This window comes from Anolis sagrei, chromosome 1 (assembly GCF_037176765.1).
Source record: "Anolis sagrei isolate rAnoSag1 chromosome 1, rAnoSag1.mat, whole genome shotgun sequence".
Classification (NCBI taxonomy): domain Eukaryota; kingdom Metazoa; phylum Chordata; class Lepidosauria; order Squamata; family Dactyloidae; genus Anolis; species Anolis sagrei.
Genome location: NC_090021.1, coordinates 61,195,239 through 61,301,967, shown reverse-complemented (window position 1 = coordinate 61,301,967; position 106,729 = coordinate 61,195,239). Strand labels below are relative to the sequence as shown.

The 106,729-nt window shown below is 40.1% G+C and overlaps 3 protein-coding genes across 3 annotated transcripts; all 3 read left to right on the top strand.

Moving 5' to 3' along the window:
• Positions 1-9,733: 9,733 nt before the first annotated feature.
• On the top strand, positions 9,734-34,416 carry ABCB10 (ATP binding cassette subfamily B member 10). Its single transcript, XM_060753807.2, has 13 exons — positions 9,734-10,121; positions 13,819-14,019; positions 14,359-14,561; positions 16,141-16,275; positions 18,609-18,755; positions 20,652-20,787; positions 24,619-24,714; positions 26,624-26,833; positions 28,588-28,667; positions 29,220-29,400; positions 29,915-29,958; positions 32,052-32,086; positions 33,816-34,416. Exons 1-13 carry the CDS (start codon positions 9,833-9,835, stop codon positions 34,075-34,077), a joined length of 2,019 nt encoding a protein of 672 aa, XP_060609790.2. The 5' UTR covers positions 9,734-9,832; the 3' UTR covers positions 34,078-34,416.
• A 2,918-nt stretch (positions 34,417-37,334) lies between these two features.
• Positions 37,335-78,319, top strand: NUP133 (nucleoporin 133). Its single transcript, XM_060753808.2, has 26 exons — positions 37,335-37,594; positions 39,889-40,007; positions 40,470-40,573; positions 41,198-41,305; positions 43,358-43,489; positions 43,979-44,149; positions 45,133-45,288; positions 45,371-45,441; positions 47,508-47,655; positions 48,186-48,330; positions 49,050-49,207; positions 49,438-49,529; positions 50,639-50,802; positions 51,911-52,005; positions 52,091-52,315; positions 52,569-52,691; positions 54,171-54,270; positions 56,097-56,339; positions 57,343-57,476; positions 59,082-59,240; positions 60,233-60,368; positions 61,279-61,397; positions 72,120-72,200; positions 73,400-73,464; positions 77,531-77,619; positions 78,112-78,319. The coding sequence occupies exons 1-26, from the start codon at positions 37,434-37,436 to the stop codon at positions 78,246-78,248; spliced, it is 3,435 nt and encodes a 1,144-aa protein (XP_060609791.2). The 5' UTR covers positions 37,335-37,433; the 3' UTR covers positions 78,249-78,319.
• A 10,558-nt stretch (positions 78,320-88,877) lies between these two features.
• Positions 88,878-96,562, top strand: ACTA1 (actin alpha 1, skeletal muscle). The gene is made up of 7 exons (XM_060753809.2): positions 88,878-88,976; positions 91,886-92,026; positions 92,737-93,061; positions 93,838-93,999; positions 94,521-94,712; positions 94,820-95,001; positions 96,116-96,562. Exons 2-7 carry the CDS (start codon positions 91,898-91,900, stop codon positions 96,257-96,259), a joined length of 1,134 nt encoding a protein of 377 aa, XP_060609792.1. The 5' UTR covers positions 88,878-88,976; positions 91,886-91,897; the 3' UTR covers positions 96,260-96,562.
• The last annotated feature ends 10,167 nt before the right edge of the window (positions 96,563-106,729 follow it).

Here is a 106,729-nt window from a genome sequence, read left to right as displayed (position 1 = left end):
CAGAAAGCCTTTGTCCCTACTTGGGCCACAGAAGATAATTCAACCTCTCTAGATGAATTTTTTACTTTGCTATTTCCCTTTGCAGCTACAACTCCGAAATGTCAGGGTCTATTTTTCCCAAACTCTACCAGTGTTCAAATTTGGGCATATTGAGGATTCGTGCCACATTTGGTCCAGATCCACAGTTGTTTGAGTTCACAATGCTCTCCAGATGTAGGTGAACTACATCTCCCTTAAATCACTGTCAATTCTTCCCAAGCCCCTCCAGTATTTTTTTTCCATGAGAGTTCTGTGTGGAGGTCTCAGTGGTCTGTGGAAGTCAGAGCTGAATTGGTTGAAGGTACTGCAAATCCCATCATCTGTTTTCCATACTCCTCTAAACATATTTTTTCTGATTAATCATGACGCTTTAATTATGTTGAATTTGTAACAATGAAAACACATCCTGCATATCAGATATTTACATTACGATTCGTAACAGTAGCAAAATTAGAGTTATAAAGGAGCAACGAAAATAATTTTATGGTTGGGGGTCACCACAACATGAGGAACCATATTCAGGGGTTGAGAAAGGTTGAAAATCACTCCTATAAGGATTTAAAAATCACAACTATATTTGGTACTTATCAGCTGTCTTTCAAAGTTCTTCAGATTCATATCTAGTAATCAGAATTCACCAAACTTTTGCAAAATGCCATATTTAATCGAATCTATCGCTTGCCTTTTTTGGCTAAATTACCTCGCCAAAATTACTGTGTGCAATATAATATGGTCACCTTAGTGCTGAGCCAAAGGAAAAGCTGCTTGAAGTGCAGCTGGAGCTCCTATTTGAGCGACATAACATCAAATGTAATTGCCACAGCTCAATGCTATGCAATCCTGGAATTTATAGTTAGGTGAGGCATCAGCATTCTTTGGCAGAGGAGGCTCAAGACATTGTCAAACTCCCTGATTTCATACCATTCAGCCACAAAGTGGATTCATTCTACAGCATAGATGCACACCAAGATTTTCTTTTCTGCTGCTGGAAGCTTTGGAGTTCTAACTCATTTGTTTTTAAAGAAGGAATTCTAAGCAGGCAGCAACTGTACTGCACACTTTTTTTGGCCAAATACAAAGAGTACACCTTTTGCCACTGCTCATGACATTCACCAACAAATACTTTTCTTTGGTTTCAAGGTTCTGAAAATTGGGGTGCGCATTAGATTAAACGGTGCATTAGAATCAAGTAAATGCAGTAATATCACCACACAAAATTTCAAAATGACTCAAGGTTGAACCATATTTTTCATGTGTTGACAAGGTTGTTTATTCAACGCTTTTAGGGCACAATTCTGCCCCGTTAACAGCTGTTGGGTTTCTTTGAGTTATGTGAAATGGCTGCATTTATTTTAGATGTAACATTATTCATTCTGAGCCAAGATCTAAAACTGCTATACAAGATTCTCCTGTATCAGTGTCATTACATGCATAAATAAGCTCTGTCAATGGCTACCTAGACATTTTGGATAGAACTCAAGCACAAGATATTTTGGATAGAACCCAAACACAATAGCGGTCTACTTACTTGCCAATTAATAGCATTCTAGGTGTAAAACATTTTAAATAGTTTTCTTTAACTATATTTTGCTAAGGAACCTTTTTAAAAGTGCAAGTTGGTCATTCAGCGGTATGATTCTTCACTGCTATTGCCTATCTGGAACATACTGCCTTGGAGTGTGTTGGAGTCTCCTTCTCTGGAGGTTTTTAAACAGGCTGGATAGTCATTGGCCGGGGATGCTTTCACTGCTTTTCCAGCATGGCATGGGGTTGGGTTGGATGGCCCTTGCAATCTCTTCCAACTTTATGATTCTATTGGTTTTCAGAATTAGAACACTGTGTTGCCACCCCAACCAAGCTATTTGTGTCCATGGGCATCCATTTGTGCACATGGATGTTCACTCATATGTACAAAGGTAATAATTACATTTGTTATGTATGCAGTATTCCAAATTAAACCCATCCCTTAATAAAGTATGCAGCAGTACTTACAAAATGATCAAAGTAGTGTACTGCTGCCACTAATGTAATCCTGTTTTTCCTTATCTGGTTGATTGTTTCCTGACTATACTTTTATTTCTATTTTTTAGCAATCAGTTAAAGGTTAATCTTAATCTGAGTTAACAGTGTAATATTTCTTTCTTTGCATCCTGAAAGACCACAATATGGCCTACATATCCCTCAAATGACCCTAAATAAAGCCCTATAATATTCTCCAAACACTTTGAGACAGCATAAAGCAACTTGTAAATAAAAGCCTGAGTAATTACTAAAAATGAACTAATTGTTGTCATGAGCAGTCTTGAATGGTTTCATAAAAGGGCAGGCGAACTTATTTTCATAACAAAGAAACTTGTCTGATGTTCTCTTTGGAATTTAAAAACTGTTCTTTCTTTTTCATGCTGTAGAAGGGACGTTATAGTTTTTTTAAAAAAAAATCTGGGGAGAAAGTACCTTTTTTCAAGATAATTTAGTGTCATGTGTTCTTCCATAGTGCCTTACCATTTATTCCATTGGAAATATATGACAATATAGAGGAAGGAAAAGGGGGAGTTATAATATATAGCAACATATCATATTGGAAAAAGAGGAGTTAATTCAGTTCCAGGTGTGAGAAAAAAGGCTTTCCAGGGTCATGGTTTCCTTGGTCAAGTCTATCCATCTCTAATGTGATCTTCCTCTTTTCCTGCTGCCTTCCACTTTAGCCAGTATTATATTTTCCTATGAGTCATGTCATCTCATAATGTGTGTGAAGTACAATAGCTTCATTTTAGTCATTTTGACTTCTAATAAGAGTTCAGGTTTGATTTCCTCTTGAAACTACTTGTCCTTTGGTCTATTGATGGTATCTGTAAGAACTCTTCGAGCACATTCCCAATGAGCTAATTTTCTTCCTGTTCACTTTCTTCCCTGTGTAGCATAGAAATTGCTCTTTGTGGTTGGCCAATTACAATTCCTATTTCCTGTCTTTTTCAAGGAACAATATAAATTGAACACTGGGCTTGAACATCCTATTACTTCAGATCTTATTACTTGTCTGAGCAGTCCTAGAACTAAGGAGGAGTGTCATTCAAAAGGGGAATTCTTCGTAACACTTTTATATTTATAAAATGAGTCAAAACTTTAGGACTATACGCTGAATAAGCAGCTCTTGATATCTGCACACAGCCTGCTTCTCCAATAAACTGGCTACTTTCCCTCTCCCCCATTTCTGTGCTGACAGCAAATAAAGGGGTCACATTCACTCCATGCCCAAAGGAATTTCAGGGGTGAAAGGGGCAGGCATATGTCAAAGCACTGCAACAAAAGAGCATCTAACGCTGCTCTCCTTTAGTTGAGGTTTTAAAGTGATATTTGCATTCTTCTTTCCAAGATGAGCAATAATCCCTTCAAGAGCCAGGGTTTGTTTGGCAACTTTTGCGTTACAGGTGGAGAATTCTTGAGGGTTATTAACTAATTTGTAACTTTTTAACAATAATAATAATTTTATTATTATTTTAAAAATTCTGTTTCTACCCTACGACCATCTCCCCGGAGGGACTTGGGGTGGCTCACAGAAGCACTTCAAGGTGCTGTATGTAACACAAAATACATAAACATATACAACAACACATAAGTCTATAGACAACTAACACATATAAAGTAAAGGTAAAGGTTGTCCCCTGACATTAAGTCCAGTCTTGTCCGCCGCTGAAACACCATCTAATAAAATAATAAAATAAATAAAATACAGTAAAACCTACAAATAAGACTGGCTGTCTACCATTAACAAACTAAAGTCCCAGAGTGTGGCCATCGCTAAGTCCTCAAATCTGACCATAAATTACACAGGGTCAAAAATCTGTTGAAAAAGCCATGTTTTTAAAAGCCAAAAGGCATGTAAAGTAGAGGCTAACCTAATCTCTCAAGGGAGGTTTTCCAGAGCGAGGGGGTCACCACTGAGAAGGCCCTCCCTCTCGTCCCCACCAACCACACTTGAGACGCAGCTGGTGACAAGAGACCAAGAGAAGGGACTCCCCAGCAGATCTAGGAGCCCACACCGGTTCATAGAAGGAGATGCGGTCTCGAAGATAGGTTGGACCCAAAAATAACCTGCACTTTGAATTGAGCCCGGAAACTTATCGAAATCCAGTGAAGCTGCTTTAATAGGGGTGTAGTAAGCTCCGTATAACTAGCCCCAGTTAGCAATCTAGCTGCCAATCTATGGACTTACTGCAGCTTCTGAGCTGTCTTCAATGGCAGCCCCATGTAGAGTGCATTACAGTATTCCATTCTGGATGTAACTAAAGCATGGGCCACCATGGCCAAGTCAGGCTTTTTGAGGTTCGGTTGCACCTGACGCACAAATTTTAACTGTGTAAAGACCCTCCCAGCCAGAGTCCAGGAGGACCCCCAGACTGCGGACCTGTGTCCTCAGGGGGAGTGTAACTCCATTGAGCACAGGTTGCCACCCTATACCTCGATTGACCTTGAGACTGACCAGGAGGACCTCTGTCTTGTCTGGATTAAACTTCAGCTTGTTGGTCCTCATCCAGAGCATCACAGCTACCAGGCACTGGTCCAGGATCTGGGGAGTCTTCTTGAATTGGAAAAGAGTAGTAGAGGTGTGTGTCATCTGCATAGAGGTGACACACATTTTTTGTCATAAATAAAGGAATTAACCTGTCCATGTTTTCATCATAATCACCATTACCACCTTCTCACTTCTAAAAGTTATACTTATAACTGTATTCTCAATTTGCTTCTGACATGATAAATAAACTTATAAGACACCAGCATGGCTGCCAATATTAGAGCAGTTATGATTAAAGTATACTTTTAAACACCTTTTCCATACAAAATCTTGATATCCCTCTAAAATCAATTTCTCTTGCAAATCCAAATGTAGTAGACAAGATAGCTAGATGGCTCGGCTGAAAATTAGCTACAGGTGTTTTTCAATTTAAGAATATAAATACTTAGACATAGTTCATATTCTTTTTTCAAAACTAGGCTTTGATAGATTTTGTTTTCTAAGTGCAACATTTCACAGAGAAAAAATTAGGAAGATCTGTGAGATATGTATGTATTTAGAAACATCTTCCAGTTCCCAGAGTGCGTAGGGTATTGTAAGACTGAATGGCATGTAAAACTAATGTCACTCTTCCTTTTGAAATGGTGGTCTTTCGTGCAGCACTTGTCTTACAATGCTTTTCTTCACTTTTCCCGCCAGGGGTCTCTCTGGTTGGTGTACAAGGAAGCCTGAGATGTGTTGTTTTTATATTTATTTATATTTATATTTTATTTATTTATATGACAGAGGAAAGAAAACATTTGGATTAAGCGACTGCTGGTATTACTCAGTGGTATTTTTTCTTCATTTAAATTCTTGGAGTGCATAATTACTTCTATTTCTCAATATTTAAATGTTTCCACACACAAACACCATTTGCAGGAGGCATACAGATAAGAGAAGGCATCAAGTACTTCTCTGTCTTGCTGAGGGATTATATTCACTTCAACCTGAAGGCTGGGATGGGTTAGAGATAAGCTATCAGCATGTCACTGGTGTATAACTGTACTAGGTTTCTGGAATTGCAGGGAAGGATTTGAACTCTTCAGTACTAAGAGGCGTAGCTTGATCTGAATTTTTTCCCCTATAACACAGAAGGGTGGTAGTTTGCAAGACAAACTGAAATATAAAAATCTCTTTCACATACTTGTTTAAGGCTATGTCAGTCAGAAACGTATTTTAATACATCAGTATAGTGGGTGAATAAATGTTGCCTGAAACACTTGAAGCTAGAAGTGTTTAGGGTTTCATATTTTGGAATACCTATATTTGCAATACATGTACATAATGAGACATCTTGGAGATGGGACCCCAGTATATAATTATGGAATTCTTTTATGTTTCATATGTATCTTATACATGCAACTTTAAGCTAATTTTATATAAATGTTTGGGTCCACAGATACTATTGAATGACAACTCTTCACTGCTTTTGATGATCAGTCATCTAGACTGGGGATAATGGGAATTGCAAATGAACTGTATTTGTTGGGGAGAGGTTAAGGGCATTTTAAAGTCAGACAACATACTCAAAAGCCTTGTACATAAACACAAACTCTCATCACTTTTGATGGTCTGCCATGTGGACTGGGATAAAAGGAATGGCAAGCACTTGTGACTCTGCGGTTGGGGAATGGTTAAAAAAGACATTTTAAAGTCAGATATAATATCCAAAAGCCTTGTATCAGAATCCAAACTGCTCTCCAAATTGAACAGAACAAAGGGCAATCTTCCAAATGTTGCTATATCACAACTCCCATCAGCTCTAGTCCTGATGTCTAAGGATCAGGCCACAGGAGTGGAAGCCCAGCATCGGGAGGGCCACATAAGATACAGGCAGTCCCCAAGTTATGAAAAAATAGCTTTTATAGGTTTATTCTTAAGTTGAATGTGTATGTAAGTCAGAACAGGTACTTATTAAAGTATAACTCCAACCGCATATATATAATCTTGGGTGGCATAGAGATGGGTTATTTCTTCAGAGCGTCTCTGTAAGCATGTTATCTCTGGGAAATATAGGAGTATTTAATAATCCATGACAAAACAAGGAGAGGTGCATTCTTCCTTTAGTCCAGTCAACTGGTCTTGGATGCCCAGAGGTTGCTGGCCTTGGAACGATGTTTTTTGCATAGTGCTCGCCTGTTCTTTTTCTCTAGCCTACTATGGTGCTGTCCAAATTGAGATAATAATGTCAGTAAAGGTTTCCCCCTAACATTAAGTCTAGTCATGCCCGACACTGATGCGTGGCACTCATCTCAATTTCTAAGCCGAAGAGCTGGCGTTGTCCATAGATGTCTCCAAGGTCATGTGGCCAGCATGACTTCATGGAGCGCTGTTACCTTCCTGTAGAAGTGGTACCTATTGATCTACTCATATTTGCATGTTTTCAAACTGCTAGGTTGGGGCTAACAGCAGGAGCTCACTCCGCTCCCTGGATTCGAACCGTCAACCTTTCGCTCTAAAAGTTCAGCAGCTCAGTGGTTTAACCTGCTGCACCACCAGGGAATAATGTATGGGGAGCTAAAACTGTATTCCTTGGTCACTTAAAACTCAAACAGCTCGCCAGAAAAAAAATGTAGTGCTCTTTGCATCTTATGAGAAATGTTCTACAGCAGCATTCTTGTTATATAGTCTTAAGATCTGAATTTTAGGATGGGGAGTACAGGCAGCCCTAAATTATGAACAAGATAACTAGCTTTACCAGGGCATGGGCAAACTTCAGCCCTCCAGGTGTTTTGGACTTCAACTCTCATACCAGCTGTTATGAATTGTGGAAGTTGAAGTCCAAAACACCTAGAGGGCCGAAGTTTGCCCATGCCTGAGCTACACACACACAGAGCTATGAATAGCATAGGGAAATGTTTACACACCTGTGACATTTGTTTTGCTCTCTGCCTCTGTTCAGATTCCCCCTCACTTTTCTGTCCCTGTGAGAATTGGCTTGTGGAGGAAACAAGGACTGGGGTTTGTTTGTTTTTTGTCTCAGGAGCGCCTTGAGAAACTGCAAGTCGCTTCCAGTGTGAGAGAATTGGTTGTCTGCAAGGACGTTGCCGAGGGGATGATGTGGGAGTCTTCTCTCATGTCCCCGCATGGGAAGCTGGAGCTGACAGACAGGAGCTCACCCCGCTCTCCCCGGATTCAAACCCTCGGCCTTTTGGTCAGCAGTCCTACCAGCATAAGGGTTTAATTCAGTGATTGTCAACCTGTGGATCCCTAGATGGTTTGGCCTTCAAACCCCACAAAAATCCAGCAGCTGGCAAACTGGCTGGGATTTCGCGGAGTTGTAGGACAAAAATTAGGTGATTCCTCATTGTTCGAGTAGGATAATCCTCCAGGGTGGGTCCGTAGGTGACTATGGAGCCCTAGTCTTGATCTGCATCATCTCCCGCAGTGAGGACATTGGTTTCCAGGTGGATGGCGGTCCCAGTTGGGGTTGGCTTGATGTGCCTTCCTCTTGGCACGTTTCTCTTTCACGCTCCATTCGTGCCTCTACAAATTCTGCAGCACTGCTGGTCACAGCTGACCTCCAGCTGGAGCGCTCACAGGCCAGGGCTCCCCAGTTCTCAGTGTCTATGCCAGAGTTTTTAAGGTTAGCTTTGAGCCCATCTTTCAATCTCTTTTCCTGCCTGCCAACATTCTGTTTTCCATTATTGCGTTCAGAGTAGAGCAACTGCTTTGGGAGATGGTGATCGGGCATCCAGACAACGTGGCCATTCCAGCGGAGTTGATGGCGGAAGACCATCACTTCAATGCTGGTGGTCTTTGCTTCTTCCAGCACGTTGACATTTGTCCACTTGTCTTCCCAAGAGATTTGCAGGATTTTCCGGAGGCAGCGCTGATGGAATCGTTTCAGGAGTTGCATGTGACGTCTGTAGACAGTCCACGCTTCACAGGCATATAGCAGGGTTGGGAGGACAATAGCTTTATAGACAAGCATCTTGGTATCCCTATGGATGTCCCAGTCCTCAAACACTCTCTGCTTCATTTGGAAAAAAGCTGCACTCGCAGAGCTCAGGCAGTGTTGTATTTCGGTGTTGATGCCAAAACACCCGGGGACCCATAGGTTGAGAACCACTGGTTGCACCTTTTCCCCATTATAATAACTCTTCCCAGAGTGAATTTCCCTCCCGAGGGGTAGATTCCTCTCACTTCCTGTTGTCTCGTCCCTATTCTTAGCTGCGAGTCGTTTGTAAGCCGGATGTTTGTAACTCGGGAACTGTATCTGAAGTATTGTTGAAGGCTTTCACGGCTGGAATCACTGGGTTGTTGTTGGTTTCTTCCGGCTATATGACCATGTTCTAGAGGCATTCTCTCCTGACGATTCGCCTTCATCTATGGCAAGCATCCTCAGAGGTGCCATAGATGCAGGTGAAACGTCAGGAGATAATGCCTCTAGAACAGGGGTCCTCAAACTAAGGCCCGGGGGCCGGATGCGGCCCTCCAAGGTCATTTACCCGGCCCTCGCTCAGGGTCAACCTATGTATGAAACTACTTCAAAGCACACAATAATAACAACAATCCTATCTCATCAACCAAAAGCAGGCCCACACTTTCCATTGAAATACTAATAAATTTATATTTGTTAAAATTGTTCGTAATTTTAATTATTGTATTGTTTTTAAATGTATTTGCACTACAAATAAGCTATGTGCAGTGTGCATAGGAATTCATTCATGTTTTTTTTAAACTATAATTTGGCCCGCCAACAGTTTGAGGGACTGTGGCCTGGCCCTCTGTTTAAAAAGTTTGAGGACCCCTGCTCTAGAACATGGCCATATAGCCCGAAAAAACCTACAACAACCCTGTATTTGATGAATTTTTGAAGGCTTTCATGGCCGGATTCACTGCTTTGCTGTAGGTTTTCCGGGGTGTATGGCCATGTTCCAGAAGCATTCTCTCCTGACGTTTCGCCTGCATCTATGGCAGGCATATTTGGTTTGACACAGGCGGCGTGGGTGCAGCCTTTCCCAAGGAGACCTGGCTGCCTTTTCTTCCTTCCTTCCTCATCAGCAGTGACGCCGGGAGCCGGCAGGGGGCGCTGCGGGGCTCTCTCCCGAGAGTGGTGGGCAGGAAGAAGGCGGGAGCGAGCGGGCCTTATCAGCGGGCGGCAGGCGGGGCCTACCGAGGCCTCTCCTCCCCCTCTTCTTCTTCTTCATGGGGCGGCCGCCTTGGAGCCCGTGAGGCGCCGCCACCGTCTCCTCTTTCTCCTCCTCGTCCGCCTCCTCGTCCTCCCCGCTCTCTATGGCGGGCCTGGCCCCGCGCCTGCCTTCGCTGCTGCTGCTCCTGAGGCGGCGCCGGCCTCGGGCGCCCTTCTGCGGAGGATGGGCCGCGCTCGCCTCGCCTGCCGCCTCTGGCTGCTTCTCGCCGCCTCTCGCCTCGTCCTCCTCCTGGGCAGCCCCGCCGAAGAAGGCGGAGGATCCCCCCGAGGCCCGGCCTCCTCCTCCTCCTCATCCTCATCCTCCTTCTCCTCCTCCCTCGGATGCCCAGAGGTTGCTGGCCTTGGCGCGGCCAGAGAGGGGGCGCCTGGCAGGTAAAGCATCTTCCCTGAACGCACGCGGCTTGACCCCTTTGCGATGCCGTAGCTCACTCCCTCTCTCCTAGGAGCTGTCCTTTGCTGGAGGGACGAGGAGGAGAAGCTCACTTCCGCCCTGTTTCCAGGTGTTTGGGACTTCAGCTCTCACCATGACATTGTTGACTCATGTTTAATTTGTTGTCCAAGATCTTTTTTCCAGTCCAACCCCTTGCCAAGAAGCAGGAATATTTCATTCAAAGCACCCCTGACAGATGGCCATCCAGCCTCTGTTTAAAAGCTTCCAAAGAAGGAGCCTCCACCACACTCCGGGGCAGAGAGTTCCACTGCTGAACGGCTCTCACAGTCAGGAAGTTCTTCCTCGTGTTCAGGTGGAATCTCCCCTGTCTTGTAGTTTGAAACCATTGTTCCACGTCCTAGTCTCCAGGGAAACAGAAAAAAGCTTGCCCCCTCCTCCCTGTGACTTCCTTTCTCATATTTATCCCTGGCCCTCATAATCTCTCCTCTCATCCTTCTCTTCTTCAGGCCAAACATGCCCAGCTCTTTAAGGCACTCGTCATAGGGCTTGTTCTCCAGATCCTTAGTCATTTTAGTCACCCTCCTCTGGACACATTCCAGCTTGTCAATATCTCTCTTCAGTTGTGGTGCCCAGAATTGGATACAATATTCCAGGTGTAGTCTAACCAAGGCGGAATAGAGGGGTAGCATTACTTCCCTAGATCTAGACCAGGGGTCCCCAAACTGCGGCCCGAGGGCCACTTCTGGCCCGCCAAGGGCACTTATCCGGCCCGTGGAGGAGGAGCGCCCCCCCCCACACACAGTGCCCCTCCCTTGGCTGGCTCACGCTATCCGTCAGGCCCGATGGGCAGCGTGAGCCAGCCAAGGGAGGCTGCCCCGGCGCTCCATGCAGTCATGCCGGCCACATGACCTTGGAGGTGTCTACAGACAACGCCGGCTCTTCGACTTAGAAATGCAGATTAGCACCACACCCCAGAGTCAGACACGACTGGACTTCATGTCAGAGGAAAACCTTTAACTAGGAAAATTGTGGAAGATCCAGGGTGGGAGAAAGAACTCTTGTCTGTTGGAGGTAGGTATGAATGTTTCAATTGGCCACCTTGATCGCCATTTCATAGCCTGACAGTTTTTAGGGAGAATCCTTTGTTGAGAGGTGATTAGCTGGCCCTGATAGTTTCTTGTCTGGAGTTCCCTTGTGTTTGAGTGTTGTTCTTTATTTACAGTTATAATTTTAGAGATTTTTTTAATACTGGTAGCCAGATTTTGTTCTGGTTTGCCAGATTTCCCATTCTCTGCTCCTGGAATTACTGCCTAAAGAGAGCTAGAAAGAACCCCCTCTAAGGGCCCTTCTACACAGCAAAATAAGATACGTGCAATGTGCATAGGAATTTTTTTATTGATTTTTTTTTTTAAAAAACTATAGCCCGGCCCTCCAACAGTCTGAGGAACAGTGAACTGGCCCCCGGTTTAAAAAGTTTGAGGACCCCTGATCTAGACACTATGCTCCTATTGATGCAGGCCAAAATCCCATTGGCTTTTTTTGCCACCACATGACATTGTTGACTCATGTTTAACTTGTTGTCCACAAGGACTCCAAGATCTTTTTCACACATACTGCTCTTGAGCCAGGCGTCCCCCATTCTGTATCTTTGCATTTCGTTTTTTCTGTCTAAGTGGAGTATCTTGCATTTGTCACTGTTGAACTTCATTTTGTTAGTTTTGGCCCATCTCTCTAATCTGTCAAGATCGTTTTGAATTCTGCTCTTGTCCTCTGGAGTATTGGCTATCCCTCCCAATTTGATGTCATCTGCAAACTTGATGGTCATGTATCTTGCATTTGTCACTGTTGAACTTCATTTTGTTAGTTTTGGCCCATCTCTCTAATCTGTTAAGATCGTTTTGAATTCTGCTCCTGTCCTCTGTGTCATCTGCAAACTTGATGATCTTTCTAGCTCATGCCTGGCATATCTACACTAAGTCTGCTCTGTAGGTGGAATGCAGTTTGACACCACTTTACTTGCCATGGCTCAGTGCTGTGGATTCCTGGGAGCTGTAGTTTGGTGAGGCACCAGCACTCTTTGGCTGAGAAGTCTAAAGACCTTGTGAAAATAACAACTCCCATGACTCCATAGCATTGGGCCATGGCCATTAAAGCCGTGCTAAACTGCACTCATCATACAACATACCCGCTCTGCCTTGACTTCCCCTCACATATTTATATATGGCCATCATGTCTTCTTTCAGTCTTCTCTTCTTCAGGCTAAACATGCCCAACTTTTTAAGCCACTCCTCATAGGGCTTGTTCTCCAAACCCTTGATCATTTTAGTTGCCTTCCTCTGAACACATTCCAGGTTGTCAATATCTCTCTTCAACTGTGGTGCCTGTCTAACCAAGGCAGAATAGAGGGGTAGCATGACTTCCCTGGATCTAGACAGTATACTCCTATTTATGCACGCCAAAATCCCATTGGCTTTTTCAGCTGCAGCATCACATTGTTAGCTCATGTTTAACATGTTATCCACAAGGACTCCAATATCTTTTTCACATGTACTGCTGTCGAGTCAGGAGTCCCCCATTCTGTATCTTTGCATTTCAATCTAAGTGGAGTATCTTGCATTTGTCCCCATTGAACTTCATATTGTTAATTTTGGCCCATCTCTAATCTGTTAAGATCATTTTGAATTCTGTTCCTGTCTTCTGGGGGTATTGGATCGTGTATTTGGCCTATTATTGCAAATGTGTATGGCATTCTGTATGCAAAAGCCACTAAATAGATACTCCAACATATGGAGGTTGTGTTATGAATAAGATGGAAGTCTTCTCCACTGTCTTTCTCCTTGGTACATAACTTTGCACAGGCCTGAAGTTGTCTACTACCTGATTCAGTGGTGTCAGTATTTTTGTAAAAAGAAACTGATCAAGCAACCTTATTAACTAAGAGGCTGTTTTTATCCATAACAGATTTGTTTTGTCCATCTTGTCCAGTATTTCTTGCTCTGCCAGCAGGGCTGGTCCTTCCATTAGTCAGAAAGAGGCAACTGAAAAGTTTCCAAAGGAAGAGCTACATGTGTCCCACAGCTGCCCTGTGCTCCAACACTTGCCTTCTGCTCTGGGGAGCTCTAGATAAAGTTATCTAGTTGCCAGTGGGATGGGGTGGGGTTTCCCAGAGTCTTTTCTTCAGTAAAGAGCCAGATGTGCAACTTCAACCGTTTATCACTACACCCATTTCTGTGGTTATCTGGCCACTCCAAAAGATATTTCATGCATCTGATAATCTGTCATCCACGTAAAGACATACCACAATAAGAGTTTCATTTACTCTTTTAAGTGTATATTCTTACTCACACGTTTCTGGAAATAAATATGGGAATTACATTTGAATTAACTGAGTGTCTTCAAGTCACTTCTGACTTAGAGCAATTCTAAGACGATGCCCCAAAGGGATTTGCTTGGCAAGATTTGTCAGAGGAGGTTTGCCTTTGCCTTCCTCTGAGGCTGAGAATATGTCAGGAACCACATGTTGCAGCAGATTGAAAAGGCTATCCCTCTTGAAAGCATGAATAGAAGATTATGGACATTCAGTGTAAAGAGCTGAATGTTTGTTTTGTTTTCAGTGTAAATATAAAGTGTATATCTAATAATAAGTTATTTAAAAGAGTTGTTTTTTGTTTTCCCTAGCTGCTGTTGGCTTTCTGACCGTTTCCAGTGTGATTACTATGTCTGCTCCTTTTTTCTTGGGAAAAGTTATTGATGTCATTTACACAAATTCCAGTGGTGACTTTGGGGAAAACCTATCCAACCTCTGTGCCTTGTTAAGTGGAATATTTTTGTGTGGTGCTGCTGCCAATGCGACCCGTGTCTACCTCATGCAGACAGCAGGTAATTGGGATAAAAATGCCAAAACATCTAATTTTTTGTGTAGTAAACAGAATGACTGTCTGAGATAAATTCCAGACCAAAACTTCCATATTTTAAGTTTTGCTATTTGCTTTAGAAATAATTAATTTAGATTAATTAGGGACAGTTGCTGTTGCATTTCAGAATTGTTATTCATAATCTTGTAACATTATAAACTTCTATTTCTTCATAACCACATGTTGCCCAACACATTTTCCCAGGATCTGTTGCAGCCATTTAAATCAAGTTATACTGCTAGCTCATTTTTAATATATATAAATCCTTTTTGAAACAAATTGTCATACCTCTTGACCCTTGCAGGACAACGAATTGTGAAACGTCTAAGAGCAACAATGTTCTCTTCTCTCTTGAAACAAGAGATAGCGTTCTTTGATAAAACCAGCACTGGAGAGTTGATTAATCGCTTGTCTTCAGACACGACACTCTTGGGCCGTTCAGTCACTGAAAACCTTTCTGATGGACTTAGAGCTGGTGCTCAGGCCTCAGTTGCAGTTGGGATGATGGTACGTGTCTGTTTGTTTCTATCTCTCCCCTTTCCTGTGATTGAAAGAGCCAAAATACTTAGGTTAATAAGACAAAGGGTTCAGTATTCCACTTGCAAAGCCATTGTGCAAAGATACTATAATAAGAAAGTCTTTAATTATGCCTGGGGAGAGCAATGTAATTCGGTAGACAGAGAACACAGCTTGAACCAGGAGCCAGTCTATTTGAGGAAGAAAATTCAAACTTCTCCTGAATTGAATTTTGGCTGTCCACATGATGTTTGACTATGGGGAGTAGCGTGGGTTTTCCAGGGTTAAACTGCTTATCAAAATTCTTTGTTCTGTGTCAGGCTGGAGGATACTCCAGAGTTTGCTTTCCCTGTGTTTATCAGTGCAGAAAAAGCGGATGGATCATACCCATATCAACCACTGCCAGAGACACAAAACTCTGTGTGAGATTCTGATTATTGCAGATACCTCATTTTGGCATCAACAGAGATGACCAGGTAGAAGGTGGAGGGATTGCCCACTCCCCTTAATGGTTGTGATGATTGGGATGCCCATTATGACCAGGAGTTCACAGGAATCTCTGCATATGGCTTGGAACAGCAGTGGCAACACAGAGGCTATGACTTAGTAGCCTCCAAGGCAGATCCAAATAATTTGTGCTCTAAAGATAGGATTGTAATATGTGCTAATATCCAAAGACCTTTGCTCTAAAATGCATGCATTTGTTGGCGTGAAAGTATATTTCCTCTTATGACAGGTGATGTGGAGATCAAAGCATGTGTGGGAGATAATCCATCAAACATGTAGTCACAATTGCATACGTTTTTGGCAGTAGTCCGTGACTCCTGATGCAATTGTATCATGCAACTTGGAATGGATTCAGTTCATGACTCTAAGCAGCATCTGTGTTTAGAGCTGTAACCTTTCCACTTTTAGTACAAATACGATCAATGGTAATAAAAGTTGCAGTCTGGCTCCAAAGGACTCATTCAGCAACAAGGAGTGAAACATTTATCTGCACCACTGCCTTTTTATTGCGGAGGACTTTCAGTACTTACAGTAAAATAATAATAAAACTTTATTTATATCCCGCCTTACCTCCCCAAGGGGACTCAGGGCGGTTTACAACAAATGTCGGCAAACAATCAATGTCATAGAGACTGGACAAAGACTGGACAAAGACCAACCCACCCAGATCCGAAAAACAAATCTACGTCTACATCAAAAATAATAACACATTATTAAAATTAAACAATAACATAGTAGATATACTGCATCACTACAGACATTGGGAAACAGACAAGAATCTAAACAAAATCAGATAAAGATTTTAAAAAATTAAAAAATTGTAGCTGGCAGCTGGGATGACCAGCCATTTCCGCTCCATGGAAACCATGCATGATATTCTCTGCCTCCTCCTCCTTTACTAGTGGTGGTAAAGAACTGAGAAAGAAAAATGCATTGCAAAACCCCTGTGAAATATTGGAAGCATATTATGCTGCATTACATTTTTGTCACCCCAGTAAATAGAAATAGCAGGATCTCTTTAATTGTACTAAAATGTTAAAATTAAATTGTTTTTTATTTCCAGTTTTTTGTATCTCCCAAACTAGCCACATTTGTTCTGAGTGTGGTGCCACCTCTGGCTTTTATCGCTGTGCTGTATGGAAGATATTTACGAAAACTTACTAGAATGACACAGGATTCTCTTGCAGATGCTACGCAGGTGGGTTCTGAAATCATTTATTTTAAAGTAGAACATAACACAGCAGGGTAGTAACAGCCATTAAAGAATCATCTGCTTCATTCTTATCTCACCCTGAATTTTTAGTATTTTATCCTGTACATGTGGCCTGCTCACTGTCACTGTGATTGTGAATGACTTTTATTGTATTTTATATTGTTTACTGTATTCTTATGTTTTATGTATTTTATTGTGGTATTGTTTTATGCCTTGGTTTTATTTTATTTTATTGTAATGTGTTGTTGGGCTTGGCCTCAGGTAAGCTGCCCCGAGTCCCCGTCAGGGAGATGGTGGTGGGGTATAAATAAAGATTATTATTATTATGTAATTACATAAGAGAACCTGAGCAAGTGTGGTATAGTAGTCTGAGTGTTGGACTAGGACATTGGCAAATTAGGGTTCGAATCCTGGCTCTGCCATAGGAACTCAACTGATTGGCCTTTGGCAGACTACACTCTCTCAGCCCCAGAAGCCAAAGACAAACTCCCTCTGAACAAATCTTGCCTAGAAAATCCTGTGATCAATCTACTTAGGGCTGCCATAAGTCAAAAGTGGACTTAAACACACACAACAATAAATTACATACTATATGACACAGCATATCAGAAGGAGTGCTCAAATGTCAAAACAAAATTGTTGAGCGTTAAGCTAAACATGTTAATTTCTTTAAAAATAACAGTAAGACCCTCCTGTATTTAGATATTCTCCCAAGTATCTAGCTATTTCCTGGTTGAAGTTCAGTTAAAGAATCAGAAAACATTGGGGCACAGAAATGTGGAACACTTCAGTTTTGTTTTTTAATTCTTGTTACTGTGAGATAAAGAAGGTTTTTTCTCCCTGTTGTTTGCACTATCCTGGCCTTGTGTCATTGCACAACTATTTATTTATTTATTTATTTAGAGCTTTTATAACCCGGTCTTCTCGACCTCCGAAGAGGGACTCAGGCCGGTTCACAACAGAAGATTCATAGACAATAGTATAAAAACATCACAACCTCATAATACACTAATCCATAAAAAACATTAAAATACAATCATATAATTACATAAGGCCAGGTCGTCAGAGTGAAATCACAATTCATCACCATCCGTCAGTGTGGTCAAGAGTTATTGACTTAATCATCAAATGTCATATTCCAAAGCCAAGATTTCACCAGCTTTCTAAAAGTCAGGAGGGAAGGGGCAGAAGTGACCATGTGCTACGGTCTTATACTTGTTTGCTTGAAAGTAAGCCTCGTTGAATTCAATTAAACTTATTTTTGAGCAAGCACATAGGATTTGATCTCTCCACATTTCAGGGTAAACTGATCCAGATCACTTAAATTAATGCATAGACTGAAATTTAACTATGTGTTCTGATTTTACATTTCTCCAGATTTTGCACATTTTGTGAGACCCCACCCCCCAACTAAAATATATCTTTAGATACACATTTTAAAAACCCACATCTATGCAACAAGAAGCAGTTTGTATTAAAAATAACATTCAGGAACATGCAGTTTGTATTAAAAGTAACATTCCTTTTTCTTTGGACCATGAAGAACCTCAGACATGCCATTGTTGTTGTTGCTGTGTGCCTTCAGGGTATTATCAATTTACAGTGCTCCTAAGGTTTTTCTGGAGCTGAGAGTGTCTGAAGACCCTTCCACACAGCTAAATAAAATCCCACATTATCTGCTTTGAACTGGAATATATGGCAGTGTGGACTCAAATATCCCAGGTCAAACCAGATATTGTGGGGTTTTCTGCCTTGATATTCTGGGTTATGTGGCTGTGTGGAAAGGCCCAAAGTTGCCTAGTGTCACTCAGTGGGTTTTCATGACCGAGAGCAGATTCGAACCCTGGTCTTCAAAATCACATTCCAGTGCTCAAGCCATTATACCACTGTCTCTTTTTCATACATATGGAAAATCCTTTTATCTTATATAAATCCCTTAGCAGAAATCCATTTCGCCAGATTTCAGGGTAAACTGATCCAGATCACTTAAATTAATGCATAGACTGAAATTTAACTATGTGTTCTGATTTTACATTTCTCCAGATTTTGCACATTTTGTGAGACCCCACTCCCCAACTAAAATATATCTTTAGATACACATTTTAAAAACCCACATCTATGCAACAAGAAGCAGTTTGTATTAAAAATAACATTCAGGAACATGCAGTTTGTATTAAAAGTAACATTCCTTTTTCTTTGGACCATGAAGAACCTCAGACATGCCATTGTTGTGCAATGAGAGAACTTAAATGCAATGAGAGAACTCTTAACATTCCTGCTGTATTAGAAAGTTTTCCTTAATTTTTTTCTCTTTATAGTTAGCAGAAGAACGGATTGGAAATTTAAGGACTGTTCGAGCTTTTGGACATGAGTTAAATGAAATGGAGAAATATAGGAACAAAGTTGATTATGTGCTACAGTTGGCCAATAAGGAAGCCATTGCTCGAGCAGGATTCTTTGGAGCAGTAAGTATAAGGAGAAGGTGAGGAATCCACAAAGTGTTTTTGAAACACACCTGGAGATTTTTTTTCCTTTGAGAGTTCTTAAAATGTTCTTAGGTTGTCTATACAGCCATGTTAATTTTCCCCTGTAAGATAATGTATTAGTTCCTTTACAAAACATTATTTGCAAATGTATAAGTTACACTTCAGAACATGGAATGTGTGTGTGTTATTGAGGATTTGCTTGTCCGTATTTACTATGGTCATCACATCCAGACCTATCAGAGAGTTTCTTCACCAGTAGCTACCGTAGAAACTCTCAAAACTGCTTTGGAAACTTATCTTATTAATAAGTAAATTTTTAGATTGGTTATTGGAGCCTTTTAAATAGAAATTGGACCAATGTGGTATTAATATTTCCATTAAGCAGTTCTTATGGCAGTTGCAAAAATTTTTGCTCTTCAAATCTAGTTGGAGGTTAATGATATACTTCTTTAAAAAACATTTAATCAAAAAATGCTTGCAAGAGCTATGCTCTAATAACTGATGGGAATGCAAATAAATTAGTCACCAGGTCAATAAATCAGGCAGTTGCTTGCATGATAATTACTCCTGTAGAAATTTCCACCTTGGCTTTCTTCTTCACACCTCTTGTCTGGCATATCAGAGTAGCAGTTCCTGAGCATTGAGAACCTTCAACTAGATGTGTACCAGGGCAAAGCTGTAGGGAAAATACATGAAAATTACAAGTAGATTGTGAGCAGAAATATGTTTTGCTTAAGCAGTGTTATTCCACATGGTGTGCCCTGGTTTGGTGCTGGTCCCATAGCAGTTCTGCCATTCCTCAGCAAAAATTCCAGGGCTATAGTTGCTGGCCCACCATACCAGTTAACTTGAGAAGCACAGAACTAGAGCGCTTTGGGGGCTTATGTTTATTTAGCTATCCTTTGAAGCTTAAGATAAGACCAAAAATAAAATCCAGATCTCTCAGAAGTAAATGTGTTTCTTCCTGATGTAGACTGTTGTGCTCAAAAGAACAGTGATGAAAGTGTTGCTGCCTTCAGACATTCCCTTAGGTTGCTTTTCCAAGTTACCATACATACTTGAGTATAAGCCAACCCAAATATTTATTTATTTATTTGTGGTATTTATATGCCACCCTTCTCACCCCGAAGGGGACTCAGAGTGTCTTACAAGATATGCATACAATATATTATATTATAAATATAAGCCAAGGCACCTACATTTACCACAAAAAATGGAAAATGTATTGACTCAAGTATAAGTCAAGGATGGGAAATGCAGTAGCTACTGGTAAATTTCAAAATAAAAATAGATACCAATCAAATTACATTAATTGAGGCATATTTTCATATTTCCATATTTGAATATTTACATAAAACTGTAATTTAAGATTAATGATTTAATCCAACTCTGATTAAATCATTATTCTAATCTTCAGTGTAAATGTGCTTACGTATCCTTCCAATAATAATAGAGTAAAATAACAAATGTAATAAAATAATAATAATAGAGTAAAATAATGGAAATGTAATAATAACAGTAATAATAGAGTGAAATAATAAATGTAATAATCACAACAATAATAATAGAGTAAAATAATAAATGTGATAATAATAATAAAGTAATGTAAATGTAATAATAATAGTAATAATAGCAACCCAGTAAAATAATAAATAACTGACTTGAGTATAAGCCAAGGGTATATAAAATAAAAAGGGGATTGAGAAACTTGGCTTATACGCGAGTATATACGGTATAATAGATGGGGGATAGACTTTGGAGCATAATTATTTTTATTTTTTTAAAAAATGACAGCATTTTAGAAGATGCAGCTTGAAGGATTGTATTGAAATACATGTTACTCTTTCAGCATTTTTTTCTTTTCTTCCTCCTCAGACTGGGCTCTCTGGGAATTTGATTGTGCTCTCTGTTTTATACAAAGGAGGATTACTGATGGGCAGTGCCCACATGACTATTGGTGAACTGTCTTCTTTCTTAATGTATGCCTTCTGGGTTGGCATAAGTATTGGAGGTATGCATCATAAAATGTATACTTGATAACAAAAATATTTTAAAGCCCTTGAAAGTAACTGGTATGAGTGGCTCTTGAAGCACTAAAGGTATTTTTAAGTGTATCAATTACCTGGTAAAGATCATGAGTGTGTGAACACTATGATTTCAGTACAGAAAGTCAGCAAAGTTAAATAAGTTATTGTTCCTCTGGTTGTAAATATTAAAGATGTACAAACATAAAGCCTCAAAAGATCAGCCAAACAGTGTTTCTATGCATAGTTCTCTGTCCCTCTTTATCACTAGGAAAATAAATTGGGCAATTGATAAATACTACACAGGGAAGTACAGATTATTTAAAAAAGGGTGTACAAATCTTAAAAGGTTGCAAAAGGCAGAATTCACCTTCCTTTAATTTTTTGGTGAGGACTTTTAATACTTTTTGGCTTATGATATGCTTAGCCCAGCTATATAGTTGCAGAATAATTATATTTCTAACTAACAGAATTACATAATTAAAAGGCTTTTGTTAAACTTTACTAACAGAATTATGCCTAATAAAAGATATAACTTTATATATTTTATCATTACTGTCCAGTACAGCAACACTGGCCTGCACACTTTGGTCTATATAATAATAATGATCTGTAACAATTTTATGGTGGTGCAGCAGGTTAAACCGCTGAGCTGCTGAACTTGCTGACTGAAAGTTTGGTGGTTCAAATCCAGGGAGCAGGGTGAGCTCCTGCTGTTAGGCCCAGATTCTGCCAACCTAGCAGTTTGAAAACATGCAAATGTGAGTAGATCAGTAGGCATGGCTTCTTTGGGAAGGTAATGGTGCCCCATTCAGTCATGCTGGCCACATGACCATGGAGGTGTCTACAGACAACAATGGCTCTTTGGCTTAGAAATGGAGATGAGCACCAACCCCCAGAGTCAGACACGACTAGACTTAATGTCAGGGAAAATCTTTACTTCTTTAAACAGTTTTATGGAACAGCAAGATTAGCATGGTAGTGCTTTTATCAGTTGCAAATATATTCATAACTGATATGAAAGCAAGGGATATGCCTGGAACCAGCCCTTGTGGAAGGTAGACTCTATGCAGCCACTTAATTAGGATAATGCATGTTTGAAAACTTGACTGGGAAAATAAATAGGGCTTTCAGATGCATTTTTGTTATCTTTACTGCTGTACTACAGATAAGGTGAGTTCAAATAACAGATGTAACATGTATCAGAAAGTAATCCACTCAAAATATGCTTGGCAACTCAGTGTTTCCACAAACAATGCACAAGCCAGATTAAATCAGACCACTCCGCAAGTGTGCACTGTGAGTGAATTGATCCAAACTCATTTCCTTGGTTATTTATCTAGCAAATGATGTGGAGAAAACTTGAAAGTGATGAGAAATAGCATTTGTTGAATGTGCTATGTACATTCATTGATTAGAAAAAAGGGACATTATGAACATAAGATGAGATCCAGGAAACTCTCCAAAGCTGGCGTATTTCAAAAATATTTCTTTCTCTTATGTATAGCCTGATCTCTAAACACTAATGGGTGTATACATTTGTATTACTATTTTAAAAGCCTTTAAAATGCCCAGTGCACAAAAAGTTATCATCTTTTCTTATAAGGTAATGCTTTAACATGGATATATATTGCATTCGGAATTAGGGATCAGAATAAGTTTTTGCTTACCATTATCTTTATGAAATATTTATTATTATTTATTTATTTACAGTATTTATATACCACTTTTCTCACCCCTAGGGAGACTCAAAGCGCTTTACACATAGATAATGGCAAAAATTCAATGCCTTACAACTACAATAGTAAAACCACACTTTAAACATAAATCATATTAAAAACAGTACATCATTAAATATCAAAACAGTTATTAAAACCATAAAACAATCTTAATATGCATGCTCAGAACAACTCATTCATTTTAACTTAAAAAAATTATAATGGTCTTCTTGTGTCACACTCATTCTTTTCATAGCTGGAAAATCAGTTTTGCAGTGTATGAAAAACTTGCCTATTGTGTTTGACTTACAGGCTTTCAGTGGGACAAAAATAGGTGCTTCAAAGAGATGATGCCCCAGTTAATGCCTCGTTATTGCCTAGGGTGGGAAATGTAGCAGCTACTGATAAATTTCAAAATAAAAATAGATAACAATAAAATTCCATTAATTGAGGCATCAGTAGGTGAAATGTTTTTTAAATATTTATTTCAAAGAAAAACAGTAAACTTGCTCTGTAGGTGGAAAGAAGAAGAAGGCATGCAGCTTCTCCTCTCCTCTCAGCCCAGCAACCCAGCTGAAAAAGGCCCCCTCATCATATACTCGAGTGAGGGTCCTGGCGGAAAGGCGTGAAGCTGAAAGAAGTCCTTTGTAGGGCTTCTACCAGCTGCGCGCGCTTCCTCCCCTTTCGGCACATCAACCCAGCTGGGTCTCTGTGCTGAGAGAGGAGGAGAGGAAGGATCAAAAGTCACACACCTTCCCGCCGGGCCGGGCCTCTCCTTTCGGCAAAGCAACCCAGCTATGAGAAGAGTGCATCTGCTAAGGTGCCCCTGTGTCAAGTGGAGAGTCTCTACAAATTACACTGAGATGCTATTTTAAAGAGTTCATTACAGCTTTTATCAACATGCCCATGATTTTGTCACCCTTCTCTGCGCTTTCCATTGTGAAGCTCCATTCTGTTTTATTCCTTTATCGACTCCTTGTAGCTGTTTCTCCACCTTTAAGATTGATTATGTATCCTTTTTTATATATTTACTATATATTTTTACTATATATTTATTCGCATATACACCCATATCTACACTGGTATCTGTTGGAGTTTAGTTCCAAGACCTCCAGTGGATATGAAAATCTATCCTTATTATGTACAGTGGCTCAGCAAGATGGAGTTCTTTATATAAAATGGCATACGACGAGTACCAAAGAGAACCTGAGGATCTGTGAAACAGCAGGGTGTGCTTACGTATCAGTGTTCAGTGTGTGGCAAAATCAACATTTGCTTTTTGGATTTTTTTTCTAATATTTTTGAACTGCAGATGTTTGAATCCATGGAATACAGAACCTGTGGATACAGAGGGTCGGCTGCATTTATCTTTGTATTAGAACTGTGCTTGACTTCAGGACTGTGGAAATGCACACTGTTCTACTCCTGTTGTCTCTTGTGTAGTTCATCTATTTATAGTAAGTTGTAGTTGCCTCCTTTATGGTTGCTCTAGGACAGTGGTTTTCGACAGGTGGGTCTCCAGGTGTTTTGGCCTACAACTCCCAGAAATCGCAACCAGTTTACCAGCTGTTAGGATTTCTGGGAGTTGAAGGTCAAAACGTCTGAAGACCCATAGGTTGAGAATCATTGCTCTAAGAGAAAATCAATCACCTTTAACACTACAAGTGTAGAGTGAAAATAATACATCTAGCCTTTCAAACTACATGGATCAAAAGTTCAGGTGATCACAAGGAAGATTTCCTCCATCATGTCTGAAGTATTGCCAGCCATGTCAAAAGTGCCTTTTACTTAAAGGAGAGGGGGTGAAGCAACTCTGTACTACATGCAATCATCTGCAGTCTTGGGGTGCACTTACTCTCTTGAACTGGGAGAGGGAGGCCATTGCCCCATTACATGAATTGTTCCTGTCAAGAATGTTCTTTTTTTATAATCTACTGTTTTAAAATGCATTAAAAGAGTTTATTCTGTAAAATGTACAGAACTTGTTTTTCAAGCTGTGTGTTGACAGGGAACATTGGAATGGGTAATTAATAGTGCATCTTTCAAGTCCAAGTATATATTCTACATTATTCATGCATAACAATAAGTTTTCTTTTTTAGGTTTAAGCTCTTTCTATTCTGAACTAATGAAAGGATTGGGTGCAGGAGGGCGTCTCTGGGAACTCATTGATCGAAAGCCAGGACTTCCATTTAATGGTATGCTCTCTGTTTTCATTAAAGTTTTGCACTTGCTTAAGCTGACATGGTATAGCCATAGACACTTTAAATCAGAAAGCAATAAATATTTTGCTTAAATTTGAATATCTTATGAATCATTGCAGATGTATAGATAGCCATATTAGTCTGATGCAGCAGAACCGAGCAAAATTATTTATGGTACTTAATAGATAATCACATAAATGAAGAGGTAGCCTCAGTAGATTGGTATGCATACGAACAAAAGGATGGAGAAAAAATGTTTTTGCAACACAAGTCCAAAACACTAAGAAATTCCAGAGAAATTTTTTTATTATGTAGATCAGGGCACTTTTTACCCTCCTGGTGTTTTGGACTTCACCTCCCATTAGTACCAGCCAACTAAGTTAACATGTAATGATTGTGGGAATCGTAATCTCAAATATCTGGAGACTAAAGTTTTCCCAAAGTGATCTAGAATAAAATTGGAATGAGGTGTTCAAAGGTAAAAGCTGCAATTTCATTTTTGCTGCTGAATACACCTGCTTAGCACAGTAGAACTTAGACGCTTTCCACTGCTATACCACAATTGGATTGTGTTAGTGTCATCTTTAACTATATCTTATTGCATGACATTGTAGTTTTCTTGATGCTATTCTGTATTGGACCACTGTTGGGACATTTAACAATCAGTTCTTTTCCCAATAGAAATAATCAAAACAAACCCCAATCGCACTATGATTTAGTGCTGATAGTCTCATTTTGCTTGGCTACCATATTGGGAACATAGTGGGCATGCCATGGATATGATTTCAGTGCTCCTTACTTAGGTATTCCCCAGGGATCTCTAGGGAAACTCCAGACTACTTCCATTGGGATCCCATGGTAATTCTCAAGACAACCACAGTACATTCACCCCCAGAATTTTGTTACATTAATTTTTAAGAAGAGGAATAGTGAAATAGCATAGTATAGATGTAGTCTTTTTAAAGTTAGGTTTCCCAAAGAAATGATAGGTTTTTTAGAGTAATTTTTCTAAAATACACAAAAAATTTAATAGTGATATACAAAAGCAGAAACAGGGAAGTATTGTTTTGTGGGAAAACACAAAACAGAAAAAAACAGAAAAGGGGTTTGCATAGCCCTTGTATTTTCATCTTTCTGAACTGAGTAGGGAATTCCTGGAGAGCGCAGTTGCATTAAAGCAGAAGTACAGAATTGCTTAATTGCATTATTGGGCATTATATATTGTGCAATTATATCTTCCTGATTTTTTTTGAAAAACATGCAGTAATTATAGAGCAGGAGGCACAGCAAACAGGGCAATGTAAATTGTTTTATTTCAAGTGTATGTCAGCAAACAAGGGTATGTATGCAATTGAAATGCAAGTGTGGCAATGATACAGAAGAATGAACGACTATTCCCCTGTCTTCCCTAGCATTTAAGCAGTGGGTCCCACAATCTCTTTAGGTCTGCCAACCCCATTTGAAGGGATGGAACATGAAGTAGCGCCCATAATTCTCCCCTACATTTTATCATAACAACTCTACGAAAATAGGTTGAGAACCAGCATGGTATAATAATTTGAACATTGGAATATGACTCTGGGTTTGAATCCCCACTTGGCGATGTAAACCCACTAAGTGATTCTGGGCAAGCCACATACCCTCAGCCTCAGAAAAGCCTGTGATATGTCAAAAACAGCTTGAAGATACAACCAGACCCAGATCTATAAGACACTATCTAGTCAGAAAGCAAACCTTTTGGCTTGTTAATGATGTCACTGAACATAGCACAGTCAAGGTACTACTATGAAGGCTACTTGGACAAATGGGTCTTTCTTCATTCAAAATGTATTTATATGTGGATATCTTTGAAAGTTCCTTTTCTTGTCTCTCTTCCCACCCCCACCTCCCCCACCCCATTTAGAGGGCATTGTATTAAACCAGGATGCTTTCAAAGGTGCTCTGGAGTTCAAAAATATCCAGTTTGCCTATCCAACTCGACCAGAAACTTTAATTTTTCAAGACTTTACCCTTTCCATCCCAGCGGGCTCTGTCATGGCCTTGGTTGGCCCGAGCGGCTCTGGCAAATCTACTGTTGTGTCTCTTCTGCTTAGGCTTTATGATCCTGTCTCAGGTAAGAATTTGTATGTAATATTGGGGCCATCCACACTGAACATACAATGCTGTTTCAAAACTGTATTAAAAATAGTTGCTTTGCAGTACAGATTATTACATAGGACATTCTGGAACCAGTTTGAGGTCTGGATGGATGGTGACTACATAAACCACAAAGCACTGGTGCACATAAAGGACTTTCTTTTGAGTGCTTTTGTGAAAGATATCATATTTATCTTTATTTCTATCCCATCTTTCTCCTAATAGATATTCAAGGCAGCTTTGTTGTCTGGCCACTGCAATTTGATGCTATTTCTACTCAAGCAGCATGCATTGAACGGCATGAAATGGTCAGTGTAGGTGGAGCCTGACCATTTAAATTCATGCTGCTTGAGTAGAACTTTCCTCCTGAGAGAGAGCAAACCATTTCCTCATCTATCTCTGTTCCACAGTGAATTCCAAATGTCAAGTTGTAGGAGTTTTGTGTATTTGCTCAAGGCTACTGACAAGCGACTACTGAGGGAAAATGCAGTGCTAGGGTGATGGGGAAGGAGCAGCACCTCATAAAGAGGGTCAATAACCAGTATTTTATTTTTTAAGAGATAGAGAAAACTCAGCCCCCCTGGTGTCACAGCAGGTTAAACCACTGAGCTGCTGAACTTGCAGAGCGAAAGGTTGGCAGTTTGAATCCAGGGAGAGGGGTGAGCTCTTGCTGTTAGCCCCAGCTTCTGCCAGCCTAGCAGTTTGTAAACATGCAAATGTGAGTAGATCAATAGGTACTGCTTCGGCAGGAAGGTAACAGCGCTCCATGTAGTCATGCTGGCCACATGATGTGGGAGGCATCTACGGACAATGCTGGCTCTTCGGCTTAGAAATGGAGATGAGCACCACCTCCCAGAGTCGGACACTAGTCTTAATGTCAGTAGAAACCTTAACCTTTACCTTAGATTAAGCTCTATTCTGTTTAGAATAAGGAAGGATTGTATGAAGAAGGTTCATAGATACATATTAGGCTCAAGTTGTATTTTTACACATTCTCAGGGGGTACATTTCAAGTGATAATATGAGTTCTGTGTATTCTTGTGAGATGTACTATCCCTGCAGCCCTATACATTACTACATTATCTCAGATGTATTGCACATGTTTTTGGCTTAATTGCTGTGCCAAAATGGAGGTGTGCATTACATTCGATGGCACATAGAATTGCATTCCTAAAGGTGCCTGTACCCCTCCATCAGGCTAAACCTAGGAAACTCACCAGCCTCAGCCTGATGGGAGAGCAGTGGCTACCCTCCCCAAGCCCCGTTCTCCGTCTCTCAGTTGAGGCAAAGAAATGGGTGCCCCTTCCCTCTCCAAGCCCTGTTCTCCTCCTCAAACTTAACAGCCTCTGCTTGGCAGAAGGGTGCTGCTTCTCCTTCCTTCCTTCCTTCCTTCCTTCCTTCCTTCCTTCCTTCCTTCTTCTTCTTTTTTTTGAATGAGCACCTCAAGATTGAGGTGTTTATTACATTTGATGGCACACTAGACTCACGTAAATATGGCTGTTGGATATGACACATATTTCTCTGAATCATATTAAATAGAGACCTCTGTAGAAGTTGTTCACATTGCTGCAAAGTAATATATTCTCTTTTCTGGAAATACAAAAATGTATGAAGGACTTCAACACTTGTATCTGTAGATTTGTTTTACGTTCTGTATTTCCTGTTCTTTCTTTCCTCTGAAAATTTGGAATCTGAAATTTTACCTAACAAGATCCTTTTAACTTTTTAAAGGAGTGGTCACTGTTGATGGTGTTGATATTCGTCAACTAAATCCACTCTGGTTCAGGACTAAAATTGGAACAGTAAGTCAGGTAAGAAGATAAGTTGTGTTTCTTCATTGTAGTATTTATTCTCATTCATTTTTCTCTTTATACGAGTTTGTCCATTCTAAGCACTGGACAAACTTTTGGGAACACTGGAGGGCCTTTTTTGTATTATCAATTTGAATTCCAGGAGCCCCCGGTGGCGCAGTGGGTTAAACCCCTGTGCCAGCAGGACTGAAGACCAACAGGTCACAGGTTCGAATCCGGGGAGAGGCAGATGAGCTCCAGCTCCAGCTCCTCATACGGGGACATGAGAGAAGCCTCCCACAAGGATGATAAAACATCAAATCATCCGGGCGTCCCCTGGGCAACGTCCTTGCAGACGGCCAATTCTCTCACACCAGAAGCGACTTGCAGTTTCTCAGGTCGCTCCTGACAAGACCAAAAAAAAAAATTGAATTCCATCTCTTGAAAGTCATACTTGAACAGATAAGCCTGTACTTAAGAATATTGTGTTTACTTTTTCATCCTGTTTGTTGCATGTATTTGAACTCCCTAACTATATATTGTGATGATTCACTGTGCTTTCACACATACTAGGAACCTATTCTGTTCTCATGCTCTATCGCTGAAAACATTGCCTATGGTGCGGAGGACCCCTCTGCAGTTACTATGGAAGAAATTGAAAAAGTTGCTGAGATTGCAAATGCTTTTAGCTTTATCCAAAATTTTCCAAAAGGATTCGATACTTTAGTTGGCGAAAAAGGAATTCTTCTTTCAGGTAAGAGGTTGCCATTTTGAAAATATGTTTATGTGATTAATGCTTTCACATGATGATATGTTAAACTATATGGAAGAATGTTACATTAAGAAGAAGGCAAGCTTGTTTTCCGATGCTCTAGAAAGAAAACAGAACAATGGATTCATATTACAGGAAAAGAAATTTCACCTAAACATTAGATAAAATTTCCTCACCATTAGAGTTTCTTGGCAATGAAATATGCTGCTTAGGAGTGTGGTGGAAGCTCCTTTTCTGGAGGTTTTTCAATAGAGGCTGAATGGCCATTCATTGAGAATTGTTTGTTTATTTCTGCTTGGCATAATGGGGTTTGACTGGGTGCTCCTGGGATCTCTTTCAGCTCCATCATTCTGTGGTTCTATCTATAAATATTTATCTTTTTCTGTAAATTAGCAGAGAGCATAACATCTCTATAATATTTAAGCTAGAAGCTTAAGACAAAAGGGGAAAGTGTTTTTTTATATTTAAAAAAGAATTTTAATCTATTTATTGACAGGTGGACAAAAGCAACGAATTGCAATTGCCCGAGCTCTTCTCAAGGTAAGCCTTTGTGCTCATTTCTCTCTTTAAAAGCTAATGAGAATAATATTGAAAAATAGGTGTCAAAAATCTTTTCATAGTTGATTTTTTTCAATTGGAAATCTTGTAGTTATACCAATATCACGTTTGAGATAGATTGAGAGAATGTGTTTCTTTGCAATCTGCTGCCTTTTCTGAGGAGTTAAAAATCAGGAACCTGCTCTACAGCCTTTTCTAGAACAGCCAGTTCTGTGGAGAGCAGCCTCTAATGGGCCTGTTAAGTAACTACCAGTAATTTTAATCAGGATGTCAAAAGTATTATACTTGTTGCTCTAAGAACAATAGTTAACTCCTTGGTAACACTAATTACAGTTTGCTGATTATTTTTCATGCATATTAATAGTAAAATCTCTGGACTTTACATAGTAGAAGACACAACTATGTATTATCTAGTTGTGATCATATCCTGGTAATATTCAAATACCAAACAGTAAAGCATTGTCATTTTTCAGATATTAGGATTTTTCTCAGAGAGATCCTAATACCCAATTTCTTTATTTATTTGATACATTTATATACCGCTTTTCTCCCTCTATGGGAACTCAAAGCAGTTTCCAATATTATAAAGGCAAAATTCAATGCTGTACATAAGATAATAACAAGATAATAATATATAACTAACTATAAATTAACCTAACTAAATTAAAATATAAACATAAAATAAAATTTAGACGTAAAGCATAAAAAATTAAAAATCGGTAATACAATAACATTTATATTAAAACCACCAATAAACAACACGATTTCAAAATAGTTACTAATGCCATCTAAGTAGGATATTTCCCTCAAGTATCTATATAGAAGCAGTCTCCGAGTTACAAACATCCGACTGCTAGTTACAAATGGGGGTGAGATAACAGGGAGTGAGAGAAATCTACCCCAAGGAAAGGAAATTCACTCCTGGAAGAGTTATCATGGGGAAAAAGTGTCTCCACTGAAGCTTTATCACCAATCCTTGCTTCCACAACAAACCAAAAATTTCAAAATCCAATTGTCACAGGGTAAAAGTGAGACGAAATCTCCTGAACAGAGGCACAGATAGCAAAACAAACGTTACAAGTGTATTAACCCTTTCCTATGCTATCCAAAACTTGCACATATAAACACATAATCCAGCCATATATATGGCTGAAGTTACACTTTAAAAATGTACCTGCTCCAACTTACATACACATTTAACAAGAATAAACCTACAGAGCCTATCTTGTTTGTAACCCAGGGATTGTCCTTTTATGAGAGGAAAAAGATCATGTTGAATTTTAGATTTTTTGTCTCTTTCTTTTTAAAAAGAAGATGCAGCATATGCTTCTGTTTTGCACATTCTTCATTTTACTAAAGTTGTTGTGCAGCAGCCTCTTTTACACCTATTTTATTTAAACATAGACTAAATGTAACTGTCCCTAGTCACTACTTGTGCATTATTTCTAGCTGAGAAACCTTAGAGAAATTCATTATTTAAAAAAAGGTGGTTTCATCATTTTCACCTAATTGTGCACATTTGGGTGTACACGCAAAAAAACTTAAGAGAGAATATATGACATGACCATTTGAAAATAATAAACACATACATTGTTAACATGCAAAACCTGAGGAAACGTTTATTTGGGAGGGGGGCGGAATCCTCTAAAAGAAGTGAATTCAGCATAGCTATTCATGAAAATCTGTTTCAAAACACATTTTTCTCCTCTAAAGAGTGAATTAAATACATTGCAAACTGTGATCAGTACCAGTTATGAATGACATTGGCTATAGCATTATCATCCTCAAAGTGAAAAATGAATATCCTCAAAGAAACTCACGTGGTGGTTGAGAAAATATCATTCTTCCACAATCCCTTTCAATATTGTGTTGGTTTTCTCGGTATTGGCACACCTGTCACTGTTGTTTCAGTCGAATTAACATGGTTCGACACAGTGCAGTTTTTGCATGAATAGTCAATACGCTGAGATTTATCTTCCTGATGATAGAAATTAATTTGCATTCCAATTTGCAATCTTAAAATTTTCCTCCCAAAAATATTGTTCATATAAAACCACATTAATTTTGTTTTCTAGAATCCAAAAATTCTTCTTCTTGATGAAGCAACAAGGTAAGTAATAAAAGTGACACAATAGAATAACAAAGTAGAAAAATATTTTACTTAAAAGGAAAGCAACCATGTTCAAGACAGTAGGGGTGGATTGGCATCTCTGTAGTAAACCATATAATGTCTTTTCTTGTCATTGAAATATGCTGCCCTATTAACTTTTGTGTGTGTTTGTGTTAGGAGTGACTTGAGAAACTGAAAGTTGCTTCTGATGTAAGAGAATTGGCCGTCTGCAAGGAAGTTGCCCAGGGGACACCCGGATGTTTTACCATCCTGTGGGAGGCTTCTCTCATGTCCCTGCATGGGAAGCTGGAGCTGACAGATGGAAGCTCACCCCGCTCCCTGGATTTGAACTGCCGACCTTTTGGTCAGCAGCCCTGCTAGCACAAAGATTTAACTCATTGCGCCACCGGTGGCTCCTGCCCGGTTAACTATTGAATACTGTCACTTTTTTACTATGTGAATTTGCATCAAAGGAGGTTACATATTCTTCATTAATACATTGCAGCAAGAGTTCAAGGTTCCCATTGAGCATAATATTTTCTGGGAAGCATGAGATACCCAGGAAAATATTGCCTCCGTTGAAATCCTTGAATATAATTTAATAAGTTGGAAAACAAACAATGCCGAAGTACTAAACTCACCATGAACAACTGTAAGTGGGTATTATTTTTGTGTGAGAGGTAAGAAACATTGTTAAAATATTAAGAACAAGGTTTCTGTCTGTGATTCTATAATATAGAAAACCACTTACAAGGAGAAAACAGATTTAGTTTAATCTAGCCACTGTATCTACAGTACTTGGGAGGGTCTGTCATGGTTCTCTTATCTGTCAAGGAGTTAAGTGATTGCTATGACAAAATGATTGCTCCTGATAGATGACTTGTAGGTGGTCAGGCAGTTTTAGAAAGGGATCATTGTTTGAGTGAGTTAATGAACTTCTTCGACTGGTGATGCATTTTTCAAACTATCTGTGTACAAAACTGACAGAATTGAAAAGTGGGCCAGTCAGAATCAAGGTGGACTTGAGGGCTGCATCTACACTGTAAAATTAATCTAATTCACCACCGCTCTACTTGCCTGGCTGAATGCCATATAATCATGGGAGGTGTAGCTTTACAAGGGCTTTAGCCATCTCTGTCCAATAGTACTGATGCCTCAGCCAGCTGCAGCTCCCATGATTCCATGGCATCAAGCCCTAACCATTATAGTAGTGTCAAACTGCATTAATTCTACAGTGTAGATGCCCTCTGGGACTGGTAAAAGTCTGATGTGAGAACAGTGCGTTTCCAAGCCTTTGGTAGTGTTAAGCTGTGCCTTTGCAACTAGGTTTAGTCTGTGTATTTCTTTGATTAAAAAAAAGTTACACATTCCATAACTTTCCAGTGACCTCCCTTTTGGAAGACTTTCTGATAAACTGAGACTTCCATCTAGAAATATTCATTCACTTAGTGTCAACAGATTTGAAACAATAATCTAAAGAAGTATGTTACATTGCAGGTTAAAAATATGTGCACTTACCTGAATTTCATCAGGGACTTGATTTATCAGAAGGGTATATTTTTTACACAGAAATAAAGTTGTTGCTTTTAAAAAGAAATGTATGTAATACTCTTAAAATACTGTCACATTATAAAAAGCCTGAAATGAAAGCAAACTAGTAAGCTAACTATTCTAAAGTGGGATATAGGACAATAATATATGTTTTCTCATCATTTTGTTCATGAATTAGTGCATTGGATGCTGAAAACGAATTCCTTGTCCAAGAAGCATTAGATCGACTCATGGAAGGAAGGACTGTTCTCATAATTGCCCATCGTCTGTCCACTATTCAGAATGCGAATTCTGTTGCAGTTCTTGATCAAGGAAGAATTGTTGAGTGTGGGAAACATGAAAAATTGCTTGCAAACCCAAATGGACTCTTCAGCAAATTAATGAAGAAACAGTCTTTTCTCCAGCACAGTGAAAATGTTGCATTAAATGTAAAATCTTGAAGAAGAAAAAAGACTTTAAAATGAAATAATATAAAGAATGGAAATGTAACACATTTCCAAGTAATTTTAAATTATGTTTCAATTCATGTATAATAAATGTGTTTATATTTTTCCTGTGTATTTTAAAACATGGCTGTACTAAACTTTTTATTCAGAGAATCTAATTATAATTATATTCTTGTGAAGATATGAAACAGTAAATTGTTTTTACAATGTAAATATTTTTATGCTGCTTTGATTGATGGATATGGATGTTTACTATTTTTTTAAACCTGACGGCGTGGAAGCACATTCTTTTTCCATTTAAGATGGTGATAAATTAAATGTGTAATTCTGGTATTTTGTTTAAAGTCATTGTATTGAAAAGATAGAGATCAGTTCAGAGAGCGTTTTGCTTACAGAAAAGGGGGGCTCTTTTAACTCTTACATTCTGAAACTGCTTTTGTTTTAAAAAGCAAACATTTAAAAAATTCCTCTACTGGATTTGCAAGTCTTCTGCAATAGAACCCAAGTCATTAGAATTAAATCCCTACTGTGGTTTTGAAATTTTCCTCATCACACACAGTATTGGGATGTCTGTTCTGAGCTTAAGAAAGAAAGCAATCTGTATGCTGAAGGGCCCAGGTTCAATTCCTACTATAGTAGATTACAAAAAATTTTGGCCATCAAATCTGGGCTAAATCTTTATCAGATACTATAAAGACTATTACCATTCTCAGTGAGTTAAGTGGACCTATGATTTGACTTGATAAAGGTCATGCCAGCCAGCCGCTTTCCCTGCTCCTGGTTCCTGCCACTTTCCCTTCTGCCCACCACTTTACTTCACCACTCCTGGCACTCCTTGCACCCCTGGGAAGGTAGAAAGGAGGGATGGAGAAAAAGAAAAGGAGAAAAAGAGAGGTAGGAAAAAGAGGAGGAGGGAGAGAGAAAGGGAAGAAAGAAATGTAAGTAGGAATCAGGGAAGGAGGAAGAGTAAGAAAGGGAGAAAGAAGAGGTAGAAAAAAAGAGAGGGAAGGAATTCAGAATTCAAAAAGCCTGGTGTAGTGGTTTGAACCTTGGACAATGGCTCTAGGTGACTTTAGGCAAATCACACTCTCTCAGAGGACGGCAAAGGCAAATCTCCTTTGAATAAATCTTGACAAGGAATCTCTGTGGTCGCCCTAAGTCTGAAATGACTTGAAGACACACAACAACAATCTTAATCATTATTATACCTTACTTGAAAATTGAGGTGCTAAATACCTTTCTGCAGCCCCAAGAGGCTTAGCCTGTCTAGTTTGGCCCCTTAGTACTGAGGTCATCATTATAATTTAGTTGAAAGTAATCTCATTTTTAAATAATTTATTGACAAGATTTGCACTCAAAAAGCGGTTTTTCCAGGATAAGAGCCAGTGTAGTTTAGTGGTTTGAGTGCTCTGCCTATTGTTCTGCCCCGCTCAACCAAGGCAATTCACTGTGTGACCTTACACCAATAATACTCCTCAGTATTGAACCTCATTAAGTTATCATGTAAGTATTATGAAATTATTATCAAACTTTAGGAAATGTTTGCCAACATTTCCTACGAAAACCTTGCATGTGTGTGTGTGTGTATAGGATTTATTGCTTATTTCACATAAACTCAAGGTTTTTTTTCCTACATCCGTGACACACCTACACAACAGGTCAGTGGACACAGCAATAGTTTCGATGCACAGTTGGGAAAGCTCTGCATAACCACCATCAAATCCCATTCTCAGGCCCCCTCTACACTGCCACATAATCCAGATTATCAAAGAAGATCATCCACATCTGCTTTGAACTGGATTATGAGTCTACACTGGATCTTATATGGCAGTGTAAAAGGGGCCTCAGTCTCAGAGGAAGCCAGTGTTAAATTTCTTCTGAACAAATTTTGCCATGATAAAACCTCATGATACATTTACTTTGGGATCGCCATAACTCAGGATGGACTTGAAGGCACACAACAGACATGGATAGGAAGCCAGTGAGGAGTCCTGGTTTGGTGCTGGAGACCAGAGTACAAATCCCAATTCAGCCATGGAAACCCCCTGGATGGCTTTGGATCAGTTACTGGCCCCTTCTACACAGCTGAATAAAATCCCATATAATCTCCTTTGAACTGGAATATATAGCAGTGTGGACTCAGATACCCCAGTTCAAAGCAGATATTGTGGGATTTTCTGCCTTGATATTTTGGGTTATATGGCTGTGTGGAAGGAACCACTCTCAGGAGAAGGCCAAAGCAAGTCTTCTAAGGACAGACACATCCAGAATGGGTTGTTGTAGATATTTCGAGCTATATAGCCATGTTCTAGAAGCATTCTCTCTTGACGTTTCACCTGTATCTATGGCAGGCATCTTCAGAGGTTGTGAGGTCTGTTAGAAACTAGGAAAAAATGGGTTTATATATCTGTTTATATATCTGAAAAGTCCAGGGTAGGAGAAAGAACTCTTTTGTCTGTTGTAGCTAGGTGTGAATGTTTCAATTGGCCACCTTGATTAGCATTTGATGGCCTGACAGTTTTTAGGTGTAGCTTCTCACTGTTGTTGTAGGTATTTCAAGCTATATAGCCATGTTCTAGAAGCATGACGTTTCACCTGCATCTATGGCAGGCATCCTCAGGTTGCGAGGTCTGTTGGAAATTTGATTTATATATCTTGTCAGTTGGAGCTAGGTTTGAATATTTCAATTTGCCACCTTGGTTAGAATTTGATGGTCTGAGTTTTTAGGTGTAGCTTGTTACTGCCTGGGGGAATCCTTTGTTGAGAGGTGATTAGCTGTCCCTGATTTTTTGTCTTGAGTTCCCCTGCATTTGAGCATTGTTCTTTATTTACTGTTATGATTTTAGAGGGGTTTTTAAAATACTGGTGGCCAGTTATCGTTCATTTTCATGGTTTTTTCCTTTCTGTTGAAATTGTCCAGATGCTTGTGGATTTCAGTGGCTTCTCTGTGTAGCCTGACCTCCAGAATGCCCAGTGATGGCGAGGCTATAGCTCAAAAACGACTTGAAAGGCATCCAGCAACACAAGGGAAAGGATAATGGAGCTTGCAAGGGCCCTCAAAAACCGTTCTGAATTTCCCTTAAGCTGAATGAGGAAGAGCAGCGGGCGTTAACCTTCCCGCCAAAAGCTAAACTCAAAAACTTCCGAGGCGGACCTTCAACTCTGCCCAGCTGGATCACGGAAGCCCCGCCTTTCTCAAGCGTTCCAGTCAATCCCATCCTGGGAATCCGGATGACGCTATTAGAACGCGCGAGAAACACAACGTCTACGTCATCGGGAGCCGCCCGGGAACTCGTGCACTTCTGAAAGCTCCGTGTATTCTGTGAGCTTTGGCGTCCTGAGGTGGAACCATGTATCTTTCGACCCCCGTGGGCTCCCCTCACACCCCGGTCGGTGGTGGGTCAGGCCGAAGGGGCCTCCGTCTCGGCGGCAGGAAGGGCCAGGCGTCTGTCAGTTCCCCGGCGCTGTTCTCGCCCGTGGCCCGGAGGAACGTCAGCTCCCTGTCGGCGCGGTGAGTACGCGAGGGGCGGCCTACTCGGGGTGAGAAGGCTAAAGGCCTGGTGAAACTACAACATCAAACTACCGAGCAGATGGGGATAAAGGGGATAGGTGGAGAACCTTGTACGTCATTAATTTTGGATTAGGAACTTTTAATTAATGGAAGGGAACTAATAATAAATCAGGCATGGGCCAACTTGTGCCCTCCAGGTGTTTTGGACTCCAACTCCCACCATTCCTAACAGCCTCAGGCCCTTTCCTTTTCCCCCTCAGCCGCTTAAGCTGAGGGGGAAGGGGCCTGAGGCTGTTAGGAATGGTGGGAGTTGGAGTCCAAAACACCTGGAGGGAGGGCCCAAGTTTGCCCATGCCTGGAGAGTGAATATTTTGTATCCAAAATGCACAGGGAGATTTTTTGTTTGCAATTATTATTTTGGAATGTATTTGCATATACATTATGCAAATCTTGGATATGCGATCGACAGCTAAACACAAAGTGTATTGATGTTGCATATACTTCTCTCTCACACACACAGCCGGAAGATAATTTTATTCACGAAGCAATGTGTTTAGGCGCTATTTGTTTTATTTGTCATATCAGAAGTGAACCGAGGGTAGAATTGTACTGTATTTACAGTTGTAGATCAGAGGATAACGGGGCAGTATAGAAGGGCCCTTGGCTGCCCAGATTTGGGTTGTGGAGCAGTCCAGCTTTCCAGATAAGGGATTCTCTGTCATAACAACAACAGGAAATAAGGACCCAATGGCCACCACATTAACTGTATGTACAGTACAACTTTTAGACACTGAACCCTCAGAAAGCAAAAGTGTCACACTCTCAGGGTCCTTCCACACTGCCCCTTTATCCCATGATCTGATCCCAGATTAACAACAACAACAATAATAAACTTTATTTGTATTCCACCCTATTTCCCCAAGGGGACTCCGGGCAGATTCCATACAACAGCCAACTAGAATTCCCAAAACTTGTTTATCATAGGTTATCGACAGTGAGGAGTTATACATATTTATATAAGCAGATAGTCTGGAATCAGATCCTGGGATAAAGGGGCAGTGTAGAAGGGCCCTCAGCTGCCCAGATTTGGATTGTGAAGCATTTCAGCTTTCCAGATAAGGGATGATGTTCAACCTGTCATAACAGCAACAGGAAATAAGAGCCCAGTGGCTATCGCATTAACTGTACATGTCTCTATATCATCATGTGCATTCAAATTGATCCTGACTTAGTAGGCACCTATCTTTAGCTTTTTTTTATTCAGAGGATGGTTTGCCAATGCCTCTCTGTAAGTCTAAGGAAATGTAACTTCACCAGGGATAACTAGCAAGTTTCTGCGGCTGAGTTGGGTTTGGGACCCTTATGTCCCAAAGTCGCACTCTGCGAATATGGATACACCTTATTCAATTGTAGCTCTTTAGAACATTGGCTCCATCCTGTGGAATCCATACTTTGTGGAGATAGTCAGCAATCACACCTAGAAAGTTTTAGTGCTGTTGCTCATGGGCGTGTTGTTTGTGTGTGTGTGTGTGTGCACATGCTTGTCTTCAAATTAATTTATAGTAACCTCATGAATTTCATAACATTTTCTTAGGAATAACTGGAAGAAATTCTAAGCATCTTGTCAAAGGGCAAAGTGGTGTCATATTGCTATATCTCTGTGTTGTATATATTCATGTAATTTGATACATCTGTAATGTATGTATTGAATGTGTCCATTTTCAAGAAATGGAAATGACAGCTGTGGAGGCTGGGCTGTTCACTATAAGTTTTGGAGAAGGCAGAAGAGAACTCATCCTTTTTCTCTGACATTTTGTTCCCAAGGAAAATCAGTGTTCTGAAGTTGGTAACTGCTGTGGCTTATATTAACTTCAGAACATTGGATTTCACCATAGATAGAACTTAATAGCAGCCCTGTTGGTTTTTAAATGTGAGGATTTTCCTTCCATGGCAAGAAGAAAATGCATTTGTGGGTCGTCATCCCCAATAAATGAAGTGGCAACTGAAATCTTTGTTTTGTTATGTGTTCCACACATTTGTTCAAACAGTGATGAATGAAATTAGCATAAGTCAGTGAAGCAATGTTCTTGACAAGGTTATTTTTTTTTTATTTGAAACATTTATATTTTGTCCTTCTCACCCCGAAGGGAGCACAACATATATATGGCAAACATTCCATGCTGGGACATAAAATAACTATAAATATACACAAACTCTAAAATCAGTTGTAGCTACTTTACCACTTAATTGAAACAGAAATATGGAAAATGTTGGTTACTTCTCTTTTTGCTTAGGTGTACTCCCACAAAGGTTGTGCATCATCCAACAGGAAGTGAAACCATTAACTATGACGTGAAAGGGTTTGGCTCGCCCCTACCAGTAAAAGTTATGGAGGCCTTGAGAATGGCTGGTGGTAAGTGTTTTATTTTTCTATGCAAATAACCAAACATGGAAAAATAGCTAAAATCTTCCTGCTAGGTTTGTAACATTCCTGGGAACATTGCCAATATCTTTTAAAGTTTATGTCTACAGCTATTTTAGAAAGCATGGGTTTGAAGATTGAGATAGAAAGATGTAACCTTAGTGTTATTTATTTGTACATGAGATGCTTCTTATTTCGATTTAGGTAGAAATAGCTTTGTTTATCAAACCAAGCAAATGGTATTCATTTTAACGTGTGGTTTTGCTGCTTTCCTTAAGGAGATAGTTCTAAGTATGAGAATATTCTTAGGCCCCTTCTATACTGCCCTATATCCCAGGATCTGATCCCAGATTATCTGCTTTAAACTGGATTATAGGAGTCTCCACTGCCAGATAATCTGGTATAAACAGATAAAAACACAGGATTTGTTCAGGAATTTGTACTTTCTTGCAGCTGAGGACTACTTGAGCGTGCAGATAGATGGAAGTGGATGGGCTTGGCTGGTATACAGAGACAGACTGATTATTTGGAAAATTGGTCGATCGCCAACTGCAAAGGTAAATTAAGAGTAGGTTATAGATACACAAATGTAGACTTTTAAAAATAATCATGGACATTTTCATAAGAAAAATATAGATGGCTAATGGGCAACTTCAGATCTATTGTGTTAGTGAGGTTAAGCTGGCTTGGCATCTGTTTTGCATCATTTAAAACTTTCTGTGAAAAATTTAGGCCAGTGCTTTTCAAATTAACTGATGTGGCAGCCTGGACATTTTTCTCCAGTGTGCCTGAGACCAGTCTTATATTTGTACCTTTTATTATCATTTGGATGTACGTTCCTGGAAATTTACTGTGGACTGGTTTTTAGTGGCTTCTGAATTGGTACCAGTCTATGGACCACTGCTTTGAATAAACCTGGTTTAGACTATGAATGATTTTATATTGGGCATGGGCTTTAAAGTGAAAACATACTTTCAGTCTATTAGCTTACTATTATGAACAATCTGAGTCTATTCTGTGTGTTGTATTAAAGGAGAAAACTGATAGTGTGTGCCCAAGCTATTTTGATCTTTGATAAATATTCTCCAAAATAACTTTCATAGAATTGGAGTGACACAAATGCATACTTTTAAATTTATCAATTGACAAACAAAACGAAGAACCAAATTTGTGTGTTTCAGCTGTCCGTATGCAAGGAATTGCAGTTGCCACCCAGTGACTTTCAGGGCAATGCAGACTTAGTAGCAGTATCCTGTCATAAAGTTCCTGGTGAGGCTCCTTCTTTACAGGTGAGGAACATAACAATTTTTTTCATTATATAATATGCAAAAGTTATTTAGAATGTCTTTGGTTATGAAATCATTCCGAACTTTATGGTTTATTGAGTAGTCTGTATGCTATCCATGCAAACATTGTTTTCATAAATATTTGTATTTAATTTGGTGATACATAATTTAAATAGTTAAAATGTTTTTGGGGGGGGGGTAGACATGGGGAAAACATTCAAACAGCAAAGAAATTTACATGTGATGATTTGGTAACTGTTAAACAGTATATATCTGAATTCTGCCTTTACTAGTTGGGAATGTTCAGTATGATGAGAATACAGGTCCATTCTAAAATTTGATGTGACTTTACTGTATGTTAAGAGCAGAAAATGTGTGTTCAAGCTACTTCTCTCTCATTGAATCGATGGCATATGCAGAAATAAAAACACCCCTTAATAGTCCTTAGGTCAGGTGTGCTTTGTATTTCCTCACAGTTATTTTAATTTGCTGTAAATTGCAGTACAAAGGAGCTTGAAATGGGATGCTGAATTACACATTCAAATATGTTTGATAGTGAACTCAGTGTTTCTCCTTATTATGGCTTCCTTTTATGATCTCAAGCTGTGTCTGAACAAGCTCATAGTGATTTGAATTTGAAAATAAGTGATTAGTTTGAATGAAAAAGTAGCTCAGGTCAGTAGCAACTTTGGCTCCATTCCCAGAAATCCCTCCTTGAAGACCATTCCTCCTGATCATTATCGGGCAACTGTAAATTTCAGCATTCCCATTCCTGGCCTTCTGTATTACTAAATATACTCATATAAGTACAGATTTTTTGTCAAAAATTGACCCCCAGTGTAAGCATTGTACCTTAACTTTTGTTTTAAAAAATACCCTCTTATCTGAATAGAGTGATGAAAGACTAGTCCATCTCAAGAAAACCAAAAAGAAGCACTGACCCCCTTTTTACTCTATGTCAGTGTTTCTCAAACTGTTCCTCCAGGTGTTTTGGACTTCAGCATCCAGAAATGTCAGCCTGCTTACCAGCTGTTAGGAATTGTGAGAGCTTAAGTCCACAACATTTCAAGGAGCAAAGTTTGAGAAACAGTGTTCTATACCATGGTACTACTTCTGGCCTTCTTGAATGCCTAGACAGGAAAATAGCACCAGTATCTAGCCCCCTGAAAAGGCACTCACATTTTCCCTACTCCATTAAATAATCTTTGAGATATTCATGAATCATATAAAAATCCGTAAGTTTGGCCCCCAAACCTGCCCTTGACATAGACAAGCAGTCCTCAAGCTATGAACAAGTTAGATTCTGTAGGTTTGTTCTTAAGCTGGATTTGTTTGTAACAAGTACATTTTTAAGTGTAACTACAGCCAAAAATATATATGTTTTAGCTTTGGATAGCACAGGGAAAGGTTTACACCCCTGTGGTGTTTGTTTTGCTGTCTGTTCCCCTGTCCAGGAGATTTCTGTCCCTGTGACAATTGGATTTTGACATTTTTGGATTGTGGAAACAAGTATTGTAGATAAAGCTTCAGTTGGAGACATTTTTTCCCCATGATAACTGTTTCAGGAGTGAATTTCCTTTCTAGGTGTACATTTCTCTCACTTTCTGTTGTCTCGCCCTGGTCTTAACTATGAGTCATTTGTCAGTCAGATGTTTGTAACTCAGGGACTGCCTATATATGAGGTTGACATGTGCACAATTATACATAGTATGTTTATTAAACTGTAACCACTATTTTTAAGTCTGTTCAGTGCTTAGAAATTCTAAGTTGTTACTGTTTTTGTTTATAGAGCATCTGGAGTCTTAATGTATTTATGAAAAATATGGTGGTCAGCATTGTACAAATCTTTCTTAGTCTTAGGCTACACTGAAGTACACATTTAAAATAACCTTGAAACAATTTCACAATGTTTAACAGCCTTAAACAACCAATTCCTTTTTTTCACATAATCACATAGTGTAGGTACTATGATAACTAAAATCTTGAAATTGTTTACATTTGTCATGTCAACACAGATTGCATAGCTAACATAATCCAATTTGCTGTCTTTACAAGTCTCTATCAGTAATGGCTACCACAAGTGAAGGATCGATAAGATATTGGCCCAGTCTTGTGCATGAAAGTTCCTACACTGAGACATGCACAGATTTTGGAGGCTCTCTCTGCAGTTTTCTCACAGCTGTAAAGGTAAAATAGGAACTTAAATGTGAAAATCAATTTCATGGAATTTTAATGTTGCAGCTCAATAGCTCTGGAAAATCTTTTATTTTATTTTGTCTCTGATCATTGCTTCAAGGGCACCATAATATATATATTTAAAATAGAAGAATATAATTTTGCTTTCAGGAAGACTATTGTATTTTAATGTATCATGAGCTTACATGATTCATTGGGGTGGGGTGTAACACTGAGAAAAGTGGAAGGCAGTAGAGAAAAGCAAAGACCAAATTGCAGGAAGATTAGTTTAATTGAAGAAGCCATAACGTTTGTGAGCTCTGAGCAAGGCTGTTAATTACATGATCTCCTGGAGTTCTCTCATACATAAAGTTGCCCTATGTTGGAGCTAATCTGAGAGCAAATAGCAACAGGAGCACTAACAATAGGATGTTCGTTTTCAACAAAAAGTTTTCACCTAATAATGTCATAGACCAAACTGAACATTTTTTCATCTTCTAGGGAGGAAGTTTTATTCTATCATCGTCACGGGGCCAGTTTATCCGACTGACACCAGATAACTCTGGAAAGATTCATCAGCATGGCCTGCCACAAGGACAAGGCATGTTTTCAGGAATTGGTCGAAGAGTTTCTTCTCTGCTGGGCATCTTGTCTCCCAGTAATGATGCAGCAGTAAGTCTAAATGTTTTATAGCCGAACTGGGAATCCTGTAGGTTGCTGGTGGCCCTCAACCCTTTTTGGTAGTTTTTTTTTTCAGGACACTCCACCACATTTTAAGGGGAAAATTGACTCCAATTTTTTAAAAAAGTTTTAAGTTCACATCAGAATATGGTTTAACCCTCTACAAGCCCAAACTCCTAAAAGATCAAAGATGGGACTAAAGCGACACCAGAAATGACACGTGGCTAGCTGAGAGATGCAGAAGAAAAACTGATTCTCAACATGAACCAGTTAGAGCATGGATAGGAAATAATTTTTCTGCTGAGAGCTACTCTCCTTAGGGCAGTGGTTCTCAACCTGTGGGTTCCCAGGTGTTTTGGCCTACAACTCCCAGAAATTCCAGCCAGTTTACCAGCTGTTAGGATTTCTAGGAGTTGAAGGCCAATACATCTAGGGACCCACAGGTTGAGAACCACTGCCTTAGGGGAAGAGTGAACAGACTGACAGTGGACAAGAGGACCCTTTTTCTCTTTTCTTATCCACTTATTTTTTGTGTTTGGGGTGTAGTATTTTCCCTTAATTTACTTTCCATTGTTTGAGCAAAAACTAACATCTGTTTTCTGTAGAGTAAAATCTTTATAGGATTGCTGTTGATCACATTCTAAATTTATGTGTTATCATTGTCATAGATACTTTGCAACAAATGGCTGTGGTACCAACAGTGAGCAGCACACTTACTTCCATGCTCAATTATGACTCAGTCACACAACAAACACATTTCCTTATGCTTGCAATATTTTTCAGAAAAAAAGAAGGCTTATATGGGAAGGGAACGGTAACTGATGGGCCTTAGTAAAATGCAAATAAGCTGATCACTTTTAGCATTAGAATAGTATAAATGGGTAATAGAATAGTAAACTCTTGTTTTATTCTAATGGAACCTTCAAATATAGAAGTACATCAGAGATATTATCCATAATTTATCTTTAATGCAGCTATCTAGTGTTCTTTGGAACAACAGCAGTTCAAGGTTTTATGCATTAACCAGCTGTAATCTTCACAAGTGGGAAGTCGATGAAACTGCAGAACGGCAGGTTCTCAGCTGGGATGTAAATAGACTACTTAAAGAAAGTATCATGGAATCAATATGGGTAAGTGGTAGTACATATGGAATACACGTAACACTAAATGTTTGTCTTATTTGTGGTACTTTAATATCTCTTATTTCAACAGGGATCTGAAAGCAACTATGGAGAAATTAAGGGAGAGGTCAATGTTCAGTATCTGGATTTACAGCAAAATCGGTAAGCTCTGTACTTTTCCCATTCCCTGGCCCTGTTGTTTACAGCTTGGCCATGTTTGTATTAACTATCACCATTGACGGATGTGTGCAGTTTTTATTCTGAGTTTTATGTTGTGATTACATGCTTATATGTTTTATTCAATTGTGTTGTATATGTCTCGTTTTAGGCATCTTGTGCCTTGTGTAAACTGCCCCGAGTTCCTTCAGGGAGATGGCGACAGGATACAAGAATAAAGTTGTTATTGTTATTGTTGTTGTTGTTGTTGTTGTTGTTGTTGTTTAAAATACTAGGCAAGAGTAGGCATTCTGACACCATTCCAATATCTTGGATTTGTAATTCCGAGAACCTCCGAGCATTGTTTACTGGAATTTACAAAAACTGTAATCCAGAATATTGAATGCACTAAAGTGTGCACTTGTGTATTTTCACAGTGGGTGGATTACTGGTGTAGGTGGTAGTAAAAAGCCTGGATTTTTCCATCTGTAGCTAGATCATTTCTGCTTGAATTGGAAGGCATGAACAATGCTGTATCTCTGAATTTAGTATATTTCTTTTAAACCTGCCAGATTTAGCTAACCTTTTGGATATATGAGGCTATCACTTCTGTCATTCTCAGCCAGTATAGTGAACATGACTTGCAGTTTAATCACATTTTGAGGGTATGAGTTCGGGGAAAGCTGTACTAAAGATTTAGTGTTATGGGTATGATAGTGTTGTAGGCAGATTACTGAGCATTTAGGAGAAACAGTGGAAAAGTAGCTAAAAGTATAAATACAACGAGATTCATAAAGTAAAGCAATGGTCAGCAATTTCATAGTATGCTCATCTCCCTCTTTAAATCCATGGCAACACAAATAGAATTGATAATATCAATTTTTAAAGTTCTTACTAATTTGTGGATTTAACAGCTTAGAAAGTTGTCAATTTCTGTAATTTAATCAGGGATCTTTTGTTAAATTCCTCTCTCCCAGCCAAAAAGCAATAACAACATTGGAAATTTATACATACATTTATATTAATTAGCCGATGAAATATTCTTTTAAAAAGTGCTACATAGTTGCAATATTGCTTCATGCCACAGCTAAACACATTGCTTGTTGTAAAGAAGGATTAAATCCTTAGTCTGCATTTCCTGAGTGGAGTCAGCCAATCTCTGGCCTTGGAATGCTGAGAAGGGGGGCCTGAGGGGGGAAAAAGAATATAAAAGGGGGAAGCTTGACTGTTAAACTGTCACGTGATGGGGACAGTTAGCAGTATAAGGACCAGGAACAAAAAGGAATGGTTATGGTCATAAACAAAAGATTCCACCTCAACATTACACTTTTTTAAAAAAGTATGTAATAGATTTCCTTGGAGGTGCTGGACATCTATCTTTGGAAGCATTTAAATAGTTTGGCGGGACTTATTTCAGAAGCGCTTCAGCTGTATATTTCTGCATGGCAGGGGGTTGGACTAGATGGTCGCTGTGGGCCCTTTCCACTCTTAATATGCTTTGATTCAATAAATAGAGGACTTAAAGTAAAGTGTGGTTATGTCAGTGATGTTTCTTATGCAGAATAAATTAAGTGCTCCTTTGAGAATAGAGGTGATGATTGATCTTTCTGAACATTTGAAAGAATATTAAAAAGGCTAAAGCATGTGATAGTTGTGGGATGAAGATAGAGATTAGTTTGGTTTAGGACAATTAGGATAAACTAGGATTATGAGAGAATAGGGAAGAATGAACTAGTGGGATGCATTAGGGGTTTATGAGCAGTTAGGGTGCATCTACACCAGTGAATCCCAAACACTGGTCTTCCAGGGTCTTTTGGACTTCATCTCCCAGCATCCCTATTCACTGATCAAGGCAGTTCAGGCTTCAAGGAACTGAGGTCCAAAACACTTGGAGTACTACAGTTTGGGAACCCCCAATCTACACTGTAGAATTAATGCAGTTTCACACCATGTTAACTTCCATGGCCCAATGCTGTGGAGTCATGGGAGCTGAACCCTTGTTTTGCTACTTGTGTTTTTAATAGACTTGTAAGTTCATTGTCTGTTTAACTCTTATATCCCTAAATGAATAGTGATGGCTTGGTGATTTTGGCTGCTGCCTGGCATCTTGGTGATAATCCATGCCTCATCTATTATGCTTTGGTAACACTGGAAGATAATGGTTCTCCCACATCTGATAATGTTGTTGTAGAGGTCACCCAATACAACCCACCTTTTCAGGTAACTGGCATTTCTTCTGTTTACTTTTAGTTCTTGAACTTACGAATATTATTTAGGACAACATGGTGTTGATAGTACATTGGTCATCAGTGATAGTAAGAGTTTGTTTGAAATATTTGAATATACATAGTGAAACAAGCATTATAGGATTCCTTTTTGGTGGAGGAAATAATTTCCTCCACCAAAAACATTATTTTCCTCTCTTGTTTTTTTCCTTTCTAATATTGCTTTAAAATCTGTGCAATTAATTTATGATCAAAGTTGCCTTTACAAGCCTCAGTCTTTTGGGGCAGAAGGTGTAGTATGCAAAAGTACATGAAATTAGTAGTAGTTGTTGACTTTTTGTGTGTCAAAGGTGTCTTTCCTGCTTTTTAATTCTTTTTTTTATTTAAAAAGTAGGAATCTTGAATTGAAACAGCTGGAAAAAACCCAAGAAATCAAAGTGTGTTTGGGGAGAGGCACAGTGTGTTTGGGAGAGAGGCATCTTTGTGTGTCTTACTATCAGATGTTGTCCATTTTTAATATTTCAGGCTGAAGAACCGGAGGGTCATTTAGTGGTCCCAGATTTCTCCAGTCAAGCTGCTTGTCTTTACACAGAAGAAGCTGTATTTGCTTGTTCAACTGGGACAGGAAGACCTTCCTTACCCCAGGAAAAAATTACTTTTAGTTCGCAAGGTACAAACTCCAGTGAATCCAAATTGCTTATTTTACAGATGCTCAGTAAGCCAAGGAAGGTGCTTTCGGACCTTCCCAGAAAAAAAAAAAGGCTCTAGCTATTCCAATTCCTTTTTCCATTGGCTAAATAAATGACTTAGCAATGAGGTGGCTGATAATAAAATGTAAGAACAATGCCAGTTATGTTTTGGAATACAGTCATCATGTATAGGGACTTGTTTTTTAAGCTTCAGATGGCATCACTTTCACTTCATATGTGTGTATTGCACCAAATTACTGCCTGTTGTAAGGCCGCCTTGAGTCCCCTCCAGGGTGAGAAGGGTGGGGTATAAATATGGTAAATAAATAAATATGTCTGAAAACCAGTTTTTAACAGTGTGGGTGTTAATATTAAACTATTTCATCCTCATAAATGACAATGTGTAACTTCCAACATTTTGTCCAGTAATTAGGCATCCCAGAATGTTTGAGTAAATTGTTATCTATGAAAATGCATGTGGTATTTATTTATTTTTAAAAAGAGAGGAATTTTGGGTTCTGTGCAAAGAAAAACACTTTTCCAGATAATTGGGATTATTGTGAATGTTTGCTGTTTTCGATGCCAAAAAATTACAATTTTGGAGTCATAAAATCTTGTATATGAAATAGTTATTTTGTAAACAAAACCATGTGGCATTGGTGAATGGTGGTAATGTTGGATTTCATTTATGTTTTTTCAGGTGATAGAATCTTAGGAGCAGGTTCTTGTGCTGGACTTCCCATTTTCTTTGCTAGAAAAAGTGGTCTTTTAGCTGTATATTCCAAGGAAACAATTTCTGTGCTTCCAGAAGACATTGAGGATTCTCTAGCCTCCTCTATAGCTGAGCCAAATGATGAGGTAATCATAACAGATTAAAACACTTATGCCTTGTAGTGACTTAGAAATGAGCATAGGTTTTCATGGATTGCACACACTTAATCAGATACACTAATTGTGTTCATTTTAGTTAAGGATATAAAATTTCTGCAGCTAACCTTTCCTCCAGAGTTAGTCTCTTTTGACACAGCAAAGTTGTTTTTTGTGGAAGGGCTATTCCTCCCTTATTTTTTCTTTCTATTGTGTTTTAGAGTATTGCATTTGAACCTTCTTCGAGAATGGATATTGTAGCACCAGAGGATAAGATAAAACTGTTAAAATCTGCTTTCTTGCAGCATTGCAGGTACGAAATAAAATGTAAATGCAGTGTTGAATTGGTTTCATTCCAGGAGACACATTGTCTTAGTATAGCATCACCGATTAACATATTTAGTGAGCTTTCTGTTTGTTGGATAATATGTTAAAGAAATTGTTGTACAGTAAGCATTGATATTTCTATGGTTATAATATGTATGTATGTATACATGTGCTTTTAAGCAGCCTCTCAATTTATAGTAGTCCCATGTACTTCATCAGATTTTCTGAAGCAAGGCGTACTCAGAGGTTTGTCATCGCTTTCCTCTGAAATACATTCTGCAGCATCCTACATTTCTTGGTGGTTCCCCATCTAAGTACTAACCAGGCCTGACCCTGCCTGACTTCCAAGATCAATTGGGATGTTACTGGAGTATACAGATCACATGAAACTTACTATTACTCACATATAAGTATATTTAGTATATATCTGCTTTACATTGTGCAAACTACACATAACCTTCTTAAGTGAGTGATGTACAGCGCAGAATACATGTATGACGAGGGAGATTCTTGTCTACCAAATGCATTTTGGGTTCTTTAATGGTGGGACTACTAGCAGAACATTTACATAGCAATGCTGTGAGAAGTTTTCAGAAACACCTAAAATTTCAGTGATCAGGTTTAACAATGTCATATAGCATTGCCACCAACCCAGTCTCTAAAATGCAACACAAATAAGAGCACTTGTGCTTTTGAGTTCATAGTGCCAAGAAATATTCAGAACCTCATTGTATAATTATACCCCACACCCAAGCGCAAGCAACATGCCTCCACAGCTGCTTAATAATGAGGGGAGAAGTCACCCAGGGCGTGCTTAGTTGTTTGTTCTGTAGAAGAATATAGATAATATATCATTACCCTTGATCTCGCCAATATATGTTAGTTCACTGTCGATCTGGGAGAGTAGTGTCTTTCTTTCCCAGGCATCCCTTCCTGCTCACTCCATAATCCAGGGTGGGAGCACTCTCTGACATTTGGAATGGAGTGGAACGGAACAGGGGTAAATGTATGCTAATGGACTGTTACACATGTCGGATTTTGGCCATGGTTCCCTTTGAAGAGTTGACTCATTTGTATTTTTTCTTTTTATTTGAGGGATGATGTGAAGAATGCACAAGCCATAGTTGCTGAGCTGTTTCCCCAACATATAGATTTAGGCCCATCTTCTGATCTGGATAGTGCTGTGGCTCAACTCAGTGAGGAATTAGTGGATGATTATCCTACATCTGACCCTCGTTGGGCTGAATCAGTACCTGAAGGCAAGGACTGTTGTGTGTAAAATAGCTGTGCTCTGTGTTGTGGGTGGGAATGATTATATGGTGAGGGATCTCTCTCAGAAAAAAAAACCTGTCTTCTCTATACCTTAAGAATGAAAGATGTTTAGAAACTCAGTCACAGGGAGGAGGGAGCAAGCTTGTTTTCTGTTGCCCTGGAGACTAGGATCCGGAATAATGGCTTCAAACTACAGGAAAGGAGATTCTATCTGAACATTAGGAAGAACTTCCGGTCTCTGACAGCTGTTCAGCAGTGGAACTCTCTGCTCCGGAGTGTGGTGGAGGCTCCTTCTTTGGAGGCTTTTAAAGAGAGGCTGGATGGCCATCTGTCGGGGGTGTTTTGAACGAGATTTTCCTGCTTCTTGGCAGAGGGTTGGACTGGATGGTCCACGATGTCTCTTCCAACTCTATGATTCTATGAAAAGCATATATTAAAACATACATATATTAAAATACATAAAATAAACATTCAAACACAATAAACACAGGACAGGATTTTAAAATTCATAGAAATGGAGTGGGTAGGCCTGTTGGAAGAGATAGGTCTTCAGTGGTGTTTCACATTCTGACATGCCATTCAACTGTTGGATCCCTTCTGGCAGGTCATTCCACAGTCCTAGGGCAGCCGATGAAAGGTTCTCTGTGCTACAGTTGGGTTCTGGCTGGTTGGAGTAGTTGCCCTCTAAAGGACCTCAGTTTGTGGGGTGAATTGTATAGGAGAAGGTGATCCTCAAACCATGTAGAACAGACATGAGCAAACTTTGGCCCTCCAGGTGTTTTGGACTTCAATTTCCACAATTCCTAACAGCCTGGAGGGGCAGAAGTCTGCTCGTGCCTGATGTAGAACTTTAAAGGTCAAAACCAACACTTTGTACTTTGCCGGAAACTAATTGACCATCAGTGGAGTGGCTTTAATATGGGAGGGGGGTCGGATTCAGAGGCAGAGTGTAGCCATAGCATTGTGGTTGTTAGTCTGAGTGCAGGATCTAAACTCCTATATTTTAGAAGGGGCATATATGTGTGGTGACAGTTTTTTTTAAAAAAAAAAAACTACAATTGACCTAATTAATACTCTTGTGACATTTTTGTGCAGAAGCAGCAGGTTTCACCGGCTCCTCCATCATCCTTCTTCGCCAGTTGGACAACAAGTCACAAGCACATTGTCTCTTCATTGACTTCCTTCGCAAGGTAGGCTCCCAGAGTTCTCAATTAGAGGCATGGGTAATACGCAGTGTAGCACAAGGCCTTTAATTTACTGTTATCTCTCTCCAAGATGGGTCTGTTGGGACGTCTGAATGTTATTCAAATCAGAAATGCACCGATGGCAACTCGGCTATTACTCAGTGAACATTCGGAAAAGTTAGCTGCAGCCATTGCTCTCAAAAACTATCACTACAGATTGCCAGAGGTAGTGAATGCAGCCATACAGCTTGCTTTGGAGAAAAGAGAAAGTGACATTCCGCCAAGTCTAACTCCTGCTGATGTTTTCTTCAGAGAGGTAAAACGAAGTCTTTACAAGCTAAAACACTTCTATATTTTCTATGTGTATACAATTTTGCCCCAGGGTACAAATGCTTAGGATCTATTTTGTCTTTTTCCCTGTTGACATCTGTGCTGCGTTTCTCAAGAGAATATTTAATTTCTTAAGCAGAACATTTAAATTTCCTGATTTCATAAAATCTGAGCCAAATTATTGCTGTATGTCTCAAGAAGAATTTTAAGTGTTGACTTTGCTCTTGTCAATTTTTCAGGTGTCACAAATAGATGCTATTTTTGAATGTTTGCTGGAAAAGGAAAAGCAGATCTTGGAGGATACATCTGTTCAATCTGATGAATGGGCTGAAATAGTGATCTATGTAAATAACATCATGAAGGTATTAAATTTTATTTTAATAATAATGTGAGAGGAAAAGGGCAGTGTTATGAAAGGTGATTTCAGCTCACAAAAAGTACATCATTTACTCTGGTGAGTCCTCCAGTCCGTTGCAGAAAGTTTGAGGATAGTATTGGTGGTTGCAGCAGGGAGGAAGATCCATTTTTGTCAATAAATGTCAGTTCCATTATCTGACAATTCAATTTCACACAGTGACCTAAAAAAAACTATGGCTGTATTTCACCCAGTTAAGTACTTTTGAATCTCATTCGATTTCAGTAGGAAAATTAAGTAGTTCCATACATTCATACTCCAACATACCCCCCCCCCCTCAAATCAGTGGGATATTTTTAAAAAGGGGATATTTCCTGGTCTTTTATTTCATTCACTTCCAAAAAAAACTGCTCTCCCATTTGCCTATTTCCTTCAAAAGTTAGATATTTGAGAACAACTTTTAAATAACTAGTTAAGATTTTTGGTAACTTTGATAAACAAAATTCTATCAACTGTACTTGTGTCTTGGTCTGCATGTTCTTTTTAATGTATACATATTTTTCTTTTTCTATGTTGATTGATATTGTTCTTAATTAATGTTTAATCCAGTGTTTCTGTGTTTTGACAGCAGATATTATTTCATATTAAAATACTTTTAAAATGGAATTGAATTATTTCCTGATTCAAAATTCAATAAGAAATGGAAAATTGGTATATTATGCATTTAACAAAGAGAATCTTGTTATAGCTAGTTATGGTAGTGATAGCAAACAAATAAAACTATTACTACGTTCAGCAAAAGAAACAAAGGAGCAGGATGTACAAAGCAGCTTCAAATTACCATACAGGATAGAATATGTAAATGAAAACTATAATTTTAACCATCTCTTAGTCCATACGTTCAAATGGTGGCAACATTACTTGCAAGGAAAGAGCTGTGGAGAGCTGAGTATGACTTGTGAAAAAACCCCATCATGTTTCTGATAATTTTACAAAAAAATCAGTAATGCCAACAATATCTCAAGTTGTATCTATTCATGGTTATTATCTAGATAGCCAATCCAGCAATTCATGTTCACATGAGTTAACTCCTTCATGGCAGGGGAAAATCAGATTACTTTTTGGGTTGAAATTGTTGACTCCTTTTTTTTCTGTATCATTTTTTCCCCTTCATTGGCAGATAATTTTGTTTCTTTATTTCCTTACCCCTTTTTTACATAATAGGCACCTATTATTCTAGTTCTCTTAATCTTTATCTCAGTCTAGCTATCCCAGGGTTTTAGATTTGACAATTTTTTAAAAAAATGTTATCCTTCAATCATATAGATGCTTTCCTCTAGTTTTGCGATTGCCCTCTTTGATTACAGCCATAGAAGCACTTGTCATTTGAGTTGTACTATTAGATAGCGATGCTGATAAGTAGGCTCCTTCACAAACAACCCACCTTTTGATAAGATTCTGCATTTTCTTTTTCAATGTTCTTTAGGATATGCTACAAGCTGCTCTCCAAGACCGCCAATCCAAAGCATCTTCATATAAAGTAAGAGAACTTCCTGAAACAGAACCAGAATATGTTCCATGGACAGGTGAGAACAGGAAAAAAATACATTTACACCAGAATTTTTTGGTGTTATTTATATCCTACCTAAAGAACAATACTGAATTAGCTTTTGAATTTGTTGCTTGTGCTTTATGTCTCAAACCTCAGTGTTGTGTTTCATAAATATCTGAGAGGCTTTACAGAAGATAGATTTAAGAGTTCATCTTCTATTTTTACATTCTTGTCCTGATTGTCTAGGGTAGAATACCTTCTTCTTGGCAGGCCAGTGATAGGAGAGTGCTGACTTCAGGCTTAAAGGATCTACCCCCTTAAAAAAAACCTAAAACCCCAAAAGAAGCCCATCAAAATTGGTGCAGTATTGTGAATTCAATAATGCTGAATTCTAGAGGTCATTTTGCCCAGACTGAAGATGTATCATAATTCTTCAACTTAAAAACTGATTAATAGTTAATCTAGGTTTTTTCTTGTTTTAGTAATATTGTGTATGAAGACCATTTGTGATCTTACATTTTTTTTAGGTTTTAAATTATATATTGTATTGCTTTTCTTGTTTTCTCCTTTGGGTCTCTTTTTAGAGCGCAAAAGTGGGATAAAAACAACTATTATTTTGGTATTTTGTTGCTGCACTAGTTTAATAATTACCAAATATTTGTTAGTCTATTGTAAATCACACAGAGATCGACCTATTGGTACCTCTGGTTTATGGCATGATGTCATTGGAGCTATTCCAGCACTGATTTTGATAGACGTTTATTAGGATGTTACCATTTTAAATAGGTTGTCGTGTGTTATTTGCTCTAGAACTTATCATACACTACTCATGTATTCAGTGTGATTTAAAAACAAATATAGTTGCTGACAAGTTTCTTCTACATCACAGAAGGATGCAGTTAACAATTTTATTATGATTAACAAAGAAGTTCATAAACATTTTGGCTTCTTCCTTTTTCTGTTACCTAAAATAAACTAAATATACATTGATTTTTAGGGACTGAAGAAACTAGAAGCTTAGTTAATAAAATTCTCTTTGTTAATCACATTGTATTATGCCTACATATACGTACGCATATACATGAATGAATGTGTTTTCTCAGTCACCATGTGAACTCATATGTTTCTTGCTGGAGAGGAAATAGGGAAGAACAGAGGAGGATTTAATATATTTCAGACACAGTACTTTCTCTACCAGTTACAATATTTGTTTCTGTGAACCAGTTTCTTGATTATTATTGCATATCTAGAGTATCTTGGAATCAGTACTTGCATGAAAACGAAATGCAACCAAAATATGTATTGTAGAGGTGATTTTGCAGTAAACAGCACAATTTCTCTCATCATCGTCTGAGTAAATGAATATGTCTTGTTACAACTTCCTAGTGCATGTATACATATGTTGTTACACATAATTTACCTGTATGCAGGCTACATATATCTTGAAAACACCTTTAGCTTAGAATTTTCTGAAATATGAAGTGATTTTCTTGAGCATAAGTTTTGTATAGCATTGGGAAGTATTAACAACCTTGGGGTGTTTCTTTTGCTATCTGTGCCCCTGTTCAGAAGATTTCACCTCACTTTCTGTCTATGTGACGAATGAAATTTAGAAATTGTGGTGATAACGCTTCAATGGAGACACCTTTCCCCCTGATAACTCTTACAGGAGTGAACTTCCCTTCTTTTGGGTAGATTTCCTCTCACCTCCTGTTGTCTCACTCCAGTTTGTAACTAGGAATCGTATGTAAGTCGTATGTTCCTAACTTTTTGTCCTGTGGAACTGTGGCTTGCCAATATAAACTTTTTGCATTTGTATGTCAAATGGCTTTAAATATTTATTTTTCTGGTCTCTTCAAGCATCTGTTGCTGTGCGGACTGCAATAATGCAACAACATGAAATTGTTCTGAAGAAGGTCTATCCTCAGGTTAACAGTAAGCTTCGTAGCACAGTGACAGAACAGCTGGTGGCACTATTAGACTGCTTTCTGGAGGGTTATGTTTCTCAGCTGAAGTCTGTTGACCGGCCTGAGTATCGAGAGCGACACAAGAGTCTTGAAATGGAATACACGCAGAAGAGATCAGAATTATTGTTACCGCTACGTAAGTGATGTTATTATTACATGAAGGTTTGTGTAAGTCTTTAATAATGGATATCTGCCAATGGTCAGCCGGAACAGGTTATATATATGACAGGAAATGGGAAGACAAAGGAATAGGAAAGATACTTTCAAGTTTTACCCCTACATTTTTTGAACGATTTCTTAGTTCTATTTTAGACATTACATTTTTCATTTCAGTTTGAAATTTTAAGCCTAAGATAATGTTTGAATTAGTTTATCTTTGCGGGTGCTTTTGTGATAGCAAGACCGTTTCACTGTGAGATTTTAATTAGTAATATTTATGGATTAGTTGAGATCTTTTCAGAAGAAAATCATTTTAATAGAATATGTGACTAATTTATTGCAGCTCACATGGGATACAAATATCTTTCTCTTGTGTTGTGTTGAATTCCTGTATTTCTTCCTGGTAAAACTATAGATACTGAAAGCCAGAAGTACTAATTCATAAGAAGTGTACTAATTCATTTCGAATGTAGTAGAAGTGTTGTACTTCTACTAACACATGACTTGTGTTTCCATATATTAACTTACTACTTTAGAGGGAAGAACGTGCTAATTTTCTACATTTCTTGGCTCATCTCTCTATTATATCTGTATGGGATATCATGCTGGTGTTGGTGGATACTGGGTAGGATCATTGTTGTAGACCTGGCTTTAATAATCAACAAAATACAAAAAAAGTTTTATAAGGTGAAAGGGGAATGTGAGTCTTTTGGAATGAGTTGAAAGATTCTGTAAGGACAAAAATCTTTTGGGGTTTTATGGAATCAATTCAGATATTTCAGAGAAAGTTTATTAGCAATGCTGTGTGCAGATTATTTTGAAGAAATACCACCACATCTTTGTTTTTCTTCCATGATGTGAGGTTTTTCTACCATACTTACTTTTAATCTGAAATTGAATGAATGATTAAATGTTTCTTATGTATTCTGCAAGAGTCACAAGATAAAAATATTTGACTGTAGGCCTTTTCTTTGTTCCAGTTTCTCTCGGACAGTACCAGTTAGCTGCTACTCTGGCAGAAAAATACCGTGACTTTGATATTTTGATACAGATTTGTGAACAGAGTGATAACCAAGCCAAATTGCAACGTTATATGACCCAGTTTGCTGATCAGGTAATTCTGCTGTTCTCTTAATCAATAGTAGTTTATGGGGAAAACCTTTGGAACTTACTTTTTTAAAAAAGAAATTGCTAACCATTGATGCATAATAGATTTGCAAATGTTAGGCAGGACATCTATCATGTCTAATCTTAATTTCAAATTTCAGTATGCAGTTTAGGTAGACTATCATTCACATAACGTATTTGAAAAGTAGTCCTGCTGCCATCCCAATGTGTTTCTGTTGGTCACACACTGGAAACATGTGTGATGCCATTGCAGGAACCTGGAGAAACAGTGGATGTTGGCATGAGAACAAATACATTGATTTATTTCTCCAGAAAATGTGAGAGAACAACAACAACAATAATAGTAACAATAATAACACTTTATTTGTACCCTGCTACCATCTCCCCAAAGGACTCGGTGCGGCTTACATGAGGCTGAGCCCAAACACACAATACAAGCAATTAAAATAAAACATAAACATATAACATTATCAATAAGACAACATACAATTAAAACTATGGGAAGGCCAAATGTAAAATTAAAATGGACAAACAAGTGATAGTGGCGTTTGTGGAGAGACATATGGGTAGACCTAAAAAATGTAAAGTGCTTTAGAGGGACAAAGTGTTATGGGATCATTAATCCGGGAAGGCACACTGGAACAACCACATCTTCAAGCTCCTCCTGAAAACTGACAGAGTTGGGGCCTGTCTGATGTCCTTAGGGAGTGAGTTCCAGAGTTGAGGGGCCACAATATCAGGAAGGATGATTTGGTGCGGTCTGTTCTTTTTCGTTATCCATTAGTAGTGCATTAGTATATGATTATTTTTTTTGGCTGGTTTCCATTACTGTAGCCACAGAGCATCTCAAAACTGATGTACTTTTTTTAAAAGTGTGTTTTATATTCATAATAACATTCTGAGCAAAGTGTATTTATTACTTTTGCAGTGGAAATGTATAAATGTTTCATTCATATCCGTAACCTAACCCCTCATTTTGCATTATAACCAATATTATGCCAGAAAGTTTCCTAAGCCTCTAGGAACAGGGGCTGCCATGTTTAGGGGAACGTATCAAAGTCTGGAGGTCCTGCTTTACAGAAACTGAAATGCATAAAGCACTATTGCATACTAATACATACTATTTGAAATCTGTATTCAAAATAAAATAAAATATAGTTGCTTAAATTGTGTGCTTATTCTAGATAAATACATCAGAGCCTAAAACTTATTTTCTGGCAATACTAGTGACTCCAATATGCTTCTGCCTGATTGAATTCTGGTATTGCGTCACAAACTGAATGGCGCCCCATCCACCCTGAGGAATTGGAACATTGTGCTGTTTGAAAGGGAAAAGGCCACTAGATTAAATGAAGCAAAATCATAAGAACATTGTTCAGAATTATCATCAGATTCAGTTCTTCATAAATGCTTATTCATCCTCTAGTGAAGCATACCAGAATTGTAAACATATGTATGTGAAATAACTGATAGCATATATACTAAGATTTTCTCTACTAAAATGCTGATGAGAGAAAATATATTTAACATTTTTAGATGATCGTTATTTTTAATTCTGAGAAACCGGTACTTATAAAGATGTGAATTTTAGAATTTTTCAGATTTCCTTTTCCGCTGGTATTTGGAGAAAGGGAAACGAGGAAAGCTGTTATCTCAGCCCCTTGCTCAACATGGTCAGTTGGCCAGTTTCTTACAAGCCCATGAGCATCTCAGTTGGCTGCATGACATCAACAGTAGCGATTTTGAAAAGGTAGGCTTTATAATTTTAACCTAGTTTAACAATGTCATTAATGAAAGTCCCCTAGTGCTCTGCTTTTCCTTGCTCTCTATCTCATACTCAGCTTCAGTTTTGTCAACATGAGTCTCTATACACAAGTACACACCTCCTTTATTGTACAAAACAATCGAGAATATCTGTGTATCTTGTACCTAATTTTGTTATCTGTAAAGTATTGAGTCTTCTGAATGAAGGATACTTGAAGAAATCTGTGAATATATTTGGCATTAACTTGTAAGCTGAGTCCAGAGGCATCCTTCAGGAACAGAAGGGCTATTGCATGAGAAAACATAACTGAAAATCCACTGGCGTGTTTCTTTCAGTCATCGTTTTGTACCATTTCTTGTCCAATATTAAACACAGATTGAGACTCTGCCCTTCTGCATTTGTTTGTCCTCCCCAATGTTGCAAGATATGTATCAACATGCAAACATATGCTTGCATTTCACAAGATGTTCTGTGTAGCCTTCCAAATGCCTTTTCCATGACAGTGTGCAGAATACTTCCACAACCAGAATTTCTTCCATTAGTGTCTCTCTGGAACATAACTTAACTGTACCTAAAGTAAGAAAGAACATGTGTATGAGGCAACCCTTTTATTTGAAACATTGCTATGTATAAGAGATTTATCACCTCTTCCTCTTCCTTCTTTTTCCTCTACTTCCACCTACTCTACTTCTTTTTCTTCTTCCTCCTCCTCCTCCTCCCTCCCCTCATCCTTTCACTGGACTTATTCTATTGAATGTCTACATTGCTAACTCTTTCTTTCAGCCTAGTGAGGATGCACACATTTGATACGTAGTCCGCAGAATGTAAATCTACTTTCTCAGTAGTCTCAGAATTTTAAAAAGATACTTGTGAAACTTTAATTTGATATCCAACTATATGCCATATAATTAGTATTTAAGAATACATTTTCAGAACATTTCAGAAATTTGTAAAAATCTGAAATTTAATTTTTTTAGGCTCACCGAACACTGCAGAATTTAGCTAATACAGAAACTCGCTACTTTGCAAAGAAGAAAACTCTCCTTGGTTTGAGCAAATTATGTGTCCTGGCTTCTGATAGATCAGAAGTGATACTAAATGAAGAAACTGAAGGTAGGCCTTGTTTTCATAATTGGGGAGAAGGAGGAAAGGAGAAAAATTAGCTGTACAAACTGTCATATTCTCCTACAATTACTGAATGTAAATCAATTTTAATATTAGACAAAAACATTACAATAACCCAACATTAAATAATTAGTAATATAATGTAAGCTGTTAATTATAAAAGCCACTTTCAGCATAAGTACACTTGTGTTAAAAAGAAGTTTTACAGAAAATAATACAAGCTATTTTTTTAAATTCCAGGTGCAAAATTGAATTAGCAGAGTTCTTTTGCTATGTATGTAGTTAGTTAATGTCTCAGAATACCTTGTGACAGTTATGTAGATAATTATTTCCATGAATTGTTTTATTTAAAACATACTTATTTGAATAGGACTCCCTGGTGGTGCAGCAGGTTAAACCGCTGAGCTGCTGAACGGGTCAGTGGTTTGAATCTAGGGAGCAGGGTGAGCTCTGCTGTTAGCCTCAGTTTCTGCCATCCTAGCAGGTCAAAAATATACAAATATGAGTAGATCAATAGGTACTGCTTCTGGGGGAAGATAACGGTGCTCCATGCAGTCATGCTGGTTACATGACCTTAGAGGTGTCTGTGGACAACACCGGCTCTTTGGCTTAGAAATGAAGATGAGCACCACCCCCCAGAGTCTGACACGACTAGGCTTAATGTCAGGGGAAACTTTTACCTTTACCTATTTGTATAAGCCAGGTGACCTTGGATAATCAGCTAACAATTGTTTTCTCCAAATAAAACATTGCAATGACCTTTCGGATTTATGCCGAAATTGACTTATTCATGGCAAGTTCAATAATTAGGAAAACAAGTTTTTTTCATAGTCCATGGACCCATTAACTGTAATATAGTATTAAGAGATAATAATGTATGCATTTTTACTGTTTACAGAAATTGCTGAGCAAGAACGCTTTTTGTTGCATCAGGAAACTCTCCCTGAACAGTTGTTGGCTGAGAGAAATTTTAACCTCAATGAAATGCCTGTATTAAGTGCCCCTGAACTGATTGAGGTATGCATTTCTATTTGTTTAAAGAGTATTGTTTTCTCTTAATGTAAATTTCTCAGCTATTTATAATGTTGGGCTGCTGTGAGTTTTCTGGGCTGTATGGCCATGTTCCAGAAGCATTCTCTCCTGACTTCTTGCCCACATCTATGGCAGGCATCCTCAGAGGTTGAGAGGTCTGTTGGAAACAAGGCAAGTGAGATTTATATATCTGTGGAATGTCCAGGGTGGGAGAAAGAATTCTTGTCTGTTTGAGGCAAGTGTAAATGCTGCAGTTTATCACCTTGATTAGCATTGAATAGTCTTGCAGCTTCAAGGCTTGGCTGCTTCCTGCCTGGAGGAATCATTTGTTGGGAGATGATTAGCTGGTCCTGGTTGTTTTTTATCTGGAATTCCCATTTTTGAGTGTTGTTCTTTTTTTACTGTCCTGATTTTAGAGTTTTTTTAAATACTGGTAGCCAGATTTTGTTCATTTTCAATGTTTTTCCTTTTCTGTTGAAATTGTCCACATGCTTGTAGATTTGAATGGTTTCTCTGTGTAGCCTGACACAGTAGTTGTTGGAGTGGTCCAGCATTTCTGTGTTCTCAAATAATATCTTGTGCCCAGTTTGGTTCATCAAGTGCTCAAGCTTGTGGTGTCATCACTTGTTGCTCAATCTTTGGCCCTCCTGATGTTTTGGATTTTAGCTCCAAGAAGCCAATGGCCAGGGATTCTGGAAGTTGAAGTCTGTCACATCTAAAAGGCAAAAGATGAGGAACCAGTAGTATATATTGCTCACATCTCCTCACTATCCTCACTAGAACCCTATGAGATGGAATCATAGAAACTTTGATTAATTTTAAAATAAACTCCGTGATCATTCTATAGATCTAAATGTCTTTGGTTATACTATTTACATCTGTTATAGTGCCAGAGATATGTATTAGAAATAAGATTGTTTCTATATTCATATAAGTATTATATGAATATGGAAACAATATGCCAGAGATATGTATTAGAAATAAGATTGTTTCCATATTCATATAAGTATTAGTAATGTCTCTATTGCATCTGTCATGATTGCAGTGGTCACTGGCTTAAGGAAAATACATTGTGGTTTGAATTGAGAGTGATTGGCCCAAAGACTTTGAGTTCCTTCTCCCAGTGGGACCACAGTTCGAATCCCTTCTAAGTCCCAGCCCTGCGCCCTTATCATGGCCTTAGTCATAGAAAATCAATCCAGAGTAATTCAGTTGCAGGAACAGTGTAATTGAATTCTCCAGAGAATTACACACTCATCAGAAGTGAACAGGTCTAAAATCTCAACTGTTTTGGAAAATAAATAAATAAAACAGTTGTGGCTGATAAGAGCTGGTTATGGTTCTAATGCTGTTTTTGTGTGCCTGCCCTTCCGTGTTATGTTATGTTCTTGGATGAAAATACCTTGAAGACTGTATGTCCATTTGGAAACTGGCCATATTGGCATTCTCTCCATCGCAGTTCATGTTGTTTTCCTTTTTGCTTCTCTTTTACCCCTTACGCCTGCCTCATATCAGTTAATTTAGATCTCTAATAATAAAAGTGTTGTTGTTGTTCATTCGTTCATTCGTCTCCGACTTACCTTCCCCCAAAACAGAAAACCTTAAACTTTCATCAAACCAAGATAGGCAGGAATCCAACCTACTCGAACCCTCAGCAATGCATGTATTCTGTGCTCTTGAGCAACACATCTATGACAGATCTAAATACAAATCAAACCTTGAATCAGACCATCCTCCCCCCACTTCCATATGTGACCCTTGTCAAGCAAAACAGAAGGAGTCAACTTGTAGTCCAAGAGATCCTTAGTTTGCTGCCTTGAAGGTTAGCATATAACAACTTATTCACTTCTGAATGACAGAATCACAGAGAATATCAAGTTTTCCTAAGCTGGAGAGGATGTCTTAACAAATTCATAAAATGATATGTTTAGTCAATCCACCAGTTCATGAGAGTTCTGGGGAATCCTTGTAGACGCAGCAGCAGAACTGGCGAATTTGGACATCCTGCCTTTTGTTATGAATGTTATTTTTGCTAGTGCAAGGCCACTGTGGGATGAAACTTGATACTTAAAAGAAAAGGAATTGTGGTTGTGATTTATTACAGTCTAATAGTGTTACTATCGAATATTTGTGTTTGCTTTGTATCAGTTAAAGTAGGACAAAGTATTGATTAATATAGAGTGTAATTTTAAATGTTTAATATGCATTAATTTTAATTAAATTGATTTTAAGTTTACTGTTTGTATGTGTTAAGGCATTGAATAATTGCTATATGCAAGCCGCCGTGAGTTCCCCTTGGGGTAGAGAAAGGCAGGGTATAAACAGGGTAAATAAATAATAAATTGATAACAAGATTTTTTGCTAGTATATTAAAATCAGATTTCTTAATGTAGTATTAATCCGTTGTATCATGGTTACAGAGGAAGTTTCCTCCTCTGTTTCCCCATTCCCTGGAGACCATCCTAAGAGACAACTAGGAGCCAGAATGTATCCATGTTTAGTTTTGGCAAGGGAAGAAGAATTCAAGGAAGAGAGGGGCAACAAATGTCCTTAACAGCTGTCTCAAAGCAAAAAGACCTCTGATGTTTCCTAGCAATCTCCCATCTTGAGTCATTACCAGGTCCCAATTTTAAACTGCTTGCTAAGTAAAGACGGCGTGATTGGAAATAAATACTGTAAAACAATTGAACTTTTTAAAAAAACTTGTTGCCATCTTTATTTTCTACATAGACTGCAGACATTGGGAAAATCAAGTGTCATGGCAAAGTTAATCCAGGAGGTTTAACCAGCTAGTTGTCATTGGCATAGCAGTATTTCTATTCCTTTTCATCCTTTGTCCTTCGGTGCTCAGGGAAACAAGAGGAAAAAGCCACAGTTACTGCTTTAAAAGAATAAAGGGATACCCTTCCATTACTTTTCCCCCATTAGCATTTACTGTTGGCTGGAGATCACAATCTGTTCTGTTGTTGGCTGGATTTGAGAACTGAAGAGCAGAGACATTTCCCACAGGATGGAGGCTTCGTCTAGCTCAGGGATGGACAAAGGGTGGTATGGGTGGATGTGAATGTTTCTCTCTCTCACACACACACGCACACACACACACACACAACTTTTCTGCAGTCTTTGACTCTTCCAGGCTAGTCAAAGGGAAGCCTCTGGAAATAGCAAATTCCTTTTGAAATAGGTCACAAGGCCCTTTTGTAAGATTTAACATTTAAAATACACCCCCCCCCCCTTTAAGGAGCAGAAGTGGGCTTCTAGCTATTTTTTGGTTGGAATATATTGTTTTAGCAAGCTGTATGATCTCTAAAGATTCCCAAGGACATGGGGAGAAATTTGCACCATGACTGCTTATACTTTCTGTAACCCACAATATAGAGTTCTTCTATTTAACTCAATCCTTGACTCCGGAACTCCTTGCCTAGGGAAGCCAGAGTGGTTCCTTCCAGTGGCTGGCTAAAAGCTTTCTTTTTGGACAGACTTTTCAAGAAGAATGTTTTTAAAATCAAGCCAGAGGGTGCTGTGTTTTCTGTAGTTTAATAGGTCCTTAAAAATAAAATAAAATATGTATGTTTAATAAGTCTTGTGTTTCATTTTATTTTAATGCTTATATCCTTTGGGTTTTAATTTACATTTAGTATGATCCCTGAGCCCTCTTGCGGCAACCCCAGAGGCATTCCAAGTGGCCAGATATTGGTCAAAGGACATTTAACCAAATACCAAATTTGCAAAATCTGTGTGGTTTTTTTTTCTTTCTTTTTTTTTCTTTTTCTTTTTAATCTCTGTGTTTGTTTTGCTCTGTTAGAATTGTAATACAATGGTTGCTGATGACACGATAAATAAATAATTTAGTATGATTTTTACTGTTAGCTGCTTTGACTCTCCTTTGAAAGAGAGGAAGCAGGATATAAATACTAATTGAAAGATTACTTATCAAACCTTTTTTCCAGGATCATTTAAGTAATTCGGGTGATTGCAATAATGGAAAATCTACCCTTAGGAAAATTTTGATTGTATGTTTATTCTTCGTGTCCTCTGCGAAATCCACACCTATGGGTTTCCCTTTGCGCATGCGCAGAAATCCGGAACATTCTAAGTTTGATGAATAAAAAAATGATTATTTTAAGGCTCCGCCCACCTCCCCGCCCCCTCGGTATATATATCCCGCCGCATGCGGGTGAGCTCTAGTTCCTTTTCCGCGCTAATCCGGCAGCATCTTGGAACATTCGCCCACTCTCTACCGGCTTTTTTGACTAAGGACTTCCCTTCTGACTCCGTCTCTCTCCACTCCTGACCCGGACAGATTGACTACTCTCTACTTCAGGCTGGCATGTCTTCTCAGTATTTTAAAAACTGCTCGGCCTGCGGGGCTACTTTGCCCGAGGCTGATAAGCATTCCAAATGTTTGTTATGCTTGGGGGAGGCTCACAATCTCCAATCCTGTGAGATATGTTTAAGTTTCACCAGTAGAGCCCGCAAAGGCAGAGATAATCGTTTAAAAGCGCTCCTTTATGAACGCGCCTTGGCTCCCCAGACGCTACCTCCCCCCTCCCATTCTTCCCCAACCCAAGAGCTCACTCAGCCTCCCTCTCCACGCGCTGGAGATAGGCGAGATTCGAGCCAGGCAAACGCTTCCTCAGTGGAGCCGCCTAAAAAGAAAGCAAAGCCCTCAAAACAAGCCACGAGGTCGGCTAAATCAAAAGAAAAATCTTCAAAACAAAAAAAGGGACGGCAACTCACTGGCGAGCAGCCCTTGAGCCCTCCTATGCTGGAACCGGCCTCCCACCTTCCCGGTTCCGCCTTCCAGCCTCAAGATCCCCTCCCTCCCATGCTCCAGCTGGAAGAGCCTACTTACCTTCCCCCTCTGGAGCTCCTGGATCCGCTCCAAAATCAGCCGAACGCGGAGCTTTCTCCTCCGCCCCTCCCACCCTCCCAATCCTCACCTCCCCCCTCCCCCAGCCCACCAGATTCGCCGGTACCGAGGGAGTCTCCTCCCTCGGAGCAGCACACTTCCGCGGCGCGGGCTCCGCGCCGCCGCCAGCGCTCTCTCTCTCCTTCCCCTCATCCCCCTCCTAACCCCCACCCTTCCAAGAGAGCTAGATTTCACGATCAATACCAGCTCTATAGCCCACAAGATTACCCTTATCACCTCTACCCTCCCCCCCCCGCCTTTTCCTATCTACCCTTTCTATTATCCACCCCCCCCCACCCACGCTAAGGACTACAATACCCAGTATCCACCCCAGTTTGGATACCCATATCCACCTCATGCAGCTCCTACTGCTACACTCTCTCGCCCTCCACAAGGACACATTGAACCAGATCCCCCCCAACCATGCCAAGACCCCCTCGCACAAGCTCACCAAGAGGTTGAGACAGTAGACCTGGAGTCCACTGATGATACTCCAGTCATACAGGAACCCATTCCAGATTCTGATCCTTCCCCCAAAAATTTGGAAGAATTTAAAAAGTTCTCTGCCCTGTTAATAAGACTTTCCAGGTCCCTGAATCTCTCTACACCTGAACCCACAGATACTGTGGTAGACCCATGCTTTACTTCTACTGAACAACAACAACCTACTTCCACTGTGTTGCCCACTTTACCATTTCTACTAAAAATCTTAAAAAATACTGGTGTTGCTCCGGCTATGATCCCGGCAACCCCCAAAAGGGCAGAAAATTTATACCGTATTGATCTTTCTTCAGCCTCATGGCTATCTAAAATGCCTAAGGCAAATTCCATTGTAACTGATGCTCAACCAAAACCTGTCCAACCAAACCAAACTTCCCCCTCTGATAAAGAGGGAAGGAAACTTGACTCTATGGCCAAAAAATTTTACTCCTCAGCATGCCTATTTGCACGCATGGCCCACTACGGAGTTTATATGAGTGTTTATCAAACCCTCCTATGGAACAAAATATCACCATACCTGGAGTTACTACCTCCAGCTGAACAACCACTTGCCATGGCTTTTAAAGAAGAAGCTCTTCTCTTGTCATCTCTGCAAAAAGATCTTGCGAGAAACACAGCTGACACCTCTGGCAAACTCATTGCAGGCTCCGTGGCCCTTCGGCGCCATGCCTGGCTGAGGGCTGCTATCCTCTCTCAATCTCAACGCACCCTCATTGAAAACCTCCCCATGGATGAGGCAGGTCTATTCAATCCTGAGACTGATTCACAACTTGAACATTCTCACAAAATGAAACAAACCGTCTTCAAGTATGACCAGCAACCTTACTCCCATCAACGCCAACGATGGGGCTCATACTACTATCGCCCTCATTACTACAACAGACCCTATAATACCTCCTTCTACAGAGGACGTCAAAGATCCTACACCCAGTCTACGGCCCCGAGGCGGCCTCAGCTCCCTTTCAGAGGTCAGTACCGTGGCACCAGACCCTCTAACAACTCTAAACGTCGTTTTTAGCACATCATTACCCAAAACCATTTCCCCTCCCACACATACACCACCACTCACATACCTCAATAGACTACAATTCTTTCTTCCAGCATGGCAATCCATCACTACAGATGCCTGGGTCTTAGACATAATTCAAAGGGGATATGCGATAGAGTTTGACACCTACCCACCTGTGGGGAAGGTCCTCCTTACACAGCCCTCTCAAGAGATCTGGGAGGAAATACACTCCCTTCTTCAAAAGGGCGCCATATCCTCTAACTCCACACACAATATCACCTCCTGCTTCTTTTCTCGATATTTCCTAGTAGACAAAAGGGATGGGGGACTACGCCCCATCCTGGATCTTCGCAGGCTCAATACTTTCATCACACCACGCAAGTTCCGCATGGTTACACTTCCCAACATACTTCCTTTCATTCCACCAGGAGCATGGCTAGCGACGGTGGACCTACGAGACGCCTACTTCCACATCTCAATCAGGGAATCACACCGCAGATTTCTGACTTTTGCAGTCCAAGACAACCACTTCTCATTTAACTCTCTCCCGTTTGGGTTGTCCACGGCACCCAGGGTGTTCACAAAATGCATGTCAGTCATAGCGGCTCACCTCCGTCAGCAGAACATTGTGGTTTTTCCGTACCTGGATGACTGGTTATTTTGTTCTGTATCAAAGACACAGCTATACAACGACATTCATTATACCTTATCTCTCTTACAGGACTTGGGCCTGGTCGTGAACCAGGAAAAATCCCACCTCACTCCGACTCAACGAATCCAGTTCATAGGAGCCGTCATAGACTCCTCCCTTCAGAAAGCCTTCCTCCCGGACGATCGCTTCGTCAATCTTCAACGAGCAATTCTAAACCTCCAACAGTCCCGAAGAACCTCAGCTTGGGCTATCCAATCTATCCTTGGGCACATGTCATCTACCACAAATGTAACCCCATTTGCCCGCCTAAGAATGAGACCACTGCAAAGATGGTTCATCAAGACATTCGATCCTCTACGGGAACCTCAATCCCGAATCCTATACCCACCACACTCCGTCCTCCACTCCCTCTCATGGTGGACAAAGCAATACAATGTTCAATCAGGGATGCCTTTCATCCAACCTCACCCGTCCATGTCCCTCACGACAGACGCCTCCAACTCAGGTTGGGGAGCGCACCTCAAGGGCTTCACAGTAAGCGGCCACTGGTCCCCTCGGGACCGCAAATTCCACATCAATGCACTCGAGATGATGGCAGTGGAAAAGGCCCTCAGAGCCTTTGTCCGCATCATCTCAAACCGCAAAATCCAAATTGTGACAGACAACACTGCAGTCAAATATTATTTGAACAAGCAGGGGGGGACACGCTCTCAGACGCTGCTATCCATATCGACACGAATCTGGGAATGGTGCATCCAAAGGAACATCACCCTCACAGCTATCCACCTACCAGGCCAGGACAACATACTGGCGGACTCCCTAAGCAGATCCTCAAAGAACAATCACGAGTGGCAATTACATCACACACAATTCAAGACTCTCACTCGCAAGTGGGGCGTCCCCAGGATAGACCTGTTTGCGTCCCCTGTAAACACACATTGCCCTCTCTATTGTGCAAGGCTCCGACCCCGCGCATCCCCAGGCTGTCTAGGGGACGCTTTCCTGTTCCTATGGTCTCCGGGCCTTCTTTACCTGTTCCCGCCCCTCCCTCTCCTATCCCCAGTCATAGCCAAGATAATTCAGGACAATGCAGATTGCATCCTGATCACCCCCTGGTGGCCACGCCAACACTGGTTTGCTCCCCTTCTCCAGATCTCCAACAAAGAGTTCCTCCGTCTCACTCCAACCCCAGACCTTCTCTCAGTGGAGAACGGACTAGTCCTCCATCCAGACCTCCACTCCCTCTCCCTGACGGCGTGGAGGATCAGACCACACTAAACCTATCCGATGAAGTTTCACGAATTCTCCTAGCCGCCCATAAACCAACTACTAAAAAGTCATATCATTATAAGTGGTCATCCTTCCAAAAGTATACACAAACAGTAGGCCACACGCCCCTTTCAGCTCCCACCCCTGTGATATTGGATTTCCTTGTGCTCCTTTCCAACAAAAATTTTTCCCTCTCTTCGGTCAAATGCTACATTGCAGCAATTTCCTCCGGCCGTAGAAAGTTCGGCTTGCCGTCCCTTTTTCAAGACCATCTCATTCAATTATTCCTCAAGGGCTATAAAAATGTTCACCCTCCTGCATCCCTCCCTTCACCTCAATGGAGCCTAGAACTAGTGTTATCTCAGTTGTCAAAACCGCCCTTTGAACCGATGGCCTCTGCCGACATTTCCCACTTGTCTTGGAAAGCGGCATTCCTAGTGGCCATCACGTCTGCTAGACGATCGAGCGAACTAACAGCCCTCCGCTCAGATCCTCCATATATCAGGTTCCACGAAGACAAAGTGGTCCTTCGGACCGATGTTACGTTTTTACCCAAGGTTGTTTCCTATTTCCATATGTCACAGGATATTATCCTACCAGCTTTTTTCCCCAACCCATCCTCCCCGTTGGAGGTAGCGTTACACTCCCTCGATGTTAAGAGGGCACTTTCCTTTTATCTACATAGGACCTCCACCTATAGGAAGTCACCTAGGTTGTTTTTGAAATACAGAAAAGACATGTTGGGCCACCCGATATCCTCTCAAGGGTTGGCCTCCTGGATTGTTTCAACTATCCAACTAGCTTACCAATTGGCAAAGAAAGAACCTCCTTCTCATGTTGTGGCTCACTCGACACGTTCGGTGTCCACGTCCCAGGCCTTTCTTCGAGGAGTCCCTCTGGACCAAATCTGTAGAGCAGCTACGTGGTCTACTCCCTCCACGTTTGCCTCTCACTACAAGTTGGACATACAAGCAAAGAAAGACGCTGCGTTTGGCAGAGCTGTCCTCTTCTCCTGCGTGGCATGACCCACCTCCAGGTCAGTAGCTTGCTATTCACCCATAGGTGTGGATTTCGCAGAGGACACGAAGAATAAATATAGGTTGCTTACCTGTAACCGTATTTCTTCGAGTGTCCATCTGCGAAATTCACACAACCCGCCCGTCCTCCCCTCTGTCATGCCTCTATACCTAGCTGCGATTAGCGCTGGGGAACTAGAGCTCACCCGCATGCGGCGGGATATATATACCGAGGGGGCGGGGAGGTGGGCGGAGCCTTAAAATAATCATTTTTTTATTCATCAAACTTAGAATGTTCCGGATTTCTGCGCATGCGCAAAGGGAAACCCATAGGTGTGAATTTCGCAGATGGACACTCGAAGAAATACGGTTACAGGTAAGCAACCTATATTTCCCTGGTCTCATTGACTATTTTTTTCCCCAGAGGATCCTAATCCTATATTGCTCTTGTTTTTAAAACAAGCAGTCATTATTTTAAATGGCTGTTTGTCAAATCACAAACTAATGAAGCCCCCTCCCCAAAAATAACTGGGGTTCTGCAAGATCTGGAGGGGGTGTGTGTGGTTTAATGCATCCTTTTTGTCTTCTCCTCTGAAAAGTCTGTCAATTTATGGTCTACCTTGAACAATGTTGGTCTCTTGGAAAATGAAATCTCCCAAAATTATACATATCCCCCTTTTGGATATTTGTTTATGTCATGGCTCTCACAGTATGAGACCCAGCTTCTGGACAGCTGTCTTTACATACCATAACCAGCTCTTATCAGCCACAATTGTTTTATTTATTTTTTTCCAAAACAGTTCATAGTTCAAGGGACACAAACCTCCAGACAGGCTTTTCATGTAACAAAGCTAACTGGAGAGTTGACAAGAGAATGTGAACAAGTATTCCTGTAAACTTACTTCTCTGAATATTAGCTTTCATAATTCCATTACCTATTGAGCAATATCAAATGGTCAATGTAAAAATCTCTTCTTTTTTTCTAGGTGTGTGTCTGTTACTGGGAACCATTTTTTAAATATAGAATAGTTACAGTTATTTGTGGAGTTGCATTCCTTGCACAATAGACAAGCAATGCAACAACCTTAAATGGCATGTGCATTTGAAGCTGATCATATAGCAATCTTACACACAGTGTAGTCTTTCCATTGTCATATGGGTGGAATGCATTTCTAAAACCTTTACAGTCTTTCTTACTATAAAAAATACCTACAGCTGAATCGAGGGATATTTCAGTGAAAAGGTCACACAACTTAGAATCTGGGGTAGTCTTCCCACAATGATCTCTTTTGTCTAAAATTACACTCTTTTGGAATCTAAAAAATATTTTCTTTCAATCTTACAATAGTTGTACATATGCAGTGACAACAAGAGGGCTAATGAATATGACTTCAAGAAGGCACTCGATCTGTTGGAATACATTGATGAGGTACGAGAGTGAATTAGTTTTGCTGAACTTTGACTTAATTTTGAAATAGCTAAAGCTGTTTTTTCTGTTAGATTGAAACACCATATGTATTATTTTTGATTCCTGAAGTCCTATGGCAACTTCCATTCCTCAGCATCCTGTCTCTACCACTGTTCAGTCTTTCAAGCACTTTCTTGCTTTTACTTTGTCTATCTTTAACCATTCCTGCCCTTCCACTGGACTCTCCGGAGGTTTTTCCCTCTCTCCCTTTTTTTCATATTTCCAGAATGTAAAACAAAATGTTTCTTTTTGGGGGCCCTTCACTGATTAGCTCCTCCTTAGTTCTCAGTCTTCTCAAAGCTTTTCCTGAAGCTTCATTTCTTACTTTCCCTTCCATTTTTACATAACTGCATTCATTTTCTTAAGGATGCAACTTTGTTAGTTTCCTTATGCCATAGGACCTCATTCTGTATGCTTAGGTTGCTTCTAGATGAGGTTTCTACCTCTCTCTCTCTCTCTCTCTCTCTCTCTCTCTCTCTCTCTCTCTCTCTCATGGAAATTTAAAAACGCCTGAGCAGCTGAATATTCTCATATCTCTTGGCCCTTGGTGATTTGCTCAAATCTTTCCTCCCCCTTTGCTAGGATCATATTATAGTTGGCTCTCCACATTAAGTTTGACATCCGTGGTCTCTCTAGGAATCTCTTGGCCTTCTAGCACAACTCTGCTTATCTTCCAGCAGATGTTGACCATAAAATGACCCTGAAGGACCTAGAAATACCTAGAAAGTTGCTTTTTCACGTTTACAAAGTTTTTAATTTGTGTTTTCCCCACTAACCCTGGTGAATGTGGAAGGTTGACTGTATATTTCTTTTTATGGAGAAACATAATTACTATTTTGCACAAGCTACTTGTTGCTGCTTGTAGCTCTGATACCCCCATGCTAGTCAACTTAAGCTGGAGCCTTTTTCTTTTTCTGTTAATTACTTCAACATCTGATGTTTTGATGTTTTTTTATGTGTGTTCTGATTTGGCTTTAACCTCTTTTCCAAAGTAAATATTATCCCCTTTTCCTTCAGAATAATTATTTGTGGCAAGTATACTTGAAATCTCTGCTTTCATTGTGTTTCTTTCAAACTTACCAAATTTGCATGTAATTATAATGGATGACTATGTACTTCCTCTGCTATTTCATGTCTAATTGTAATATTTTTAAATGAAGGATGAAGAAGTTGAGATATATGATCTTAAACTTAAAATACTTTGCAAAGCTCTTCTCAGAGATGGGTAAGCATATACAATTTTATTTATTTCTGTGAATTGTTTCTTTTTTTATGCTTCCAGAACAACCTATTCTAGTAAGTGATCTCATCCCACTTCAGAAGTTAGGAAGGTTAGGGTTGTGTTAGCATTTGAATAAGAGACCACCAGAGAGCACAAGGCAGCTGACATTCTATAGCAGAGATGTCAGACTTATGGCCTTCCGGGTGTTTGGGCCTCCAACTTTCAGAAGCCTCAGCCAGCTTGTCCAATGGCCAGGAATTCTGGGAGCTGAAGTCCAAAACACCTGGAGGGCTAGATGTTTGACATCACTGGTCTATAGGATTTGACACAAAACACAAAGTGGAAACAAAGGAAACGTACAAATTCTCTGATAACCAGCTTGTATGAAAGCATTTTGCAGAAAACTGGATGGAATGGATCTCCCAGGATTCTGCTTCCCAAATTTCCATATTCAGTCGTTTTATGATGACTCACTATAATTCATGTTATCAACTTTTCCTAGTTTTTAATATCAAAAGCAGTATGTACTGTTTCAGGGCACCAGTCAGCATAAAACACAAAGATAACAAAATGATAGATCACTTAAAACAGACTAAGATTTGTTCAGTTAAATCACCAAAAAGTTTTTAAACACCTCCTGCTTGATGCCTAAATAATAACAGCGTTTATACAAGGCAGAGAGAAAGCATTCCATCACTAGTTCATCACTTTGAAGAAAGCCCCCTTCCTTGTGGATGGTTTTCATCTTTCTTGTGCAAGAGATCCATAGAGAAAGGCCTTGATGTTTGGTCTTAGAGAATAGGCAGGCTGACAGGAGTGTGAGCATTCCTCATATTAACAAGCTATACAGATACCGTACGATGACAGTTCAGAACAGTAACATTTCTTCAAGAAGAACCTGGTTTGATTAAAAGTGTATCTTATTTCCTTGTATACAGTGAGAACTTGCAATGCCTTGCTTAAAGCTATCCATCAAGATGTGGCTAAGACAAACAGGAATTTCTGGGTTCTGATGTTTCGCCTGCATCTATGGCAAGCATCCTCAGAGGTTGTGAAGTCTGCCTTTTTTCCTAGTTCCAACAGACCTCGCAACCTCTGAGGATGCTTGCCATAGATGCAGGCGAAACATCGGAACCCAGAAATGAAAACCTTCGACAAAACAGAAATTTATTAACCATTAGCTCTTAAATACTATAATGTACCAACTTTTGTTGCCTTATGGAAAACTTGGGGGGGGGGGAGGGGAGTAGAGTCAGTTCCCAATTTGAGATGAGAATTGTTAGTTGTATATTTAATTTACCTCCAGGGCATCTGCTATAGTAAGAATTAGCAAAGTGCATCCCTCCATTGTTAGATACAGTTATTTAGAATCTGCCTATTTGCAGATTGTACTAGACTCCTAAGATGCCTTGCAAATCAGAGCTGCCATTTCTGCCCTCCAGTGTTAACATTTCTCTTACCCAGTCTCTAAAGTTGGCTGAACAAATGTGCCGCTGTGGCTGTGTGAAGATCCAAGACTGCTTCTGAGGCCACTGACTACTCCATGTCCTTTCATTTATTTTTGAAAGTAATGTGCCTCTCCTGTAAGCTTTCACAAGCAGTTCACACTGGCGGTCCACCTCCGAGCCCAATTCAAAGTGCTGGTTTTGACATATAAAGCTCTATACAGTTCTGGTCCAGCTTACTTGCCCAAACGCATCTGCCTCTATGTCCCATCTCGCAACCTAAGATCATCCGGGGAGGCCCTGCTCTCACTTCCGTCAACATCGCAAATGCGTGTGGATGAGAGACAGGGCCTTCTCGGTTGTGGCCCCCCACCTATGGAATGCACTCTCAAATGAAATAAGATCGACTCCATCCCTCCTGGCCTTCAGACAAAAAATTTAAATCATGGTTTTGGGACCAGGCCTTCGGGCAGCAGACATAATTTGCACCATAATGGACATTGACTGGAATGGCCTTCTCGGTTGTGGCCCCCCACCTATGGAATGCACTCTCAAATGAAATAAGATCGACTCCATCCCTCCTGGCCTTCAGACAAAAAATTAAAATCATGGTTTTGGGACCAGGCCTTCGGGCAGCAGACATAATTTGCACCATAATGGACATTGACTGGAATGGCGTTGCGGCAATGACATTGTGACTTTGTTTTATTGCTTTAATTAATGTTATATGTATTGGTTTTAATGATTGTTTTGTATTTGATTGTGTTATATTATTGTAATTGTGATGCAGCGGTCTTGCACCATTACTAATGTAAGCCGTCCTGAGTCTCCCTTCGGGGGTTGAGAAGAGACGGGGTACAAATGCCAGTAATAACTAAATAATAAAATAAATAAGTCAAAGCTACCCTCCCATCTTAACATATTTCTTTCTAACTAGAATTGGACTTCTGAGTACTCAGCGGCTGTTGCTTTGCTCTGCTTATTTTTTTGGCAGTCCGTACACCCTGGATAGCCTAGTCCCAAGGGCAGAGAACTGGGCCCTTTACCTGCCAGAGTTGCCCATTCCCCTGCTAAAGCTCTGAAGAAGCAGAGAAACAGAAAACAAAATTACTCAACACTGGGTTTCAAGATGGCTTAATTTGTTGAATTATTAAACCCACGTATGATTTAACTACAGTGTACTTCAAAATGTTGAATAAAAGTGTGAACTACACATATTTCAAATGCTAAAATAAGATAGAAATCTAGAAATATAGTCCAATCCAATATCTGCAAATTTACTGAAGGAATTCAGTCTCTGGTGTTTTGAGTCTGTTTCTGCATAAGCTTGTATCAGACTGCAGAGTTACTTTGTTTCCAAACTTATACTAAAACAGTGTAATACTAATACATTCTTCCCTAATTTAACAATTTCCAGATATACTATAGAATACCAGTTCCCAGAACAATTATTGTCACATTCATTCTGGCTGGGGCAATGCAATGCAATGCATCAGGAAGATACCACAAGGCAATAGCAATGATGATTTGTGTTGAACATTTTAACACAAATTCATAAGTAGTATTGCATTATGGTAAATTAAAAGTCAAATATAATTTAAATAGTTTGCTGATGCTTGATATTGAAATAGATAGGTCAAACATTTGTTGAACATTTCAAAAGAATGTTCAGCATTTATGGTGTTTGCCCAACCAATGGAGTTTAGATGACTATTTAGATGATCTATTCATAAGTAAATGCCCTTCTGAACGTCAAGGCATCTGTTGGTCTCTTCGTTAGCGACACTTTGAAATACCTGCCCTATATGTACAAACTTCACTGCTTCATATCTATATAAGGTAAATGGGTTCTTAAGTAGTATCCCAAGGCTCATGAGGAACACCACTTCATAACTTCCTAAAGTGGAAATGGATTTGGTTTCTCATTCATTTTGCTCACTTCTACACTTTTAAAAAGAGAATTAGTAGAAAGAAATTTATGGAACCAAGTAGTCATTTTCCCATGCATACTCAGTAATTTAATTCAACCCACAGTACAACGTTGGATATACAGTCAATTCTTATAATAAAGAATTCGTAACAAGTGAACCTCTTCCTAGCATTACCATTTTTGTAAAGAGATTTAATTTTTTTAATGCTTCTGAATACCAGATTTAATCTGAACTGGAATTCAGAATATGATTTGAGTTCTCTTGGGTTCACATCCTGCAACAAAGACAGTTTGTCAGTTTTGCCTGAGAATTAACTAAATCTGCAAATTAGATAGTTCATCCATTGTCACTTTACAAGTTGCAAGTGTAATGCAGCTACTCCAAAAATTCCTGCCTGGTACTAGCACCTCCATGTATATGTCCTGCAGACTTCTGGAGTGCATTATATAAGTTGTAATTAAACTTCCAGTGAGCTTCAAATATTATGAAAGCAAATTCCTTCCTTATTCTGCTTGTTGCAGTCTCTGCCTCCCTCCAAATCTCCATATTTCTGAAGCAGAATTTAGGGAACATTAAAGATTTAGTAGAAAAGGTTACAATACAATTAAATAAATCTGGCAAAACATAAAAGTGCAATGGGAATTCTCATTTAAAATGTCATATTCAACTTGATTCTTTACTTTTGGATTACAGGTGGTCAAGTTCAGAAGGTAAAGATGACCCAATTGAAGCATCTAAAGACAGCATATTTGTGAAAATACTACAAAAGCTCTTAAAAGAAGGTATATGTTGTTCTATGAATTATGTTGAGAAATACATTGCTCATAGTGCTTTTAAGCAGTATTTCTGTTGTCAGAGCAACAACAAAATGACTAGCAAGATTTAAATATAGCTGACAAAATTTAAGAAAGGCTAGAGATATTAAAGAAATTGGCAAATGTGGTTTGTAAATAATGAAAAAATAATAAAATTTTATTTATATACCGCCCTATCTCCCCTAAGGGACTCAGAGCGGTTTCCATATATGCAAATAATACAAGAGACATACAACGTGAAACTTAAAAATAAGCATAAACTATTAACACAACATATATATTAAAACCAATTTAAAAGCCAATTCTGCTTTCTTCTTTTGTGCAAGATAAGGTAACTTACTCATATTTGATATATATTGTAGCAGAACTCATAACAAATTATTCTGCAATGTAGATAGCATTTCCATAATCACAAAAAAGTAACATAGCTAATACAACTTTCTTTCTATTTGCTGTTAGGTGTCCAGCTCAGTGAATATTTGCCTGATGTGAAAGACTTGCTGGAAGCAGATGAACTTGAACATTTAAAATCCAATACTTATTTTGAATTTGTACTAAAAGCAAACTATGAGCTTTATGTCTACAGGGAGGCATGAGAATTCTGAATGTAAATTTAAACCATTTTCATTTTTTACATTGTGTTTTGCAATAAAATATTTACTCTAAACCCTATTTGTCTCAATGATAATGAACTGGGTGAATGTATGTCTACACAACGCTAAATGGCATGCCTATTTCACCAACAAAACATTCTAAGGCTTGTGAAAACTGTTTTATACAAGTGAATTTTAAAATATATTGCCTTTCCTGACATTCACAATCCTGCTTCTGATATCTACCTCTTCCAAATCTAAATTAATTACAATCAGTCATGCAATTTTGCATCCTACCTTAAATAATATATCCATGTTACAAACACAATACATATAAAAAATGAGTATATATAAATAGACATTTAAGTTCTCACCACATACTGAAAATATGGTTTACTATAACCTAAGTAATGATGTGAGATCTAGAAAGCAGTTCTCCTTGGAAAGTCTTTCCTGGAAGAATCTCTTCTCCTTTTCTCCATTTGAGATCAAGTCGGTTCTGGTTAATGACTTGCCGTACAATCCATATCATTTTAATTTCATATTCTTTAAGAATTAGTTGATTTAATCTGACACGTTGTAGGCGACACTTTCCTACAGGCTGCACAAATGGACTGCAAAGCAGTTTGCATCACCTTAACATTTTGCTTTTATTCTTGGCTGGATGCCTAATAGAAGAACTTGATCCAACAGCTGAGAAGGTCATAAGTTAAATCAGTTGAAGAGAATCCAGTTTCTAGTTTTAAAAGCACAGCTACCATTCCATAGCTTCCCTTCTTGCTATGCTAATATGGCTCTAAGAGTGGAAGAGCTGAATCTCTTCGGAAGAATAGACTTATCGGGAAATGGTCACGCCAACATTGAAAAAAAGCATATATGCCTCTCTGGAAATAGATTTTAATTAAGGGGTATCAAACATAAGTTCAAAATATTAGATAGCTCTGACTCGATAAAAACAGCAAGTATCTTGGGATCAATAAAATAGTACATATTTTTTTACAACTGATGAACTTTTTAAAGGGAAGAAGAAATGCATGATATCAGCTTCCATTTTGAAGTATTATCTGCCTTTTATAGAATCATATTTATTATTTATATTTATTTAAAACCTTTATCCCGTTCTTCTCTACCTCCTTGAAGGGACTCAGAACGGCTAACAGCAAAAATTCAATACTATACAATACAATAAATTACATCATAAAAACAACATACATATCAAATACGTTCTAAAATGCATATAAAACAGTTCATCAAGTTAAAAACATCATCCAACTCATCAACAAACTCAATTAAATTGTTGTTATCCATTACTACCGGATCATCCATCAATCTGCGAATGCCTGATTCAACAGCCAGGATTTTAGCTGCTTCCTGAAGGACAGGAGGGATGGGGCAGACCTAATCTCACCGGGGAGAGAGTTCCATAGCCGGGGGGGGGGGGGGCACCACAGAGAAGGCCCTGTCTCTCATCTCCACCAAATGCGCCTGCAAAGGTGGTGGGACCGAGAGCAGGGCCTCCGGAAGATCTTAACATCCTTGATGGTTTATAGGAGGAGATGCGTTCGGACAGGTAAACTGGGCTGGAACCGTGTAAGGTTTTGTAGAATCAGAGTTGGAAGAGACCACAAGGGCCATCTAGTCCAGCCTCCTGCCATATAACTGCATCCAATATTATGGACTGGAGGTGCTGGTCTTCTCCGATCTAAAATCTTGTCAGATTTACCATATACTCTCGAGTATAGGCCAACCCGAATATAAGCTGAGGCACCTAATTTTACAAAAAAAAAAACCTAGGAAAACTTATTGACTTGAGTATAATAAGCCGAGGGTGGGACATGCAGCAGCTGCTGGTAAATTTAAAAAATAAAAATAGATACCAATAAAATTACATTAATTGAGGCATCAGTATGTTAAATGTTTTTGAATATTTGAATATAAAACTTAATTTAAGATAAAACTGTCCAACTCTGATTACCTATGTACTTGAGTATGAGCTGATCCAAAAATAAGCCGACCAGGACCCTCACTCGAAATATAAGCCGAAGGGGGCTTTTTCAGCCCTAAAAAAGGGCTGAAAAACTCCATTTTAACTCACAACTATATATGGAACTTTACTGTATTTAACATTTAAAAGTATTACTGCTATTTGTTTTCTCTACATCCAATGAGTTTTCCTTTGGGCGAGAACGAGGTGAGTGAGAATGCATTGTCCAAATGCCAGCCATAACTATTTTCATAAAAGATGGCCAGTATGTGCAACATGGGCAAAATGTACAAAATGGGGAATATATGCAACAAGAAATAGGCCAATGACTTCTGCCAGAACCAAAGTGTACTTCTACAGCATTTTGCAAAGAGCTAAAACCTGCTGCTTAAAAATGTTGTTTTTAGCTGATGCAATGATGAAATATATCCATTTGTTTTCCAAAAAAGAATGTTGCAGCTTCCAAGCAATCCTTCTGAAACCATAACATGATTGAAATAGGCAGGGGTGTAAAGTTGTTACAAATATCAAGACAGACTTGAGAAACTACAGCAATTTCTCCTATGGAGATCGGCTTTGCTCTTGCTCATCTCTCATTGCTGGAATTTGACCTGACTTGTCTCTGTTGTGGCTGAGTACTAGCAAAATATTGGTTTAGTCCTTCACGCCTGTCTTCCTGCATCATAGTCTTCGGGAATGTTTAGAGGAAAACTAACCCCTGGTTTAGAGTGACTTCAAAAATGTATATAGTGAAGTGTTTTTTACAATATCATTTATATCAATGTTGCCTTAGATATTTATTAAAGGAAAGGGGAATTGCAGGTGCTATGGCTTATGAAGACTGTGTGACTTTATAAAATCCTACAGGCTATAAATATGATTTCTGCATTACTTATGTAGGAAATATAAGGAAATGTAGTGATCGGTGATTCTATGCACATTTGCAAGTCCTATGAAATGATAATTTAACAGTTCAGGGTGTTTCCCAGGCAATGTCTTCAGAAAGGAAGATAGAAGCCTGGAATCTGCAGAGAAGCAATCCATAACCTCAAGCCAAGATAAGATCCAGAAGTCGAAAGTTCTTTTTCAGGTTCCGGCCCATCTTACCTATCCAAACGTATCTCTCTCTACAAATTCTAGGAGATTAAGATCTTCTGGTGAGGACCTGTTCTCGGTCCCACCTCCATCGCAAGTGCAGCTGATGGGACAAGAGACAAGACATTCTCAGTGATGGCCCCTCAGTCGTGGAACTCCCTAACAATCTAAGATCAGCTCCCTAATTCCTGACCTTCAGGAAAAACTGAAAACATCGATGTGGGATCAAGCTTTTGATTTATTTATTCATTTACAGTACTTATATTCTGCCTTTCTCACTCCACAGGGGACTCAGGGTGGATTACAATGCACATATACATGGCAAACATTCAATGCCATTTAGACATACAACATATATAGACAGACAGACATTTCAGCTTTTTCTGGCTTCATGAGAGTATGCTTGGTTCCAGCCACAGGGGGAGCTTCTGCTTTCCGTCCACTTGTGATATCGGGTCCTTTGATGGAGTACTTCCTCATCCTTCTGCACGCTGCTGGAAGGTTTTATGGTGTTATAAATTAGTTAAAGTAGCCTCCCTACATAAAGCGGTAGCTAAATTTCCTACTTGACAGATGCAACTGTCGTTCAGGCTGCATAAGTCAACAGCAAGCTAGACTATTAATGGTCGGGAGCTTACTCCAACCCGGACTGGCCTCGAACTTATTACCGCCTGGTCAGTAGTGATTTAATGCACCTGGCTACTAACTAGCTGTGCCACAGCTACTAGTGCAATAAGTAAAAATGTGAAATGGTGCAACAGGAACAGCATTGGATTTGGATATTGGATTATGTGATTTTAATAATTTTAGTGTTGAATTTTAAGGGGTTATTTTTATAGCAGATGTATATGTTTTGTCTGCTGAAAATATATTGTAAGGCACTGAATTGTACCTTTATGTGAGCCGTTCTGAGTCCCCTTTGGAGTGAGAAAGACGGAATATAAATATGCCAGATAAATAAATAAATACATGTTAATTCAACTCAGCAGTATTTCAGCAGAAGATCATAGTTAAATGGAAGGTCAATATTACACTTACTCTTTATCACTCTTTCTGTGGAGTAGTTTAATCTGAAATGAAAACATACTAGTGGACCTAACACTTTATACTTGTTTCCTGTGGTATGATTACTTTTTAAACCCTTCTCTAATCATTGTATGACTGGGTAAGAAAATGTTCATGGACTAGGTTTGCCAAAATATCAAAGAGCTGTAAAGGGTGCAAAGCAGCTGAGAGGAGAAGTTGGGGTTCAGTAGTTTTCATTATTTACTGTAGGGTGAGAGGAAGTGGATTAATTTATATTTGCATAAACAGGTTTGCAGTCTCTATTTTGCTCGGCCCTGCCCATATTGAAAATAATCCATACCTACTGGAAAGGCTGCAAACGTAGCTGTTACTTCCTCTCCTTTTTGGCAGCGCATTGGTGCTCTCCTCCTAAGGTATCAATTCAGTTGGATCTTCCCTCTCCAAAAGGAGCTGCTGTCTCTGCCTATCCTATGAGAGACCAATGCTCCCCCTCATCCCAAAACTGCCATTAACCTCCTCCATGCCCATAACTAGATGTGAATCTCTTTAGCACGTTTTTTTTTAAAGTCGGCGTACCCAAGCGGTATAAATAGCATGAAAGTATGGCAGTCCCATGGTGTAGATAACTCTTCAGTGCAGTCTGGCAGCCAGCCAGCCCCTTAGATATTTATCATCATCTATATATAAAACTGATTTTGCACAGCATTTTAAATTGTACTTCAAAAGTACCTTTCTAGTAGCGAGCAGTTCCCGCCCACCACCAAACCACATTCCTGTGAAGTCAGCCCTGATTTGCTATTCTGTCTTTTGCAAGCCCTTCAACAACCTTCATGATGATATGAATATTCATTAGTAAAGCTCGCCAGGCTCCAGCCTACCTGATGGCCCCTTTAACAGGCAAATATTTTCATAACTGGTGTGGAGGGCGGGAGGAACAGGTCACGGTTAGTAATTCCAGTTCAGCCATGATTGATGAGGGCAGACACTTTTCATAGCAAAAATAACAGACTTTAAAATCCCTTAAATTCTTTAAAAATCAACTTGCGAAATTTAAAATCTCTCATGCTTGCCTGGAGGCATTCAGCTATTAGGAACACAATCCAACTACATCAGTCTCTGACAATTTCTAGCCATCTTGAGCCATCCTTGTCATCAGTATGATTAATGGCCATCCTGTTAAAGTCTCCATTACTAAACAAGGGGAAGCAAATCACTTCAATCTTAGTTAAGGCTTCTCCTTTTACACTGTATCTTCAAACCTAGATGAAGAAATGTTTTGTACCCGCTTCTGGAACTAAACATGTTGCTTGTTCTGGAGTTGCTGGAACAGACTCAACGAAGCTTGATTTGATATATGTACTCTAATGCAATGTCGACTACATTTATTGACTTTAAACAAGCTCAACTGACTTCAGCGACTGATGAGTTCATGGATTAAAATTGAAAACATGAACCCTAGATAGGATTAACTGATCCTTTGTCATGCAGTATAATTAGTATGATTGAAACAAACAAACAAATACTAATGTATATCATAGAATCATAGAATCAAAGAGTTGGAAGAGACCTCATGGGCCATCCAGTCCAACCCCCTGCCAAGAAGCAGGAATATTGCATTCAAATCACCCCTGACAAATTGCCATCCAGCCTCTGCTTAAAAGCTTCCAAAGGAGCCTCCACCACACTCCGGGGCAGAGAGTTCCACTGCTGAACGGCTCTCACAGTCAGGAAGTTCTTCCTAATGTTCAGATGGAATCTCCTCTCTTGTAGTTTGAAGCCATTGTTCCGCGTCCTAGTCTCCAAGGAAGCAGAAAACAAGCTTGCTCCCTCCTCCCTGTGGCTTCCTCTCACATATTTATACATGGCTATCATATCTCCTCTCAGTCTTCTCTTCTTCAGGCTAAACATGCCCAGTTCCCTAAGCCGCTCCTCATAGGGCTTGTTCTCCAGACCCTTGATCATTTTAGTCGCCCTCCTCTGGACACATTCCAGCTTGTCAATATCTCTCTTGAATTGTGGTGCCCAGAATTGGACACAATATTCCAGATGTGGTCTAACCAAAGCAGAATAGAGGGGTAGTATTACTTCCCTAGATCTAGACACTATACTCCTATTGATGCAGGCCAAAATCCCATTGGCTTTTTTTGCCGCCACATCACATTGTTGGCTCATGTTTAACTTGTTGTCCACGAGGACTTTTCACACGTACTGCTCTCGAGCCAGGCGTCATCCATTCTGTATCTTTGCATTTCATTTTTTTCTGCCAAAGTGGAGTATCTTGCATTTGTCACTGTTGAACTTCATTTTGTTAGTTTTGGCCCATCTCTCTAATCTATCAAGATCGTTTTGAATTCTGCTCCTGTACTGGGCAAGCCAGTATGTACTGGGCAAGCCAGTATGGTGTAGTATTAGTGTGTTGGACTACGACATTAGCAATCAAGGTTCAGCTCTACTGACCAACTGAAACCTATTGGTTTTCCTGGGGTGAATTGCACACTTGCAGAAACCTCATGATAAGATTTACTTTAGAGTTGCCTTGGAGGCAAACAGAAACAACATGGAAGTGGTGGACCCGTACCTTCCTTCAGATGTTGAACTACAACTCCCAGGATCTGAAGACCTGGCTATTCAAAAAAGCCTTTGAGAACACCAATACCTAGTTGATTTATTAATTTATTATGCAGCCTTGCACTTTATCTCATGCCCTCGTCCCATGGTTACAGCTCTGTATTTTTCCCATTCCCTGGCCCTATTGTTTACAGCTTGGCCATGTTTACATTAGCTATCACCACTGATGGATGTGTGCCTTTTTATTCTAAGTTTTATGCTTCTGTTACATGCTTATATGTTTTATTCAATTGTATTTTATATTGTGTTTTATATCATGTCTTGTTTTAGGCACTTTGTGCCTTGTGTAAGCCGCCCTAAGTCACTTCAGGGAGATGGTGGTGGGATATAAAAATAAAATTATTATTACTCTCACATTGCACTTTTTTTGTCTGGGCTCCTAGATATCATAGTCTAACAACTGCAGACCTGCATGGTTGCATGTGGGAGATTTAAAGATGGATACGTTGTTTTTTTTTAACAACTTTCTTAAGTTGCAGTAGTAGACGCATTCACTTAAGAAGGCACCCCACTGAACTTCACAAGATTTGCTTTGAGGCAAGGAAAGGGGTAACTAAAATATTGTTGTATATGTAAGGAGAGAATCAGTATGGATTGAGTTCTGGACTATGACTCCGGAGGATGTGATTCCCCTCTTGACCAGATGAAGCACACTGGTTGACCTTGGGTGAGTCACACACTGTCAGCCTGAGGAAACCCTGCAAAAGGTTCATCTTAGGGTTGCCCTGAAGGCACACAGCAATAATAAAAACAGCAATAATAATGATAATAATAAAGAGTAGTAGTAAAGGTGTGGGGCTTATACACCCTTCCAGATGCTGAACAAATCCCAACAAACCTCACACCAGGCTATGCTGGTTGGGCACATTTTTATTTTATTTTTTGTCATTCAGGAGCATCCTGTTGTGAGAGAATTGGCCGTCTGCAAGGACGTTGCCCAGGGGACGCCCAGATGATTTTGATGTTTTATCATCCTTGTGGGAGGTTTCTCTCATGTCCCCGCATGAGGAGCTGGAGCTGTCGGTCTTCAGTCCAACTGGCACAGGGCTTTAACCCACTGCGCCACCGGGGGCTCCTGGTTGGGCACATGGGCACTGTAGTCTAGTATGTGGAAAACCACATTATTTCCACCTGCTGTTTGTGGTACATTGAAAGATGGGTGGATTGTTGTTTTCAAATCTTCCTCAAGTTATATAGGCATTGAACCGAGAGTGTAACCCACAAACTTTTGTTTCCCCTTGGAGGCGCACAGATGATGCCCCTGCAGTGCAATGAAATGGTGCCCTAAGGCAGCCTTGGGAGGGCTCCCTGACTTCCCAGTGAGCCCTGGCAGGAAAATGGGGACTAACAAAAATATTAATGTATATGTAATGAGAGGGCCTTTCCACACAGCCATATAACGCAGAATATCAAGGCAGAAACTCCCACAACATCAGTCTGAGTCTACACTGTTTAAATTTCCAGTTCAAAGCAGATAATGTGGGATTTTATTCAGCTGTGTGGAAGAGTCATTAGGGTCCTTGCACACCGCCCCTTTATCCCAAGATTATCTGTTTATCCCAAGTTATCATGCAGTGGGGACTCGTATATTCCAGTTTACCGTAGATAATCTGGGATCAGATCCTGGGATAAAGGACAGTATGGAAGGGCCCTCAGTGTGGTTTGAATATTGAATGATGATTCCCCTCTCTTGAAACCCACTGGATAAACTTGGATGATTCACATACAACTCCAGAAAACCTTATAATAGGTTCATCTTGGAGGCAAATGCCAATGGTAATATGCAAGGGGGTAGAACTCATACAGCCTTCTGGTGATGAACTACATTTCCCAACAATCCTCACACCAGGCAATACTGGTTGGGATTAATGGTCATTGCAGTCCAACAACCGGAGAGCTACATCATTGCATGTGATAGATGTAAAGGTGGTTGTGCTTTGTTTTTTAAAAATTAAAAATCTCCCTTAGGATACAATTGCAGGTGGGTTGTTGCGTTTAATACTTCCTCAGATCATACAGTACAGTGGTTGCCAACCTTTTTTGACCAGGGGCAACTCTCCAGCATTAATACCAAAAGTGTTACCAATCAGTTTTTGGTCAACTTTAGATTTGATTATTTGGGATACTGATTCAGAAAATTGCATTGGTTAGTCCACATCAGATCTCGAAGATTAAGATTGTCTGGGGAGGCCTTGCTCTCGGTCCCACCTCTTTCACAGGTGCATCTGGTGGGAACAAGAGACAGGAGGGCCTTCTCAGTGATGGCCCCTCAGCTGTGGAACTCCCTCCCTAGTGAAATTAGAGCAGCTACCTCCCTCCTGGCCTTCAGAAGGAAAGTGGAAACCTGACTCTGGGGTCAAGCCTTTGGAGATTAACTATAGTGCAAAAACTATAGTGCAAAAATTAACTATAGTGCAAAAATGAATTATGTGCAAAGACCTTTGGAATGACCCCGGATTACGATTGTGGATGTGATTTTAATGTTTTTATTAGGTGGTTTTAATTTTCATGTCTCTGTATCTACATGTTTTTTTTATCATATGGTTAATTGTTGTATTGAAAATGCATAGCCATACATTTAGTTTAGATTTATGATTTGGTTTTTATGTATGTATGGCATTGAATTTTGCCATTATTTGTTGTAAACCACTTTGAGTCCCCCCTGGGGTGAGAAAAGCAGCATATAAATACAGTCAGTAAATAAATACTAAATAAATTCTCCCTGGAGGTGAACAGAATGTCCAATCCATTGCAACAAACGTGGGTGGAAAGGGTACCCTAAACTGTGACTCCCAACCCCAAATTTAGTAACAGTGCAAAGCCTCTGAACACCACCTAGACCTGGTGATCGGGATCCCTGGAGGGCCGTGAGGGGCGTGTCTGAGGGCTCGCCAAAGACCATCAGAAAGCACAGTATTTTCTGTTGGTGATGGGGGTTCTCTGTGGGAAGTTTGCCCCAATTCTATTGTTTGTAGGATTCATAATGCTCTTTGAAGTAAGTAAACTATATATCCCAGCAACTAAAACTCCCAAATGTCAAGGTCTATTTTCCCCAAACTCCACCAGTGTTCATACTGGGCATATTGAGTATTTATGTCAAGTCTGGTCCAAATCTATCACTGTTTGAATCCACAGCGCTTGCTGGATGTAGGTGAACTTTGTGTTGTTGTTCATTCGTTCAGTCGTTTCCAACTTCGTGACCTCATGGACCAACCCACGCCAGACCTCCCTGTCGGCCATCACCACCCCCAGCTCCTTCAAGGTCAATTCAGTCACTTCAAGGATCCCATCCATCCATCTTGCCCTTGGTCGGCCCCTCTTCCTTTTTCCTTCCATTTTCCCCAGCATCATTGTCTTCTCTAAGCTTTCCTCTCTTCTTATGATGTGGCCAAAGTACTTCATCTTGGCCTCTACTATCCTTCCCTCCAATGAGCAGGGCTTTATTTCCTGAAGTATGGACTGGTTGGATCTTCTCCTTTGGTAAACTATACATCCCTAAATAAAGCAGCTCTGGCAGGGACCTCACCAGCCTTGCTTCCCCTTTGCATCTCCCTCAGGTGGCAAAGGCACTCACCTGAGAAGGTGGGCTTCCCCTTTGGGGCGCCCAGGTGAGGCTGAAGCCCGAGGGAGGGAGGGAAAGAAGGCCGCCTTCCTTCCTTCCTTCGCTCTTCCTTCTTCCTTTTCCCTGGGCTCTCCTTTCGGGGCCTGGCGCGGCGGGTCGTGGGCGGTCTCCCTCGGCAGACGCGCCTTATACGGCCGGGCCCGCGTTACCTGGGCTCCGGCCAGGCGCTCCTTCTTTGGCCTTGGGGGCTCCGGCCGGGCCGCGGTGCCCCACACCCAAATATGGAGACATTCCTGTGGGTCGCCGGCCGGGAGGACGGGGCCCTCCGGGAAGAGCCTATATAAAACCCGCCGGCCCGCCAGGGAAGCCCACCGTGCAGCCGAGCTCGCCGGGAGAAGAAGCAGCAGCAGCAGAAGCCGGAGCAGGAACCTAAAAGGTGAGTGACTCCCCTGCCTAGAGGGATGGAACCTTCCGGCGCCGCAGGGGAGGACAGCAAGCCGGGCCGAGAGGGCCAGACCAAGGCTGCCCAGAGGGGAGAGCGCTCTGGTTCTGGCTCTGGCCCTCCAGGTGTTCTGGACTTCTGCTCCCAGGAGCCGCACTCGACTGAAGCAACAGCTTGGAATTCTGGGAGTTGTAGTCCAAAACGGCTAGAGGACCGAAGTTTGGGACCAACCAACCAGCAACCCATCCCCAAAGGCGGGAACAGCCCAGCCTCTTTCCAGTGGGAAGCGACAGTCAGCTTGCCCGGCCCATCTCTCTAGTGGAGCTGCACAGTTTTGTTTTGTTTTAATTTATTCAAAGATAAAGAAAACAAATAGACAAACACAAAGACAATTCAATCTCTCCCCCCCCCCCAATATTATTTACTACTAAACCTTATTACATCAAACAAAACTAAATCTAAAACAATCTCACCTAAGACACACTTACATTAAATGTATTACAGAACTTCTACCAACTATTTTTCGAAGGGGTAATTTTTTCAAAGTGGGGAAGCAGTTTTTCAAATTATTATTAATATTCTATTTGTTTATACTCTTGTTTTTCCTTCTCTTGATTGAGGCCCAAAGGAGCTCACCACATTCATCAGTGGAACTCTCTGCCTCAGAGTGTGGTGGAGGCTCCTTCTTTGGAGGCTTTTAAGCAGAGGCTGGATGGCCATCTGTCCAGGTTGCTTTGAATGTGATTTTCCTGCTTCTTGGCAGGGGGTTGGACTGGTTGGCACACAAGGTCTCTTCCAACTCTATGATTCTATGATTTAAAAATTATGCAATTCAAAGCCTGCAGTCAAAGAAATACTAAAATAGTTTTTCCATATTTATATACTCTTTGAAAGGAGTCTTTCTCACATTCAGTCATTCAAATGACTGAATGAATATCGAATGACTGAATGAGTATTTCTCACATTTGGTCATTCAAAACTTAGTCAGAAGGGGTTCCAAGTCCAGGATTTGAGGAAAAGGTGCCCTGAGACCTCCAGGTGTGGCTGGGCTCCCACATCCCAACTGACATTCCCTGCAAAACTAATGGGAGTTTAATGCTGGGACCTGCAGTCTGGTACCATTTAGAAGGCCAATGGGTCTCCCCACCCTGGCTTTGGAAATGCCTTGCGCTTGCCATATGATTTGGGTGACTTTGGGCCAAGCCTTGCTAGTCTCTTAGACTGGAGAGAGGAGGGAGGGTTAGATTTGACTGTAAGCAAATTGTAAATGCTAGGAATTAACAAATCATCTAATAATTTGAGACATTTTCGGCCCCTTCCATACAGCAAAATAAAATCTCACATTTTCTGCTTTGAACTGGAATATATGGCAGTGTAGACTCAGATATCCCAGTTCAAAACACATATTATGGGATTTTCTGCCTTGATATCCTGGGTCATATCACTGTGTGGAAGAGCCTTTGGATCCATTGATGTTTACAATTGAATTATAAAGTTATTAAATATTTTGCAAACATAGATATGGGGTGACCGATGATCTTCCAGTGTTTTTTTGATATATATATATATTTGACTGGGTGTTAAGCTACAAACAAAATGAATTGGATTCTTATTTTCTGCTAGAAAGAGTTTTATTTGGACCAATCCCTTTCTCATGCTCCCTTTCCCCAGATTCTTCAAGGCCTTTGGTAGTTTTGCACACAAAGAAAGGTCCTACCCACCTGGCAGCTCCTCAGCAGCCAATTAGTTGTCCTAAGGAGGGAGATATCCGCTTTTCCTCAAGACAATTATGACATACTTGGTCCCCTACCACACAGCTGAACAAAACCCAACATTTTCTGCTTTGAACTGGAATATATGGCAGTGTGGACTCAGCTAACTTGGGCCCAATCCACACAGCTGCATAAAGGACCCACAGTATCTGTTCTGAACTGGGCTATATGGCAGTGTGGACTCAGATAATCCAGTTCAATGCAGATATTGTGGGATTTTCTGCCTTGATATTCTGGGTTATATGGCTGTGTGGAAGGGCCCTTAGTTAGCATTGTTTGGAAATGTATCTTCAATGGTACTTAAAAAGCAAGAAACCATAGATTAACTTGCAGATTGTATTTTCAGTAAAGATAAACAGTATTTTGGAACCTAGTGTGTGTCGTAACACACTTTCCAGGTTCTGCCCATGGTCATGTAATTGCTGTGGAAACAGCATTTTAGAAATAAAATGGGTCATCATTGAAAGTATTGGCAACTTATTTGGAAATACTTCCAGGTATATACATGTAGTATTTGCATGTTGGCCAAATAATATAGTAATTTAGGTAAAATGAGCGGTCTAAGAAGGAAGTTGGATTTTAATCTGATCCCACAAGCACTCTTTCGACTCAAGTGAAATCTGAAGCTCGCTTAAAAATAAGTCCTGTTGAACTCAGTCCTGAGTGGACATGCATTGCCTTGTACTGTAAAAGTACATCTTTAAGCCTATTGACTTTGGAAGTCATCCCTATTGAAGTAAATTGGACTTAATTCTGAGTTAAAGACGTTTAAGCTACTCAAGCCCAAGTATTTTAATCTGGCTGAGCTGAGGATTCATCTGTTTTGTGATATTTGAGTTTGCCAGGTTTCATGATCAATCAAATAAATAAATAAGTGAAAGGTGAAGCAAAGGAAGATCTATTTGGCATCCCACATGGAATGCATTCCCTGGGGTTACCTTGCCTGTTAAAGGGGAAAGCAGTGGCAAATCACAGTGACTCTGTCCTTGGCTGCCCTTTCTGTCTATAGCAGACGCCTGCTAGACATCTGTCGATTAAAATTCTCTCAGTAGCCTCTGGCTCATAAACTTCCATGGCTGGGTGCCTGTTGCCCCTTGTGAACTCTTCTTATTGCTTCTGTTCCCTCTCCAGAAAGCCGACACCATGTGTGATGAGGATGAGACCACCGCGCTCGTATGCGACAACGGCTCCGGCCTTGTGAAGGCTGGCTTCGCCGGGGACGATGCCCCCAGAGCTGTATTCCCCTCCATTGTTGGCCGCCCCCGTCATCAGGTATTTTGCCCCTTCTGCCAGCTGTGCCCCTCTCCAGTGGTAGACAGGCCGACAGGTGCAGCATATGTCATTTGAGCTCTTGTTTCCCCAGAGAGCCTGAACTCTGGCTTGGATTAAGGCATGAATATGTTAGCTCAGCGATCACGTTCTACTTTCTTTCCCTTTTTTTCTTTTGGAATCCTAAACTTAAAAGAAACACACACACAGAGGCAGAGATATAGTCTCTCTTCTTTTGCCTCTAGTTATAAAATATCTTGAACTGGTCCTGTTCAACAGAGCTGTGATTTTTGTTAAGTGAAATTCCTTGAGCCAAGAGCATTTGAAATAGGGAAAGTCCATCCTAGTTCAAGCATTTATATTGTTTTGGATTTAAAAAATGGGTCCATCAGGTTCCACAGATGGACTGTCACAATGTAACCCAGGAGTTAGTACTCTTGGTGGGAACATTGTAGAAGACCTTCTCTGTAGCTGCTCCCAGGTTCTGCAATACCCTTCCCTAGAAAGGTTAGCTGTAGAGAGGTTAGTGAGCTGCCCTTCTAAATGTGTCCAGTGTAGCTGCTGTTTGTGGTTTCCTTCAGAGTGAAAGCAAGTTCTCAGAGTCATAACAAGCATAGCCTGACAGCTCAGTGCAGATAGTAGCCATTCCTGTAAGACTGGCCACTTTTTCGTCCCTTTGGGAAATGCTGAACCTTTTCCTACTTCCTTCCCAGGGTGTCATGGTGGGTATGGGTCAAAAAGACTCCTACGTAGGGGATGAAGCTCAGAGCAAAAGAGGTATCCTGACCCTGAAGTACCCCATTGAGCATGGCATCATCACCAACTGGGATGACATGGAGAAGATCTGGCACCACACCTTCTACAATGAGCTCCGTGTGGCCCCTGAGGAGCACCCCACCCTGCTCACTGAGGCCCCTCTCAACCCCAAGGCCAACCGTGAAAAGATGACCCAGATCATGTTTGAGACCTTCAACGTCCCTGCCATGTATGTGGCCATCCAGGCTGTGCTGTCCCTCTATGCCTCTGGCCGTACCACCGGTGAGTGACATTATCAGGAAGGGAAGGAGGAAAAAGTATGAATGTCAAGGGAGCCCCACATCCTACCATCACTCCCAAACAGAATGAGCCACTCACAGTCCCACCATAATAGGAGGCATCTAATCACCAAGGAAATGACAAATCACCTCTGAATATTCCCTAGTCCTAAGAAAACTCTATGAAATTTATGGTGTCTCCATACATCAATGGGCAAATTGAAGGCACATACCTACACACTCAGACCAATGAGGATATTAGCTACCTAAAAAACTGCCATAGCACACATGCTTACTTAGCTTTCTATTAACTACATTAACTGGCAGTTACTTTCTAGAGTTTCTGATAGTAACCATTGACAGCTTTGCCCACTACTTCAAGAATTGTTCATATTCTTTATACAGACTGCTTCGATGTCTCCTACACATCTCCAATGACTATTACAGCCCACCAAACAGATGGAAAAAAAACCCATCTCTAGTACATTGTAAGGACCCCTCCACACGCTTATATACATTTAATGATTAGCTGGAACACTCACTCAGTCCCCTCAGGGAGATAGGGTGGATTATAAATATATTATTATTATTATTATTATTATTATTATTATAAAGAAAAGTTGGCTCCTGGCACTCTCTGTATTTTACCTCATTCACACATCAGCAATTATCTCCTTGTTACTGTATGTGTTCTGCGTCCATCTGAGAGTACCAGAGGTGAAAGCAGGTGTATTGCTTTTGTCATTAACCTTTGCATCCATTTCATTTTCCCTTCTGTAGGTATTGTGCTGGACTCTGGTGATGGTGTCACCCACAATGTGCCCATCTATGAGGGTTATGCTCTCCCACATGCCATCATGCGCTTGGACTTGGCCGGTCGGGATCTCACTGACTACCTGATGAAGATCCTGACTGAGAGAGGCTACTCTTTCGTCACCACTGGTAATTAATGCAGCCTCCTCCACCTTTATCAGGCGGACTTGCTCTCCCTTGCATTGATTTAGACAGGTCATCCTACCCTGTAATTGGTATTTGTTTATTTGAGATATTATTATTATCATTATTATTATTAGCCATGTTTCCTCTTAAAAGGATCTCAAAGTGGATAATTTAAAACCTAAAGCATTTAAACACTAAAATACAATGAAACCTAGACTTTAATGTATGTCTGTAGAGTATTTTAAGGCAGTCATTTGGCTCTGCTTATCAAGCACAAGATGAGCCTGGAAGCTCAAGCCTCCAAGTCTGAATATATCGCCACTTTCTGGCTAGCTATTCAATGGAACCATAAAATTAAAACTCGCAGAAAGTCTATATCATTCTTTTGGCTTCATTCTCCCTCCAATGGCACAAATCCTTGGATTTTGTATCCATCTATCTTTTCACTCCCGATTAGACGCTCAGGGAATGATGGCTCCTCTTCTGGCAGACTGCTAAATTCTTCTTCTTTTACCCTCTGACAGCTGAGCGTGAGATTGTCCGTGACATCAAGGAAAAGTTGTGCTACGTGGCTCTGGACTTTGAGAATGAGATGGCTACCGCTGCCTCCTCCTCCTCCTTGGAAAAGAGCTATGAATTGCCTGATGGGCAGGTCATCACCATTGGCAATGAACGTTTCCGTTGCCCAGAAACCCTCTTCCAGCCATCTTTCATTGGTATGTTCCTCTCCACCCACTCAGAGATCTCTTTTCTATATTCTCTAGAAATGTGTTGCAGGTAGTTTCATTCAGCTCTTATTGTTTTATCTTTCTAATGTCACCAGGTATGGAATCAGCTGGTATTCATGAGACAACCTACAACAGCATCATGAAGTGCGATATTGACATCAGGAAGGACCTGTATGCCAACAATGTCATGTCTGGTGGTACCACCATGTATCCCGGTATTGCTGACCGCATGCAGAAGGAAATCACTGCTCTGGCTCCCAGCACAATGAAGATCAAGGTGGGTTTCATTCCATGATATACTGGATAAATGGCATCAGTCATCCTATGGAATAAGACTTAAAACCTAAGGCAACAACATGCAACCAGTCTTTATGTTTCAAGGAATTTCTGGATACTGAAAATAAGAGATCAAGAGAACCTATTGATCTACTCACATTTGCATGATTACAAACTGCTAGGTTAGCAGAAGCTGGGGCTAACAATGGGAGCTCACCCTGCTCCCCAAATTCAAACCACTGAACCATTGACACCTAAGCCTCACTAAAATCTTGGACTTAACTCTGGCCGATCCCATTCCTTTTTGTGAGATCTAAATTTAAATTAAGTGTTTCTAGACTGGCTCCATTGTTTTCTATTTATCCTGCTTTAGTTTTTGAATTTACTACAATTCAGTTTGAATGATTAACCAGTACCAAAGCCACCTGCTTATGTTTTACAATTTCCCTCTGGGACAGCTCATTTTACATGCTCTCTTTTTGGAAAATAACATATATCACCCAATTTCCTATGGGACTGTAATACAGTACCAGTGGCAACCACCAGTGATGATAATAAAGGATGGAGTAGGGGGCTTTATTGTAGGGAGATGGATGGATGAGTGTGCCTGGGCGCTTTTCGTGTATTGCCCTCTTACACTTATTCAAGTAATTACTTCCCCAGTTATGAGAAAGTTACTGACCAGAGCTCAAAAATTACTTTTTAAAAGTAATTCCCTTTTGTTACTGTTTATGGTATTGGAGAAATAATCAGTTGTTGTATTAAAAGTCACTTATTTTACTTCTTTTTTCATTTTTAAGAACCATATTAGAATTGATAATAGAATAGCTTAAAATATGGAAATTCCTCATATATTCTCTTAAAATACCTATTTAAAACAATCAGATTGTTCATCTAGTAGTGTAGTATTTCCCCTCCCTGTTGAGTTTTGCTGCAAAGAAGATTAATCTTTTATAGCAGTGTATGATACGTATGAGTCATTGCTTTCCAGCTCTGGTTCTTTAATCCTTAGTTAAAAGGTTCAGAATCCCTGCTGGGGAACTGCATTGTCTTTGTATTCTCTCTTCCCGCCTGCCCGCTTTCCAACTCAACCTTTCCGTTCTGCCTTCCAACAGATCATTGCCCCACCAGAGCGTAAGTACTCCGTCTGGATCGGTGGCTCCATCTTGGCTTCCCTGTCCACCTTCCAGCAGATGTGGATCACAAAACAAGAATACGATGAAGCCGGCCCATCCATTGTCCACCGTAAATGCTTCTAAACCTGTTTACAGAAAGGATCACCATTATTATTACTTGCTAACTACTCTCAGGATGACGACATTGTGATTTGCAGGATGTTGAACACCTGCAGTGGCCATGTTAACGTTCTATTTTGTAACAATGTCTTTGTAACCGTTGCTGCAGACGCCATGTGACACTGAGTGTATGTAAAATGTACATAAAATTAATTTATTTTACCTCATTTTGTTATTTTTCAAGCCATGCCCAGTGGAAGGAAACCAAAAAAAGAGAAAAAACTTCAAGAAGCATTAAATCATCAGTCATTCTGTCATGCCCCAATACAGCTGGCTTTGGTGTGATTTATTGCTCTCTCAAATGCGGTGGGTTGTAATATTTTAAATACTCCTTCTGGCTTTTCTTTTAAGTGAGAAGGAGGGAATGGGTGCTGTAACAGTGTTACTACATGGTAGCTATTTAGGTAAAGGTAAAGGTTTCCCCTGATATTAAGTCCAGTTGTGTCTGACTCTGGGGGTTGGTGCTCATCTCCATTTCTAAGCCGAAGAGCTGGCGTTGTCCATAGACACTCCCTAGCTCATGTGGCTGGCATGAATGCATGGAGCGCCATTGCCTTCCCACCGGAGTGGTACCCATTGATCTACTCACATTTGCATGTTTTTGAAGTGCTAGGTTGGCAGAAGCTGGGGCTGACAGCGGAAGCTCACTCCGCTCCTCGGATTCGAACCTGTGGCTTTTCGGTCAATGGGTTTAGCAGCTTAGCAGTTTAACCCACTATGTCACCGGGGGATCTGGTAGCCATTTAGTGTTACTTAATATCCTACCAGTGTTGTACCATACAAAGACTTCCATTTTCAAAAATCCCCAACAAGGACATTTTTTTTCAAAAATCCCCAACACACATAGATTCAAGGAAATTTTGGGGTCTATGCCTGCCATGTTATACAAAGAAAGAAACACACTTTGTGTCCTCGTAATCACATTCTACAAAGGTGCATGTTATAAATACTCAGGGGCAGAACTCCTTGCCAAGAGAAAAGTTATTTACCTAAAGAATTCCAAATTCCAATGTAAATATATCCACAGCTGCCTTGCACTGCATCAAGCCAACACTTCCACCAAACTATGCTGATTGATAGAAGCACGTCGGCAAAGGCTCACCCAAGCTATGCTATGTGAGACCCTTTAGTGATCGTTGTGCCAAGGACTGGACCTGAAATATTAGTGCACCCTCAGCTTCAGTTACTCAGTGTCAAAGCTAGCTGAGCCAAAGCCCTAAAATACCCCAGAGGTCAGGGCAGATTAGCACAGTATGCTTGACTTGCAAGGAGATTCTCAGCCCCCATCTGTTGCCTCCTCCATGCTTTCGAAGGAGTTTCATGAGAAATCCTCACTTTCCAGTTTTACAGTAGTTCATTCAGTGGATGTCTAAAGTTGCCTAATCTGGTTTGCTTTGATTGAAAACTTTCCATATCTCAAGGACACTGAGCAAACTACAGTAATGTGAAGTATGACAGTTAAGACTGGACAAAAGAATTCGCACTCGTGGCTATATTAAGGGGAGTATATTTATTCGAGATCATCTTACCACTCAGCTCTCGATGAGTTGGATTACAACTCCGTTAAACCCCAATCACTATAGTTAATGGCCAGGTTTATGGGACTTTTGAGTCCCTCTGGAAACCACTAGATTGACCATTCTCTGATATACTAAGATATACAATTAAAAATCCTAGAAGTTTGTTTTCATTCATATACTCCAAAAGAATTCCCCATCATCCTTCCAATCAGGATGGAACTGCCCTGCTCTGCCCACTCCGACTGTATAGTAACTGGTCTAACCCAGTCTCAAACCCCACACATGAATCTGTAACTGGATAGCCTTGGGTCAAAGCTTTGAAAGATTACATTTTAGACTGTAAGAACCACATCCCTTTGGCTGTGCTGGTGGGGGATTCTGGAAGCTGCAGTCCACAAAAGTAATTTTGATGGTCTTCCAAGAGTACCTGGTGTTAGCACCTAGTAGGCAGGTAAAAACATGGCTTATGGCTGCTGGGGAGGAGGGTAGAGCATGCCCAGGTGATGACAGCCAGACTAGCTGTCTCTCGGCTGAAAGCCTGCATTCAGCTCCTTTGCGGTACAACTGGGCAGTCTTCACATGGTGGCAGGATCTTGGCAGCTTAGCCTCAGTGCGTCAGACACGAAGCTGAGAGCAGGTGCAGCACACGGGCTCTGGGCCAGAGGAGACTAACACAAGGATGCACAGAGTGAAACTAGCCAGGATTGTCATGCTTAGAGATGAATCAAGTCAGCTTTTTGAAATGCCTTACCGGAAAGGTTGCATATAACAGATGCCCAGCGACATAAAGTTGGAAACATGATACTTTCAGAAAGCTTAATGTCTGTTCTATGTCAAAGGAGCAATTAAATATTATTGCTGACTTGATTTAATTCATTTTAATCTCAATGAGAAGAGACTTATCCATGAAGGATCTATGCTCTTCTGCCATTCCTGTTCACTTCAACAGCTTATTCTACAGGAATTTTTCCTAATGATATGTTCTTTTATGCGTTTTCAGAAAGCAATATAGAATATGCAGAATTGGTAGTTAAATCTATTTAATACACATAACAACCAACCAACTTTGGCAAACTGAAAAAAAAAATCCTGGGGCTTTTACAGTATTAGTTAGAAATGTTATCATGGGGGTACAGCTATTGCCTCTAAAAATTATGCCTTACAATCAGAATATATTTGTAGCCTTGTATCTGGCCCAGCCCAGCTTGTTTTAAACTCTTTGCCCTTAATAATATATTCCCAAAGATATTAGAGCACTGATCGAAATCATGGAATCACAGAGTTGGAAGAGACCTCATGGGCCATATAGTCCAACCCCATTCTGCCAAGAAGCAGGACAATTGCATTCAAAGCACCACCACACTCCAGGGCAGAGAATTACACTGCTGAATAGCTCTCACAGTCAGGAAGTTCTTCCTCATGTTCAGGTGGAATCTCCTTTCCTGTAGTTTGAAGTGATTGTTCCACGTCCTAGTCTCCAGAGCAGCAGAAAACAAGCTTGCTCCTTCCTCTCTATGACTTCCCCTTACATATTTATACATGGCCATCATGTTTCCTCTCAGCTTTCTCTTCTGCCCAGCTCTTTAATCGTCTCCTCATAGAGTTTGTTCTCCAGACCTTCGATCATTTTAATCACCCTCCTCTGGACACATTCCAGCTTGTCAACGTTTCTCTTCAATTGCAGTTCCCAGAATTGGAACTGCAATTGAAGTGTTTATTCCAGGTGTGGCCTGACCAAGGCAGAATAGAGAGGCAGCATGACTTCCCTGGATCTAGACACTAGAAACTGTGTTATGTTGTACTAGCATAATACAGAGGACTAACATTATAAAAATAGTGTTTCTTTTCTTTAAAAGAGGAATCACTTCTATGAATGCTCGTAGGAAGGTAAAATTAAAAATCCGTAACAAAATAGGGAGGCTCACAGTGGCAGACTCAACTCCATGGGATATGCACTTGAACTTGGACCAATGTAGATTAAGGAAACTGGACTCCTTGGGATATGCCAAGATCCAGACTAGCACAGATTAAAGATCTGTGTCAAAAAGTGCGAAAGTGGAAAATTGGCTTTTTGGGGAAGATTAGCTGCTGGTGGTCCGCTGCAGGGCTGGGAAGACTTCATGCAAAAGAAAGGACACAGCTTTATTTCATTCTTGCTTAATGTCCTTTGAAAACTATAAATCCTTGGGAGTGTATGTGTGTGTGTGTGGGGGGGGGGGTTCCTATGTTTGACAACAGAGGGCTGACTGTAGATTTAGCAGGCAGGCATGTGTCACCTCATCCCAGTTTCCCCCCTATGGTAAGAGAGGTATTATTTAAATTAGAATGGCTATTCCTAAATTTACATTTGAGTATACTGTAATCTTTCAGGCCTATTGGTTTTAATACAATTCCACACACAGGCAAGGCTTCAAAAAGTTTTATTTTATGGTAACCAATTTTAATCTGCTTCTAACTTGTTAAATTGTTTCTTGTAGTTTTAGCCTTTAAAAATTCTTTCATTGTTTACAAGTTTTTAGGTTGTTTTTATAATATTGTGTCCTGAGATCTTGAAACAGAGGCCGGGCTATAAATACTTGAACACATACATTTTTTAATCAAATCAAATCTATACATAGAAACCAAACACACATCCTCCTTTGTGTCCTTTTAGCAATGCCTTAAGTGGCCAGACCAAGCCCCCTCAAAGAGCCAGCAGAGGAGCAACTGCAAGCCACTTGCTGGGCCTCTCCCTGCCAGAAAGAACATTCAGATCCCCCAAACGGTTCATTGGGCCAGACTGCAAAAGCAAGTGGCCCCATCCATCACCCAAAGAAACAAAGGCATGCCAACTGCTATTCAAACAAATGCCCTGGACTTATTTGCTCTGGACCTCAAAAAACCCATCTTCCTTCTTCCCTTCACTATTCCCTTCCTGTACTCTTTGCTTCTTTCCCTTTTAATTAGTAAACTGATTGATGTGCCTCTGCTCTTACTCTTTAGCTAGTTGAGGGAACAATAATTGAAAAATGAAATGAATATCCTGAATATAGAGATCACAGCAAGTGTCCAAGTTAATGTCACACAGCCAGGTTCCCTTGCGAGTCACATTTGCAAACCCATCTTCTCTGTTTTTAAAGTCTTGCAGCCTTGCTATATCTGGTGGCATGTTATCAAGAAGTGCTGAAATAACATAAAGAGTTGATTATATTCTAAAGCAAGGGCAGGAATTGTGTGGCTCTCCAGATATAGGTGGACAACAACTCTCAGCATCCCTAGCCAGCATAGCCATTGGCGAGGAAGCCTGGAAGCTCTGGAGAGTGATGTTCCCCTGCTCTGTTCTAAGTAAAAGGTAAAGATTTCCCCTTGACAGTCATGTCCAACTCTGGGGGTTGGTGCTCATCTCAATTTCCAAGTCAAAGAGCCGGCGTTGTCCGTAGACCCCTCCAAGGTCATGTGGCCAGCATGACTGCATGGAGCACCATTACCTTCCTGCCCTAAACTTTAGACTTTGAAGGCACACAACAACAACAATCCTAATCAACTTGACTATCTCATCATCCAAAAGCAGGCCCACACTTCCCATTGAAATACTAGTAAGTTTATGTTGGTTAAAAGTGTTCTTCATTTTAGATATTGTATTGTGTTTTTTTAAAATGCACTACAAATGAGATATGTTCAGTGTGCATATTAATTTGTTTTTGTTTTTTTGTTTTGTTTTTTTAAACTATAGTCCAGCCCCCCAATAGTGTGAGGGACTGTGAACCGGCCATCTGCTTTAAAAGTTTGAGGACCCCTGATCTAGACACTATACTCATCTCAATGCAATCTAGAATTGCATGGGATTTTTTAGCTGCTCAATCACACTGCTGACTCATCGTGATTGTTGCCATGAACCAACAATTGATAAGAAGAGACACCCACCCTCCAGTGTAATTGGCAGGGTTTTGAAAGCAAATGTACAGTAGAGTAGAAGTAGAAGACTCATAGATGTTTCTGAGTAATCTTTAGAACTGGAATACGGACAGGGTTGTTGTAGTTTTTCGGGCTGAACAGCCATGTTCTAAAAGCATTCTTCCTGACGTTTCGCCTGCATCTATGGCAGGCATCCTCAGAGGTTGTGAGGTCTGTTGGAAACTAGGAAAATTGGGTTTATATATCTGTGGAAAGTCCAGGGTGAGAGAAGGAACTCTTGTCTGTTGGAGGTAGGTGTGAATGTTTCAGTTGGCCACCTTGATTAGCATGTGATAGCCTGACAGTTGTTAGGTGTGGCTTGCTACTGCCTGGGGGGAATCCTTTGTTGGGAGGTGATTAGGTGTTCTTGATTGTTTCTTGTCTGGAGTTCCCCTGTGTTTGAGTTTTGTTCTTTATTTACTGTTATAATTTTAGAGTTTTTTAAATACTAGTCAACAATACATGGACTACGGACATTTTGATGCCTCAGACAGCTGAACTGTCAGTTGTAACAATGGGCGGCAATTCAGAGAGGTGAATCCCAAGACTCCTTGCAATATTCCACCAAAACTGAATGTGAGGGATTGCTTGGAACTACGATATGTTTCAGGAAACCCTACACCCTGGGAGTTTTTAAACAGGCTGGGGGGCAATCTGTCAGGGGTGTTTTGATTGTGTGTTCCTGCATGGCAGAAAGCTGGATGATGGGTCTTGGATCAACTCTAGGATTTTATGGTTCTGTTATGCACCTGATCAGCCGCACTGGCCCAGGCAAAGAATTGTGCCAATGTTCATCTACCAAGGTCCTCTTGATCACTCTCTTGTCACCAATATGGTAAGGGATCTCTCCAGTTAGACAGAAAGCATTTGAGCTTGAGGTAAGGGGATCCACTGAGGGCACTGCTGCTGGTGACTGTGTTCTCTCTGTGAGCTTCCATTCGGTGTTTTCCATATTTAGAAAACAGAGTGTACTCCACATGGGTGTCCCTGGTGCAACAGCTGAGCAGAGGGAGTCACAGGGGATGTCTCTTTGCATTGCAGAGCACTGAGGCTAGAAATCCAGAAAAAGAACAAATGTCTCACATTCATCAGCTTCCCTAATGAATGGGTGGACATTACATGCTGTTGCTGTTGGAAAAGGACAGGGATAGCTTTCCCAGAAAGGATAGATGTACTCTTCTTACTTGCTGCTCTACATCCTTCCCCTGCTCCCCTCTTCTTCCTGGGATTTGTTGTTCCTGAACTCTTTTACAATTATAGTGTTTTTTTCCATGTCAGGAGCAACTTGAGAAACTGCAAGTTTCTTCTGGTGTGAAAGAATTGGTCGTCTGCAAGAACATTGTCCAGAGGACGCCCAGGTGTTTTACCATCCTGTGGAAGGTTTCTTTCATGTCCCCACACGAGAAGCTGGAGCTGATAGATGGGAGCTCACCCCACTCCCTGGATTCAAACAGCTGACTTTTCGGTCATCAGTCCTGCCGGCACAAGAGTTTAACCCATTGCACCACCAGGGGCTCCTACAATTATAGTGTTATGATTCCACTTTAACAGCCACGATTCCATCCTATGGAATTCTAAGATCTGAAGTTTAAGAAGGGTGAATTGGACTTTTCTGCCAAAGAGGTTTTGTGATTCACCAAATGACCAACCCAAAGATTCCATGGGATGTTGTAACAGCAGTTAATGTGGAATCTAAGTGCCATAAGTATCTAGTGTGAAAAGTTCCTTCATTTTTAGGGATGCTGCAAACAAAAAACTTAAACACAACAGTGAATGGACATTATTTTCCTTCTGTTAATACCCTAAAAACACTAGGTCCTATCTAATGTTGTAAGCTAAGCCAGGTAAGCCCTGGTTAGTACTTGGATGGGAGGCCACCAATGAATTACAGTGCTGTAGGATATGGTGCCCTCATATTCACCATTTAATATGGTTTCAAATTGATATTGAAGAAAGTGGTTTTGCTGTGCATATTATATAGGAATCCTGGAACCAGTTTGAGGCCCAGATGATGATTACCCAAACTACAGAGCACTGATATACATTTCTTTCATGCACTTTTGTGACCACCGCAGTTTGAATCTAGCTTCAAACAGCATTATATGGTCAGTGTAGATGGGGCTTATATTTCTGAGGAAGGAAATGGTGATCCACTCCTGAGAATTCCTTTCCTTAAAAGCCCTATGAAATGCATGAGATTGCCATAAAATGACAGGTAACTTGAAGGGACATATAGTTCTGTATGTAGTTCTGTATCGACTAAGGAAACCCAGGTGCAAACTGGGCATAACGGTCATTGGCCGACCATAGGATAATCCATCCCTTATTTGCGTAATCTACATCTTAGGGTACTTGTGAAGATAAAACTGAAACAAGTGGAGAAGTACAAAGTGTGCCATCATAATCCCAGATATGCAGCATTATCCCATTGCAGATTACCAGGTGGAAAGCAAGAGCCGGGGCTGTGTCATTGTTTTCCTCATTTCCATGGGCTGTCAATGTTAGGTTAATGGGGAAATATTATCAGTTGCAGTTTCTCAAGTTGCTCCTGACATGGAAAAAAGCACTATAATTGTAAAAGAGTTCAGGAACAACAAACCCCAGGTTACTAGGATCATTGTAGGGGATAATAATAATAATAATGTTGTGGGATCCCTAAAAGTGGCCTTGGGGTCCACATGCAGTTTGCAAGCCATCCTTTGACAACTCCTGCCTGAAAGCACTGCCGTATCGGTACTGGTAGGTCCAAAACGGCAACACACACAAAGAGATAGTTCTGGTGTAGTTTTGAGGGGCTTGTGTTTTTCCACCCCAAAGAGCAATTCGTTCCCCAAATGAAAGACAATGTAGTCTGAATCTCTGCAAAGAAGGAGAATGTATCTTTATAACCTAGACATAATAGGAAAAAGAATGAGCAAAGCCAAATAGGTCAAGATTAGGTTTACCTTTGTCCAGTTATTCTCTCTGCTTTTAGTGAAAGGATGGGAACTTTGGAAGGATACAGAGACCATCTTCAGTGACTTGAATGTTGCCCGAGGAAGGGAATGAAAATTTTTAGCTCTGGTATTTCAAAAGCATCCATCAGTGTCAATCTCCACCAGAGGCAGGGAAAATCTCCTCTGGCATGCCGTATGCTATTGTTAACCAAAAGTATTCCATGCATTTTTATAATCCATTCCAGGAACTAACTTGGAGAGATAAAAGAGGAGTTTGCTCTTCCTTGGAAGCAATGAATATATACAGACTCAAAAGGCTGCTATATTTAGATACCACACTGCACTTTTACTGTGTTAGTTCACGCTGATTTAACAAACAGGCTCTTCACTTGTGAAGCTAAGGAAAGGATTGTATTATGATGAGACAGAAATTGGGAAGAACCAGACTCCTTGATGACTATGTTTCATAGTAAGTTTTCCCCTGACATTAAGTCCAGTTGTGTCCAACTCTGGGGGTTGGTGCTCATCTCAATTTCTAAGTCAAAGAGCCGGCGTTGTCCATAGACACCTCCAAGGTCATGTGGCCAGCATGACTGCATGGAGCGCCGTAGTGGTACCTATTGATCTACTCACATTTGCATGTTTTTTAACTTCTAGGTTAGCAAAAGCTGGGGCTAACAGTGGGAGCTCACAGCGCTCCTCAGATTTGAACCTGTGACCTTTCGGCCAGCAAGTTCAGCAGCTCAGCGCTTTAACCCACTGTGCCACTGGAGGCTCCACGTTTCATAGTAAGTGGGCTAAAAAGAATGAACTGAGACAACATTGCAGCTGCATCAATAGGAGTATGGCGTCTAGATCCAGGGAAGTCATGCTACCACTCTATTCTGCCTTAGTTAGACCACACCTGGAATACTGTGTCCAATTCTGGGCACCACAATTGAAGAGAGATATTGACAAGCTGGAATGTGTCCAGAGGAGGGTGACTAAAATGATCAAGGGTCTGGAGAACAAGCCCTATGAGGAGTGGCTTAAAAAGCTGGGCATGTTTAGCCTGAAGAAGGGAAGGCTGAGAGGAGACTTGATAGCCATGTATAAATATGTGAGAGGAAGCCATAGGGAGGATGGAGCAAGCTTGTTTTCTGCTGCCCTAGAGACTAGGATGTGGAACAATTGCTTCAAACTGCAAGAAAGGAGATTCCATCTGAACATTAGGAACATTAGGAAGAACTTCCTGACTGTGAGAGCTGTTCAGCAGCGGAACTCTCTGCTCTGGAGTGTGGTTGAGGCTCCTTCTTTGAAGGCTTGTAAACAGAGGCTGGATGGCTATCTGTGGGGGGGGGGGGGTGCTTTGAATATGATTTTCCTGCTTCTTTGTAGGGTGTTGGCCCATGAGGTCTCTTCCAACTCTATGATTCTATGCTCCTGACTAGGCACCCTCCAGGTGTATTAAAACTGTCATGATTTTATTGCATACCTTTTAACTGTCCTGACTTGGCAGGAACAGTGCTATTTAATCTTCTCACTTTTTCAGCTGCTTTTAAAATGTTCAGTTTTCCTATCCTTTCCCACTTTCAATTTCATTTGGGTAAGAAGGGGTAGTGAGCTTTTGGAGGACAGATAGATATGTGTATTCCACAACCATCGTGTAACCCATAAAGTTGTTTTGGTCAGGTGAGCTGAAAGACACTGTCTATCATAATGCTGAATGTTCAATTTACCCATTTATAATTAACTGCAAATCCAGTTCATTTAGGTAAATGAGATCAGGGGAGTGTGGTCTTGTCCTTTATCTTAGGCAGCAAAATGACTGATGATGATGACGGTTTCACTTAGTTCTTGTTTTGTGCCTTCAAGTCAATTCTGATTTACGGTGATCTAGGATTTTCCTTTGCAAGTTCAGAAAGGTTTGCTTTTGATTTCCTCTGAGGCTGAGAGAGTGTGACTTGCCCAAAGGCACCAAGAGGACTTCCATGACTGATCAGGGATTCCAACTCTGGTTACTGAGCACTCAGACCAATACAACACACTGACTCCAGCAGATTCAG

Excerpts from the sequence above, each read along its gene's own strand:
- ACTA1 (XM_060753809.2), top strand. The coding sequence starts at position 91,898 with ATGTGTGATGAGGATGAGACCACCGCGCTCGTATGCGACAACGGCTCC. Across the intron at positions 92,027-92,736 it reads TTGGCCGCCCCCGTCATCAG|GGTGTCATGGTGGGTATGGG; the intron begins GTATTTTGCCCC and ends CTTCCTTCCCAG. Across the intron at positions 95,002-96,115 it reads CCAGCACAATGAAGATCAAG|ATCATTGCCCCACCAGAGCG; the intron begins GTGGGTTTCATT and ends GCCTTCCAACAG.
- NUP133 (XM_060753808.2), top strand. The coding sequence starts at position 37,434 with ATGTATCTTTCGACCCCCGTGGGCTCCCCTCACACCCCGGTCGGTGGT. Across the intron at positions 47,656-48,185 it reads AATACAACCCACCTTTTCAG|GCTGAAGAACCGGAGGGTCA; the intron begins GTAACTGGCATT and ends TTAATATTTCAG. Across the intron at positions 72,201-73,399 it reads TGTTGGAATACATTGATGAG|GATGAAGAAGTTGAGATATA; the intron begins GTACGAGAGTGA and ends TTTTAAATGAAG.
- ABCB10 (XM_060753807.2), top strand. The coding sequence starts at position 9,833 with ATGGCGGGCCTGGCCCCGCGCCTGCCTTCGCTGCTGCTGCTCCTGAGG. Across the intron at positions 26,834-28,587 it reads GCTTTATGATCCTGTCTCAG|GAGTGGTCACTGTTGATGGT; the intron begins GTAAGAATTTGT and ends AACTTTTTAAAG. Across the intron at positions 29,959-32,051 it reads TTGCCCGAGCTCTTCTCAAG|AATCCAAAAATTCTTCTTCT; the intron begins GTAAGCCTTTGT and ends TTTGTTTTCTAG.